Source organism: Hippopotamus amphibius, chromosome 13 (assembly GCF_030028045.1).
Source record: "Hippopotamus amphibius kiboko isolate mHipAmp2 chromosome 13, mHipAmp2.hap2, whole genome shotgun sequence".
Taxonomy (NCBI): domain Eukaryota; kingdom Metazoa; phylum Chordata; class Mammalia; order Artiodactyla; family Hippopotamidae; genus Hippopotamus; species Hippopotamus amphibius.
The window spans coordinates 34,849,397-34,957,744 of record NC_080198.1 but is presented as its reverse complement, the minus strand read 5'-3'; the positions used below and the strand labels follow the sequence as shown (position 1 = coordinate 34,957,744).

The following is a 108,348-nucleotide window of genomic DNA, read 5'->3' as shown; positions in this document are numbered from 1 at the left end:
CTCCGTGCCAGGTAGCCTCCCTGCCAGGGAAAGCTGACCCGAGTTAGCTATTTTATTACAAAGCTGGAGGGAGTGCCAGGGCTGTCACCAAGCCAATTAGACTCCTGGGGCAGGGAGGGAGGTGGCTGGATGGAAGAAATGGCAAGCAGGGCCTTGGACCTCAGCTGGGTGGAGGCAGGAGAGCTGGGCATGGTCCCATACACAGCCACTAGCCCTGCCCTGCCAAGGCTTCCTGCTGCCCAGAGGACCTCCACAGGGCCCTCCCTGCAAGAGAAACTCAAGACTCTGCCCCTCACTCAGAAGTCCCTGAGGATGAGAATTCGGCTGTGCTACTAATAGTCCACATTGGCTGAGCCCGTGTAGGTGCTGTGCTGTGCACTTCACTTTCATGATCTCATTTTACTCCCACAGCAGCCCTACAATGTAGGCACCGTTATCATCCCCATTTTACAGAGCAGAAGGCTAGGCTCAGTGGGGTTAAGGGACTTGCCTAAAGGGTAGTAAATGGTGGTGCCAGAATTTGCACTAGGTGGTGTGACTCTCAGACCTTTAACCAGGACTAAACCACATTGTTTATTGTTAGTGCTGATTTTTTTGGCTCCACTTCAGCAGTTCTGATTCAGGAAGGCTGGGGTGGGCCTAGGAATATGCATTAACCTGCACTCTGGGTGGTTCTGATACAGTGGACCAAGCTCTGAGAAGCATAGCCTGAGGGCAGATCTTCAGGCACCTTGGAAAATCTACCTTCTTTGGTGGGCTGGAAAATTCTGTCTGCTTAAAGCAAACAAATTGAGTCCTGAGATCTGCCCCCAGGCCCGTCCAACCCACAAGGGGTCTTGCTCCCAGGATTGGGCCACGGTTCAGCGGTCAGAGCAGCAGGGACTGGAGGCGGTGCCTGTGTAAGGGCCTTGGGGAAATTTTGTACCAGGAAGGGTGCACAGTGCAGCCCCTGGGTCCCAGGGTCTGACCAGGAATGGGGGTGAGCAGCCACAGGGCTTTGCTAGCTCCTGTGGGCTTTGATTTGTGCAGAGATAAGAGAGTAAACTGCGACTTGTACTCATCAGCCTGGTTCATTTCAGCACAATGTCTATTCTAGAGCCACCACCCTGTGCTGGGCATTGGAAGGGAGCATAAGGGTGATCAAGCCACAATCGCTGCCCTCTCAGAGCTCAGGGTCCCACTTGGAGAGAACACGACTGTGATATTGGGCAGGCTGAGGTGGAAAAAATAGGCAAGGGACGCTCAGGATGGGGGTCAAAGCTCTCTGGCTGGGGCATCAGGGAAGCTTTCCTGCAGGGTCTGTTTTTGAGCTGCACCTTGAAGGGCAAGAGGGCTTGGTCAGAAAGAGGGACACGCAGGCAGAGAGAACACAGAGGAGGAAACTTGCCGAGCCCATTGGAGGACCTAGGAAGGGGCTTTGACTGCCCTAGGGCATGGGAGGTCTTCCCCCACTGGTCTGTGGCCAGTGCCGGGTTGGGAGCCCTGAGAACAGCAAGTTCATGGGTGTGGACATGCGTGTGTGAATGAATACAAATTCAGGCATGTGTGTTCACATGCATGGGGGGAGGTGAATGTGCATTTATACGTGTGTGCAGGTCTGTTTGCCATATGAAGGCGTACATGCTTGTGAGTTTATGTGTGAGCACAGATGTGACAATGCAAATGCAAGATCATGTGCAGTGCACGCAGCCAGTGAACATGTGGGGACACGAATGTGTGTGTGCACACAGGTATACACATATGTATGCTGCCTTGGGGAGTTAGCCTTTGGACTTTCTGATCCTGGGTCCATGGCCCCCATAAGTGTAAAAATGGTTAATATTGTAGAGTCAGGCCATGCATCACCTCAATTAATCCTCTCATCAATCTTATAATCTTGGTGGGTTTATAATTGTTATATAATATTCTTCTGAGTGTTATTATCCACATTTTACAGATGAAGAAACTGAGGCTTAGAAAAGTAAAGTGACTGACTCAAGATTACCCAGCCAATAGGTAGCAGAGCTGAGATTGAGCTCAGACTGTCAGATCTCAAAGGTCTCCCTTTACCATTTTCTGCAAGCTGCTTCTCAGCAATTCACAAAGCTCCCAGGGAGGAAACACCCCTGGCATGCTCCTGCCCCTAGCCGGGACCTGGCACAGACATCCAGGGCTTCTCACATGCTAGGTAGGAAGGGGATGTCCTTGGGGCCTGGCTCTTGGGACCCAGGGCTACACACGTAGAAATGTCACACACAGGTAAAATGGGGCAGCCTTTGTTTATCCAAAGCCCCAAAGAATTTGGGTCAGAGCCAGTGGAGGCCCCTAGCCTGAGCACACGGTGTGTTTCCTGTGCTTTGGAACAACAAACCCAGCATGGAGAGTTGCCCCCAGGCTCTCCTGGCCCGATTTCTTGAAGGCTACTTGCCAGCACCTGCCGCTGAAGAAGGCAGGGATCGAGCCTGGGGACCAGAGTGGAGCTGGGAACCGGGGCAGGCCCTTCCTGGCCCTGACAGCCTGTTAGCGGCAGCAGCACCACCAACTTGCATTCTTGTCTTTTTTTTTTGCATTGATGGCACGAGTGCCATGTAAAAACCAAAATAGACAATAACAATTTTTTAAAAAATAGGTCGCACAGAATCATTTTCCTCAGCCATTTGGAGGTGGACTGATATAGTTCAAATGTCTTTTAGGCGAGACACTTCATTTCTCCGAGCCTCTGTTTCCTCATCTGTAAAATGGGGATAATAATAATACCTGCCACATGGGTTATGGTGAGAGTTAAATGAGATAATGCGTGCAGAGGCTTCCACACTGCCAGGCACGTAGACTGAGAATGCTCAACAAATAGGCGCTATTAGTGTTATTTTCATTGTATTTTCATTGACAGGGCTGACATCATTTCTCCCTGTGACCTTGGAAAAGCATTTAATATTTGGACCTCCATCCTCCACCCCCGTAGAGATTATTTTGACTTTTTTTGTTACACTCATTTTTTTTTTAATTTTTTTTTCTTTTGGGGCATGCTGCATGGCATGCAAGATCTTAGTTCCCCAACCAGGGATGGAACCCACGCCCCCTTCAGTAGAAGCATGGAGTCTTAACCACTGGACCACCAGGGAAGTCCCAGGCTCATTTAAATATTCTAAAATGTGTAAACTTATTTTTGTAATTCTGTACCATAAAATCCACCCGTTTTAAAGTGCACAATTTAATTGTAAATCAACTATATCTCAATACAAATTTAAAAAACCGTAATAAAATAGAACGTCATAATATTAAAAAATAAAAATAAAAAAATAAGGTGTACAATTCAGTGGATGTTAGTACATTCATGATTGGAGGGCGTTGTCCAGCCATCACACTATCTAATTCCAGGACATTTTCATCACTCCCAAAAGAAACCACATACTCATTAGCAGACACTTACCTTTCCACCTTCTTCTCAACTCCTGGCAACCACTAATCTACTTTGTTTCTCTTTGGATTTGCCTGTTCTGGACATTTCCTATAAAAGGAATGAGGTATTTTGCACCCGGAGTCTTTCACTTAGCATTAATGTTTTGTAGAGTCATCCATGTTATGGCAGATATCATTGCTTCATTTCTTTTTATGGCTGAATAATATACTATTTTACGAGTATACCCCATTTTGTTTATCCATTCATTAGCTGATGAACATTTGAGTTGTTTCCACTTTTTGGTTATTATGAGCAATGCTGCTATGAACATTTGTGTACAGATATTTGTATAGACATGTTTTCAGTTCTCTTGGTTATGTACCTATGAGTGGAATTGGTGGGGTCTTGTGGTAATCCTGTGTTACCTGGGTCTTGTGGTAAACCTGTTTTCCATGGTGGCTGTAGCATTTTACATCCCCGGTGGCAGTGTATGAGCGTTCCAGTTTCTCCACATCCTCACCAGTACATATTATTGTCCGTTTATTGATCACAGCCATCCTCATGGGTGTGAAGTGATATCTCATTGTGGTTTTGATTTGCATTTCCCTAATGAGTAATGATGTTGAGCATGTTTTCATGTGCTTGTTGGTTATTTGTATATCTTTTTTGGAGACATGTCTCTTCAAATCCTTCGCCATTTAAAAATTCTTTTTATTTTGGTTAACATTTACTGAGCACCTACTGTGTGCTGACTTACTGGGATGGGAAGGGGCACACAGAGCCACGGACTCTGCCTGGGTCATGAAGGCTGGCCCTGCTCTGTCTCCCAAGGCTGTCACAGTGGAGCATGCGTGTGATAGAAGGGACTCTGATCCAAAAGGGGAGGAGGGACAGACTGGACAAGGGCCTCAGGTTTCAAAGGCTCTGTCTGTGCCATGCACCCTCCCAGGGGCCTGCCTTGCCCATTGGCTTCCTTGCCACACCCGACACCAGTGTGATTGATACGTGGCAGCCACCTAGGTCACCAAGAAAGGAGGCACCCACTGGGTAAGCACCCCCAGAGAGTCCCAGTTTAAATCCATGACCACCCAGCCAGGGCCCCCACGCAGTCCCTGGTCATCTCCAGGCAGCTCTGTAGGGTGAGTGCTGGGGACAGTGAGGCTGCTGGAGCCTGAGCAATAGGAAGACAGAAGGACCTTGCTCTCCCCCACATTGCTGTGTGCTTTAGGCATATCCCTTGATGTCTGTGAACCTCAGTTTTCTCATATGCGAAATGGGAGGCTAACAACACAATCTCTTGAGGTGCTTTTGACGCTGAAATAAAATGATGCGTGCAAAGGGGTTTGCACAGGTTGGGACAGAGGAAATGTTCACTAAATATAACTCACATTACTTTTTTGTCATCTGAAAACTGAGAGAGACGAGATGATCTACAAATGCTCGACTGCCTCCTAGAAAGAGAGGTGGTAAGGTGCCAGCAGCACCCCCATATCATATGAAAGGAGCAAAGAGGCAGGCCACACTCGCCCAGCCACAGCTACCTGTATAGGGGAGGAGCTGCCCTGAGTTCAGGGTTATGCAAAAAGAATTTCAGAGGCAGCCGCCTCGGCGGGGGCAGCCAGACCATCCTAGGAAGCTGTCTGGGCTCTGGGCTCTGGAGCTCTCTGGTCTCCACCCCGACTTCACCTCAGCCCTCCCAGCCCATGCCATGGCGGCCAGGCGCCTTCTCACTGATCTGCCAAGCTCATGGCTGAGGGGAAGGATGTTTTCAGATAGGATGAAAATAGATCCTTCTCCAAATATGCTCATTGCGGCTAAGAAAAATAAATAGAACCAAGAGGGAAAAGAGAGAGCAGAGAGCAGCCGTCAGACGGGGCCAGGCCTGGGAAGTTCTGAAGGGGCAAGCTGCAAATGGGTGGGGGTTGGGCTTACACAGCCAAGTGGTGTGTGTGCAGGTGTGTGAGTGTGCACATGTGTGTGTGACTGAGTTTAAGCATAACTGAGCATGTGTGATAGTAAACCTGAGTATCTGAGTGGGTGGGTGTGAATGTGTGTGTCTGTGTGAGTGTGTGTATGTAGGTTGAGTGTGTGAGCGCATTTATGTATAAGGCGGAGGCTATGAGCATGTGCAAGCACGTGCGTGAGTACGTAAGCATTGTGAGTCTGCGAGTGTGAGTGAGTGCATATGGCAGTGTGCAAACAAGTGTGAGCATGTAGGAGTGCAAACGTGTGTGACCGCATGTACGTGTTTATGCCAGAGCGTATTTGTGAATGTGTGAGTAAGCGTCTGTATGTGTGTGTGTCTGGGTGAGAACGTGTAAGAGTACGTGTGTGAGTGTTCACCTGTATCATATGGTGTGCACATGTGAGCAAGTGCATGTCAGTGTATACAAGCAGGTGTGATAGTGAGTGTGTGTGTGTTCCTGTACATGTGCTTGTGGGGAGGGTGCCCCGGGTCACTTACTAATGGTGGTGGCCCCGAGAGAAGGTAAAATTCTCTGGGTTTGGGACTTCCCTGACGGCACAGTGGGTAAGACTCCATGCTCCCAATGCGGGGGCCCGGCCTCGATCCCTGATCAGAGAACTAGATCCCACATGCATGCTGCAACTAAGGAGCCCGCCTGCTGCAACTAAGATCCAGAGCAACCAAAAAAATAAATATTAAAAAAAAAAAGAATTCTCTGGGCTTAGTTACTCAACGCCCAGACACAGCCGATTCAAGAACATGTTTCAAAATAGATCCGGCTGCATTTGTCTTGGGGACATCCTGTTACCTGGGGGCCAATAACACTTTCTAGAGTAGCTGCTCTGGGGACCTCTCAGAGGCATAGAATGTCAGAAACCAAATGGACTTGGAGCTCCTCTCCCCAAAGACTTCATGATACACATGGGGAGACTGAGGCCCAGAGTCACACAGCTGGTAGGAGCAGAGCTGGGCTTGGGACTCAGACCTTGCCTCTCTGTCCAGTGGTCTTCTTGTGCCTCCACCAAGACACACCTTCTGCCTCCGTGGTCATCATTCATTCATTCATCCAGCAAATGTTTACTGAGTATCTGTTGAGAGCTACACACCAAACTGGGCTCTAAGATACAGACCAGGACCCTGCCTCAAGAAGCTTTCCTCCCGGGGTGGAAAGGTACACTGTAAACCAATAGCCAAGTTGATAAGATACTTCCAGATCCTGATAAGTGCCTTGAAGTCAGGAAAGCAGGGTGATGCGATCCTGAAGCCTTCTTCAACGGAGTGGTCAGGGAGGGCCTCTGCAGAGTGACATTGGAGCTGAGGCCAGGGTAGGGGAGTCAGCTCCTCACTGCTGGGCCTCCAGACCTATTTTCTAGGTGACCTTCTAGGGGCAGGTGGAGCTGTCACAAGTGCCACAGGCCAGGAGGCCTCGACCACTCTCCTAGTCCAATTCTGATGGGAAGTGACGGAGAAAAATCTCCTCCCCATGGGGACTAGAGGAATCCTCCCTCAGAAGACCAGAGCTGAGCTGGGAAGCAAGTGGGCCCAAGGCTGCTGGGGCCTGGGAATCCCTGCTGGGGCCATGGAGGAACCATCACCTCCACTCATGCCCTGAAGCACTGGTCTAACCCTTGTGAAAATAGCAGTAACCACACTGATGTTAAATACCATTAACTACTGACGTTTGATAAGCACTACGCATGTGCCAGGCATATACCAGGGGCTTCGGATGTATTATTGCATTTAACCTCCTCAACACACCTTAGGAAATGGGAGTTGACGTCACCCCCAGTTTATGGATGAGGAGAGTGAGGCCCTGTTGAAGTAACATGCACAAGGTCACGCCACCAGGAAGGGGCAGAGCTGCCATTTGCACCCAGGCCTCAGTGGCCCCAAAGACCAGAGCCCCTTAGCACATACTCCGGTGCCTCCTGTCCTCCTGCCCTTCGCATTTCACTGACGTGGGCTTTCCTGGCCACCCTGCCCCCCAAGATCATACTGCCTTGGCGCCCTTGGCGCTCCTACCAATTCAGGTCTCACAGCCTACCACAGAGCCCTGAATGATGCCACTGTTTGCAAAGGCCAAGATCAACATCATTGTCCTATCCTAACAGCCCCTACAATGTGCCAGAAGCATTGGAACTTTTACATGCGTGATTGCAGTCTTCACAAGAACTCTTCAGGGTCAGGATAATGTATCTCATCTTACAGCTGGGGAGGTAAAGGGCTGGAGGGGGGACTCTGACCCCAGAGTCTAAGAGCCCTCATGCCTTCACATGGGTTGCTGGTGAAATGCTTTCCCTGCTTTACTCTGTTTAAGCCTCAAAGCCAGTGACCCCCTCCCACCACTATGCAGAGTTCAAATTCATGACTCAGCAATGCTACAGATGATGGAAAATCTCCAGCCTTTGGGGTCACTCTCAAGTACTTGAGCCCCTATGTTGAAATGGTGAATGCCAAGGGTTCTCCATGTCTGTACCTTAGGGATCTGAGGGAATAGATATAAAATAATACAGTCCCATCTTAGCGTAGGGAGCCTGAACAAGTGACTTAGCCCTTCAGAATCTTGTTTTCTCCATCTATAGAATGGGGTTATATGATAATAGCCACCTCACAGGTTTGGAGTCAGGTAAAACCAAGGAGATGTAATGGTTCCTGGCACACACATAGGTGCTCAGTAAAGATCTGTGGGTCCATTGGTTGCCATTGGTCTCAAGACCCTTAGTGGGTGGTGCTGTTTGGAGTCTATAGACGGTGGGCTAGAGATTTTAAATTCCTGGGTTTCTGGGGCCTTGCTCAGAGGGCCTCAGTCCTCAGCTTTCTCCCCCCAGCCCCTGGTTTGGGCAGCAGGCCCCAGCTCTCTCTCTGGGAACTGCAGGGACGATGCACAGGCCCAGCCGCTCCAGCTCACAGACGAGCCAGGCAGAGGAAGCCACAGGTTTTCCAGACAGCTGTGCCCCAGAGCTGCAGCCGAGGGAGGGAAGTATATGCTCAATGGGGAAGTTGCTGCCGAAAACACCCGGTTAAAAAACAAGGTGGGGAAAGTCCACCAGGCTGCTGGGCTCTGGGGAGGGGGATCTCCAGGGATGACACACGTGCACCACTCCCTCCTCCTTTGTCCCTTTAGCCTAGAGGCAGTGGTGGCTTCCTGCTGATGCTACTCTCTGGGCTGCCTTTCCTTTCTCTGATAGCGTCTCCACTTTTCCATCCTCTGTGTAAGGGATCCCCTACATTCGATTCCCTCTATTTGAAGTACCTAAAGTGGCTTCTCTTTTCCTGCTGGACTCTGAGGTCCAGAGAGGTAAGGCCACTTATCCAGGACCAAAGGGCTTGCCTGTGGCACCCATCCTCTGCTTCCTCAGCCCTCTCTCCCTTTGGAGATCTGCCTTCCTCACCCTCACTCTGTGCCATCTTCCCTTTGCTTTGTGGAGGGCTATCTGGGAATGCAGTGAACTTAAGGAACTTCATCAGTTGATTCTCACTAAAGTATTACTGGCTGATACTTGGGTAACCAGAAGAAGCTAGAACCTCATTGGGCCTGCCTAGGAGGATCTGAGGCCACAGAGGAGAGACAGTCACTGCTGGAAACATTGCCTAAGGCATTTCTTTTCCTATCTCCCTCCACCTTTCCCCCAGTGCCCCCCATGGGCTAAACCAAGCCACAGAAGTATGAGGAATGCCGCCTGGAAGAAGTTGACCCCTCTGCCACAGAGAAGGATCAGAGCAGGGGAAGGGTGAGGAATGATTTGTGGCAAGTAGGCCCAGGATAAGCACATTCTCTTTTGTCTGCTATGGCAAGGGGTCAGATCTGATGGTTCCTGAAGACACTTGCTCTCTGAAAGTCCATGGATCTGTAACTCTTAGAGCAAGAGCATGCGCTTCCTTGCATTCTGGTCCCAGTTCTGATCCTGCCTGGCCTACTGATCCCTACTCTCTCTGGCCTTAGCACAGCCATCTGCTCAGTGGAGAGATTGTCAAGCTGGTCCAGGTGGGCCTTGGAAAAAGACCCTGGGTGTGTGGGCTGATTTCTCACCCACATCCAGGTTATGATTCTCCAGAAGCTCCTTTTAGGAATCTGCTGACCTCACCATACCTGCCCATCTGATATCCTACCCATCCTGCTGTCCCAGGCTGGAGGCACCCAGCCCTGTGCCCACTTTCCCCTGTCGTCCAATCTTCATGAGCCCGCCAGCCCACCAGACATGGGTCTGGACCTCCCACCCCAGTTCCACCTTCACGGGCTGAGAGCTGTTCCCATTCAGAGCAGTAGGAGGCACCACGTGGCCTGGGCAGAGGTCCACTTGAGTGCTCCACCCCACCTCCCTCCGTCTGGGGCTTTTCCCTTTTTCCTTTCCAGAAATGGACAGGAAACTGGGACAGTTTTAGAGAGATTATAAGAAATATTTCTAGAAAGACTCCGAGAGAGGTGCCGAGCAAAGGGGACGACGGGTCTCCTTCCGTTGGAGGCTGAGGTCAGGCCTGTCTAAGGTTTCTGCAGGCTCTTGGCTCTCAACCCAAGCAAGTTAAAAGGCACCCACTTCCCACATAAAACACTTTTGAATTACCTTGTAAAAGTTAGTTGTGCTCTTCTATGAGGTGTGCTCCAGTTGACAGGTTGTCTTAATATTACACTTCGCAGACATTTAATGAAACATGTAAGAGTTTCAAGCTTCCTGTCACTGAGCTGACACCCTGTACTATGTGATCTCTATCTACTCCTCAAAACACTATACCACTATGAACCCCATTTTACAGGGGAGAAGACAAGATGAGAGAGTTCTGGCACTTTGTCTAAGACCACAAAGCCAGGAAGCACTGGGCCACCGTCTGGGTGTGCCTCTCCCCATAGCCTGACCTTTGTCACCCTGGATTCCTGGCTCTGCCCTGTGGACTCTGGGGCGGAGACTTCAGACCTATGGAGCTCACACCTCATTAAAAGAGCTCAGAGCTGCTGAATGGCCTGGGCTGCTGGACCAGAGCCCTCCTCCTGGCCCAGTTAGGTGCTTGGCACCGGTGCCCTGGGACTCCTCCCAAGGGTGAGCTGCAGGGCACATGGTTTACCTGCCAGGAGCCCAGAGGTAGGAAAACAAACACCATAAATCATCAGCAAGCTCATGTAAATATTTTATAGATCAGACAGTAAATAATGCAGCTCCCTGGATGTACCTGACCCAGTTCCTCTGCCCCACATCCAGCACCCAGGCCAGCCTGTCTGAGCTCCTCTCCTGCCTTGTGTTTTTTAAACAAGTGCTGAGGCCCAGTGCTGGGCCCTTTCATATGCACCATCTTCACTGCCTAGCCTTTGCTCAGGCTGCTCCCTCTGCCTGAAATATCTTCTCGCTAAACCTGGCTAATTCATCCTCCTCCTTCAGGAGTCACCTCCTCCAGGAAGCCTTCTTTGATTTCCTGGGTAGATTCAGGAGTTCTTCTGGCTTTCACAGTACCTAGGCTTCCCCCATGTGGGTTCTGCTCACTGGAGGTGGTCATTTCCTAGTGACTTGTCTGCTCTCCCTCTCTCAGCTCCAAGAGAGCAATCATATCCCTGGAGCTGAGGGCAAAGCTTGGCCTATAGTAGGTGCTCAGCAAATAATGTTGAAGGATGGCATAAGTTATCTTGTCTAACCTTTAAATAAGTCTGTGAAGCAGGTGTTATCGTGTTTCTTGTTACAATTATCCTTATTTTACAGGCAAGAAAACTGAAGCCCAGTGGCAGTGCTGGGATGACTTCCTGCCTGTCTGATCTTGAGTCTAATGCTTTCTCAATTACCCATCCAGGAACATGTCTCTTTCTCCTGCAGACCTCAAGCTCCTTGAACCAGAGACCCTCCATTTTCTTTCTTTTTTTTCCTTTCTTTTTTTTTTTTTTTTTGGCTTGCATTGGCTCTCTGTTGCTGCGCAAGGGCTTTCACTAGTTGTGGCCAACAGGGGCTATTGTTCGTTGTGGTGCATGGGCTGCTCATTGCAGTGGCTTCCTTTGTTGTGGAGCACGTGCTCTAGGTGCAAGGGCTTCCGTAGTTGCAGCATGCGGACTCAGTAGTTGTGGCTTGCAGGCTCTAGAGCCTATGGGCTTAGTTGCTCTGCAGCATGCAGGATCTTCCCGGACCAGGGATCAAACCTGTGTCCCCTGCATTGGCAGGTGGATTCTTAACCACTGCTCCACCAGGGAAGTCCGACTCTCTGTTTCTGTCAGGAGGCCCTTGAGCCCTGCCATACGCTCTAGCAGCCAGTGGATGTTAATCCAAGTGTATGAATGGCTACCGAAGGCAAGGCAGCAGTCAGGATTTTGTCATGGGCCTGGGAAGGGATGCACAGTGAGCACCTCAGCAGCAGGAGACTAGGCCAGGGGACCTGTGATGCCTGGGCCCCTGAGCATCTCTGAGGAGATGTGTGTCTGGGGAGGGTCTTGGATCCCAAACGGAGGCAGCTTTGAAAGGTGCTTGGGTGCAGCGGCCCAGATGCCTTCCATCCAAAGGCACTGCACCACTTTGGGGCCAAGTCCCTAACCAGGCCATCGGAGCTTCGGAGGAACCTGAGACACAAAGACAGATGATCCTGTTTGCCCTCTCCCCATCCTGTGTCAGGTGCTGAGAACGAGGACAAAGAAATCAGGGCACAGGCAGTGTGAGGTGGGACAGGACAAGGACAGCTTTGCCCAAGAAGCCCTGGCCTGACCCTGGCCTCAATCCTTGACAGGAGGTGGGCTGCAGAAGGGAGGGAGGGTAAATGGGATTCAACTGATATGTCATTTCCAGCTGGTCGCCAATGGCTCCCTGGGGCTGTGTTGAGGATTCTGAGCTGTAACCCTCCAGGCTCAGTTAGAAGTGCCGTGATCCATTAGCAACATCGGCCACCAGCACAGACGGGGGGCGCACAGTAGCTGATGTCAGAATTTGTCAGCCCCTCCTTTCACCTCTCCTCAACTCTCAGCACAGAGTAGGGACCCAATAGAGGTCAGCAAGTTCATTGTTGGCTACTAACAAGGTCAGCACAAAAGTCATTTGGAGTTAGTCATTCGTGGAGATGGAGATATGAACCCAGGGCCTCTTTACTATTGTATCTGCAAGAACCAGAAAGGGAACAGGGAAACGAGAATGGGAAAGAATGACAGACAGCAAGTGAGAAGTTAGACGCCCATGAGAACTGGACAGTGTGGACTGAGGTCCTGAACCCAGGCACAGCTCTGCCCTCACCAGTCAGCAGGAACCAGTTTTCCAAGGCAAATTCTAGAGACAAATCTGGGCAAGGACCCAGGTGGTGGAGTCTTGTACTGCAGGAAGTCGGGCCCAAGCCTTCTATGCCTGGCAGACTCAGACATCCCCACTGGGCCTGCGGAGGCACAAGGGGCACATAGGGGTCCCGGGTGCAGCTCCTGTGTGAGCCCCTGCCCTCACATAGCCTCCCAGGTTGTGGGAGAAGAATCCTGTGCGGGCCAGAGCAGGTAGGGCCAGGCAGGATGCTCCCTCTGGGCTGGGAGAACCTGGGCAGGTTCTAGGGGAAGGGGCTGGGCCAAGAGGACCAATGGTGGGGCAGCTGGACTGTGTTTGCCTAGCCTTATTCCCCTAGCTTCTCACTGCTCCTTGCATATCCACCCTGTGAGGCCATACAGAAAGCTCTGCACAAGCCTTCACGGCTGGGGCAAAAGCCTCTGGAAGGGGAGCTGTGTTCTTCCCCTGTTGACTGCCAGCACGTCCACACCCATAGCTCATCTGACTCCACTCGGGCCAGTTACCAACTGTCCTCCTACCCCCTGCTCCTGTGGCTTTAGAGGTAGCCTGGCCTAGTGTGAACTCTGGGCTGAAATTCAGAGCCGTCTGGGATGTGAGGCTCAGTTTGGCCATGTCCTGGCTGGGTGAGAATCGGCATGTCATTTAGCCTCCCCGGGCCTCAGTTTCCTTTCCTGTAAAATGGGGCTAATGATGGTCCCCACACTGTAAGGGCTTTGTGGAAAGATTATGAGTTAATACACATCAAGTGTTAGTTCAGGCCCTGGTAGGTAGTGAGTACTTGATATGCGGGGGCTGAAATTATTGCTCTTATTATCATTCTAAGATACTGAGACCAAGTTCATGTTTACCATTTCCTCTGTAGAGTCCTGATTCCACCTGGACTCCCAAGGACCTCTTCTAAGATCAGCAAGCATCGAGGCTGGTGGAGAGCCCTGGAGCTGGGCACTTGGGATGTTCTGAACCTGAAGGCCTGGGGCAGAGCAAAATGGGACAGGTAGGGGTTCCCTGCAGCCCTGAGGCCCCTGGGCCTGCTGAGCTCTGGGCTGTGGGCAGAGCCAGCCATCCCAGGCCACCTATAATTACCTTCCGGCAGAGCTCTGTGGCTCTGGGCGGGAGCAGCAATTGTCAAGGTTTATTTTGATGCCTAGTCCGTGCCCTTGGGTAGCCCCCCGCTGGCTGACCATTGCCAAACACAGATAGATAAAGATTGAGTTCTTTGGGGAAGAGGCCCTTCCAAGAAGGCTGATCTCTGAGTGCAGGATCCAAGAGTTCAAGACCCCACAGTCTCCACGGACCCACCTCTGCCCAGGCCCTGGGGGCAAATGATGCTCTGGGGACACTTGGCAGCCAGGAGAGTTGATGGGGAGCACTCCAGGGCCTCTTGGACACAGCGTGAAGCCAGAAGGTGGAGGATCCCGAGGACCCACAGTGGACTCTCCGTCCTCGTCCTCTTCCCCACTGTTCCCTTCCCCTCCTCCCCTCAAGTGCCCAGGTATTGATCTTATGAGAGCAGATGCTGGCCATAGGGGTGGCTGGGAAATGAGGGTGCCTCAAGGGCAGGCCCTGAGCCTGAGCTGTCCCTGGGGGTCATGCGCCCTTGCTGGCTGGAGCCTGGCCTTCCCCTCATGCCGTGTGGACTTGCACCCTCCCGCTCTCTCACGCTGCTTCCCCCACTCCAGGCCTCTCACACACAGACATATCCTTGCACACTCAACCATGTCAGCAATTGCAGGGTGATGACAGAGGAAGTAATGGTGACTTCCCACCCCAAACTTCCCCAACGTAAAGCAGCAAGAGGCAGGAACTCGGGGAGTCAGGCTCCAGGTCAGGGAGAGGAGCCTGTGTCTGAGTGCTGCAGGCATCAGCACAGGCGGGTCTGCCCCGAGCTGCTTCCCTGTGCATTGCTGCTCCTGCCTCTTCTGGGCACATGCCCGCTTACTGCATCTTTCTCCCCAGGGCATGGCTGGGGTGTCTCTGGATCCTCAGAGGGGCTTCCAGGGCAGGACCTGCCAGTGCTGCAGGGGGGTACAGGACAGGGAGCCCCCGAGGCTCAGGCCAATCCCAGCCAGCCTGACTTCCATGGGGAAGCAGCTCCCTGGCCCTTTGCCCCGTGGAGGCCCAGGGCCCAGAGGAAGCCAGCAAACGTGCGGTGAACAGAAGCTGCTGAGCACTGCTTGGGCATGGGGTGCCACCCATCTTCACTAAGTACCTACAGTGTGCCTGACCCTCACAGGGTGGTGGCCATATGTGTGGTGCGTGGGGAGCGATCAAGACGAGAGCATGTGGCCCTCAAGGGGGTGTGACCTTGCAGCTAGGCAAGGAACAAAGGCATACAGGGGCTTCCCTGGTGGCGCAGTTGTTAAGAATCTGCCTGCCAATGCAGGGGACACAGGTTCGAGCCCTGGGCTGGGAAGATCCCCATGCCGTGGAGCAATTAAGCCCGTGCGTCACAACTACTGAGCCCGTGCACCACAACTACTGAGCCTGCGCTCTAGAGCCCGCAAGCCACAACTATTAAGTCTGAGTGCCACAGCTACTGAACACCTGCGCCTTGAGCCCATGCTCTGCAACAAGAGAAACCACCACAATAAGAAGCCCATGCACCACAATGAAGAGTAGCCCCTGCTCGTCACAACCAGAGAAAGCCCATGAGCAGCAACAAAGACCCAATGCAGCCAATAAACAAACAAATAAATAAACAAACAAATAAAAACATACAAGGTCTAAGGCTCAATCCTAAAGGCACCAGGAAGGTCACATGCCAGAATGATGACAACAAAGAGCCCCAAAACCCACAGGCAACGTTTCCAGAACCAACAGTAAAAAAAGGGAAGGGTGTTTGACTTGGTGCAGGAGTCCCCTACACACACGCACACTCTCACCCATGAGTCTGTTGGCTGGAGACGGAGCAGCCCATCCTTCAGGACTGTGCCACTGAGCTCACAGAGCAAAGGTCAGAAGGGCAATGATTAGAGAACAATCCCTGGACCTACACCCGTGTGTGCCCTTCCATGTTGGCAAACCTTGTGCTCAGGGAGCAGGTTATAATCAGCCTTGGGTACTGCCGGGGGTGGGCGGTGTGAGCCGGGCATGTGGTTGGGTGGTTGGAGGTCTCTGCGTTGGCTCTGTGTCTCCACCCCTGCACTGCTGGTGCCATCCACAGTATGGGGCAGGGCACTCTGATCCCTGCTCTATTGGACCCACAGGCCTGGGCAGCACAAATGATAAAGTCTACGCTGCACTCATCCACTCATTTAAAGGTGCTTGTCACAGCCAGGCCTGCCTCCAGGCCCTTGCCCTTTCTTTCCTCTGCTTACAATGCCTATCTTCCCAACCTTCTCACCTCCAGTTTCTGCCTGGAAAACCTCTTTCCCAAGGCTTCGTTTCCCATTATTGTCAGCACAGGCCTAAAAGCAGGCCCAGGCCTTTGCATGGCATCCAAGGCCCCTGAGAATGTGAATCCCCCACTGACCCCTGGGGTACCCTGTGTATCCCATGCTCCAGCCCCACAAGCTCACCTCACTGTTCCTAGGTTTGGCCTTGGATGTAGTCTTTGCTCTGGCTGTGAGGGCCTCCTCTGCCCCCTCACCGTTGCCTGAGAAGGAATTTCGCCTTGCCCTCTGTGGCCCAGGCTGGGGCACCCTGTGGCGGAGCTGTCCTTGCTTCCTCAGCTCTGGTACAGGGTCTACCACACAGTAGGTGTTTGCTAAATGACTGCAGGAGGGAAAGAACAACGAATTGTGTTCTGTTCTTGGCTCTGTTGGAGTCGGTGCTGGTTACCTGGGCAAGTCACTTTGCCTCTTGGGACCTTAGTCTCCCATCTATATGATGGGGAGTTAGATGAACTCATTTGCATTAAGCTTCTGAGAGCCTTAGGTTTTATGCAGAGGGCTTCAGGCCATGTAAGCTTCCCATCCCATCCCTAAATACACCCTGATAATATCAAGATTAAATCATATAACAAAAATAGCAGTAATCTAATGAGAGCTCATTAGAACTCTAGAGTGCTCTGGACCCTCCTCTGCCTACATTCCCTGAGCCTCTGAGAGGCTATAAACAACCCCATTCAGAAATAAGGGAGCTGAAGCCAGAGAGGGGAGGTGACTTGCCTAAGGTCACACAGCTGAGTGGCTGAGCTTGCTGCAAGAAGCCAGCCCAATGGCCAGGGGCCTCCTGGTCTCAGGCCTGGGCCTCCGGAGCTCAGCCACTGCCCTTCAACACAACCTGTAAGGATAGGTCCTTTGCAGGAGGCTCAGGCTCAGGGGGCTGGGCTGCACTGTGGGCTGGGAACCCCACAGGCAGGTGGAAGGGAAGAGGGGACTGACCCTGGGCGGTCACCCAGGCATCGCTCCAGCCCAGCAACCCTGCCAGGCAGAGGGAAACAGATGCCCGGCCTCCCAAATCATGCTGGACTCCATCCCCTCCTCTGGTGGGGACACTGGCCAAAGTCCAGGCTGCCATCTGGGCCTAGCCTCAGCCAGGCAGAACATCTGCCCCTGTTCCAGTTTCCTGAGAAATTATCCCAACAATGCCCCTGTCAGAAACAACTGGAAGGCAACAGACCCAGCCCCCACCACAGCACCCTGCCTTTGTCTAGGGAAGGGGCATGGTCCCTCTGCAGGACATGTGGACAAGCCATGCCTTGGGCTCCTGCCTCAGTCTCCTCCAGCAACCTGTGTGGCCTTGGGCGGGGATTTACCTGAGCCGCTGTTTCCTCATTTGTGGGATGGGGTCAGAATGCCCGCTGTACCCAGGTGGAGGCAGTCAGATAGCTCACCATGGTGCCTGGGGGAGGCTCCTAGCCAAGGGGTAAAAGGGTAAAAAGAAGAATGTATCTGGGCGGAATTGTGGGACCTGATCCCTGCACCTCTCAGAGTGGCCCACTCCTGTCCATGCTCCCAGCAGGTCCTCATGCAGACCTGGGAAGGAGGGAGAGACTTGATACAGAAGGCAGTGGCCTCCTCCCTGCCTTCACCAGCTGAGTTAATCCTCATGGCCACAAAGAGCTGGGGCTTTTATTCTTCATCATGTTTCAGAGAAGCTGAGCTACCTGCCCGTGGTCACACAAGCAGTGAGGGCTGAGCTGGGAGGGAAACCCAGGGACCTGCAGCCCAGGTTTAACTACTAGGTGCCCCTGTGCCTGAAGCCATCAGGTCCTCCTCCTGAAAGCCTGGAGGCTGCAACCTCACACAGACCTGGGGGCCTGCCTCCTCCTGACCTGCCGAGTGCCCTTGGGTGGTGACTTCACCTCTCTGAGCCTCAGTTTCCTCATCTGTAAACTGGAGCTGCCCCAGGCACTAAATGAGAGGCTGTTTTGAACTGCCCAGCCTGTCCCTGGCAAGGGCCAGTATCATCCTAGTGATAATACGTCCCATCCTATCACCTGTCTTGTATAGCTGGAGCTGCCGAGGCCTAGAGGGGCAGAGGGGCCTGCCGGGATCCTGCAGCAAGTCAGAGGCACTGCAGGGTGAGCCTCCAGCCTATGGTGCTCACCCAGGCACCTCCTCAGGCATGCCCATCAGGGGCCTCTGTCTACCTCCATTCTGCCACAACCCCCACCTCTGACACAAACTCGCTTACTTGTGCGCACTCAGGCCCACTCCAGCCTAGAGGTTTGTCCTTCTCCAGAAGCTTCACTTCATGCCTGCCTCCCATCAGACAAGACCCAGAATGCCAGGCCCATCTTCAGCTGCTAGGGTTCCCTTTGCACTGGGGCTTGGCTAGGAGGCCTGATCAGTGGAGGAGCCCCCCAAGCCCTGGAAGCCCCAGGCAAATTTGAAGGATCTGTTGGTGGTGCCAGATCCTAGGCGAGGCCCTGGAGGGCAGGCAGTCCAGAGCTGCAAGGGTCACCCTCAGACCCCACCCCGGGTGTCCCCTCACTTCCCGCTGGTCACCCTCTTCTCTCTTCTTCAGAGACCTGGAAGCTGAGGTGAAGCGTTGGGCTGGGGCTTGGAACCTGGGCAGGGCTGGGTGGGGAGGTAGAAGGACGATCCCCCAGTCCCCCAGTGGTGATGTTCCCCATGGAGCGAGGGCACACTCTGCCCTGATGTCTGAGCCCTGCCTAACCTGGTACAGGGGTTAGGGGAGGCTTCCTGGAGGAGGCGGTAACTAAGCTAGAACCTAAATGAAGACTGAGAAGGAGTTAGCTAGGCCTGGTGTACTGTGCAAAGGGAAGAGTGTGGGCAAAGGCCCGGAAGGGAGAAAGTGCAGGATGTTGTCTGGTAGGAATTGAAGGAAATGTCCCTTACAGGAGCTGGGGAGCTGGCAGGGGCCAGGGAGGCAGGGCTGAACCACACTGGGCCTGATAGTCATGTCGAGACTTTGTCCTTTATCCCGAGAGATCCATGGTCACTTCGGGGCCGGGAGTGAGCAGTGCTGAACTCTTCAGAAGGAGTGTGCAGCTACTGAGAGAAGAAAGAATTGTTGGGGGTGGGGAGGTGGGGTCCTGAGTACAGAAGACTGCAGGTGGCCAGACGAAGGCATTGGTGGCCCAGGCCAGGGCAGTGACAGTGGGGACAAAATAATGGAGAAGTCAGAATGAGGAAACCGAGGGACTTTCCTGGCGGTGCAGTGGTTAAGACTCTGAGCTTCCACTGTAGGGGGCTCGGGTTCTATCTCTGATCAGGGAACTTAGATCCCGCATAGCGCACAGCGGCGGCCAAAAAAGAAAAAGGAATGGGGAGACTGAGGCACCGAGGGGACAAAGACCTGTACAAGCTTCCACAATGGCCTGGGACCTGGCTGGGGTGGCAGCATTGTTGGGGGGGTGGGGAGCTTAAGCAGGAGGGAAAGGGCAGAAGGCTGCCCAGTGCAGGCGCACTTGGATCCACCCCAGGGGCTGGGAATCCTTTCTCCCCTCCCCATCTTTCTTGGAGCAAAGCTTCTGCCCGAGGGAAGAAAAGTTCATTTCTTTTCCTCTTTAGCACTGCTATGCCACGCACCACCCCCATCACAGCACCCCCCACAGTGGCTGCGGTTTGGCCACAGCCCGCCTTCTCAAAAGCCTGGTGGGCAGTGGAGGCTTCCTTGGAGTCTTCTCCTCTAGATTCCAGTGGCTTCGTGTGGGTGGTATGGAAGGAGGGGGCTTGAGGAACATGAAGGAAGACTGCGTATCTCTGTCACCAGCTTCCCTGCATCCCCACCCCCCCCCCCACATGCATCCACACCAGCCGGCACCAAGATGCACACACAAGGACCCAAAGTCAGATTCCACAGAACACTCCCACTGCAGCCCCTATTGCGCAGCACTAAAACCCACTCACACTTCCCGAAGTTCCCGCCTCAACCTTTCTGCTTTCCCTCCATAGAGATGCTCCCAAGGCAAATAGTGGCCCCCACACAAGAATGCGACGCTCCCACCGCAAAGGATAGATCAGCATGGTTGCTCTGCAACTCGATAGAGCTAGAGCAGACATCAGCATGAGCTTCCCAGGCTCCCAGGTTGTGAAACCTGAGGCCAAGTTGAAAGTCAAGTTTCTCTTCTTTGCAAGGCTCCCACATCTCCCTGTGATCCCAAGCCTGGTGCTTGGAGCTGAGGTCCCAGTTCCAGTGCCCACCTGGGGAAACTTGGTGCAGCTGGATGCAGCTAGCCTGAGTCCTCACCCCACTGGCCTAGAGTGAGGGTGTAAAGGGCCCCACATGGACCCCCCCTGAGGGCTTAGATTATATATCCCAGCCTTTGACTCAAATGCCACCCCCATCCAGAAATTCCAGCCTTCCTCCAGTCTTCCCTCTATTGCCCTGGGATGACTGCCCAGTGCCCACAGGCCCTGAGGGGCTGACCTGGGAACTGGCTGTGTTTCTGGCCCCAAGGGCTCACCATTCCTGCTGCCCAGGCCTGCTCAGCAGCCTGGCTACCTGCCTAGCCACTGTGGCCAAGATGGCCACAGCCCGTGCCTGCAGAATCCTGTGGGCAGAGGCAAGGCCCAGGCATGTGAAGGTGGTAGAGTGGGCAAGTAGTCTAAGGGTAACACTTAGCCCCCTGGGGAGGCTCCTCCGCTGGCAACCTCTGTCTCTGCCCACCACAGGCTGCGGGGCACTGGGGAGGAGGCGCATGTCTGCCAGGGAGGCTCACAGCCTGGGGGAGATGGACATGAACAGCCCAGCTGCCTGCTTCTAGTGCTGGGCACAGGCCTGAGCCCTTTGCAGCCAGCATTTCAATCCATCCTCAGAGCAGCCTGAAGGGCTGGGGATTTTCCAGATGTGGAAACTGAGGCTCAGAGATGGCTGGCACTTGCTCAAGGTCATAGAGCCAGTTCAGGTGGAAGCCGCACGCTAGTTCTTCCTACTCTGGAGCCCCTGCACCACATGGTTGGTGCCTCAGGAGAGGCCCTGGACAGCTGGGATGGGAGTGGGTTAGAATTGAGGAGAGGGCTCATAGGAAGCAGAGGACCTCCTCAGTTAGAGACAGGAATGTGGAAGTCTCCCTAGAGGAGGACCTTTTGCATGGGGCCTTGTAAGATGGCTAAGAGCTTGATGGAATGGCATTGTAAGAACAAAGCACAACCTGAGCAGCACCCAGGATGGAGGGTGCTGGCTGTGCGGATACCTTCCTCGCTCAGGCTCTGCTGGTCCAACTGGCCCAACCACTTCTCTCCAGGCACTGCTCACTGCCCCTGCTCACAGCCCTGCCAAGAATTGTTGGCAAACTCTGGGTGAAGGCTGGGTCAGGAGCTAAGGATCCCTCATCCTGGTCCTAGCGTAAAATGATTAAGGGGCCTGAGTCCCAGATTGCTCTCACACCTCCTCCCAGCCACCTCCTCCAGAAAGCCTGACCTGATTATGCCTTCCAATAGGACAATTTCTAAAATACAGTGACAGTGTGGAAGGTACGTCTGTCTGAGGAGACGAAAGTATCTGCACAATTATGAGGAGTTTCTACTCTTCTCTGTAAACTTGTCTTTATTTTCCTTATTGGTCTGTTTTTTCATCAGAACAGCCTATGTGTGTCATTACTTCATTACTTTTCTAGGTTTCTGTGACTCTCCCTCCCCGCCTCTCATCCCCCATGCAGTCCTGTGTCCTCCCATGTAGGGGGCGGGCTGAGGTGTCTTGGACGACACTCGCCCAGGCCCTCGGTTGCGCCATCCATGAAATGGGCGTGCTCGTCTCCCTGCCTCTCTTGGACAGAGCCAGCAGCGAAGGGCGGGGAAGAGGCGCCGCCCGGCGCGCCGACCCAGGAGGCGGCGCCGCTCCAGCCTCCAGGTGGCGGCCGGACCCCGGAATAGAGCCGAGTCTTTTATAGCCGGGCCCGAGTCACGTGGCGGGGCAGACGCCTCCGCCGGCGGCTGGGACAGGCCTCCGCGGGGCCAGGCGGGGCAGGGCCCGGTGCGCGGGAGACGTGCCTGAGGGGGCGTGTGTGCCGCGGCCGCTGCTGGGGAGCGACATGTCGCGATGGGGATCGGGGTGTGCCTGGAGGTCCTTCCCTTCCCTTTCAGCTCGGGGCCACCCCTACCCCCGCTCCACCTTTCCCACCGGCCAAACTGGGCTCGGTGAGCTGCCCGCTGCGGGAGGGAGTCTGAGGCAGGCGAGCAGGCGAGAAAGCTGGTGAAGCCGGCGGGCCTCCCCGCCCTGTGGGTGACTCCAACTCCCCAGGTGTCAGAGCCTAGTGCGAGACTTGGGAGATCTGAGCAGAGGAGGTGCTACTGCGCGCGGGTGATGGGGGAGGTAGGGGTGATGCTGGAGAGCTGGGAGGTCCCCTGGGTCTCTGTGCCAGGAGATAGCTGTTACTTCGTGACTGCCCCTGACAACACCAACGCCCATCCACGCCCCTTAGGTAGGCAGAGGGATAGAGGAGCAGGAAGAGGGGACTCAGAAGGGCAGGGGCTGCACTGTGGTCAGTGCAGGACTGGGGTTGTCCAGGGGCTGCCTGCCCTGTGAGAGCCCCAGGAAAGCCCTGTGCCCTGAACTCCTGGAAAACACATTCCCCTTGTCTACCGCAAGTATTTCTCAAGTTTCACCCAAATACAGAGGTACTGAGGGCAGAACTTGTGGACCATTAGCTGGCCTCACCAACTCTTTGGCAGTTAACACCAGCATGGATTGAGCTCTGCCCCTAGTGCCCCAGAAACTTGATCTCTTCCATCCTCTCAACCACCCACCAGGCCAATATTACTGTTATCTTCTCCATTCCACAGATGAGGAAGCTGAGACACAGTTAAGGCACAGGTCCAAGGTGGAGTTAGGATGTAAACTTGTCCTGTTGAGGCCCCTGACCTGGCACTTCTCTACCATTTGGTACTACTACCCCCAAGGCCGCTTCCCTTACCTGCTGCCTACCCAGTGCCTGAGGGTGAAATCCCTGCCCATGATCAACTTGGTGACCTGAGGCATGGCTACCAGTTGGACCATGTTCCAAGTGCCCTTCTCACCTACACTACCCCCAACAGGACCTGTCCAGGCTCTGCCATCCCCAGCAGTTGCCCAGGAGCATCATCCCTGCTGGCCTGGGCCTCCTGCTCCAGAAACATGAGCCCACTCTCCCTTGGCCAGCCCAGTGCTCTGGGTGTGATGGGGATGGTGCTGGCAGCCAAAGCTTCAGGGACAGGGATCGTAATACGGAGAAGCAGAAAGAGAAAGGGAGCAGAGGCAGAGAGGCCAGAACAAGGAGCAACTATTGGCAGGGATCACATGAGGGACCCCAGCCTGCCCCCTCAGATGGGCAGGCCTCAGAGATGGAGGGAGGTCCAGGCCTTTTCCAGATTGCCTGGCTGAGTCCTGGACTTCTTGTGGAGGGGTCTGAGGGCCCCCAGGGTTCATGGTCTTTGGGTAGGGTAGGGGCTGCAGGGGTCAGGCTGGCTGTCCCCTGGACTAACCCTCCAGGGAGCCTGCAGGGGACAGCCCTGGGTGGATGCTAGGGGTAGGAGTCTGGAGACTGCTCAGTGCTACCTCTGATGGGTCTGTTTCCTTGGCTGCAAACCTGGAGAGGGGAGAAGGGAAAGTACCACTTCTGAGTGACTGCTACAGCCCCAGCCCTGGTTGGGGATTTATGCCCCATGTCATGAGAGGCTATCGAGGGCTCTTCCCTGTGACTTGGCAAAATGACCCTCACCTGTGCCCCTGGCTGATGTGAGCTGAGCCTCACCAGGTGTCCATCCTGGCTGAGGCTCCACATACATCATCTCACCCAACACTTAACCCCCAACATGGTCTGTCATCAGCGCATTTCACAGGTGAGAACTCAGGATCAGAGAGGTGTGGTCACCTGCCCAGGGTCATGCAGTTAGCATGTGACACAGCCAGGGCTTGCTCCCGAGCCTCAGGAGGTCCTTCTAAGGTCAGTGCCAGTCAGGTTGTAGGAGCACAGAAGCAAGCTCCTCTGAACCATGCCTTGGCCTCCCATTGTGGCCAAAGGGCAACTCCAACATGCAGAGTGGCTCTAGCCAAGCTTGGCCTGGATTCCCTGGACTCCAAACAGGCCTGTTCTCTCTGGGTCCCCTGATCCCAGGGCCTGTCTCTAGAGGCAAGCCCACCTGCATCCTTTCTCTGCATTGGCCACAGTGTGGGCTGCACAGCCTCAGCCCCTCTGCCCTTGTCTGAGGACATCTCGCCTCCCCTTGGAATCTCCAGAGGAGAGAGATTGGCTGAGGCCAATGTGTACTTGCAGCCGCTGAGTTCATGGGTGTGCATAATGCTGAGGGCCAGGAAAGTAACTACTGGTGTCTAATTTAAATCCTTCTTGTTCCCGCAACACCAGCCCTGCTCTAAAGTAGCGGTTCTCAACAAGGGGTGGCTTTGCCCTCTAGGAGACATTTGACTGTATCTGGAGACATTTTTTAAAAATTTATTTTACTGAAGGATAGTTGATTTACGATGTTGTGTTAGTTTCTGCTGTACAGCAAAGTGATTCAGTTATATATATAAATATATACACACACATATTCTTTTTCATATTCTTTTCCATCATGGTTTATCACAGGATATTCAACATGATTTCCTGACCTTGTTGTTTATCCATCCTATATATAATAGGATGGATAAATCCCAGACTCCTAATCCATCCCTCCCCCTACCCCCCACCCCCTCGGCAACCACAAATCTGTATCTACGTGAGCCTGTTTCTGTTTTGTAGATAGGTTCATTTGTGCCGTATTTTAGATTCCACATATAAGTAATATCATATGGTATTTGTCTTTCTCTTTTTGACTTACTTCACTTAGTATGATAATCTCTACATCCATCTGTGTTGGTGCAAATGGCATTATTTCATTCTTTTTTCTGGCTGAGTAATATTCCATCGTATATGTCTACCACCTCTTCTTTATGCATTGGACAGTTAGGCTGTTGATGGACAGTTAGGCTCTTTCCATGTCCTGGCTATTGTGAATAGCGCTGCTAGGAACATAGGGGTGCATGTATCTTTTCAAACTATAGTTTTCTCTGGGTATATGCCTAAGAGTAGGATTGCTGGCTCATATAGCAATTCTATTTTTAGTTTTTTTTGAGGAACCTCCATACTGTTTTCCATAGTGGCTGCACCAATTTACATTTCCACCAACAGTGTAGGAGAGTTCCTTTTTTGGAGACATTTTTATCTGTCACAACTTAAGCAAGGGGAGTGCTACTGGCAACTAGTGGGTAGAGGCCAGAGATGCTGCTAAACATCCTCCAATGCACAGAACAGCCCTCATAACAAAGAATTATCTGACCCAAAGGTCAGTAGTACTGAGACTGAGAACCCTTGATGTAAAACATGGACTTTGGAGCCAGGCGGACCTTGGTCTGAATCTGCCTCTGCCACTTACTAGCAGTGTCTCCTTGGGTAAGTGACCTCATCTCTCTTTGAGACTCAGTTTGCTCACCACCAAAAGTGGCACTAATAGTGGCCTTCACCTTAAAGGGTCTTGAGGATTGATCAGGTTGCACACATCCAGTACCCAGCATAGGACCTGGCACTGGGGAAGCTCTGTCAGTGATAGCCATTATTCTTCTTTTCCATTTTCTAAGGTGAACCTCTGGGTGTGGAAGCAAAGGTTTGGTGGCTGGACCTGGAGCTCCCCAAGAGGCAACCCTTCGTTGCCCTCCCTCCAGTGGTCCCTGGCACAGGCTGGGCCTATTGTTGATGTTGAGGGAGAGGCTAGGTTGGCCACTGTGGACCTGGAGGGAGGAGCCAGAAAGGAAACTTGATCCCAGGTGAGCAAAAGCCACCTGAACCTCACCTTGCTCACCCTTTCCTCCAGCCCATGGGGTGGGGGTAGAGACTAGGACACAAAGCAAGTGAATGAATAGAGTCCCTTAGGTCAGGGAAGTGCCATGGATTCACAGCTGGGCATCAGGAAAGAGTGGCATTTGAATGGACACAACCAAGACAGGTAGAGATTTGGGGGTGGGTGGGAAATGGCATTCGGGCCCAGGGAACAGTGTGTACAAAAGACTGGTTGTAAAGAGTAAGGCATAAGACCTAGTTCCCAAATGAGAGTCCAGTGTGACCTGAAGGGTTCAGCTTGGTGGACAGAGCCTGCCCCAATGGGATAGGGCACAGGCATCAGGGCTGGGAACCTAGACATTAACCAGTTTTCAAACTAGGTCCTCCTTCTGGGATGTAGTGTAGCAGGTGCCCCCTTCCCCCATTTGTGGGAAAAATCATTGTAGTTTTTCTCTTTCCTGTCCAGACCACCCCCGCCCCACCCCGCCAACACACACGCACTTAAAACAGTTTCAGGATTCACATCTCTGCCAGGCTCTCCATCCCTGGAGGTCTCATTGGACATCCCCTTCCCCCTCTCCCGCAGCCCTGTAACCCACTTGGTCTGGCCTCTTCTTCCTACCCATCTTCCCCAACCTAGGGTCCTCCCACTTGAACAACATGGCAGCCCTCCTGCCCCTATCCAGCCCGTCTCTTCACCTGCAGCCACTCCGTCCCATCCATTTCCCCCACAAGCCCACTCCACTTTAACAGCTGCCACCACCTGCTTCTTGAGAAGACTAATGTCCTGGCCATGACCTGTGTTAGCCATGGGCCCCTTGATCAGCTCAGGCCTCCTCAGGAATTGCCTCCCATTTTCATCCCTTAGGTCTCAGTTGGGAAGAGCTGTCCAGTCTGTCCACATCATTTCTAGCTGCTCCCCCAGGACGTAGGTCTGGAACTGGAACCCTCTTCTTTTCCTCTGGAAAGTGACATTTCTTTGGAGTATGGAGTCATTGGTTTGGTTTTCTGATCTTTGGGGGCAAGGGAATGAATTCCCTGGGACTTACTATTTCCCCAGACTTGAGGCCCAGATGATACCCAGTGAATGAACAAATGAATGAATGAGTTATGCCAGACAACCAAGTTCTAAGTCTGGAAAGGAAGCTTAGGAGCCTCCTAGAGGCAATGGGGGACTCTGAAAAGCAGGGGCAGGAGGGAGGAATACTGGTGGTTCAGGATAGGGGCTGCTCCCAGAATCGCTTGACCAGCAGCGGTGGACCAGCTAAAACCTCCTGCCCTGAAGTCTTCCCACTCGTCTCCGGCGGCCGGGCTGGGACTAGCCGGCCTGGCGGCGGGCACCGAGCCCGGCCGCGTCCGCACTCCAGCCAACAGGAAGAGAAAGAGCGAGGGCCCGGCGAGACGGGCCAGCTGGCGGGCGGGGAGTCCCGGGCGCCGGCGCTGGGAGCTGGGGAACCCCCGCCGGCGCCTCCCCGGCTCGGTGTGCGGGGCGTGGGGTGCGGAGAGCGCCCTCCAGAAAATGAGGCCCCTTCTGAGGGCTGGGACGTGCCCTAATGGCGGGCAGGGGCGAGGGGTGCCAGGGCGGGCGGAGAGGCCCAGACACTGAGTGGCCGGCCAGGGGAAGCGGAGCGGCTGGACCCCCGGCGGCCGCCGAAGGAGGCGGGGCCTCGTGGGGGCGGGTCCAGGGCGGGGGCGGGGCCGCGGCCGGGGCCGGCACCTGGGTGAGGTCGCGCCGCCCCGCCCCCTCGCACTTCCGTGTGCCGCTGCGCGGGAGCGAGAGGCGGCGGACCCGGGATCCCTCGAGCGACCCCCGGCGTTCGCCCGCCGCGCCGAGGCCCGGGTTGTACCTCACCGGCCGCCGGGCCCGTCCGGGTCGGGCGCGCAGCGACCCCATCCGCGCGCGCGCCCGGGAGCCGCGCGGAGAACCGGACCCCAGCCACCGCGACCCCTGGCGCCTGGCGCTGCGCCCGGAGGTGAGTGAGGGCCGGGCCGGGACGTGGGATCGGGCAGCCCCGAGGGCGCGCCGCCCCTCCCTTCCCCTCCCCGCTCCGGTTCCCGTTTCCGAAACTGAGAAACTGAGCCGCGGCCGGCAAAGGTCCCGCCGCGCTCCGAGACCCGCCGGTGCCTCCGTGCCCCAGTCCGACTGTCTGGCCCTGTGTCCAGGGGTAGGGGCCGAGGGGCTCTCGTCCGTCTGCTCCCGGCCCTGCTCTACCCGCGTGTGCCCCCAGCGCCTCCGAGGGTCCGCCGTGCCTTCCGAATTTCTGGGCCCCTCTGTCCGTCCATCCGTCCCCAGCCCCTCAATGTTCCCCTGTCCGCCTCTCCCTAGTACCCATCCGGCTGCCCTTCGCCTCCCTTGCGCCCCATCACCCCACCCCCACTGTACCTCCCACCACCCCCTAGATCGCGTCCTCCGGGAGCGGCGACCCCGGCCGACGCTCGCCGCCCCCCGCCTGTCCGCCGCCTCTCCTTTTCTACCACGGAGCTGAGGCCAGGCCGCCCGCTGGGCCTCGCCTCCCGCCCCTAGGACCCTGCCCGGCCCAGCCGGCGCGGCGCCTCCTTCTTGCTCTCTCTCTTCTTTCAGTCTCTGTGTCTTTCTCCCCATCTGTCTCCGGGCTAGGCGTGGCTGCAGCCTCCACCAGCCCCCCTTCCCGTCCCGCCCCTACGCCCCTCCTGAGCCCCCTTCTCCAGTGGCCCCTTCCCCATCCAGATGCCACCCCCGTGGGGGCCCAGCCAGGAGAGGGGAGGCATGAAGGTGGGCACCGTCAGAACTGCTCCACTTCCCCAACTCCGGCATTTGTCCTTGTCAGGGAGGGGAGGGCCCCACTGAGGCGCCCACTTGAACCGGGTCAGAAGGATTTGGTGTGAGAGGGGGGACGTTCCTTTCTCCTCTGGCCCCTACCCTATGTGTGTGGACCCTGTCTTCCGCTGAGTTGCCTCTATTTGTCATGTGGGTGTGCTGTGTATTTGTCTCCTTGTGTGGTCTTTGTCACCGGGTCTGGGACTTGACCCTGTGTGTCCTCTTAAACATGTGTGACTTGCCTGTGTGTATGTCTATTTGAGTGTCCTGAGGCTCTGTGTGCCCTTTGCAGCTATGTGTGTACTATGTTCTTTGTACTATGTTCTGTGTTGGGATGCGTGTACCCGTGTGCCTGGAAGATCCCGTGTTGCACACTGGGTATGTCATAGTGGCCCACTGGTTATGAGCACACACAGCCCTAAGTGTCAGCCCACCAGGCTCATGTGTGAGTGTCTGTATAAGTGTGTGTATGTGTGTGCACTTACATGTTCTTCTTTGCCACCGAGCCTCTGTGACCAGGCTTGACCTCGTCGCTGAGGGAGGGGACTGGTCCCTTGTGTTTCCTCGTTCCTGCTGTGGACTGAGCTGGGGTGTGGTGGGCAGGCCGATAGAGGGCAGTTGTGTGTGTGTGGTGTGTGTGTGTGAGAGAGAGAGATGTGGAGGTGTTTGGGCAGCTGTACCTGGCTATAAGGTGGTATGAGGGATCTGGCATGTGACAGGTTTGGCTGGGGGCGAGGCTGAGCGTATGACTGGTGGGAGACTCACAGTCTGACTGTATGAAACTGTGAGGATGTGCTCGGGGAGTCATTGTGATTGTGGGGAACTGAGAGTGCTTGGGCGTGGGTGTCAGTAGCAGGAGGCGATGCGACAAGGTGTGTATTGCCTGTGCCCTGGGGTGGCAGTGCTGGGAGGGAAGGTGAGAGCCCTGGGGTGTGTGTGTGTGTGTGTGCGAGCACGCGCGTGCATGCGCACGCGTGCGCATGTGGGAGGCCATGAGGGTGTGGATGTGCACGTGACCCACTTAAGCCTAGCCCTGGCTCCTGGGGAGATGGGGAAGGCCTCCATCTCTCACCTTCCTTCCACTCTTCCAAGTTCACAGACACCTGAGGTCACAGTGTTGTGACCAAGACCTAGGGCTCTGGACCCAGGAAAGATCTGGGTTCAAATACTCACTGTGCCTTTTAAGAACAAGAGCTGGGAACGAGGCCTCTCTAAGGTGGGTTCCTTATCTGCAGAGTGGAGAGAGTTGTGAGGACCAGAAGTGCTGTGTCAGAGGTCCTTTAGTACAGCCTTGGTCCATAGTGAAAGCTCAGCACATGCTAAGTCTTGTTAGGTGACCACTCACCTTCCCCCAAACTGTATGGTCCCTATTCTCCTGGGAGCTGGAGCTAATAAAAGCCCAGATAGTCCCAACCCAATTTCCTGCCCGTGACATATCTGTTACCCCCTCCCATCGCCTTGACCAAACTGCTTGTGGAGGGAAGGTGGCTGACAGAGACCCCACCTGCATGCAGCCCTGTTGAGCCCACATGATACCCACTGCCAATCTCAGCAGCAGTGATGGGGACAGAGTAGTGGGGGTGATTCGAAGCTGTGACTGCAGGCCGCTGACACCATTTAGCTGGCACAGCTAATTGGAGTTTAAAATTAGAAATAACTTAAAATGCAGACAAAAAGATAAAGTTCAGGTATGCCTTGGCCCCAGGGGAGTGGTGATGGGGGTCTTCAGCTGAAGGGGGGGCTCACATGTGGAGAGGAGAGTTTTTTGTGGAGGTCTAGCCTGGCTTGCAGAGAAGGTGCTCAGGCCTTTCAGCCAGGAGACCCAGGGTACCTTGCTGCCCTTGCTGTTCCTTCCTTCTAGGATCTCTCTGGGCCTCAGTTTTTTCAGCTGTATACTGGGCACAACAGTAATGAGAGAAACACCTGAACTAGAAGGTGCAAAACAAAGAATAAAAAAGTGTCACTATTCATTTGGCACTCTCAGTGTGAGTTCAGCATAGCAGCTGGCACACCGCATCATTGGAGACTTGGTACCACCTGGGGAAATGTAGTCTCCCCACTTTAAAGATGAGACAAACTGAGGCTCAGAGGAGTTACCCCAGGCCACAAAGCAGTGGTACCTGATTGTAGCCTAGGTCTCCCAGCCCACAGGGTAGGCTCTTGAAGGCAAGAGGATTAGGAAGAGCTTTCTTGCTGTGTCTGTAGTCTGGAAGTGCTCCAAGCGCTGAGACATAGTGTCCTGACCCCTAACATGGAGCGGCCACATAGGCGGTGCCCTGGAAAAGCTGGGCTCAATACCCCATTTCACAGAAAAGGAAGCCAGGTCCAAAGAGGCCAAGGTCTCAGAACTAGACAAGGCTGAACCGGGCCTATGTGGGCCATGCTGGGGCTGACTGATGGGGAGAGCCTGTTTGGTGGCGCCTCCCGGCTCAGCTGTTTTCTCTTGTTCCTGCAGGTCTGCTGGGAACTGGCCCAAGTGAGGGCGGCGGGCCTACTTCTGGTGGTGGTTGTGTGGCAGGGGTGGCAGCAGGAGCCAGGACTACGGGCAAAGGGGAGCCAGGAGCCCTAGGTAAGATGATGTCCTCTCAGGCAGATGGACAGATGGACAGTGTGCAGGGATGGCCTTCCTTTTGGGCTCCTCCCCTTCCACCCTGGGACTGGAGTGGGGCTGCACACAGAGTCCTTGATCTGGGTATGGGGCCTGGGTGAACAGAGAGGGTAGCAGTTAGTCCTGCCCCTGAGAGCTCCCTGCCTGGAACTGGCTTCTGGCCCAGGGAAGGCTTTGGCCTTGGAGCTCAGAGGCCTGGGGCCCACCAGTGGTTTGGTGCCAGGAGTGGTGGCGCTGTGCTGGTCAGTCGGAGAGGAGGGGTGTCTAAGCCAGGGTGAGGGTGGATGTAGTATCTTTTCCATGGCCCCTTTCTCTGCCTCAGGCTGTCCTTGTCATCACAGAGGGAAACTGAGGTTTGCCTTGGGCCCTGTAGGGGTTGGACACTGAGCTGGGAATGGAACGAGGTCTCCCAGCTCCTGGCACAACCAAGCTCTCTTTCACACCCCCGTTCTGCCATTTCTCTGGCCTCTCTGGGGCCACCAGGAGAGACTCTAAATCCCCAGCCCCCAGATTCAGGGTGAGCTGGGAGTCTCTAATGCTGGGGAAGGCTGCACTCTCTCAGGCCCCTTATAAAGCTAAAACTTCCCTCCTTTGGGGCCAGACTTGCCTCTTTCGGCCCGCATCACGGTGGGTAAGAGTGAGTAACCCACTGAGTGTCCAAAGTCCAGTGAACAGGATTCTGGGGAGCACTGGGGGGGTGCTCAGGGTAGCAAAGGTGTTCTTCCCCCAGGAGTCCTCCCAGATCAACCCCTCACTCTCCCTCTACCTACAGGTCTTGAGGGTGAATAGATGGTGGGGGCTTGGGCTCCCCCTTGAGGGGAGGGCAGGAGGTCAGGGCCCTCACTCCTGGAGTGGACAAAGGCAGGGTCTCACTGGGTCTTCTGTTTATGCAGCCTCCCCTCAAACCTGGTGGGAAGGAAGTGATGTGTCATTGGCTGTCTGGGGGGCTCTGCTATGTGAGGTCAGGGGGCCATTCCCACCCACCACTGAGCCTCATTCCTTGAGTTCAATTACTTAACCTTGACACCAGCCCACTTTCTACTCTCAAACTTCACCTACCTCACCGGCATAGACATAGAAACACACGCAGGGAGACAGAAGCTGAGCCGCACTTGGCACCCATACCCACAGACCCACGAGTGCCTACACACGCACCACACCTGCACACACACGTACACAGGTGTTCACATGCACTGACCCGCAGGCACGCTCAAACACGCACACAGACACTCACCCAGTCATCGGTGCACTCAGACGCCTGCCCACACATACCACACTGTGCCCATTCTGGGTCAGGAAAGGGGGGTCCTTGGTCAGGGTCATGGCTTAGCCTGCATCTGGCACTGAGGGTGAGGTTTGAGGTGTGGCCGTGACCACAGGCCCTCCAGGGGACAGGGCCATACTGGGAGGTGAGCTCTTCCCAGGCATTCACCAGCTATCCTGCCCACCTGGGCCAGGCCTCCAGGCTGACCAGGGCTTGGCACGAGGGGGGAGGGGGGAACAGTGGGGGGGAGGGGCCACGTCAGCTGTGCTGGCACCGTTTGTGGCTGCTGCCACAGAGGAGGAAGTGGGCTGCCTGTGGTCATGGGGCGGGGGTGCTCACAGGCGGGTGGGGGTCCCTCTCAGCTCCTCTGTCCCCTTCAGGTCTGTGCCTGGTGTACGTGATGCTGCTGGGCCCTGGGGACTGGGAGGCAGGCAGGGGTCTTCTCCTGGGGCGGTCTGTGTGCTTTCCAAGGCCTGGGCCCGAGGAGAGACCGTCCGAGGTGTTTCCGGAGGCTCACTTCCTCTGGGCTGCCCAGGAAGTGGCTTTAGAGTGGGACTGACCAGCTCTCCATCTGTGGCTTGCTCCACCCCAGTCTTGCCTCCGAGGGGGGCAGTGTCTCGCTAGTGGATTAGGTTGACCGACCAGGCCTGGACAGAGACTCAAGGAGTGGGGTGGGGGTGCTGAGGCCACTGAGTCCCCCGAAGCCCCCACGACCCCAGCTCCTCTCTTCCTCCCGGCTGTAAGCTGAGGCTCAGAGCATTAGCTCAGGCAGGGATGACCCCGTGTGTGTGAGTGACATCAGCTGGGTTGCATCTCTGGGATTAGGCAGCTCTAAGCAGCCGTATGAATGGACCCAGGCAAGTGGCGTTGACACCCAGTGCCTCGGTGTCCCCCTCTGACACCTGAGACCGTGACAGCATCCACCTTTTCCAGGTTGTGCTGGAAGCAACGGATGATGTATGCAAAGTAGCCCGCAGCGTGCCCAGGCACACCGTTTGTGTTTAAGGAGTAGAAACTGTAGTTGTATAGAGCACTCAGCACCTGGTTCATGGTAACTGTTTGAAGAACAGCAAGCGGTACTAATGATGGGATTATTGTCATCTGATGGCCTGGGCACAGGCCCAATGTCACAGGGCCAAGTGGATGCGGAGCCCACCTGAGAAGCCAGGTCTCCTTTCTGCCACCAGCAGCAACGCCGCCGGGCAAGGAGGGTTCTGTTGTTTCAGTAGGCTCTGCGTTCTCCGAGAGGAACTCCAGGGTGGAGCAGCTGTGCCCGCTCAGGGGCCCAGCCCCCTCCTGCTCTTCTCCCCCTCACTCCCTTTCAAAGGGAAAAACATAGCTCTGACAAATGATTGCAGGGAAGGGAAAGTCAGGCCGCAGCTGCCTGCTGCCCCCGTGACCTCCCGCAGACCCCTCCCCTGCTCTGGCCCCCTGTGGGACATGGGGCTTGGGAACGCTGAGGCTGGAGGTGAGAGGGTGGCTGGTGAGCCCTCCCGCCAGCCTGCCTTCAGACCCTTGGAGTTGGCCTTTGTGCTGGGGAAGGGGGCGGACATGTGGGGCTCATGGAGGCTGGAGGCGTGGGGGGAGCTGGAAATCCCCTTACACACATCCATGTATACATCCTTGCCATGTGGCAGCCGCTGGCAGGGACCTGCCTGTCCCAGGGACACGCATAGGGTCCGCCCAGTGAGGGCTGGACGGAGCTTTGGCTTTTGCTATCCAGGGCCGAGGGGCTGAGGGCCTTGGGCATGGAGTGGTGTTGATAGTGGTGTAGCAGGCAGGCAGGAGCCCGGAGCCTGGAGGGCGGGAGATGGGCAGGGACCTGGGCTAGAAGTGTGAGTGAGGGCATCCTGAAGGTTTAGGTGCAAGACCTCTGCAGGCATCAGACAGATCTGGCTTCAAATCCTTGCTTGATATTTACTGGCTGTGTACTCAAGCCAGGGACTGGACTACTTTGAGCCTCAGTCACCTCATCTGTGAAATGGGCAGATCAGGAAGTGTCCATCTGAGACCTGAATGATGAGAAGGAGCCAGTGTGTGTTTTGGGAGAGGAGCAGGAAGATGAAACAGTGAGCTCAGAGGCTCCTGAACGGAAAGGAACGTGGCTGTTTATGGAACCAAAAATGGTCGCTGGGGTTGGGGCTGAGGAGCAGGGCAGGGTATGGCCAGGAGGCCAGGGAGAGGGATCTGGGCTCATCAGAAGGGAATGGGAAACACTGGGGACTTGAGCAGGGGGTGACAAGATCTGCTTTACTGTCTTAAAAGACCTGTCTAATCACTGGGGCAGAGGGAGCGTGGGGGCCAGAGCAGAGGATGGAGGGTAGTGAACAGGCCTGAGGAAGGCGATGGTGCCCAGGTGGGGCAGTGATGGAGAGAAGAGAGAATTTCCGGATGGACAGGAGGCAGAAGTGATAGCCTTGCTGTGGGGGGAGAAAGGGGAGGGTGGAAACGACCCCCAGGTGTCTGGCCTGAGTGATGGCACTGCTAGCAGACCAGGAGCACTTGCGTGGAGAATGTCAGTAGGCTTCCTTTGGACATGTTTGAGCACCTCCAAAATGTGGTGAGGTTGGGGGTCCTGGAGTTCAGGAGGGTCTGGGCAGAAAGTCCTGAGAGCTGAGAGTCGAAAGCGCATAAAGCCCAGACTGGAGAGGAGACGGTTCAGCAGGCGTCTGGTAGGTAAGTTTGAGAGGCCCTGGTACAGGGCTGGGGTGGCTGTCCCTCGAAGGTCCCTGCCAAGGTCCCCAGGAGGGCAGGCTGTGGTGGCTGAGCCACTGTTTTCACAACAGCCCCGGAAGCTTTGGATCATGTCTATGGCTGTGTTGGGTAAACAGGTACAGTGGAGTAGCCAGTCGCCAAGGCCTGAGGCTGGAGCAGATGTCTGCTTGCTGTGGGCTGCTGGGGCTGGGGGCAGGTAGGAGGAGAACTGCATGGTTGTTCATTATCAGAGCTGGAGAAAGCTGAGAGGTCTCCATTGTCAATATAGGGAGACTGAGGTCCTGAGAGAGACAGTAGCTGGTGGGGGGGTTTGCCAGTGGACTCAGCTGTCTTTGCCCAGCCTGGTCTCTTTCCAGAGGAGCAGACCAGAGCCGGGCACCACAGGGCTGGGTGGCTTGAGAGAGCCCCTTTACCCACGTATCTAAGGAAGTTTGGAGGCCCCTATGGCTATCAGACAGCTGGAAGTGGGCGGTGGGGCAGGTGGGGAGAGGGCCTGGTGTGGGGATGACAACGCTGATAAGGATGCCAGTCCAGCTGCCACACTCAGCACCACCTCCTGGGCAGGGCAGGATCTTCCCTTTCACAGATGACGCCACAGTGCCTCGGCCAAGCTCGCAGGGCACTCAGGGCAGACCCGACCTGAGCGAGCCCTGTGCAGCCCACAGCCAGCCCCTGCTCTCCAGTTGCTCTGTTCACTGCCCACCGTGGGATGCACACCACGGTCCTGCCCCTCTCCAGCTTTCTCCCGATCCCGAACGTGGGCAGGCATCACCTGGGCCCCGCTCACCTTGTGGGGATGGGTGGCAGAGCCTTGGATGGCCGTCTCACCTTCTCCCAAACACGAAGGCTAGTGTTGGCAGTAAGGAAGATCACGGGGACTCTGGAGGAGGTGCACAGAGAGGGGGCTGAAGAATGGAGGCCAGACGGGCCGTTCCGGGGCTAGAACCGGAGAGTCCCTCTCCGCCCCACCCTGGGAGCTGCCCCATGGGCTTTGTGGCTTTGGGCGAATTACCCGCCCTCTCTTTGTCAGGTGTTGCCCCCGGCCTCGCCCCCAACCTCCACGGACTTCCCCCTCAGACAGGGGGAGGCTGCCCAGCGATGAGCCTGCCCGGCCCACTCCTTCCCTTGTGTGCTTCGGACTTTGCCCGGGGCCGGGAGGGACTTTCTCCGCCTCCCGCAGTGGGGAGGCCCAGCCTGCCTGATGTCCGGCTGCCCTTCCCTCCCCTGTCCCCAGCCATTGAGCCCCACGGGCTGCAGTAGAAAAAGCTGCATTTGACTTTCTGGTGGCGGACCCTAGTCAGGCACACGGGGGTCCCTCTAGGCCTGTGAGCTGACCTCTGCCGGCCTGGAGTGTGTCTGTGCCCGTGTGCGCGCTTTGCGCTCGCGGAGCCCTGTGTGCACACGGATCTCTCTGTGCGGGTGGACGCGTGAGGGTGTGCATGTCCTGTGTGATCTGTGTGGGCCTGGATGTCTGGCAACGTGTGATGGCCGGTGAGCAGGGGTGTGTTTCTTGGTGTGTGTGTCACTGAGCTGTCATAGGAGTGTGTGTGCCTTGTGCCTGTGCTTACTTGCTCTGTGTGTGTGTGTGTGTGTGTGTGTCCAACTGCGAGCAGGGCTCCCCACGTGTAACGGTGGGTTGCTGGGTGTGCCCGTGTGTACACACATGTGTGGTTATTCTGGGAAGGGCCCTGACATACCGCCCACCCCGGCTCCTCACAGAGGCCCCTCGTCCTGTCTTACTGTGAAGGGATTTCTTCCTCCCTCAGGGGTACCTGGAGCCCTCCCTCTGGCTGAGCCCAGGGCTCTCCCAGTGCTAGGCCCGCTGAGTGACTCAGGCCTGTGCCTGGTGTGGACTGCTCCCCCCCTGCAGGTCCCACACCCTGCACGTGCTGCCCGGGGTGAGGGTGAGCCAGGCGTAGCCAGGGTTCCAAGGCCTGTCCCTCTTACCCTTCCAGACCCTCTGGCCAGACGGCCCGTGGCACTCCCATGGCACTCCCGTGGCACTTCAGTCTCTCCGACTGAAGCCCTTCCTGAGGCAGCATCCACGCCCGCCCACCCCCGCCCCCATCCCCGACCCCACGCGCCGACAGGCCCCTCCGGCCCCCATTGGACCCCAGCCCTTGTCGCTGCCTGAGCGGCAGTCATCTCCTCTGTAATTACACGTTTATGTGACTGTCCCCTGTGAGGCCGTGAGTGCCACGGGCCTGGTGTGTCTTCTCACTGTGACGCCTGCTGGCTGGGCCTGAGTAGGGCGTGACCTGGGGCTAGGCTGGGCCTTCGAGACCTACAGCCCCCACCCTATCATGTGCAGAATCTTGTCGCCACAGGCATGGGTTTTCCTGGGGGGAAAGCCTGGTGTTTCATTGGTTCTGAGGGAAGGACAATTGCAAAAGGTTCACTTGTGTTGCCCAGGCCTCACCTCTGCTTCTCATCAGTGGGCCTGGTCAGCCAGCAGTGGCGGTGTTGAATGTCCCCAGGACAGTCAGATGTGTGACCAGAGCTGAGAAGGCTGAGCTACAGGCAGACACCCAGGTCCTCTGCTGAGCGTGACTCCAGACACCTGCGCAGGGTAGCTGGCGGGGCACAGGAGATGGAGGAGCAGCTGGCTTCCTGGCAAGTGGGGAGGGAAGGGCTGGACTTCGGAGCAATCTGTAAGGATATCTAGGAATTCAGGGGGACATTCTGGCCGAGGGAACAGCATGTACAAAAGCAGGGGGGCCGGAAAGTGAGGCACGTGTTCACAGAGTAGCCAGGGGTAAGACTTGAGGTGGAGAGCAGGCCAGGGCCAGGCTGAGGTATGGGCCTTCTCCAAGGGCAGTGGGAGCCCAGGAGGTTGCGAGCTGTGAGCAGAATGGTGCAGGGAGGGACCAGGAGTGGTGACAGGTAGTAGGGGTCACTGGGGAAGGGGAGGAGAGTCCACAGCAGTGGTTGGTCTGTGCGGCTGAGAGAGGGGATGAGGAGTCTCGGCTGGCGGATCTCGGCTAGTCTTGCAGGGGAGCAGGTGTGGGGAGCATCCCCTCCTCTGGGACTTGGCCATGACCTGAGACGGTGGCTGATCCTTCTCCCAGGATGTGGGGGCTGGGGCACAGGCCCTGGGGGAAGGGCCTTGGGTCTTGCTCGCCCTTCCCCTCCCCCACCTCCTGTTCTTCTTGCTGAGCCCACTTCCTGGGTTGTGAAAGCCCTGTGGCCTCCTTAACTTGCTTCCGTCTGGGAAGGCCATCTGGGGAAGCCAGCCTCCCAGCTGAGCTGCTACCCGCCTGCCTGCCCTGCCCTGCAGCTTCTGCCACGCCCAGCCCCCTTGCCTTGTTGCAACGCTGCCTGGGCCAGCCCTGCTCCCTCCTGCAATCACACTGCCTCTCACTCTTCTTCCTTCCCACTCCCAGGGCCTGCTGTGTCCGCCGCCCTCCGTTCATCCCTCAGCACCGCTGTGGGTTGGCCCTTGAGCTCCGCCCAGGCGGGGTCTGTGTCCCTAGAGGGCCTAGGCAGACACTGCCCCACTTTGCTTTGCTGCCACCGTCACTAGCCTTGTCTGGCAGCAGGGGGTGCCTTCCATGGGCAGGTGGCAGGGGCTGCCCCAGGCTGGGCGGCTGTGTGGGGGGAGGGTTGCACAGGCGGGGTGTATCCCCCTCTGTTCAAGGGAGCCAAACCCTAGACCCACTAGGGGCCTCAGCTGATCCCACTCACCCTTGCTTTGCTTGGCCTCAGCCTGCCTGCTCTTGTCCCCCTGGCAGACTTTGTGAGGGATGTTCCCTCTTCATTCTCACACTCTCCCCGAGAGCAGCCTGCCCAGGGCCTTTCTTCTCGAGCCCTGCTTTGCTCCTCTGTCCAGGAAACATCACCCTGTGGCCTGTGAGCAGAATCAAATGCCAGGGAAGGACTAGGGTGGAGGGGTCCCAGCCAGTTCTGGGGGCCAGGGAACCCTCATTGTAGGACCCGGTCCTCAGGTCCCCCCTGTGTACAAAGAGGAGAGGCACACGTCAGTTTCTGAAGGCCCATCTCTTGGAAGATATTTTGGCTTGGTGGGTTTTATTTTTACCTCTAACAAAATTGTTATCTAACAAGTTATATGTGATTGTTGTGGAAAAATGAGAAAATGCATTCTAGTTCCTGAGAGCGCCCCTCAGTCCCGCACCGGCCCCTTTACTGGAACACGCTCACGCACACATGCGGATGTGTAACGTGCATACTTTTCCTCCGTGCCCCAGGAGCTTCAGGTGGCGCACACTGGTTTCCTCGAGGGCCCACTGCCCCCGACTGGCTGGAAGCAGGCTTCGGCTGCCCTGGAGGGGGCAGGCTGCCTGTTCTGGTCTGGCCCGGCCCTGCCTTTCCTTACTGTTGGTCTAGGGTAGGGTGGGGAGCAGGGCCAGCAAGCCCTCGTCTCCAGGGGCTAGGATCCAGCCAGACCCTCCCCAGGTTTCGAGAACTGGAGTCTGTCCCAAATGGCTGGGACAGGAGAAAAGGTGGCAGTTTAGGGGTCTGTCCCACCCTCTTTGTACAGTAGTGGGGGCCAAGGCCAGGCCTAGGACCAGCCTGGAGGGGGTTGGGTGGTCAAGCACAGGGGACCTGTCTCCTGGTGCCGTCACCCCTCTTCTTTTTCTTCTCTGTCCTTATGGATGTATTTGTGTTTATTGCTCCCAGCACATTTATCTATCTCTGCCTCTGCCCCGTCTTGCCCTTCATCTCCTCTTCCTGACTTGGCATACCAGAAAAAATGTGGGCTGCAACATTAGGGAGGCCTGGATTCAGATCCCCCTTCTACCACTTACCGGCTGTGTGATCTTAGGCAAGTCACTTAACCTCTCTGAGCCTGTTTCCTCATCAGTAAAATACCCACTTCCGGGAACTGCACAGGGATAAAGTGAGCTAATGGCATTACAAGGTTGGTCTGGTATGTGTTGGCCTCAGAGAAGGGTGATCGTTCTTATCAGTGAGGGCACTGATTCATACCCAGGCCCTTTGACTCCAAGTCCAGTGCTCCCTGCTACAGGGCTGCCTGCGCTGTGGGCTAGAGAAGCAGGAGAGTAGAGCCTAGGAGGCCACAGGCGGTCAGGAAAGGCCTGGCTGGCCTCAGCTGGCTCCAAGGAGCTGGTCCCCATGGAGGCCTGTGTGGAGTCCAACCCCTGCCACCTCCGTGGCCCTGCAGAGAGGGGATGAGGTTGAGCCAGTGGCCTTCCTTTGGGGCCTATGGGCCTGAGCCAATTTGCATGGGGCTATAAATAGTTGGCCCACCTTGCTTTTGTGCCATCACTTCACCCCCTGGCCTTCCCACCAGTGTTCAGATGCTCTGCAAGGTAGGTGGGCAACTCTGGCTCCGCTGTGCGGGGGATCCTGGTGTGCAGGGGGCCCAAGACCTCTCTCGGGGTCACGTGGCCGTCGCGGGAAGAAGATGCCGGCTTGTGGTGTCTATCTGCCTCTGGGGGTCTGGGTAGTGCAGTTGCGGCGGAGGAGGTGGTAGAACCTGGCCGGGGCCCGTGCTCTGGTTTTAGTCCTGGGTAGTTGGGGCTAGGTGAGCTAACCTAGGGTTCCTGCCAAGTAGCCCCAGGGCAGCCCGTGGGTCCTCTCTCTCGTGGCTGCGGCCTGGCTGTGCAGGTTCGGGGCCAGGACTGGGGCCTGCTGTGGTTGTGGTTTCCCCTCCGGCGGCTTCTAACTGACTACGAGCGGCAGCTGCTCTGCGTGTGCTGCAGAGCTGGAGGGCAGCTGATGACCCTGTCCCTGCCTCGCAGCCCTGGGTGGCCCCACGGATGGCTCTACTGGGTGACCCGGAGCCCACGGGCCACCTGGACTGGGCCCCGAGGGGAGGAGGAGCTGGCCGGCGGGTGTTGGGGCCCCCCCCCCGCTGCTCCAGGATGAGCAGCTCTGTTCCTGGAGACTTGGTTTCCTATCTGAGAGGTGAGGGTCAGTTATCAGGACCACGTCTTCCCGGGCTGTGGGGGGCGTGGAGTGGAGGTGGTGGGAATGTGAGTGCACTTTGTAAGAGGTGAAGGAAGGTGCACAGGTGAAAGCGGGGTGCTGTTGGTAAGAAGGGGTGATGGTGGGAAGAGGCCCCCAGCCTGAGGCTTGTGGGGTTGGTGCTGGCTCTCGTCCTGTACAAGTTCTCATCACTGTGACAGCCCTGCAGCGAGGGACCGTTCCTCAACTGGAGGGTGGGGATGACTGAGACTCAGGCCGAGTGACCCGCAAAGTCCCACAGCCAAGGCAGTGTGGGCGACAGGGTCTTACATGCGGGCAACTTGACCGTCATTTTGCCATCTGGGGCTGCCCTGACCTCCTCTCCCGTAGGAGCCCAGTCCCCTGCAGCACAACTGCTCCTCCTTTGTCCCTGCCCACCTGCCCACTCATCCTCCGAGACACTCAGGAAGTCCCTCATGGCCCCACCCGGGCCTCCAGGTTATCCCATTGGGAAGCGTGAGGCTGAGCCACGTCTGCTGGGGGTCAGGCCCTGGGATGTGGACGCAGACACGTGGCAGATGTGTGCTGTGTGGGGGCCCTGCTGATCACTCTGGACCCCCAGGCCACACAGGGTGGCAAGGGGGGCACGATGTCCTTTTTCCTAGAAGTTTGGGACATCCACCCAGACTCCTACGCATGCTCCCGGCCAGGCCCATGCAGCTCGCTTCCCACTTCAGCACTGACTGAGTGCCCGCTGCCTGCCACCCACTCACACATCCTTGCAGGCACACACATCTCCATGGCTGTGTAGTCACACCCATAGGTGTGGCGCCCCCTCCCCCTAACACCAGCTTGCACACTCGTGCCTGCTTGGGCACAGGGAGGAGGCGGCAGCAGCCCACAGCTGGCTTTCCCTCCCTGCCTGCTGAGTGGTCACTGTGGCTGGCCTGGCTGGTCTCAGACGTGAGCTCACACACCCACTCTAACCCGTCTGAGTAGGAGCCAGGCCCAGGCAGGGGACATGGTGGAGTCTGCCCTGCGTGGTCCCTCCCCTCTACTCGGGCCGCTGGCTTCAGAGGACTGGCCGGGCCATTGGGCTGGGCTGCAGGCTGAGATCAGTGTTTCCTGTGAGCTCATCTGGGCTTGGAGCTCCCAGCAGGTCTGGCTGCTGATCTGCGGCCGTGTGGAAGAGATGGGGGGAGCTGTCCCGAGGGCCAGGGTGGCAGTTGCCCGAGCACACAGGTGTGTGCGTGGGTAGGGGTACATGTCTGAGTCTGCCTCTGTGCCGACATGTTCAGGTTGGAGCGAATAGTATACACGTGGATGTTCGTTGACGAGCGTCCCTGCAGCCACAGCTGTGGCGCTTCCGCCTGTGGGGCCTAGACCCAGAGCCAGGGTCCTTGCAGGTGTACGAGTGTGCACCTGTGGGCTTGCCCGGCTGAGCATCCTCCACGATGACAAGCTGGAAGACCCCCAGGGTCACCTGCAGTCATCATCGATTTGAGGAACTGTGAAGAATAGGGGCGTGTGGGGCCAACCTGTGTGGTTTAAAAAGCAAATTCAGTGTTACATTCCATGTTAAAATAGTTTTATATTTGGAAAAAATTAGTCTGAAAGTGCAGACAACCTTCCAGGTAGGCGAGAGGGCCTGACCCCAAGGAGCTCAGATTCAGAAGTGTCCGGCACGCTGATGTGGATGAGGCCTTTCCCTAGCCTGGCCCCAGACAAAGTGGGTACTTAATTAGTAGAATCCTAGCTTTAGATTCTGGTTCAACCTCAGGATTTCAATTTCCCATCTGAAAAGTGGGGGTGATCATCTTGGCCCTACTGCTTGCCTTGGCCCTACTTGTCTACCTGGGTACTTATGAGCAAAAAACAAACTTTGAAAACCAAGGAGGGCTGCATGGGGCAGGGTGCAGGGAGGAAGAGGTGCTGTCCTGCCCATCTTGGCTGGCACTGAGGTGCTGGAGCCCAGCACGTACGAGGTACCAGCCATTGGGTGTTGAAGGAAGCATTGAATGATTGACTCCCCAGTGAATGATGTGGGAGTCACAGGCTCACGCGCCTCCAGGGCCTGGATAGGATTTGGAGAGAAGTGAAAGGGGGCCTCTGAACTGGAGTCGATTGGCAGGGGTGCCCAGCAAAGGGGGCGGTGCCAGTGGGCTTGTGTCACATCTTCCAGTTTCACCAGGGGTGCCACAGATCTAGTCTGACATACAACTTCTCAATTTTAACGTTGGCGACTAGGACTAGTGCATTTTCAGCACCACGTGGGGCAAATTCAGTGCTGTGGGAGTCCTGGGGGGAGCGGATACCTGACCACCTCCCAGGGCTGTCCCTGCTGCCTGCCTCACGCCTTCTGTCCCCACAGCCCCGCTGCAGGCCCCAGCATGGCACCGTTCCTGCGCATCTCCTTCAACTCCTATGAGCTGGGCTCCCTGCAGGCCGCGGACGAGGCAAGCCAGCCCTTCTGTGCTGTGAAGATGAAGGAGGCACTCAGCACAGGTAGAGCTGGAGGCTGGACCCTACCTGTGCTGCAGCCACTGGCAGCAGCCAGCGGGGTGGGGAGTGCAGAGTCAGGAGGAGCCAGACGGTGAATCCTGTGATAGAGGAGTCCAGACGAGGAACCATCCCAGGCTGCAGTCAGGGAGGCCATCCTGGAAGAAGCAGGCATCTCAAGGCAAGAAGCCATTCCTTCTTGCTTCTGCCCTCACCTAGTGAACCTAGCTCATCTCTTATGTCTCAGCTGAGCTGTCCCTTCCTCTAGGAAGCCTTCCCCGACCCTTAGACTGGAGCAGGCCACCTGACCATGGGCGGGTCTAGAACAACTGACCCACAGCTGTGATTCAATGCTCACTTGAGGGGTGAACTGATTCATGTCTCTGCCCAAGACCAGGGCTCTAGGAGGACAGTACCACGTTCCTTGCCTCCAATACCGCGGTTAGCATGTGGGAGCCCACAGCAGTGTTCACTGAGTCAAGGCATAAGGGAAGGTGACATCTAAGAGGGCCTGGAGGAAGAGGGTCACAGGAAGAAGGAACAGCGGGAGCAAAGGCCCAGGGTGGAACCTAGCGGGGTGCCCGGGGGGAACTGCCAGCATTTCTGGGCTCTGCAGTGAATTGTGAGGGAGATGGGGCTGGTGAGGCGAGCAGAGCCAGTCCTGAGGACTGAGGAGTGGAGACTTGGGCCCTTGGGGAGAGAGCAGGCAGATTCCACATGATGGAAGGCTGAGGGAAGGCCCGGGAGGGAGACGTAGAGGGGCCCTAGCCCAACCTTGCCTGCCTGGCCCGTTGCAGAGCGCGGGAAGACGCTGGTGCAGAAGAAGCCCACCATGTATCCCGAGTGGAAGTCCACGTTCGATGCCCACATCTACGAGGGCCGCGTCATCCAGATCGTGCTGATGCGAGCTGCTGAGGAGCCAGTGTCCGAGGTGACGGTGGGTGTGTCGGTGCTGGCCGAGCGCTGCAAGAAGAACAACGGCAAGGCTGAGTTCTGGGTGAGGGGCACAGCCACAGTCACGCACGTGAGTGGGTACGGCCGAGGGCACCCAGCCGCTGGGGCAGCTCTGCAGCCGACAGCCTGGGTTCGAATCTCGGTCCTGCGATGCATCAGATCTTAGCCCCTCTGAGCCTGTTTCTGAATCTACTAAAGGAGAAGCTACTAAAAGAACTTCCGTGGGGTCAGTAGTTTTGATGAAATGAGCAGCTGGATGTGAAGGGCTTACTGCAGAACCTGGCACGTAAGCGGTGCTAAAGAAAGCCCTCCTTGGTATCGCAGCCGCTTTTTACCCTTGTAATTCTGCAGAGGCAGGATGTGCACGTAGTAAAACATCTCCAGCTGTGTGAAAGGGTGGGTCCTGGCCCTGGCACCAGGTCCCCCTTCTCAGAGGCCCTCATTATTCCCAGTTCTGTTTGGAATCTTCACAGATATTCCATGCCTGGGCAGGCATCGGGGAGCACCAGTTATGATCTTCCACAGCAGGGGGCCTGGGGGAGGGGAAGGCCCATGGCCTGCCACTCACCTGCTGACACCTGGGCCCTGCAGGTGCACGTGGCCATACATCCCTCGTGGCTGTGGTGTCAGTGTTGGCAGCGCATTCCTGCCCTCTGGGGTTACCTGTGGGCTCCTACAGCCAGGGTGTCCTTGCCAGGAAAGACCTGCGGCCAGGGAGATTCACTCAGCCTCCAGTGAGGGGTGAAGGAACTGGGCCGAGAGAGAGCTTGACCTAAGGCTGCACCCACCCTTGAAGAATCAGGCAGAGACGCCTGCTGTGCTCCCTGTCCGCTACCCCAAGGGACACTGTCAGTCACCGGCCCTGGGGGAGCTGAGGGTCCTGCCCTTAGGACAAGCCAGTCTGTGTGAGGAGACTGGACAGACCAAGCCCCCCAATGGAGAGAGAGAGGACCAGCGCGCTGTGTCAGCAAGCGTGTGTCTGTGTGGGGGGATGGGGTGCCTCCATTCTGAGATCCCTGTGAAGGAGGCAGCCGGGGTTGAGGGTGGGGAGTTTCCCTTCCCACTCTGTTCCCGGGGCCATGTGGCCAAGCTGGGTGTGGGCTGGATCCTTTCACTTCCCCAAATGTAATAATACCCCTGGGTGAGGGGTGGGGGCGGGGCTCAGGGGTGGGGCCCTGCCCACTCTGGGCAGACAGGTGTCCTGCTAGGCCTCCAGGACTCCCTGGGCCTTGAGGGACCAACCATGGGGGCGGGTTCTGAGTCTGGCTTGGCCCAGGCCCGCCCTCATTGACTCTCCCGCCCTCACCCCTGCAGCTGGACCTGCAGCCCCAGGCCAAGGTGTTGATGTCTGTGCAGTATTTCCTGGAAGACATAGGTAAGCCCCTCCCTAGCTAGACTGGTGACGCAGGTTCAGAGGCCAGAGCCAGGACGGAGGTTTAAGGAAATAGCCTCTGACAGCGGTCTGTCCAGGACTGCCCTGGGAGGGACTGAAGGGCTGTGGCCCCTCCCGTGGGCTGGGGCTGACTTCGCCGCCACCGGGCCCCCCAGATTGCAAGCAGTCTATGCGGGGTGAAGACGAGGCCAAGTTCCCAACGATGAACCGCCGTGGAGCCATCAAACAGGCCAAAATTCACTACATCAAGAACCACGAGTTTATCGCCACCTTCTTCGGGCAGCCCACTTTCTGCTCTGTGTGCAGAGACTTTGTCTGGTGAGGCTGGCTGTGCCCGCTGGGGTGGGGCGGGGGAGAGAGGGCCCCCAGCGCCGGCGCTTCCCGGCGCTCACCCTACCTGGACGCTTTCCTTTCAGGGGTCTCAACAAGCAAGGCTACAAGTGCAGGCGTAAGTGTCTCCACAGCCCGGTCTGTACACACGTGTGTGCGCACGTGCCCGCCTGCGTTCATTGCAGAGCCTGTGTCCCTGTGTTGGGACAGCATGTCTGGGTGAAGCCTGTGTGCGCGTGAGTGTGTGCACGTGAGGCTTTCCATGGGGGAGTGTGTGTGTGGACGGTGGCTGCGTCTGTGAGCTGGCGTGCCTCTTCCCGATGCCTCCTGTTCAGTGACGTCACGTTGGCAGCCTGAAATAGGCCCCCGTGGACGACAGGCACAGAATCCGCCAGGGCTGCACGTCGGGGCTCTCTCCCCCCAGAGAGGCTATTAGACCTTTGCCAGCACATCCCTGGCCGCACGTGTGCTTCTCCTTAGAGCTGTGTGCATCTGGGTACACACGTACGAGCACACCCTTCTCCACAGCGGTGCGAGCACGAGGCAGTGTGTGCTGGCGGTGGTGAGCACAGGCTCTGGAGCCAGTCTGTCTGGGTCTGAATCCCAGCTCTACCACTTCCTAGCTGTAGGACCTTAGACGAAGTTACTTAACCTCTCTGTGCCTCAGTTTCCTCATCTGTAAAATAGGGATAATAGAGTCATTGTGCGGATCAAGTGGGATAAAATATGTAAAGCTGTATTTTAAGTGTGGCTGGTGCATGGGAAGCATTCTATGTAAGAAGCCCTGTCATTATTACACATGCTGTGTCCATGTGTCCGAGTGTCTTTATGTTGGGGTGCGTCTGTCAGTGTGTGTGTGTGTGTGGTGGGAGGGAGAGTGAGAGAGCTTAGGAGCTGCTTGCTGTCCTGGGCCACAAAGAGGGCTCCCCTGCCTCCGGTTCTCTCACTGCCATCCCCCCGCCCCTCTCTTCTGCCCCCCTCCCTGCCCACTGCCCACCAGGACTCCTCGAGCCCTCCCTCATCTCTGAGACCCGCCAGATCGGCCTGTCCTCCCCACCCTAGCCTTCCCAGGCTCCTCCCACAGGGACTGGCGGGAGGAGGGAAAAATCAAGCTCGAGGCCGAGGCCTCTGTGGGGTGTGGGTGTGGGCGGTCGGGGAGAACGGTGGCTTTGTGTAGAGGGCAGGACGGGGCCGGCGGGCGCCAGCTCACAGACTCTGCCCCTCCTGGGCCTCCCCGTCCCCCTCCTGGGCCTGCGCCTCCTCAAGAGTGCAACGCTGCCATCCACAAGAAATGCATCGACAAGATCATCGGCCGGTGTACGGGCACTGCGGCCAACAGCCGGGACACCATAGTGAGGCCGGGCCCGGGCCCGGGCGGGAGGGGTTCGGGCGCGCCCCACCCCTTCCCTGTGGGGTCACCCTTCCTCCCCAGTGTTCTCGGTCCTTCCTTCCCCTGGCCTGGCCCCTGGGACCCCTGGGTTTCCCAGTCCCCACGCAGGCCTCTTGGGGATCTTGCCACGCATGGGGTTGGGTCAAGGAGAGCTAGGGAGTGAGGAAGGGGCTGGAGCCGGCACGTGACCCGCCCCCAACCCTGAACCCCTAGTTCCAGAAAGAACGTTTCAACATCGACATGCCGCACCGCTTCAAGGTTTATAACTACATGAGCCCCACCTTCTGTGACCACTGTGGTAGCCTGCTCTGGGGCCTGGTGAAGCAAGGATTAAAGTGTGAAGGTGTGTGCTGGCTGGGCGGGGGCTGTGGTGGGAGGGGAGGGGAGGGGAGGGGAGGGGGGGGGGAGGGGAGGGGAGGGGGGGGGGAGGGGAGGGGAGGGGAGGGGAGGGGAGGGCCCACCCGGGGAGGGCCCACCTGGACCCTAGGACACTGCGACCAGCTACGGCTGCCTTTGCCCCCTCGCTCGTGGAATCTCCCGTGGGGGAGGGCCCCGGGCCCCTCCCCACTGGCCCGACAGACTCTGCCATTTACTGCTACGTGACCACCGGGAGGTGGCCCCACCGCTCTGAGCTCCATGTCCTCAAGTGTAAAATGGGTTAGAGTCGAGTAGGCCCCAGACAGTCACTGAGGGGAAAGCGGGCAGAAGGTGCTCGGCCAGGGCCCGTCTGACACCAGCTCAGCACGTGCTCCTCGCAGCCCTCCCCCACCTTAAGGCTTTACTGAAACGAGACCTCTGGAGGAAAAGTGGCTTGTCTAGCTTGTCCCAGACGTTTGTTTTTTCTTTTCCTTCTTTTTTTTTAAAATTTTATTTATTTATTTATTGGCTGCCTTGGGTCTTCGTTGCTGCGCGCTGGCTTTCGCTAGTTGTGGAGAGCCAGGGCTACTCTTCATTGCGGCGCACAGGCTTCTCATTGCAGTGGCTTCTCTTGTAGAACACGGTCTCTAGGTGCGCGGGCTTCCGTAGTTGCAGCACAGGCTCAATCGCTGCGGCTCGCGGGCTCTAGAGTGCAGGCTCCGTCGTTGTGGAGCACCGGCTTCGTTGCTCCGAGGCATGCGGGATCTTCCCGGGCCAGGGCTCGAACCCGTGTCTCCTGGGTTGGCAGGCGGGTTCTTAACCACTGGGCCACCAGGGAAGCCCTCTTTTCCTTCTTTAGATAATGAAAGATTTGAGGTGCTTGTGATGGCTTCAGATACATCTTCTTCTAAAGGCAGGAAACCCAGCAGACCCCGCCGAGAGCCCTCTCTCCTGCTCTCTTCTCCATCCCTCCCTGCCCTTGGCTGGGCCCGGGGCGGGGGCACAGCCCTCTTGGAGCCTGCTGTCTGCCTGCCGGGCAGGGGCCCTGATGGCCCTGCTTCTCTCCCACCCCAGACTGCGGCATGAACGTGCACCATAAGTGCCAGATGAAGGTGGCCAACCTCTGCGGCATCAACCAGAAGCTCTTGGCCGAGGCCTTGAACCAAGTCACCCAGGTGGGCAGGCGCTGTAGGAACCTTGGACAGAGGGCGGCGGGGCTGCGGACCAGTCAGGGCTCATGGCCTCTCCTGGGGAACTGCAGTGAGGGGTGTTTATACCCAAGACCCCACTTCGGCAAGATCCAGTTCAAGGACTGGGGATTAGAGGGTGGTGGGCTTGTTCTCCTAAGAAATTAGTTATTCAAGCAGTGTTTTTCCTGAGGGTGAACCTGGACAACCACAAGGTTGGGATGCTTGGAACTAAAGGCTTTATGTGTATATGTTTTGCGTGTGTGTGTGTGTGTGTGTGTGTGTGTGTGTGTGTGTGTGTGTGTGTGTTTGGGTATGGGTGGAGCTTGAAGGAGGCCACAAAACTTTAAAATTCTAGAATCTATCACAAGTGAGGGGGGGAAGAAAAAGTGAAGGCAACACAAAAATCTATTGAGTAAGTGGTTGGGAAGGTAGGGTTCAATTTCCAAAACTTTTGTTTGTAATCAGTGCCTTCCAGATCACCAACTCGTCTCTGTGCTGGAAGAGTGTGTGTGTGTGTGTGTGTGTGTGTGTGTACGCTCTCACATACGTGTACACGCACACGTAGCACCTGGGGTCCCGGGCTCTGCCCCGCTGTCCCCCATTGGTATTGAGGGTGGGGTTATGGGTTGTTGGGGGTCCTCCTTCTGGGTTGGGAGTTCTGACCGTGGAATGACCTCTGGCCCCCTGACCCCCACCTCCCTCCAGAGACCTACCCGGAGGTCGGAATCCGAGACTACAGAGACTGTTGGGATCTACCAGAATTTCGAGAAGAAGCCAGGAGTCTCTGGAGATGATGTCCCAGGTGACGCTGTGCCCATTCCTTCCAGGAAAGCCCCTGCCCCCCCACACCAGCACGAGGCCCAGCCTCCCCACACAGCGGAGTGCCACCGGAGAGAAGACACTTCCGGGGGCGGGGAGACGCAGCAGGGAGGGACCACCCTCTGGGCCCCAAGCAGAGCAGAGATGTGAGTCTGAAGCTTCTGTCTCTCGGGCAGGAAAGACCTCCGAGACCTATGGGACCTACGGCAAGATCTGGGAGAGCAGCACCAAGTGCAGCATTGAGAACTTCACTTTCGTCAAGGTCCTGGGCAAAGGCAGCTTTGGGAAGGTGAGGGCAGGCAGCCCAAGGGACCCGGCCTGGGAATGCGGGAGTACCTGCTTCCCACCCTCCCTGGCTGCATCCGGGTTGGGTGGGGCCCCGCGCCTGGCCTTTGGTCCGGCCCTCCCCTGCTCAGCGCCCCCGCCCATGCGTCAGGTGCTGCTCGCAGAGCTGAAGGGCAAGAAGGAATTCTTCGCTGTCAAGGCCCTCAAGAAGGACGTGGTTCTGATCGATGACGACGTAGAGTGCACTATGGTGGAGAAGCGGGTGCTGGCGCTCGCTGGGGAGAGTCCCTTTCTCACCCACCTCTTCTGTACCTTCCAGACCAAGGTGCCTGGCTCGCCCGCTGCCCGTGCCCCTGGCCCACAGCCCCCCTCCGTCGCTCGGGTCAGGGCCGCGTCTCCCATTGAGACGCGCCAGGGCAGGGCCCAGTCTTCCTCCTCAGACCACTTAAGGCAGGGCTGCGTCCCCGCTTCCTCAGACTCCTCAGGGCAGGGCCGTCCTTCCCCTCGCACGGCCCCCAGGGCAGAGGTGTCCCCCGCTGCCCGGTGGGGCTTGCCCCTGGTGGTCCTCGTGAGGGAGCCTCCCGCTGCTTTCTGTGCCTGTGCTCACCACCCTCCCGCCGCAGGACCACCTGTTCTTTGTGATGGAGTTCCTCAACGGGGGCGACCTGATGTACCACATCCAGGACAAAGGCCGCTTCGAGCTCTACCGTGCCACGTACGTGAGGCCCTGGTGGGGGAAGAGCCCTCTGCCCAACTGCCTTCCATTCCTCTTCCCTCCTCCTGGAGAAGCCAGCCTGGGCTGGAGCTGGGGTTGGAGAGACTCAGGGTGGCCAGGGCCATTCCCCGCCCCTGGGTGAGCTGTGGCTGGAACACAGCCTAGACATGCCAGGTCCTGTCCCCTCCTTGGGCCTCAGTGGGTGGGTGATCGGGCACAATGCAGGACCCAGGTGGGTGGCCCCCAAACTAGCATGTACCCCCGAGCCATATGTGTGTGCACATAGGCATGTCTGTAAATGCATACACTCTTAGGACAGAGATTGTCTGATTTGGAGCTTTTTTCTTCACAATTTTCTTTTCTGCCTTGGCTACCAGCCCCTACTTGCCCGGTACGAGATGTGCTTGATCAGGTCCAGGTTGTCCGGGGGGTTATTTGCAACATTTCCTGTCCCTGGGGGTGGGGATGAAGACCCAGGGAGACGTAGGGGCTGCTCACAGAAATCTCAGGATGCTTTGTGTGTGTGTGTGTGTGTGTCTCATCCAGGTTTTATGCGGCCGAGATAGTCTGTGGACTACAGTTTCTACACCAGAAAGGGATCATTTACAGGTGCGGGGATCGGGAGGTGGGGGCTGTTTAGGAGGGGAGGCCCCAACCCCATCCTATCCCCTGAAATGCTCTGAGTGGGTCCCGGTCCAATGGTGGCCCCATCTCCTCTTCGAGTCAGTCTTTAGTCGGGTACGTGCTTAAACCACCTACTGCATTGCTGGAATTCCTTGTGGCCCTTTAGCTGAGGCTGGTGCAGCTCCAGGGACTGGGAACTCCCTGCTCATGCTCGACACCTTTGGCGGGAGTGCAGCACGGATTGGTGTGGTGCCTCCCTCCCTCGGAGCCACTGGTTTCCCTCTGAAGCCCCATCCGAGCACGCTGAGCTTCCACCAATGGGGACGCCTCATAAATTCTCACCCAGTAAATGACGGTCCCATCCTGCCATAGATTAACATGTACCATCCACAAGGCTGAGGCTGTGCTCTGTGTACTATTGCGGGATGAGGCCATGGTATGTTGTCAGCTGGAAAACCAATCTGTGGGACAGTACATGTTGAATATTAGGGCCCAGACTTTAAAAAGTAATGTGCTACCTGTGCCTGGACTCACTCTAGGGAGAGCCTGGCAAATGAGATGAGTGGAAGAGGGGCCTTGTGCTGGTCCCCTTTTCTGGTGCTTGTTACCATGTGCCTAAGTTATCTACTCAAACAACTACCTACATAAAGGAGACAGGTTCCCTGCCCTTGTGGAGTCTGACAAACCTGAGCCCGGGGTGCTTCCAAAGCTGACCAGCTGGGTGACCCTAGGCAAGTGATACTGCCCCTCTGAGCCTCATTCTGGGCTTCAGGAAGTAGGATGGTGTGTGGCCAGCACATAGCACACAGTAGGCAGCTTGCAGGAAGCACCTCTTTTTAGCACCTCTTTCTCCTCCTCTTCCTCATTCCCTCGTCCCCATGGGAAGAGTTCTAGGCTTTCAGTGCTGACAGTGGGGACATGGGAGGGGGCTGTGGGGAGGAGGGGAACTGGGCCCTAACGACTCCTTTTCCTTTCCCCTCCCTGCAGGGACCTCAAGCTGGACAACGTGATGCTGGACCGGGATGGCCACATCAAGATTGCTGACTTCGGCATGTGCAAGGAGAACATGTTCGGGGACAAACAGGCCAGCACCTTCTGCGGCACCCCTGACTACATCGCCCCCGAGGTGAGCGGCACCCTCCTGGCCCCAGCCCCGGCCGACACCTTGTCTCCACAGGGTGGGGGCGGTGACGTCCGCGCCGCCGCCGAGAGGCTGAGGAGGCCCGGCCGGGGCTTGTGCTCCAGGGGACTCAGCTCCGGCGACTCCTCTGCCCCAGATCCTGCAGGGCCTGAAGTACTCGTTCTCGGTGGACTGGTGGTCCTTCGGAGTCCTTCTCTACGAGATGCTCATCGGTCAGTCCCCCTTCCACGGTGACGATGAGGACGAACTCTTTGAGTCCATCCGTGTGGACTCACCGTATTATCCCCGCTGGATCACCAGGGAGTCCAAGGACATCCTGGAGAAGGTGGGAGCCCCTGGGTGGGGCTGGCCGGGGCAGGGGCTGGCCGATGCCCGGTCGCGGGAGTGCCAGGAGCCTCCTGTCTCAGGGATGGCAGCCTCACTGATGCTCCTGTCCTGACACACTGGGGTGGGGGGTGAGGGGTCACTCTCCTGCCACGTTCTCGAGACCTCCCGTCCGGGTTCCCTGCACTGAGTCAGCTTGGCCTGGCAACGGTGGACTTGGGGTGAGGAGACCTTAGGCCAGACTCTGAATCTGTCTCCTTATCTGCAAAGTGAGGCTAAGAGAGGACCTTTCTCACAGAGTCTGGGGGGGAGAGAAAACATAAATGTGTGATGCCAGGCGGATGGTAAACACTCAATAAACGGCCACTGCTTTTACTCTCGCGTCCCGCCAGCTGAGAGGGCCGGCAGCCCCAGCCCACGCCCTGTTTCTCCAGCGGACCTGAGCACAGAGGCCAGACAGGATGCCTCAGCCCCAGAGGCCCTGGGCTGTGATGCCGGGCTGGGCTGGACGGGCCTGGGCACCCCTCAGGCTGCTTGGGGGTTTTCTGAGGCTCCGATTTCCTACCGCCCTTGGGTGCTAACCGGGTTCCCTGCTGGGTTGCAGCTGCTTGAACGGGACACAACCAGGAGGCTGGGAGTGACAGGGAACATCAAAATCCACCCCTTCTTCAAGACCATCAACTGGGCTCTGCTGGAGAAACGTGCGGTGGAGCCTCCCTTCAAGCCCAAAGTGGTACGTGATCCCACTCAGGTGGGGGCCGCCCACTCGATGTTGTCCCCCACTGCCTTCCGGGGTGGGCTCCTCCTGCTCTGCCCTGCTTCTCTCCTGCATCATTTACACGCTCTCCTCCTCTCCCTTCTTCTAGCAAATATGCTTTCCCAACCTCCCTGGCACACTGAGCCACAGCCTCTACCCTTGTATTCTCACCATTTCTCCTCAGTCAGTCAGTCAGTCAGTCCACAAACCTTGGCAACATTGGATCCAGCCACCCGTTTGCATACATTCTTTAAAACCCACTGTGTGCAGGGGACTGTGCTTTGGGAATCAGAGCTAAGGCCTTCCTCCCTCCATCTATCCATCCATCCAATCCACTTTCGAAAAAATATCGAGAACACTGCTTTCTGTGTGCAGAGCACGGTGCCAGGCTGCAAAGCAGAGTGGGAGGCCCAGTCCCAGAGCTGGAGGGGCCCTAGCTCCTCAGAGAGATAAGAAACTTGCACACCGATGGTCATTTTTTGGTAAATGACAGCAGTATAAGAGATGTCACAGGGCCACACATGATCAGTTGCCTTTGGGAGGGTCTGTTGTCAGGAGCCCAGGATGCACAGCTCGGGGTGGGTCTGAGGGGAAATGGGTTGTAGGCAGGGCTGGGGAGGCTCGGCCAGACCAAGGGCAGACAGGAGGCATTCCGGGTAGAGGAGGGATGGTTTGCATAAGAGCCTAGAATCTAGAGAAGCCGCCAAGGAGCCAGCATGAGAGCAGAGGCAAGCTGGCCTTCTCAGAAGTTGGACTCCTTGGCCCTTCCCTGAGCCCAGCTCTTGCCTCCCATCCCCTTTCTCTCCTTTGCTTCCCCTCCTCTGTCAGGACACGCTGTTCCCACTGAGCAGCCTGTGTCATGCCCCCCGCTCTTTGTGTCTTGAGGCCTCAGAGCATTCCCCCACTCCAGGGACCTCAAACTCAGTGCCTCCTGCACTGGGCACATCACTGCCAGGCCGGGCCAGCTGTGGGAAAATCACACAGCCTGCTTTCAGTGTCTTGCTTTCGATAGAAAGAGGGATAGGTTGATTTTAAATAACAGCAGGCAGGTGTGCTGATCAGCAGACCCTGTCGGTGGGAAGTGGGGCCTGTGACAAGCTGGCAAAGGGGTTTTCAGCACCGAGAGTGGGCGGACGTGCCAGGAAATGGGCCCGGGGCTGCTCTTTTCTGTCAGTTTTCAAAAGAAGCCGGACACTTGGATTTTTATGTCACATTGCCCAATTTTAAAATATTGGCTCAAATGCCATTAAAACCCACAGCTAGTCAAGATGGTTGTACCTGCAGCTCAGTTTGGCCTGAGGGCCACCAGCTTGAGACCTCTTTCTGTCACCCTTTCATTGTACCCTCAGAAGCAGAGAGTTGGCAAACGTTTCCTGTGAACAGCCTGATAGTAAATATCGTAGGCTTCGTAGGCCAGATAGTCTCAAAGCAGCCATAGACGGTATGTCCGTGAGTGGGTGTGGTTGTGTACTAATAAAACTTTATTTATGGATGCCAAACTTTGAATTTCATTTAATTTTCACGTCATGAAGTGTTATTCTCCTTTTGATTTTTTCCTAAACACTTAAAAATGCAGAAGCCAGTCTTAGCTTGCAGGACCTACAAAAACAGGTGGTGGGTGGGGTTTGGCCCAGGGCTGTAGTCTTCTAGAACCCTACTTGGGTGGATGCCCACCTTTCCCCTCCAGGCCCCCTGCTGGCTTCCCTCATCCCCTTGGTAACAACATCCTCCTTCCAGCGGAAAGACTCCCCTTTTCTGTTCTTAACAAGGACAGCTCTGGCTTGGCCCAGCCCAACAGGGATTCTGGCTCCAGGAATGGGTTCCCGGAACCTCAGAAACCTTCAGAAGGTTGCCCCTTGGGTCCCGCTTATCCACCCCTGCCCTCTGCTTGCAGAGGTCCCCTGGAGACTACAACAACTTCGACCAAGAGTTCCTGAACGAGAAGGCGCGCCTATCCTACAGCGACAAGAACCTCATCGACTCCATGGACCAAACAGCATTTGCTGGCTTCTCCTTCGTGAACCCCAAATTCGAGAGGCTCCTGGACAATTGAGGTTGCCAGACACGTGCCCCCAACCCACCCCAGCCAGGGAGCCTGGGTCGGCCAGCACGACCTGCCCCCCGGCCCAGGCAGCGCAGGCAGGGCCCCCCCTTCATCGGCACCCGCCCGCCCCCCACAATAAGCAACGGCGCGACTGTGGTCATTTCTGCTGCTGCCCGCCTCGTCTCCCAGGGGGGCCTCAGCTCCTGTCTGGCTGGGCTCTCATGGTACTTCCTCTGTGAATTGTGTGTGAATGTGCTTTTCCTCTGCCCTCAGAGGGAAATTGTAAATCCTGTGTTTCATTACTTGAATGTAGTTATCTATTGAAAAAAATATATAATATATATATATACACATATGTGTGTGTGTGTATATATATATATATAGGCTGTATATACTGCTCAGTAGAGAGAAAATGTGGGGGACTGGTGAGATGTTGATCTTTTAAAATATATATATTATATATACGCTGCATACCCTCCCCACGTCCCACCCCCCCACCCCCCAAAAAAAGGAGCACAAGCTGTTTGAACCACCAGGTTCTTTTATTTCTGTGTCTAAATAAACACCAACTGGTACCGACCTGGCTGTCGGGACACATTTGTCCCAGGAAACTGGTGGCCGCTGCTCCCGCTTCTGGCAGCTCTGTCTTGGAAGCTAAACCGACCTGTTAGCTGCAAATACGGACCCCTGGGCTTTCATGCAAATGTGTTTGTATTTATGGGTTTCCTCTGGCTCTAGGGCCGTGGGCCAAAAGCAGAAAACGTTTCTAGGTGACTGAGGGAGCAGCCCCAGATGTCTCTGTGGGGTGATGGGAAGAGGCGGGACTGGCTGCAGAGAGTCTGTCTCAGAAGAGTGAGGGGCGAGCGCGGAAGAGCGGGACAGGGCAAGGCCTGGCTGCGAGACGTAAGTGAAGGCGTCGGGGCCAGCCCGGACTGGGGAAGGAGGACGGGGAGAGAGAGGAAATACACTCAGGCTTCAGGCAGACCTGGATTCAAATTGCACAGTAGCCAAGAGATGTGGCTTTTAAGATGTCCCTTAATCACTTGAAACCTCTGTTTCCTTATCTGTAAAATGGGGACAAAGCCAGGCAGCACTCGGTTTAACTGCTCATCTCATGTTTGTCCCCCGCCCTTGCCACAGAGGAGTCCATGTCTGAGTTCTAGAATCTATCTCTCAGGAGTTCTTTCTTACCTGGGGACAGGGAGAGGAGCAGGGTAGGAGGAAAAAGCGAGACATGCCAAGTGGTCGGGTTGAGGCTGAGAGCCTTGCTCCAGTGTGCCCTTGTGCAGGGAGGAAACTGGTGGCAGCCGGTGTCCCCCTGGCGTGCAGCTCTCTGTCCCCACCACCTCATGGGCTGCTCTCTGCTTCCTGTTTCTTTCTCTCCGCTTCTCTCTGGGCACAGGCCTCAGGCAGGGCCCGCCCTCCAGCCCCTCTGGTCCAGCCCCCGCCCTCGTCCCTGGTGGTGGGCGAGGTGCCCCCAGCGCTGGGTTGGCTGGCCCTGGCAGCCAAGCAGCTGACTTCCAGCAAGTTCATTTTTCTGGGCTGAGGTACAAGTTTCCACAGCTGGAGAGGAGCCGGATAGGTGGGGCTGGAGCTGGCCAGGGGAGGGGGCTGTGGGGATGGGGGGGCCAGGCCCTCCCAGAGAGACCAAGTGTCCCCCACCCCTCCCCACCTGCCATCTTCTCAGGAAGCACTTGAATCCCTGCTCTGCGTCCAGCAGTGAAAGCCCCAGAAATGGGGCTTTGTCCCCTTGGTATCACAGTCAGGTGGGGGAAACAGCGTGATATGGGCTGTGCTGGGGGACGCTGGGGCTGTGAGAGCTCAGAGGAGGCTCCTGGGGACCCCTGTTCCCTACTTCTGCTGCACAGGCCCCAGAGACCCCCAGGGCGGTCCAGAGTGCGTTTAGAAGAGAAATACAGTTGGTGTGTGAATTCAGAGCCTCTCACCGTCGTCCTGCAGCTCCAAGTCAGAGCTGTTCACCCAGAGCCTGTCTCCTCCTGCGTGGGCTGGGGGAGAAAGTAGTTTTACAGCCAGAGGCAGTAGAGGGTGGCGGGAAGAACGGGAGTGTGAGTTCTGCTGCACCACCCACACACTGTAACCGCCACACGTTTCTTCCTTGGGCCTCAGTTCCTCATCTGTAACACGGGACCATTACTCCCTACGGCCTCGTGGAGCTCCCGGCTCTGGGGAACCCCTCAGAGACAGATGCTGGGTACCCCATGGTGCCTGGGGGACGGGGAAGCAGCTGCCAGGGATGCTGCCAAACGGCCTGGGACGCTGTGTGGCTCCAGGCCTGTTCCCAGGGTTGGGTAAACACAGGCCTGACTGGCGCCCCAGGAAATGCCTCTCGTGACTAGACCCAGAGCCACACTTTCACTGGGACGTGGGGGTCTGGAAGCAGGCAGACAGCCCTCCACCTGCCAAGGAGGTGTGCAGGCAGAGCAGCGAGCTTGGCCCCCGCCTGAGATGTGTACCAGGACTCACACTCAGTGCTGAGCAGACTGACAAAGATGGAGGAGGGTGTGGGGGCAGGAGCAAGGCTCTGCTGTCAGATGCCCCTGGTTTCAAATCCTGTGTCCCCAGTTGTGTGGCCTCAGGGAGTGACAACCTCCCGGAGCTCCAGTTTCCTTTACTATAAAATGGGGATGCAGGCAGACCTCATTTCATTGCGCTTCGCTTTACTACACTTTGCAGACATCATGTTCTTTGCAGATTAAAGGTTTGTGGCAACCCTGCGTGGATCAAGTCGATCGACGCCATTTCTCCAATGGCACTTGCTCACTTTGTGTTTCGGTGTCACATTTTGGTAATTCTCGCAATATGTCAAATTTTAAAATTATTATTCTATTTGCTGTGGTGATCAGTGATCTCTGATGTTACTATCGTAATTGTTCTGTGGCACCACAAACTGCGCCCATATAAGAACTTAATCCGAGCTTCCCTGGCAGTCCAGTGGGGGGAACTTCCCACGCTTTCACTGCAGGGGACACGGGTTCAGTCCCTGCATGGGGAACTAAGATCCCACATGCCACACAAGGCAGCCAAAAAAAAGAAAAAAAAAACAAACAAACCCAAAAACTTAATCCGTAAATATTGTGTGTCTGACTGCTCCACTGTCCAGCTGTTCCCCTGTCCCTCTCCCTCTCTTCAGCCTCCCTATTCCCTGAGACAGGACGATTTTGAAATGAGGCCAATTAATAACCTTTAATGGCTTCTAAGTGTTCAAGTGAAAGAAAGAGTCGCATGTCCTTTTAAATCCAAAGCTAAAAATGATTAAACTCAGTGAGGAAGGCATATGGAAAACTGAGGCAGGCTGAAAGCTGGGCCTCTTGGGCCAGTTAGCCAAGCTGTGAGTGTAAAGGAAAAGTTCTTAAAGGAAATTAAAAGTGCTGACCCTGTGAACATACAAATGATAAGAAAGTGAAACGGCCTTATTGCTGATGTGGAGAAAGTGTTAGTGGTCTGGATAGAAGATCAGACCAGCTGCAACATTCCTTTAAGCCAAAGCCTAATCCAGAACCAGGCCCTAACTCTCTTCAATTCTGTGAAGGCTGAGAGAGCTAAGGAAGCTGCGGAAGAAAAATCTGAAGCTAGCAGAGGTTGGTTTATGAGGTCTTTGGAAACAAGATTTCTCCATAAAGTAAAAGTGCGAGGTGAAGCCCCAAGTGCTGATGTAGAAGCTGCAGCAAGTTATCCAGAAGAGCTGGCTAAGATAATTATCAAAGGTGGCTACACGAAACAACAGATATATCATTGTAGACAAAACAGCCTTATCTTGGAAGAAAATGCTACCCAGGTCTTTCATAGCAAGAGAGGAGAAGTCAATGCCTGGCCCCAAAGCTTCAAAGGACAAGCTGACTCTAATGCAGCTAATGCAGCTGGTGAGCTGAAGCTGAAGCCAAGGCTCGTTTACCATTACTGAAATCCTAGGGCCCCTTGGGATGATGCTGAATCCACTCTGCCTGTGGTCTGTACATGAGACCACAAAGCCCGGATGACAGCACATCTGTTTACAACATGGTTTACTGAATATTTGAAGCACATTGTTGAAACCTACTTCTCAGAAAAAATAGATTCCTTTCAAAATGTTACTACTTATTGACAATGCACCTAGTCACTCAAGAGCTCTGAGGGAGACGTATGAGATTAATGTTCTTTTCAAGCCTGCTGATACAAGATCCAGCCCATGGACCAAGGAGTAATTTTTTTTTTAACAAATTCTTTTTTTTTTTTAATAAATAAACTTATTTATTTATTGGCTGCTTTAGGTCTTTGTGGCTGCACATGGGCTTTCTCTAGTTGCGCGAGTGGGGGCTACTCTTTATTGTGATGCGTGAGCTCCTCATTGCAGTGGCTTCTCTTGTTGCAGAGCACGGGCTCTAGGCACGTGAGCTTCAGTAGTTGAAGCATGCGGACTCAATAGTTGTGGCTCATGGGCTCTAGAGCTCAGGCTCAGTAGTTGTGGCACACGGGCTTAGTTGCTCTGTGGCATGTGGAATCTACCTGAAGCACCCATGTCCCCTGCATTGGCAGGCGGATTCTTAACCACTGCACCACCTAGGAAGTCCCCAAGGAGTAATTTTGACTTTCAAATCTTATTATTTAAGAAATACATTTCATAAGGCTATAAGCTTTCATAAGCTGCCACAGTTACTGATTCCTCTGATGGATCTGAAAATTGAAAACCTTCTGGAAAAGATTTACCATTCTGCATGCCATGAAGACATTTGTGATCCATGGAAAGAGGTCCAGGTGTCAACAGAAGTTTGGAAGAAGTTGATTCCAACCCTCCTGGATGACTTTGAGGAGTTCAGGGCTTCAGTGGAGGAAGTCACTGCAGGTGTGTTGGAGATAGCAGAAGAACTAGAGTTAGAAGTAGAGCCTGAAGATGTAACTGAATTGCTGCAATCTCATGATAAAACTTTTAACAAATGAGGAATTTCTTCTTATGAATGAGCAAAGAAAGTGGTTTCTTGGGACGGAAACTACTCCTGGTGAAGATATTGCGAAGATTATTGAAATGGCAACAAAGGATTTAGAATATTACATAAACTTAGTTGATAAAGCAGTGGCAGGGCTTGAGAGGATTGTCTCCAGTTTGGGAAGAAGTTCTACTGTGAGTAAAACGCTCTCAAACAGCACCGCGTACTATAGAGAAGTTGTTCATGAGAGGAAGAGTCACTTGATATGGTAAATTTCGTTGTCATCTTATTTTAAGAAATTGCCATGGCTTCCTCAGTCTTCAAGCAATCACCACTTTGATCAGTCAGCAGACATCAACGTCGAGATACGACCCTCTACCAGCAAAAAGATTATGGCTTGCTGAAGGCTCAGATGATGGTCAGTATGTTTTAGCAATAAAGTACTTTTTAATTAAGGTATGTGCATTGTTTTTTTAGACCTAATGCTATTGTACCCTTAATAGACTACAGTATAGTGTAAACATCTTTTATTTTATTTATTTTTTTAATTAATTTATTTATTTTATTGGCTGTATTGGGTCTTCGTTGCTGCACACGGGCTTTCTTTAGTTGTGGCGAGCAGGGGCTACTCTTTGTTGTGGTGTGCAGGCTTCTCATTGCAGTGGCCTCTCTTGTTGCAGAGCACGGGTTCTAGGCGCATGGACTTCAGTAGTTGCGGCACTTGGGCTCAATAGTTGTGGCTCACTGGCTCTAGAGCGCAGCCTCAATAGTTGTGGCACACGGGCTTAGTTGCTCCACGGCATGTGGTATCTTCCTGGGGCAGGGATCAAACCCGTGTCCCCTGCATTGGTGGGCAGATTCTTACCCACTGTGCCACCTAGGAAGTCCCATATCTTTTATATGCACTGGGAAACAAAATTTTGTGTGATCCATGCTTTATTTCGGTAGTCTAGAACCAAACTTGTAACATTGCCAAGGTATGTGTGTAACTGTGCTGCTGCTCGGGGACTAGGATGATTTCTGTAAGCTCATCCCGTGGGCTCAGGACACAGTAGATGCTTAGTAAACAGCAGTCACCGTGACTCCATCCCCTCAAGGGGATGAAACATGCTAAGGATAGTGGGCCTGTCAGCTGCACATTGGAACCCTTGGGGCTTCTGACCAGACTGCAGGAGGGCATGTTGGCAATTTCAGTTAAAACCTAAAATGCAGGAATTCCCTGGTGGACCGGTGGTTAGGACTCTGCGCTTCCACTACAGGTGGCACGAATTTGATCCCTGGTCGGGGAACTAAAGACCCTACAAGCCTTGGGGCGTGGAATGAATGAATGAACGAATAAATAAATAAATCCTAAAATGCACCCACCCTGCGATGCAGCACTCCCCCTTCCCAAGCAGAGCTACCCAGAGGAGTCTCACCCACAGGCCCCAGGAGGCTGGCCCAGGATGCCCACCACCTCATGGATTAATTGGGAAAAACTGAAAGCAAGCAGAACACCCAGCAGCTGGGAAGGTGTTAAGTGCTTTCCTGATGTGGAAAGTGGTGCAGGGCCAAGGCATCAAGACGAGCACGTTAGAGAACCAAAACTTCAGAGTGATTCCGCCCTGTGGTTCCATGTGCCAGCTTGTGAGGGCGCCCAAAGGTAAAGGATGGAACAAAGGGTGAATGAGTGAATGAGTGAATGAATGAATGGGCTGCACAGACCACAATCCCTTTAAGGCAGTGGCTCTCCGAGTCAGCGCGCAAAGCATACAGGTAACACATGTCCTTTATGCTAAGCTCTAACCAGCAGGTCTCAGCCCTGACTGTACATAGGACCCTGATGCCCAGGCTGCCCCTGGTCTAGTTCTAGGTGGTCTCTGGAAGGGACCCCACATCAGTATTGCTAAAGCGCCCCGCAGTCCAACGGGCACCAGGATTGAGAGCCAGTTGGTTGAGATCCAGGAGTCTGCATTTTGCCCAGTCGTCCTGGTGGAGCAGCGAGATGCGGCTGTTAGGGGCCACACCCTGGAAAGTGAAGTCGCTAGTCAGTACCACCCAGCTCCTGTGTTTGGAAATCCCCAGCCCTGGACCCTGGGACCCCTGCGTGAGCGCCCACCGCAGGCGGAAGATTGGTGGGTCCGAAGATTGGGAGGGGGCCTGCGGCGGCCCTGGGAGGCTACAGCGCCCTCTGGTGGCAGGCAGGCTTGCGGGTCCAGGGAGGACCGTTTTGTGCAAGGTACAGTGCTGGGTTCCCAACCTACCTCCTGTCATTAGTCCCTGGGGAAATAGTTCAGCAAGGAGGTGCCCGAGGACTATTTTGCAGAGACTCAGAGACGTGGAGGTTACACATCTAGACAGCTCCCCTGGCATTAAGAGGGTCTCTGGGCTGCCCCAAATCTCAACCCCATTCCCTAGCATCCATCACACAATTAGAATCCCATTTTCCCCATGTATTCCTTACTAAGGTGTGAATGACTGATATGAGCTCCCTTCCCCTGCTCTGGGGCACAAGGAAGGAGTAAATAAAAACAGGGTGGCTGACAATTCTGCCTGCGGCATTAGCAGCAGCAGGTACCAAACCCCAGGAACTCAGAAGTCAATGTCCTCCAGCTGGCAGGGGACATTGGCCCTCTGCCCCAGCTGAGGATTGGAACCTGGTTCAAGAACAAGACAGCTGTAGCCAGCCACAGCCTGTTAGAAACCTGCCATCAATAGTATTGGCAAAATGTCTCTAAGCCAGTTCAAGAGTTGAGAAAAAATTAAGCCAATTAGACCAACTTTGCATCAATGATGTTAAAAATAACTCACTTCACAAAATGCTTGCATCCATCAAAAATGGACCTTGTTAGCTTAATTGTTCTTGAGTGCTCTGTTTGGAAACAAGGTATGTTTAAATAAAAAAGATTGTCTTTAAACCCTGGCTCAGGTTTGCAATAGCTGGATATCAAATGCACCTGTTTATATTGGACCCGTACTCAGGCTCACCAAGCGTGGGCCAGGAAGTGGCAGCACTGATGACAAACCGTGGGACGCAGACTTGGAGTCAGATCTGGGTCTACACCTGCCCGCCCCATCCATCCGCTGTTACTCGGCCTCCCTGAGCCTCAGTTCCCTCCTGTATCGTTTGTGCATAATAATACCTGCTTTACAGGGTTGCTATGAGGCCGAAGCTTGGAAAACTCTTCATGTAGCCCAGTACACAGTGGGTACTCAGGACATCTAAGACTATTGTTCTTATTCTTAACTCCACGAACATCTTCCATGTCTCTAGGCATGCTTGCCTCACAGCAGTGCTGTAAGTACAAGGCATGGCTGTGCCCAAGCTAGTGTCCAGGAATCTTGTAGAAAGGGACACAATTTCCCCGGATGGGAGTAGAGGGAAGAGCCCTGGATTGTGAGTCAGGAGTAGGTTCCAGACCTGGCATCGGGGTCCATCCCCTCTCCCTCACCATGGGCTTTGGGTCATCAGCCAGCTCCACAGCGGGAAATGAGAATCGAAGGGCTGGTATGAGCGGCAAGTGGGTCTCATGTGGTTTTAAATTATGAAAAAGAAAATTTGAATGTCAAATGCCCCAGTTCTTGGCAAAAACTAAAACCAAATGACATGAAAGGCAGTAATTCCCACTGTCAGAAAATTCCATTGAAAGTTGCCACGGCAGCAGAAAGAGTGAAAGATGCCTGGAGGGCACCCCTTCTCCACCCCCTCTTGTTTGGTCTTAGGGCGGCACTAAAACCTCTCCCTCTACCCTCAGGACCTTCCCCAGCATATTCCAGAGGCAGAGCTGGAGAGCCTCCTGGAGGCTCCCAAATAGCATCTGGGACGCAGATACACAGCTTGGGCTGATGTTTCTTGAGCAGCTCCTAAGGTCAGATCTGCACTGGAGGCTTTTCTAGTGTATTTGTGCTCCTGTCTCTGAAATCAAGGCTGGACTCATCAGTTCACTCTGTGAGCATTTAGTAAGTGCTGACTGCATGTCAGGGACTCTGCAGGATGGTGGGAAACCGTGCAAATGAGGAACAGGCTTGCGATCTCCTGGGGGAGGCAGGTCTGTAAGCAGACAATTATAGTACCGGGGAGGGTGGGGGTCAAGTTGCCCTCCAGGGCTGTGGGTGCACAGAGGAGGTGGCAGCTCTTCCTGGGAAGGCAACAGGAACAGGGAAGGCCTCCTGGAAGAGGAGTCATTTAATCCTGAGATCCAAAGAATGAGTACGTCCCATTGTCGGACCTGCAACACTTTTAAAGTCTGCTAATACCAAATTTTGCTGAGATGCGAAGCCGTGGATCTCCGTTAGCAAGCATGGGAACGTAATTGGCCTCATTCCCCCGGAAGACAACTTAGCACCCTTTGGGACTGCTGTAGATCCAGCCTTCTTCTCGCTGGAGAAAAGTCTTGGTCAAGACATTGAGAGCCACACAGGTGAGAGTGTTCACTGCCACACTGTAAAGTGCAAAATTGGAAACAACCGAACATCCACATAGGAGACTAAATGGAGAACTGGAGGTGAGTCCGTGCAGTGGGTGTGGCTCACCCGCCTTCACAGTGGACAGAGCTGCCAGCTTCAACACCGACAGAATCTCAAACCCACGTTAAGGGGAAATGTGGAAGGATATGTGTGGAGTGATGAAACGGGGCAGCGCAGAGCTGCACAAGCTCAGAAATGCAAGCTTCTGTGTCAAGTGCCCAGATCCCCAGGGGTCAGAGGCTGCACCCAGGACGCAGGACGCTGGCTCCTCTGAAGGGTGCCGGTTTGTGGGGGTTGGGTGCTGGGCTCTGGAGACTACCTAAGGGCTTGGCTTCAGTTGGTAATGCTTTACCTCTTTTAAAAAAAACATCTAAAGCATGTACAGAAAAGCATCAGAGATTCATAGAGCTTGGTAGACGGTCTGCAGATGCTTATTTTATTCTCTGTGCTTTAAGCTCAAAATGTTTCATAATTTTTGGGAGTATTTTTTAAAGAACAGGTAGGCATTCTGTCTCTTGACCTGACTGCTGGTTACCCACATGTCCCTTTATAATGATTTGTTGCACTGCGCATGTGTGCTATGTGCTTTTCTTTACGGAGGTGACATTTCACAGTTTTTTAGAAGTTAAAAAGAATGAGTAGGACTTCCTAGGTGGCGCAGTGGTAAAGAATCTGCCTGCCAATGCAGGGGACACGGGTTCGAGCCCTGCCCTGGGAAGATTCCACATGCCACGGAGCAATTAAGCCTGTGTGCCTTAAAAAAAAAAAAAAAGAAACAAACAAACAAACAAAAAGAATGAGTAGGCGACAGGCTGGGGTTGGGGAAGTGGTCCCAGACAGAGGAACTGGCAGAGCAAAGGCCTGGGAGCTGGGCAGGGCCCTGGGAGTCCTGGCCTAAGGATGCTTGATCCCCTAAGCACAGCTCTGCTCCCAGGCCCACCCCACAGGTGATTGGGTTCTTGCCCTGGGGGGCTAGTCTGGATAGAAAGTGAGCGTTCAGGCAGGGGCTCCAGCTGGAGTGAGAGGACGGGCTTGATGAAGTGGTTTAACCCCCTCCTGGTGTGGTAAGAGGCGGGCGTGCGGCCCGCAGGTGGGGGTTATCCTGAGCCTGGCATTACTTCTTAGAGGCTGCGGGCGGCAGCTGGGCTAATGTGGGAAGCGCGTGGCCGGGGCATGGCGGCCTGGCCAGGCTGCGGAGAGAGGGCTGAGGGCCCTGGGCGAGGGCACGGAGGAGCAGGGGCTTCCGCAGACGGCCTCCTGCAGCAGCTCGGTAGGCTTTTCTGGGGCTTTGGGAAGGCTGGGGGAGACGGGCAAGTGTGGTGGGATCGTTGCGTTTTCCCAAAGGAAGCAAAAAACAAGCTTCAAGAGTTGTTTTTTAAACTCTCTGGTGTTCTTTCTGCATCAGCGAAGTCAGGCTCCATGGGGCTGGCATGTCGCAGGGAGGTGCTGGGCCTGCCCAGGGATAGAGGGGCACTGACATCAGGGGAAATGTGGGTGATTTATCTGACAAGTAATCTTATTAAGAAAGCGCTTAAAGGGAATTCCCTGGTGGTGCTGTTGTTAAGACTCCATGCTCCCACTGCAGGACCTCTGGTTGGGGAACTAAGATCCCACGTGCTGCCGTGGCCCAGCCAAAAAGAAAAAAAAGCTCTTAAAGAAAAGTGTAGAGATAAAATTGCCACCCTTTGTACCTCCCTCCCTCATTTCCTCTGCATTCTTCCAGAGGGAACCAGCACCTGGTTTTCGTGTGTAGACAGACCATTTCTCTGTACCATAGGCAACCCTGAAGTGGTCTAGAGAATTGTTTTATATGTTTTTAAACTTCATTATAAACAGTCTCTGCACGGGAGGATCCTTCTGCCGCCTGATTGCTCCCCCCCAATCCCCCACCCACGCATGCTTTTGAAATTGACCTTTACTAAGCCCTGTAGCTCAAGTGTATTTCCTTCCTTTTGTGAGAGCTTTGATATATAATTCACATACCGTGCAATTCACCAATTCAAACTGTACAGCTCAATGGTTTTCAGTATGTGCATAGAGTTGTACAATCATTACCACAATCAGTTTGAGAACAGTTTCATCACCCAAACAAGAAACCCCATACCCTTTAGCCATCAGCCTCCCACGTCCACCATTCGTTGGCAACCACTGATCTACTTTCTGACTGTATAGATTTGCCTATTCAGGATGTGTCATATAAATAGAATCATACAATATGTAGTCTTTTGTGACTGGTTAAGGCATTCCCTTCCAGGGTTGTATGATATTCCATCATCTATGCTGACCACACTTTATCCAAATAAATGATGTAGAATCCTGCCAAGATGGAGTAAAAGGAACTCTATTTACCTTCCTGTCCTGCCTGAGGGGGGAAAAAAAGAAAAGATAAAAATCAATGAAACAACAGTTCTCAAGATTCTGGACATGAGTCAACAAAGGGCAGTGTCCCTTGAGGGGTGGGAAACATGGGAGGTGAGCCCCACGGTTGCCCAGCTTTACTGCCTGGAGACAGTCTCCAGGCTGAACCTCAGGGAGGGGAACCCAGGTGGTGACGTGTGGGCTCCCCAAGTTGGGAAGACGAAGCTGGGAATTCAGGGAAGCCAGGGTGTCTAGAATTCACAGTGTAGCCTATTGGAGATGAGAAAGTCCTGGAGGTCTGCAGAGAATCCTTCTGGAGTACTCGGCTAAGTACTCATCAGCGCATACGTGTGAGGAAATGCTCCAAGGTAAGAAAGGATCATCTGAGTGGATGAGAGGGAACAATCCTTAGAACTCACATGATGTTGGGAACAGTGTCTATTCCCAGCAACCATACTGGAAAACCTCACGATTTGGGGTCATTGTGTAGAGTATCCAGAGTTTACCACATCCTAGAACAAAGCCTAAGAATATTTATGGGAATATAAAAAGTATCCAGCATCCAATCACATAAAATCCACAATGTCTGGTATCCAATCAAAAATGACAAGGCCTGAAAAGAAACAGGAAAAATATCAATCAGTTGAAACGGACCCAGAACCAATACAAATATTAGAATTTGCAGACAAGGAAATGAAAACAGTTATTATAATTATTCCATATTTCAAAAAGTTACATAGAGGGTGAATAGGCAAAGCACAACCAATTTTTAGGTCAGTACGTAAAACTGTTCTATATGATAATATATTGATACATGTCGTTATCCATTTGTCCGAACTCATAGAATGTATGACACCAGGAGTGAACCCTAATATAAATGTGGACTTTGGGTGATAATGGTGTGTCGATATAGGTTCATATCAATTGTAACAGGTGTGCCACTCCGGTGGATGTCAATAGTTGGAGAGGCTGTGCATGCACGGGGGTGGGGATTATATGGGAACTCTACCTTCCACTCAGTTTTGCTGTGAACCTAAAACTGCTTTTAAAAATAAAGCTATCTTAAAAAAAATAAGCAAAAATATGGAAGATATAAAAAAAAAGACCCCAATTACACAACGATGTCTGAGATTTTAAAATACACTGACTGGGATTCACAGCAGATTAAACAATGTAGTTTAAAACTTGAAGACATAGCAGTAGAAAGTATCCAAAATGAAACCCAGAAGGGGGAAAAATCAACAGCGCTAGTAAATTGTGGTACAATTTCCAGCAATCTAATCTATATGGAAGTGGAATCTCTGAAGGATAACGAGATGATGGTACATAAAAAATATTGGAAGTTCTCTTGTCTTCTCCGCCATCCTCTGCGAGGTTGAGTTAGCTCCTCAGCATGTCTTCTCATAAGACTTTCAGGATCAAGCGATTCCTGGCCAAGAAACAAAAGCAGAATCGTCCCATTCCCCAATGGATTCGAATGAAAACTGGTAATAAAATCAGGTACAACTCCAAGAGAAGACATTGGAGAAGAACCAAGCTGGGTCTGTAAGGAGCCTCACAAATGAAGTGGCAAACATTTGTGTCGAGTTTGCTTGCCTCTTACCATATCAGAACGTCACTGATGGGTTATTGTCTGGAAATGAGAAAAATGGGATGTTACCTCTTTTCTTGATGTGTTGGCACCAATGCTCACTGTTAGGCCTGCTAATAAATGATACCTATCGTTGCAAAAAAAAAAAAAAAAAATATTGGAAGAAATAATGGCAGAAAACTTTCTAGACTTGATGAAAACTATAAATCCATAGATCCAAGAAGCTCAATGAATCCCAAGCACAATGGACACAAGGAAAATACACGAAAGCACATCATAATTAAATTGCTAAAAACCAGTGATAAAGAGAAAACCTTAAAAATTTCCAAAGAAAAAAGTCATGTTACAGGTAGAGGAACAACAATAACAGCTATATATATATATATATATATGGATGACAACAGATTTCTCTTTGGAAACAATGCAAGTGAGGAGACAAGGGGACAAGTTTTTAAAATACTGAAAGACAAACTCACACTCAGAATTCTATGGCCAGCAAGAGTGTCAAAAGAGTTTTCAGACATCCAAAGCTAAAATAATTCTTCTCCAGCATTTATAGAAAATGTTAAAAGAGGTGTGTCAAGCAGAAGGAAATTTATTCCAGATGGAAACATAGATCTACACAAAGGTACAAAGCATACCAGAAATGGTAACAGTATGGATGTCTTGGTATAGTAACGAAGTCTTGGTGAACTGTTTTTTCTGGAATTGCAAAAGCAGGCCAATTAGTTCCAGAGGTCATATGATTTAACATTTCTTTATAAAAATGTCCTTACTCCTCTAGGGATGGACGCAAGGCAGGAAAACTTTCTGCAGATAACGAGGGCAGGAAATTAGCAATGCATCTGCATACACCTGTCTCAACCACCCCAGGGAAGTTTCCTCAGGTTAATTGTACTCTTTTCCTACTCACCTCTCATTTACCCACTTTTTTGGACAGCCATTCATGTGACATCTGCCCTGTACACAACACTGCAACTGGCTACATGGGGAAAAAGACGAACCAGAAAATTAGCCGGGTTTTAAGGATTTCACACTCTAGAACCCATTGCCGTAATAGAAACTAATAAATACAACTGCCTTATGAAAGGAAGAAACACAGAAAAGGCAGGGAGGGATTTCTCCCAACCAGAGATCTAAGGAAGGCCATTCCCTAGGTAGCCCTCCAAAGCATGAACATTGAAAAATATTTAGTTAAGAAAGGCTGCATCTTATCTGTCATGTGTAGGCAACTTCTGATTAAAATATAAAATTTCTGGTTAAAATATAAAATTTCTCCTCCTGCTTCGTGCCCCTGCCTTCTGTTACTCTACTATGTCTGAAACTGGAAGACAGGGGGGTTGGGGGGGTGGGGAATTCACAGAATGGATGGTGAAGGGAAAAGTGGAGGAAGATAGTTCTGTGTTGTTGGGGGTTTTTTTTTTGGTTTTGGTTTTGGTTTTTGGATTTTGTGGCTGCATTGGGTCTTCGTTGCTGTGCACGGGCTTTTTCTGGTTGCGGAGAGTGGGAGCTACTCTTTGTTGCAGAGCACTGGCTCTAAGTGCTCAGGCTTCAGTAGTTGTGGCTCGCAGGCTCAGTTGTGCTTCGCAGGCTCAGTAGTTGTGGCGCACGGGCTTAGTTGCTCTGCAGCAGGTGGGATCTTCCCGGACCGGGGATTGAACCTGTGTCCCCTGCATTGGCAGGCAGATTCTCAACCACTGTGCCACCAGGGAAGCCCCAGGAAAATAGTTTTCTCTACCAGAATACGTTGATTGTCTCCAAAGGTGGCTGATAGGAGGGTGAGTAGCTTTGGCAATTACAACTGTACTTTGGGCTTGCTTGCAGGTTTCTCAGGTGTGTAGGGGGTTTGGGAGGTTTGGAATCTGTGGAAAAGTCTGATTAATTTTATACTTCAAGTTCTCTATGCATTTATGTCCTTTTGGTTTTCTCCTGGTTTAGTGGACCCTTTCTTGAGAATTTCAGCCCATCTTGTCTTTGCTAAGGAAAGCCACAGAAAGTGATGTTCTGGGCCTCGGTCTTGCTGTGTGTGGAAATCTCCCATTCTGTTCATTAGCCAGGTTTGGGGAATCACTGGCCTGAAGGACATGAATTAGGGCTGGTCCAGCTTTGGATTCCTCTTTGCACAGGACCTGGGCCGTGGAAAGCATTCAATAAAATATTGGTTGTAGCAGGAAAAAAAAGAAGTTCCTCTTCCTTTGAAAGTAAAATTGGAAGTCGTTTCAGGCCATAGTTGAGATCTAAATTAGTGAAGTTAGCATTCAAGACTGCATCCTTCCACCTCCCCCCCACCCCACCCCCCGCAATGTGTGCCCTCTAGTCACACTAGGCGTGGGCTGTCACCCGAATAGGCTGTGCTATCCTCCCAGGAGGCCCTCATCCCCGCCCCCACACCTCCCGCAGCTCACCTCAGTGAAGAGCCAGTCAGCCCCTGCAGGCTTGGCCTAGGTGCCTTCTCCTTCAAGAAGTCTCTTCTGATTCCCACCCAGAGCCCAAGCTTTCTCTTTCTCCTCTTCGGTCCCCATTTTCTTCCTATTGTCAAACTGCCTTGTGTTTTCTCAGCACTAAGTGTTCCGGCACCAACTCAGCCTGGGGAGGGGGTGGAAGGCAGAAGAGGAAGTGGGAGAGACCATGGAGGAAGTGACAGAAGCTGGGGCTGGAGAGCCAGGGGGAGATGTTTGAGGTGAGGCTGGAGCAGGGCAGGAGGAGGCCATTCAGGGCCTCGTCCAGCGGTTGGCCTTCATCCAGTGGGAGTCATGAGGGAAGGGATGTGCTTAAACTGTAAGTGCGTGTGTCAGGTTCTAAAAGATTCCCTTGGGCTGCTATATAGCGAATGAGCTGGGGGGAGGGGCAAAGGTCAGAAGGTATCTGGAGGCCATTGTCTGTGCTCTGTGTAGGAAGAAGTGATGGAGGTCTGGACCAGGATGAAGGCAGAAGGTGGCATATTTGGGATCATTTAGGAAGCAAAGTCAATGGGGCCTGGAGTTACTGAGAGAGAACCCTGTCCAGTCCCACAGGGGGTGAGTAATTGACCAAAAGCTTCCTCTTCGTCCCAGCATGCATCTTGCAGTTTCAGTGCTGCATGATTATTGGGAGCCATTGCTGCAGCCCAGGGTCTCTGGTCCATAAGTCAGCCCCTCCCTGGCCCTACAGGTAGGGGTGCAAGCTCCTCCTCCACGTGAGCCACTGCTTCCTACAAAGTGATGTGACTTGGGCCTCCAAGGTGATGGAGAGACAGGCTAGTCACTGAGGTCTATGTTCCTGGGATCAGCTAAAATGAAATTCTTGGGGGGTCTAAACTTCATCACCCCTCACCCCCAGCTTGGTGGACCTGGGCTCAAGCACGTGCAGAGGCCCTGGCTTATCTCCAAATACCTCTTGTAAGGGATAGAGATGCTCATCCAGTTCTGAACTGTGTGATGGTCTTCTCCAACTTTTGAGTGTGGAGGAGCAAAGGTGGAAACTTCTTAAATTTAAGGTGCAAGATATGGATGGGAAATTTTTGTTAAAACTCTGATCTGTTGCCTCCTACTCCCATGAAAATACAAAAGAAAAAACAAAAAACAAAACCCGTTTATTGCATGTTCAGATCTGAAGTCACTGAAGGCAACATAAATATGGGCCAGGTACAACCTGTGTACCAATAAACTCTCTCTTTGTACTTTGAGAAGGACTGAGGTAGAAAGAGCCGTTTTCTGGGGAAAAACATTTGTTGACGTTGGAAACTGTTGCTCTTTTTTTGCGGTGAGACCTGGATAAAGGATGGGGGTTCTGGGCTTCCTCCAGCCTGGCCGGGGTGTGTGTTGGGAGGTGAGTGACCTATGGATGAAATTCTGCTCCCTTTTTAAAGAACCTTCCCTCCTCCTCCCCTTTAAATCCCAGATAGTTTCCTTTTTCTCTTAAACTTCAAGTTCTCGTGTCCAGATGAGTGTTCCCCAGGGAGACGACGGGTGAACCATGAACTGGGCAAATCTGGGGGTTGCTATGCCCTGAATTGTGTTGCTCCCAAATTCACAGGTTGAAGCTGTAACCCCCAATGTGACCATATTTGGAGATGGAGACTCTAAGGAGGTATTTAAGGTTAAATGAGGTCATATGGGCAGAACTCTGACCAGATAGCATTAGTGTCCGCTTACTTAGAGACAACAGAGCACTCTCTGTCTCCACTGGCACAGGGAGGAAAAGCCACGTGAGGACATCTATAAGCCAGAATGTAGGCCCTCACCAGAAACTGAACTGGCCACTACCTTGATCTTGGACTTCCAGCCTTCAGAAGAGTGAGAAATAAGTTTCTATTGTTTAAGCCACTCAGCCTGCGGTACTTTGTTGTGGCAGCCTGAGCTAAGACTGGGGCTTCAGCAGCTTTGGGGTCCTGCTAACTGCTGACATTGCCCCTCCCTGTTCCCAGAGGGCTGGGAGCAGGACACTTCTGGCTCAGGTTCAGGCCGTAGAGGCAGTAGGAAGACCCCTGACCCCGAGGAGCATTTCCTGCCTTGCCAGCTGCACCAAGGCTGTGCCTGACCTAAAATGAGTTAGCTCGAAGCCCAGCACAAATGCAGACCCTGTGCCTCCATCCAGGACACAACTCAGAGGAGACACTTTCCTCTTCTTGTCCTTAGGGCCACATCTGCCTGACCCCCTTTCTCTAGAGTGGACAGTGGGGACACAAGACCTGGCTTGGGGTCCCCATTGAGCCACCACTTGGGGGAGGAGTCCCGTAGTTCACACCCTTTTATTGCCTCCTCCTTTCCCACTTTTTGCACTTACGTATTTTCCCAGATTCGTACTTCAAATCAGATGTCTGTAACACCCAGATTCCCGAGGGTCCGTGACTTCTGGAATCCTGCCCAGGGTACTTGCCATGGTCTCCTTGCTCTCCTGTTAGCTCTCCCCCCTCCCAGAACAGGACAGAAGAGCACAGGGGAGCCCCAGGCAGGGACTCATCTTAGGGAGGAGGGCTGGAACCTGTCTCTAAAATGCTTTAATTATTAAAGTAATAACCAACCCCAAAACCCCCTGTCCTGGGGAGGCTGGGAAGGACAGGCCGTTTGAGGTGGTGGCTTTCCTTGTGGCTGAACCTGGATCCCCTCCTACACACACCATCCGGGGATGGGATCTTTGGTGAGATGAGAGCATGGTTGTGACCCCAGCTCTGCTGCAAGAGGCGTCGGTGTGGATCTCAGCCCCCGGAGGCGCAGGTGTCCTCACTGGGAGAGAAAGGAGCACTCGGCCCCCTGGCTGCAGTGAGACACCACATTCTGCCCCCCTGTCCTCACCACAGAAAAGACAAGGGAAGGCCTTCCAGTCCTATCAAAAAGACAGGAACTGGTGAACTCTGAGCAAGGTCTGCGGTCATCTGAGACGTTGTGCAAACATGCCCGTCCTGGTCTTGGTGATGTACAATAGTTATGTAAGATGCCACCACTGGGGAAAGCTGGGGGAGGGGTCATGAGGCCCTTCTTTTTTTGCAACTTCTTGTGAATCCACAATTATTTCAAACAAAAAAGACTTTAAAAAATGGCAGACCCATATAATGGGAGAAAATATTTTCAAATCATAAGTCTGATAAGGGACTTGTATCTGGACTATATAAAGAACGCTTACAATGTGTCTAAGTTTGGGTTACTGCTTTAAATTACATAGACTGGGTAGTTTAGACAACAATTATTTATTTCTCATAGTTCTGGAAAGTCCAAGATTAAGGTGCCCTCAGATTTGGTTTCTGAAAACCCTTATTCTGGTTTGCAAATGGCTTTTTAGTTATGTCCTCACATAACATTTCCTGTGTGCATGCAGGAGAGGCAGATCTCATTTTCTTCCTCTTTTGAAAGGGCATTGGGACTTCCCTGGCGGTGCAGTGGTTAAGAATCCGCCTTCCAATGCAGGGTTCGAGCCCTGGTCTGGGAAGATTCCACATACCTCAGTGCAACTAAGCCCATGCGCCACAACTACTGAGCCTGTGCTCTAGAGCCTGCGAACCACAACTACTGAGCCCAAGTGCCACGACTATGGAAGCCCACGTGCCTAAAGCCCGCACCACAGTGAGAAGCCCATGCACAGCAATGAAGAGTAGCCCCTGCTCACCACAGATAGAGAAAGCCCGCATGCAGCAACGGACACCCAATGCATCCAATTAATTAATTAATTAGTCTTAAAAAATCACTGGGCTTCCCTGGTGGCACAGTGGTTAAGAACCTGCCTGCCAATGCAGGCAACACAGGTTCGAGCCTTGGTCTGGGAGGATCCCACATGCCGCGGAGCAACTGAGCCCTTGCGCCACAACTACTGAAGCCTGTGCTCCTAGAGCTGGTGCTCTGCAACAAGAGAAGCCACCGCAATGAGAAGCCCGTGCACCAAGATGAAGAGTAGTCCCTGCTCTCTGCAACTACAGAAAGCCTGTGTGCAGCAAAGAAGACCCAACACAACCAATAAATATAAATAAAAATAAATAAATTTTTAAAAAATCACTAAAAAAAAAAAAAGGGGATTGATTCCATTGTGAGAGCCGCACTCTCATGACCTTATCCAACCCTAGTTATCTTCCCAAGGCCGCACCTCCAAATTTCATCACACTGGGGATGAAAATTTCAACATACGGACTTTGAGGGGATACAAACATTCAGTCCACACAATTCAATAATAAAAAGAAAAATAACCCAATTTAAAAAATAGGCAAAGAATCCAAATAGATATTTCTCCAAAGAAGGCGTACAAATGGCCCAAAAGCACATTAAAAAGATGTTCAACACTATTATCCATGAGGAGAATGCAAATCAGAACCACAAGATACCATCTCACCTGTAATAAAAAGGATAATTACAAGTGTTGGTGAGGATGTGGAGAAACTGGATCTGTTGTGCATTGCTGGTGGGAATGTAAAATGGCACAGTCATCAGTCTTACAGTTCCTCAAAAAGTTCAACATAGCTACCAGCAGTTCCACTCTGAGGCATACACGCAAGACAAATGAGAACATGTGTCCCCCCAGACCACAAGTGCTTATAAAAGCGTTACTTATAATAGACAAAAAGGAGAAATAACTGAAATGCCCATGCACTGATAAATGGACAAATAAAATGTGGTATAGCCATAAAATAATCTGTTATTTGGCAATAAAAAGAAATGAAGTTTTGATACATGGGTGAACCTTAAAAACATTATGATAAGTAAAAGAAGCCAGAAAGGGCCTGTATTATTTTGTTTACATAAGATATCCGGGTTAGGCAAATCGATAGACAGAAAATAGATTAATAGTTGCCAGGAATTGAGGGAAGGTGAAGTGGGGGTGACTGCCTAAGTGCACAGGGTTTCTCTGGGGGAGGATGAAAATCTTCTGGAATTGACTGGTGTTGACTGCACAACTCTGAATATATGAAGACTCACTGACTTGTACCCTTACATAAGTGAGTTGTATGGCATATGAATTATACCTCAATAAAGCTGTTAAAAATCAATAGCTGTTAAAAAGCAACCTGAGCTGCTGCAGGCAGGCAGAACCCTGTGCTTCCTAAGCACCATAGCCACACAGAGCCCAGTGCCAAACGCCACTCGGCCTGCCAGGTGCCCTTGCCTGTGACTTGTGAGGAATCACAGCTGCCCCCTGAGCCCTCATCTCCTGGCACTATGCTAATGATATTAGTACATTACTGACTGTGTCCCTTATTTCTTTCAGAGCCTTATGAGGTGCTGTCATTGTTCCCGTTTAACAGATGGGAAAACTGAGGCTTGGGGAGGTGGCTCTCTCAAGGGTACAGAGTGGAGAGCGGTGAGGGTGAGATAAGAACCCAGAACTGCTGAAGAAAAGCGGTCTCTGGCCTCCCCTCCCTGTCAGCTGGGCTGAGAAGCCCTTCACTGGTAGCAGGAGCTTATCCTGAGGCTGTTGTGGGGTCCTGCAGCTGGCCCTCCCCAGGCTATACTGACCCCCCATTCAGCTGCCTGAGCCATGAGGCCTGGCCAGGCCTTTCTGGTTGGAAGGTCAGACCAAGGAGAGCCTTGGGCACTCTGTCCTGGCTTCTTGTCCTCTCTGGCCAGGGGCTGAGGAGGAAATGACAAGTTCCTTGGACTTCCATGAGGGCCCAGCTGATGGGGCTGCTTGCGCGTGCTTGGCCACACCGCATGGCATGTGGGATCATAGTTCCCCGACCAAGGAGCAAACCCGTGCCCCCTGCAGTGGAAATGCGGCATCTTAACCCCTGGACCCCCAGGGACATCCCTAACAAGCATGTTTTATACTAAGTCTTCTCAGCAAAAGCGAGGAGGCAGGGTTTCAAGGGCTCATCATGGACTCTGGATCCCTAAATGTCCCAATTTCCTGTGTCCCTGATGTCTTTGGGACTAGGCCTGGGACCTTGGGAGTAGTCACTCCCTCCATAGCCCGCCCAAGCCCCAGGGGCCTGCCTGCGCAGGACTTTGTCTTCTCCCGCACAAGCCCTGTGGGCTTGAGAGGCCAGGCAGGCTGGGCTGTGGTGGCAGCTGCCTCTCCTGTCCCTCTGCTTGGATTATGCAGGCCTGCCCAGGTCTTTGGGGCCATGGCTGATGCGTATAGACAGGCCCAGCAGGCCCACCCCAGCCTCCCTGCGGGCCTGTGCCCATGGCTCAGGTGCCCTTGTCCTACCATTCGCTTCTAGAAACTTCTCTGCATGGGCCTTAGGCTCCAAGGACCACAGCTGGCTTTGCTGACATGTACAGAATCTGAGCTCCAGGCTGCTCCCTCCACACTCCCCATGGCCATGGTCCTGCAGGACCCAAGGCCCTTCTCTAGGGGGCTGAGGGGCAGTAGGGTACAGAGGCTGGGGTCTCTGGAGTCAGAGAGACCCGGGTTCCAATCCCAGCTCTGCCCTTTATTCACTGTGCTGGGGTAGCTGGTGTCTCATCGGAGTCTCAGTTCTACCTCATCTGAAAGATGGGGAAGATCCAGTTGGAAGGGCTAAACAGATGTGTACACATAAAGTGCTGGCTTGCAGGAGGTGTGCGGCAAAGTTACCTTCACCTCCCACTCCTCACCATTCCTGGATGGCTGCTGCCCGGTCCTGGGACAACAGCCCTCATCCCACTCTCCCGTCTCAGCCCATGGGGGATCCACTCCAGACATCACAGTACCAGGGGTGACCACCAGGTGGCGCCCACCCCCCAACTCCCTGTGCCCAGGCTGCAGCTTTGCAGACCTCCATGGATTTCCTTACTCTTCTTTTATGGTTTACTGTAGCTTATTTTGGATTATACAAGAAGGGGCATCACAGTTGTGTCAGGACCCAGAGCTCTGACTGAGAACTATCCTCTTCTCCCCACCCCACTGGTCCCAGGCAGCAAGAGAGGGCTTTCCCACTGCCCTCCTCCCTCTACCCACATGGGCTTCCTGCGGTGCCTGGTGCCAGACTCTCTGCTGTTTGCCCTGAAGTTGGCTTCTAGCACTTAAATCGTCTCCAGCTGGTACCAGGAGGCTGATAAGCCCTGGCCCAGGGCTCCTCCCCACCCCCTCTCTTCCTCACCCTTTGCAAGTAGTGTCAAACGCAGGCACACAACCACTGGTCCAGCCAAACTTGGCTGAGTAGCCGTGTGAGCTTGCCAACTGTGGGTGTGACTGGTTCATACTGTCCAGATTGTTGGGCTGACAAATAGACACGTCTGTGAATGTTTCAGCTCCCCAAGGACTCTGAGGATTTTCTGGGAACCCCACCAGTGGCTGGGAGCACCCAGCCCTCTTTCCCTGGCATTAGTTTGTCCTAGGTCAGGATAAGGTTCTATGCATTTGGCTATAAGCAAGACCTACCCCAGCTGTGGTCATGGGACCTCGGAAACCAGCACCAGGTAGGGGCTGGAGCTCAGGCCTGCACAGCTCTCTAAATGTGAGCAGAAGCTCCTGAACCAGCTGTCAAATGCAGAGGCCCCGGAAACTGCATTTTCATAAGTTGAGGAGAGGCAGTTCTGCACACTTGGAATTGAGGACTGCTGGTCTGTGGTGCTGGGTGGGAGCGTCTTGTTTTTCCTGCCACCTGCAGCTCTGATGCCAACCTGAGAGCTACTTTCTTCCCCGGGATGGGGCTACCCTGTTTCCCTCTGCTTCTCTGAGGTTGCTGGTTAAGAGGGCGTGGGAAGGGGCTGGGAACAATAAGCAAGTGCCCTCCCTACCCCAGGAGACGGCTGAGCACAGGCCTCAGACTGTGCGGCAGCTCCCTAGGCCCCTGGGACCGGGCCCGCGGAGGGTGAGTTTCCGCCTCTGGGCTGGAAGGCAGGTTGCGGGGGGACCTGGTGGTGCTTGGGAAGCAGCAGCTGCTCCCACGGTGGAAGGCAGATGCTGGGCCTCCCCAGGTCTTGGCTCAGAACCAAATGCACCAACCTCCCTGCCTCCCTCCACTCTTGTTCTCCTGAACCAGCACTGGCTGCATTCACATCAAAGAAAAAACATTTCAGGAACCAATTCATTTTTCTCAAAACATATTTATGACTCCTCTCAGGACATCTTTAAACACCTTTGCCAGGATCTTCGGAATGTGTAGAACGAACTCTCACGCTGTACCCCACGGCCTGCCCTAGGCCTTGGTGAGCAGGCCCCGCACGGCTTGCACGATGGCATCCCTGTCAATGCCGAACATCTTCAGCAGCTCCGCTGGTTTCCCACTTCTTGGCACCTGGCTGACAGCCAAGCGAGTGACAGTGACACCAGGCTCGCCCACTACTGCCGAAGCCACTGCCTCACCTATGCCACCTGGACAAAGGAAGGGAGGCAAGTCAGGTGATGCAGCCTCAGGGTGAGCAGCGGGCAGGTCCCTGGAGCCCCTGGCTGCACCCCCAGGCCCCGAATCAGTCTGAGTTTATTCCCTTCCCCAAGGACGGCGGGACGGCATCTACATCACCCTGCCCCACACCTGTAGCCAGAGCAGACATCACTAATCGCAGTGCTTATTTTTTTTTCATAAGCCCAAATATGGCCCCTGGATCATCTTTAACACCATCCTCTGAGAGCTGTCATCCACTGACGAGCATTTGCACTTGACCTCAGGATCAAAGCTCACCTATTCCCCTGGGGCCTGCCCTGGAGGAGAGGGTAGTGTGTACTTGTGGAGGATGGCTTTGTGAAGAACTCATGAAAGCCAGAAATTTGTGTTGCTTTCCCAGTTTGATTCTGCGCAACAGACTTAACTTTCAAGTACTTTAGGGACATGACCACTGTGTGCTCTTCTCAGCAAGGCCAGAACCCTCTGTGGGCTTCCTGGGTCAGGCAGGGATCCAAGGAGCCATTCCAGCCATTGAGTTCACCGGTCCCCAGGCCACGCCTAAGGTCTACTAACAGGCCAAGTCCCAGCTGCTCTGGGTTTCTTGGGCCACAGCTACCCTCCTGGGGCTGGGATAAAGGAGCAGGTCCAGCCCTGGGCCCCCAGCCCTCCCAACCTGTGTGCCCCTGGCTCTCCCACCTTCGTAGTAGTGGTCCTCCACGGTGAGGATCCTGCCCTTGGTAGCACGGGCACTGTCGAGAATGAGCTTCTTGTCCAGGGGCTTGATGGTGAAAGGGTCCAACACGCGAATGTTGATCTTCTCTGTGAGGGGAGAAGCAGCGGGGCGGGCTGAGGGGAAGGAGCTGGGCACCCTGGGAGGGGGCTCACCCCCGCGTCTGTTGACCCACGATGCCCGTGTCCCCCGCACCCACCCCTGGGAGCCTCCCTGGCCTGATTCAGGGGCAGCTGGTCTCAGGGAAGACAAGGAGTGCCCCCCCTCTCCCGTCACGCCCTGGGCTGCAGGATCTCAGCCTTTGGACGGCCAGGGAACGTCCCTCCGACCTCCCAGGTGCCTTTGAAGCTAAAGGGGGGGCCAGAGGGCCTCCAAGTCTCCGCCCCGCGGTACGGCGAGGGCTTGTGGGGGGAGGGGGGGGCTGTGGCTGCCGGCAGGAGCGTGTCAGGTCAGGAGGACGGGTCAAACCCTCCCCGTCCTGCTCCTGCCCTGGCCCCCCCCCCAGCTCCTCAGAGCTGCCTGGGCCTCTTTCATCTCCTCTTTGCGTATCAGTTTCTACTCACATTTGAGGTCATTTTCCTAAGGACGCCCACGTCCGCCTGCTTGCTCAGCATGGCTGAAATCTGTTGATTCTACTGCAGGGGAGGCTAATGCCTGGCTTCCGTACAGCTAACATGTGTGAGCTCGCCATGGTAATATGCCAGGTCATGTTTATCAAACCCTCAGGACGGCCTCGTGGGAGGGTGACAGTACCTCCATCGTGGATGGGAAAATGAGGAACAGGGATGCGGAGTAACATAGGCCAGCTAAGCAGATTCAGGCTCCAGGGCCGCTGATCTGGCCACCATGCTGGGCACACAGTAAGTGCGCCAAGCCTGGCTTTTATTAATAGCCTCATAATTGAAGTAGATGGGATTCTTCCTCTCACTCCAGACCTGGTCTGCAGTCAGCGCCCCATCTAAGACTTTGTGGGTCCTGCCCTCCTTACCTTTCTTCAGCAGGTCAGCAGCGGCCAAGGCCTCGTGCAGAGTCACCCCAGCCCCGATCACAGTCACCTGGTCCTCCTTGCTCTTCAGGACCACCTGGGGGCAACATGGGGGCCAGTGAGGCTGAGAGGCTGGTGGCCTGGGGTGCGTCCTGACCTCAGGCTCGCTCTACGGGGCCTCACTGGGCCATAACCCACACTGACCTTGGCTTGTCCAACTTGGAAATCCTCGTTGTTGTTGTAGATGATGGCGTTTTCTGGGCGGCTGGTCCGGATGAAGCAGATGCCCTGGAATGAAACAGAATAACTGAGGATTTCAAGGCGTAGGACATCCAACCTCGAGGACCAGAATCTTTCCTCTGCACTGCGCGCCTCTCCAAATGCTCCTGCATGAGAGCCAGCCCCAAGCCCCAGGTGGGAGATGACTTCTCCATCAGGTAGACTGGTCTCCAAGAACGGCTGCCCCCGCACCCCGAGCGCTGTGGCTTGGCCCCGCCCTCAGACAGAGGAAAGAACCAGGTGGGACACTGTGGTCAGGACTCAGTCCCTTCTGCCTTGGAGAATCCAACTCAGGGGGGACAGACAGATGTCAGCTGCCGGACTGGCAGGGGCTGCCGGGATGCTCAGTAGGGAAAGAGTGTGGTGATCAATTAGCAATGCCTGCCATGCAGCAGGAAGGGTGGTGTGTATATCATTTTTTCCTGGTCTAACTCTTCAAAGCCACGACAGAAACGCAAGGTCAGGAGACACCACTCCGGGGCAACAAATGAGCAGCTCTGGGCCTGCGTGCTAGCCTCCTCTCCGGCCCCTCCAGGGAAGAGCTAGCCGCCAGCTGAAGAAAGATCAGGTGTGTGACCCACCTTTGTACTGGCTGCTAATTCCACTGCCTTCTCCGTAGACACCCCATCGCTTGGGTAGAAGACAGTTGACATGGGGACAGACCGAAACATGGCCAGATCTTCCAGGGCCATCTGGGAGGGCCCATCTTCCCCTGGGGTGTGGGAAAGGATGGGCTGAAGTAAGATCCCCACGTGTGGAATGGAATTCTGGCCCCAGCCCGTTCCAGTAAGCACCCTGGCTCCACTCACCGATGGACACGCCGCAGTGGGAGCCGCAGAGGTTGATGTTGCTCTCGGAGATGGCCGCCATGCGAATCTGGTCGAAGGCCCGTGTAAAGAAAGCTGCGAAGGTGCTACAGAAGGGCACCGTCCTGTGACGTGTGGCACAGCCCACGGCAACGCTCACCTGGGGGCAGAGTGGGTAGTGTCAGCCCTGAGGAGGCAGAGGGTGGCCAGGGAGCCCAGGGCCCCTCGGGGCCCCCTCTTGGGAGGTGGGAGTTCTGTCATCCTAGTAACCATTTAATTCTCCTCCTCCCACACAAGTGGTCCTGTGTATCTACGGACTCTACTCTGTTTCCAAACTCCTTTGAGTCAAAATAACCATTTCAAAAGTTCTCTTAAAATCACTGTCCTGGGGAATACTTTTCTAGCAACAAGCAAACCCTTTCATACAGCAGGCTGGTAAGCTTGGCTGTGGATGGTCCATCCTTCCCAGGCCTCTGCAAGTCCCCTCCACCATCTCCCTGCCACCCCAAGGCCTCTGCAGAGGCCAGCCCTCACAACCCCTCTGTAGGCCTAGAGGCCCCAGGCCTCAAATCCTGGCCCAGAAGCACTGAGTACAGGCATCGATTCCAACCTGGCACCACCTCCACAGCTCTGAAACCCACCAGTTGACAGGAGCCCTCCTTCCCCAGCACCTGGGGCCTCACCAGCCCCCACACCCTCCACACCCTGCCAGTTTAGTCTGGACCCTACAGCTGCCAAGGCCAGAAGCCAACGACAACTTCAGGTTCAGCTGGAGGAAGAACTTTGGATGCAATAGAGTCAGGTGGCCTCCAGGGGGAGGAAGCTCCCGGTTCCTAAGGGCCTGCAGGCCAGGCTGGGCTCCTCAGCCAGAAGGAGCAGATGTTTTGAAAAACAGGACAAAGCACTGTTCCTTACTTGAGGACCAGAGTTCCTGACAAGGAGCTGTTAACCCAACTATGTGCATGGCAGGGGTCCACAAGGTTCTCTCACCTCTGTATCCCACAGGGTGGCAAGTGCCAGAGCCTTGAGCATAAAAGGGCTCAGCAGACTTTGGCTGCTAGACCCATTAAGGTCCAGCCTGCTGGCTGTGCCTGCCCTTCCACATGGAGGGCATCTACCCCAGGGAAAAACCATCCACCGCAGCGCCTGGCCTGCATGCAGCAGCCCTTGGTCAGCTCCCCCGTTTGCACTCACCCAGCCCCTGGGTGTCACAACACCCCTCCCCAACCAGTTACTTGAGGTCAAGGGTCCATGCTAGGTCCTACCTGTTTCTGGGGCCTAGCAGGAACCTGGCACTGCCAACACAGCTGCTCAAGGGAGCAGGAGGGCTTCAGCCCTGCCCCCACACCCCTCAGACCCCAGCTGCACCCACCATGTTCTGCTCGGCAATGTAGCACTCGATGAAGCGGTCTGGGTGCTCCTTTTTGAAGAATTCTGAGAAGGTAGAATTCTTGGTGTCCCCATCCAGGGCGATGATGCGGTCGCTAGCGTGGCCCAGCTTGGCCAGGGCCTGCCCGTAGGCCTTGCGGGTGGCTATCTGCAGGGAGGAGGGTGGGAAGACTGAGTGCCTTCGGGGGCATGTGGCCTGGAGCCCCTGCTCAGCCACTGGGCCATGGCTTCCACCCGGGAGGAAAAGGATAAAAATAGGGGCAGCAAAAGGAAGCCCAGCAGCATATGACCCTGTGGAAACGCCTGTAAGGTTGCCAATGAGAACCTAAACAAAGAATGTCTTGGGAATCGCTGTAGCCCCTTATGCCCAGCTGTGAACCATCTGAGCTGCAAAAGATGTCCTGACACCTCCACGTCCCCAACCCTGTGAACTCACCCCACTCTGCATGAGAATACACTGAGGGCCTGGGAGTCAGAAAGCCTGACTCAGGCGGTATCGATGGGTCCACACTGCGGAAGGCCCAGAGCTGGGCACGCCTGCCTACTAGCCTCTGCCTTTGCCTGGACAGATGCAGGGGAGTCCTGAGCTCAGGCCAAGGCCACGATGGACAGGGGAGGGGAGGACTTGAGAGCTGTCAGCTTTGATCTCAGTGGCTTGCTGTGTGACTAGGGGCAAGTCCCCTGCCCTCTCTGAGCCTCTGCATGTAAATAATTTCAGAGCTGGCTGTCCCCATGAAAGAACTGGCAGGAGTAACATCTCAGGGTTCCTCCTCACCCTGAACTAACCTAATCTCTCTTCTCTTTCCTTGTCCCACCCTCAGGGAACCAGAGAACTATTCCCACCCCAGCCCAGCCAGTCCAGAAAAGTGAGGCCCAACTGAGTACCTTGTCCCCAACTTTGTAGCTGGGCGGGGTGGGCATGCGGATGTTGGTGACGTCCACTGAGGGGGCGTCCTCCTGCGGGGGAGTCGCCAGAATCTTCTTTTTGCTCTGGATCTGGCTGTAGATTTCCTGGATGACCTGATCAGCCATGTTTTGGGGGAGGGGCTTCCCATGCCAAGACTCCTTATCTTCCACCCCTGTGGGTACAATGTGGGAGGGCAGAGGGACAGGTAAGGTGATGGCTCCCAGAGGACCAGGAAGCTGCTCGGGAGGCCTGACCCTCCACGCCAGGGCAGGCCGCCAGCGCAGGGGCCAGGAAAAGAGGACCATGGCGCCCAGCACTCAGCGGCAGGCCCCCACTGAGTGGCAGCACGGTGGTCCAGAGCTCCCGGGGGAGTGGGCCCGCGTGGGTGGATGAGTGTGGCTGGCGTGCCGCCCCATCTCGTTCTCTGCGTTACCCCCCCCCAACCCAAGCCTGCACAGAGTGGGGTCTGCTGTAGAAATCACTCAGTGTGTTGAACGGGTTGGGAGGGGAAGCTGAGGACCCGGGCGGGGTGAGCACCGCCAAGGCCACCTATGCATCGGTGAGCAGCAGACTGCGCTCTAGCCCCCAGGTGCATCTCCGCCGTGGCACTTCGCTGCGTGGGGACCGGTGAGGCTTAATATCCTCCCCCTCTGAGGTCACCTCAGATGTTACCATAGCCTGGGGACAGCCAAGGACTAACCCTTCCAGGCAGCCTGCAGGAGCTGTGAGGTTTCCAGATCCCACATGGTGGTCACACCCCGCGGCCCGTGTCCGCAACACGGAGGCCGTGACAGTACCCCAGAGTCCTCGCCCAGAAGGCTCCCAGAGCTGTACACCGCTTCCCAGATAGTAGTGCATGTCCTCATTTACCCTCAAGTCCATGCAGGCAGAGGGGGATGAGACCCCCGGTGGGCAAGGGGACAGCCGGGCACGTGGCACAGTGAAGCCAGCCTAGGGCCTGCAGCCAGCCCTTTCCGTGCGGATATCCCTGGGCAAGTGCCTGGCCACTTCCAGCCCCGTCTTCCCAAGGGGCAAGGGACATCCCAGCCCCAAGCACGGGTCTGGCGCCCACGGCTAGGTGTTAGGGAGGGACCTGTGTCTGCGTGGCTCTCAGGTTGGGCGCAGGAACCACCTTCCAGACCCTCCTGGGCCACCCACCTGCACAGGCCTCTGAAAACACTTTTCCGTTACATGAGGGGTACCCTGCTCCCCTTCTAGGGGAGCATGTAGGTCTCCCCAGGCTCTCCTGGGGCTCCCTGCATCAGCCCTTCAGCTCAGGGCAGACAGCCGGAGCTGTCAAGGCCACTCTGCAAATGCCAGCCAGGGAAGTGTCCTCTCTCCTTACCCACAGGCCTCCCTACGTCCCTCCTCTCCTGCCTGTACATGACCCCCCGTCGAGACCCGCAGACCAGGGTCTAAATCCCAGTTCAGCCACACTGCCCAGAGTTTCCTGCTGCCCCTTCCCCCGACTGGGCACGCTCCGCTGAGGAAGCAAGGGACTGGCTCTTCCCCAGACACAGGCTCTCAGAGGCACGCTCCCCGAACCTCCACCTCTTCAGTCAGCCGCAGGGCCGGGTCCCGGGTGCTGGGTGGAGGGAGACGCGCGCATACAGACCTGTGATGCCTCGGCCCTTGAAGGTCTTGGCAATGACGGCCATTGGCTGGTTCTTAACCTGCCCGAAGGCCTTGCACAACTCCTCCACGCTGTGTCCGTCGACGATAACGGCATGCCAGCTGGGGACAGACGGGGGGGCGTGAGCGGTGAGGGCCCTGAGGAGGGTCCCGGGGAAAGGCCTGCCCCCGCTCCACGGCACGGCTGTGATCAGGAAGAGAGCTGGAGGAGCTGCCTCAAACCTGCCTGTTTCCAATTTGGGTTTAATTTTCTCCTTTCACGTTGTTTTACTTCCTCGTGTTTGCCTTTGAACAGACGTTCCTCCTCTCTCCTAAGTAATGCAAAGCCTAGTTCCCTTATTGTCTCTCATTCCTGAGCTATTCATTTCCTACTGAAAGCTGCTTTTGGGACAATGCACTGGGTTTGGAATCTACTACTAGATTTTTGATGAATTTTTAAGGGACACATCAGATCACTCCATAGATGCTGGAAACTTGTATAAAATAAGCCATGTTGTCAAACATCCAGAGGGAGGAGGCTTTCTCTTTCAGACAATCCCTTTGGGGGCTCTGTTGGCAGATTAATAGAAATAGAAGTAGCAGCTCACACTTACCGAGTGCCCACTCTGTGTAGGCACGGGGCTGAGCACATATTAACCCATTTAAACCTGCTGTTGTCCCCACTTTATAGACAAGTAAACGGACATACTCAAGGTGGAGTAACCTGCCCAAGGTCACACAGCAAGTTAAGTGATGGAGCCAGGACTTAAGGAATCTGGCTTCCTAGCCACAAGGTTATGGACACAGACCCAAGGATGCTGCCAGGGTTATGCTCCAAGTCCCCAGCCTGATGTGGCCTTGAGGTCTATCCCTGAGGCATTTTATGGCTCTGTTCCTTCCTCTGTCCGACAGAGAATCTTTCCTCTCTTCACTTTCTCCCTCTATAGGGTCACTCAGAGATAACAGCCCAGTGTCTGTTCTGTGATCGGGTACTGCGACCCCACCTCAACCTCCTCTGGTCATTGGCTCGTCTATGAAGGGTGGCCTTGGAGGCCCTGGGCCCTCAGAGCCCAGCTGCACAGTGGCTTGTATCTGCAGCAGGGGAGGGACATCAAGGTGAGGTCCCCTCTGGTGACACCCATCCAGGTGGACCTCCCTGTTTTGTAACAAGTGACCCTGAACTCACAACCATCCAAGGCCCATGGGGAAAATCTGGAAACCCTATCTCCCACTTCCCTAGGAGAGGGGCCTGCTCCTCCTCCTCAGGCTGGCTGGTCACAGGGGGTGACCAGCGGACTGATGCACTGAGCGAGCCTGGTCCACACTGCACACCTCCTGCCTCCTCACCCAGGAGCAAGGTGAGGATGTGTAAGCTCACATTATGTGAAAGCTCTGAGAGCCACCGCACCACTAGTGTGCAAACAAAAGAACTCAGAGCTGGGTCTCAGCCCACAAGTCCACGGCACTGGCCAGGGCACGGCCACTCTAGGTCCAAATGCCCTGTGAGTCAGAGCCTGAAGGAAGACCTTCTTTTGATGGCGCTTAACTTCTGGCTTCAGCCCCTGCACCTGCAGAGCTTCTGGCACAGAGGTTTCCCTTGCCATGAGGGTGCTCAGGCCTCCGCCTCGTACGTACCCGAAGGCCTCGCAGCGCTTCTGGTAGACGTCCATCTGGTGCTGCAGCGGGGCGGGGTCGCTCTGGCCCAGGCGGTTGATATCAAGAATGGCGACGAGGTTGTCCAGCTTGTAGATGCTCGCGAAGGCCATGGCCTCCCACACGGAGCCCTCTGACAGCTCCCCGTCTCCCAGCAAGCAATAGACGCGGTAGCTGCGGATGGCGGGTGGGTTAGAGGCTGGCCCCTCTCCCCTGGCCCACGTGCCCCTGGCCTTTCCCTCTGGGACATGCAACAGCGGTGACCACCCCAAGTCCACACCCAGTGAGGAAGGGGCTGTGAAGGAAGCTGTCGGGAGCTCCAGAAAGGAGGACCAGCTGCCAAGCAACAGAGCTCCAGACTGCAGTCTGGCCGGTAAGATCCAGAGAATCAGGGGCTGTTAGGGCACGAAGAAAACAGTGAGCTTCCCAGGGGCTACCGACTCACGCTGGCTGGGAGGGCCTTGAGCCGCCTGCTGCAGGGGTGCACCCACGCCTCTCTGCCCCACCACGGTCCAGGGCGGCTGGGGCAGCCCGGGGACTCGCGGGGCGGGCCAGAGGGACGGGGACCTTTCTGCTCAGGGGAGCTGGGCTGGGGAGGCCATCTGTGGCGCACACCAGGCAGCATCCGAGAGGGGGCTTCCGGTGAACAAGAGCACTCACGAGGCGGCCGGGGTCACGGCGGGGGCGGGGGCGGACTAGGATGGGCTCCTCCCAGAGTTTTGGGGCTGGGTTTTGCCCAAGACTAGAGCTGGGCCTAGGCTTTCTCCACCCAGGGTCCATCTCCGGCCCTCAACACAGGCAGCCGTGACTGTTCCAAAGGCAGTGTGACACGGTAAAAAGAGCCATGAGGTTGGGATAAATCACCCAGGAACAACCTTCCCTGGCCGGGGAGGGTGCAGCCAAGGGGTGAGGCTGGAGGCAGGGAGGCCAGTTCAGGGACCTTGACCCCAACCCCCAACCCACCAACTCTGCTTAGCACTGAGTCACCCTCTCAAGAAGGTAAGTGCAGTTGTTACTCTCCAAAAAAACCACACAGACAAGGACACAGGCTCAAAGGTCAAGGGACCTGTCTGAAGATCATGCAGTTGGGGAGCAGCTGAGAGAGGATTCAGACAGGCCCAGCCCAGACTGTCCAGTCCTTGCTGACTAGGATCACACGCAGCGGGAGGAGCGGCGGGACCCGGAGATCCTGCCCAGCGTCCAGCTGTGTGACCCCGGGGAGTGAGGCTGGTGCCTGGATGGCTCGGAGAGGGCACAGCTGCCCTGCTGCTGAGCCAGTCGGGCCTCCAGGCCTCCTTGGTGCAGGGCCAAGGCAGGAGGAGCTGAAGAAGAGGCGGGGACGGCTGTGGTACCATCAGCATGACTCAGCACCCCCACAGGCCTCCAGTCAGGGAGGGCTCCTGCATCCTCCCCGTGCCATGCCAGGCCTGCCACCTTCCCTTCTGTGGCCGCCAGCAGGCCAGGCCGCTGGTTCCCCCACCAGGCACAGAAGGACCCAGCACCCACTCACAGAGGTGTATCTGAAGCTGGGTCCTGCCGGCTTCAAGGGGGCCCAAAGACACTGTAGGGGTGGGGTCTGGCACGGGAGCTCCCCAAAGTGACCAGCCGGATGGGGCTAAGCCAGAGAGGCTTGTAGGAAACCCAGCTTCCCCGGAAAGAGATTCCAGGGAAGCAGACTGGCTGCCTTCCCAACCCCACACGCACTTCCAAGGAATTTGAGCGGGGGCCAAAAGTGGAGTCTCAGCATAGCCTCAGACTCAGGTCAGAAGGGCACCCTGGGGAGACACTGGGGGTGCTTGTGAACAGGAAAAGGGGCCCTGCAGAAGCCAGGGCTAACCCTGAGGCTGTGTATTGCCTGAAGCTGTTAGATTTGGGGTGGAGGCCACAAATGCCCACAGCCCTGAACCACCATGAAAAGAAGAGACCCTAACGAGAGGACCAACGTTTGTTGCAGGAGTTGGGAAACCACCTCAAATATCCAAAGACAGATGACGGTCTAAATGCATTACAGCATCCCCATAAAACAGAACAATATCCAGTCATTAAAACTAGCTCTTGACAGGGTGCGAGAAAGTGTTCAGATTTTTCTAAAAAGTATTAGGTAAAATTGTATAAATATTAGGATTATAAATGTGTAAGTTTCTTCTCACAATAATGTGGAGGAAACAGGATACACTGTTAAGCGACACTGAAATGGGGGAGGTGGTTAAGACGGAGGAAAACATTCATTTCTTTCTTTCTGGCCGCGTCACATGGTATGTGGGACCTCAGTTCCCTGACCAGGCCACTGAGCCCATGTCCGTGCATTGGAAGCGTGGAGTCTTAACCACTGGACCACCAGGGAAGTCCCTTGTTTCTTTTTAATGCATTTCTATTTTCAGATTAGTACGCATTTTATAATAAAATTATTTAAAAGAGAAATGGGGATTTCTGGGTTCAATTCCTGGTTGGGAAACTGAGATCCCACAAGCCACGCAGTGTGGCCAAAAAAAAAAAAAGAGAGAGAGAGATAGAGAAATGGAAAAGAGCCAATTGGATGTGTGTTCCTGGTTGATGGCTGGACAGACCTTACTGGAGGCTGGATCTGCTCTATCAGGACCTCTGGCAGCTAGCACAACCTGATAATTCCCTTGACCCCTTGGCCTTAGCCAACCCTGGCCACTGAGAAGCCAGCTAAACCCCTTCTCCCTACAATGGCTTTTTCCATTATGTTAGGGTCAGGAAATGACCCTTCACGAGGAATTATTTCAAGCAACTGTAGAGAATAATTAACTCACAGCTCTGGTTCTGTGCCAAATAAAATACTCTTAAACACACATCCCATTCTTTGTGACTTTCTTCACTTCATGGTGAATCACTTCTGGGTGTAGCTGAGCCTGGCCCCAGACCCAGCCTGGGAGGCTCTGCTGTCGGGTATCACTGGCCTGGGTCTAGAAGGCCTCACAGCCACAACCTACCTCCAGGAGAGCTGTCTCAGGCGCTTCCCCTGCACACAGTAGGTGCTCACTGGGGTGTAACATCCAGCCAGGCTCCCCGTAGCCACCTGCCACCTGCAGGCCAGGCGCCCTCGGCCTCTGCTCTGGGAAGCTGCCCACTGACAGGGCTCCCCGAGCCTCCTGTGCTTCCCTCAGGCCCCTGAATATGGACTCTGGATGCACATCCTGGGTTCAAATCCTGCCTCCACCACAAGGCAAACGTCTTACTTCAGTTTCCCCATCTGTGAGAGGAATAGCTGTAACCACGTCACTACCCAGCCCATGGGCTTACCAAGATGAAACCCTAGAGAGCACAGAATACAGGGCCCCAAACGGTAAAGGAATGAAGAAACCACCTTGACAGCCTGTAGCCAACACTCCTCCCCTCTGCAACAGAGACCTGTCTGCAGGCCACGGTGGACAACCTTGTAGCTGAAACCTGCTTCGAGGGGGGTCTCCTCCAAACTGCCCAATGCTGCAGCAGCAAACCCCTCTGACCAGGCTGCTCACCTCCCACAAGTCCATCTCTCCAGTGCTAATCTCTTCCCTGGCTGACAGGTGGGGCTCAGGGAGGCCCAGAACCCCCCACCCCCGAACACCCCATTTTCTCCTCTCCCAAGGTAAAAGTGAGTGACTTGAGCCTGGGTTCTCGGCACCTCGTCAGGCACTGGTGGCTGGGGCCTCCTTAGACGTCCAGGGTCCAGGCGCTGGGCTTGGGGGCAACACGGGAACTCAGAAGCCAAAGCACTCTGGCCCTCGACGCAAACCGGACCCTGCCGGTCACCATCCAGGGACTCTGCGCAGGTCCCTTCACTCCTTTGAGCTTATTTCCTCATCTGAAAAGGGAGCTGGTCCTGGTACGAGCCTCATGCCACACACGCACGGTTAGTTACTCAGTTCCTAACCAGCCCCGGGTCAGGCAAGGAGGTGCCTGGGGGCGGTGAGAAGCTGGGCCACCAGGACCCCTCCCAAAACCGTCACTGCGGGGGTGGGGAGCGGGGGTGTTACCTGGCTTTGTCGAAGTATTTGCCCGTGTAGGCCATCCCACAAGCGGCTCCGAGGCCTTGGCCAAGGGAGCCAGTGGCCACGTCAGTGAAAGCTTGTTTCTGTCATGACAGAGGGCGACAGTTACCCCAGGCAATGTTTCCCAGAAGTGCCTCCCAGGGTTCTGGCCCTGTGGCCTTGGACGCCCCGGGGCCACACCCGACCCAGACCCTGGGTGCAGGCAGGTGTGCAGGAGGCTGAGTGTGACTTCTCATTACTCCCTCGCAGCAGTAACTGTGGGTGTGGTTCAGATACCAGCTCAGCCCGCGGGCCGCGGTGTGACCTCGGGCCACCGACCGACTCTCTGCGGGCCTTGGGTCCCTCATCTGTAAATAGAGCCCATATTATCCACCTGGTGAAGTGGTTGGGAGAATTCATGACAAACTGAGTATTTGGCCCTAGGGGGTCCCAGATGCGGTGTGACAGCTTTCATGGGAACCCCCTGAACTCCAAACATTTGCGGCGCCCTGAGGAGCACACCAGGTCCCTTCCCCGGGCGTCACCAGCATCCTGCTGCGACTCCCTTAGAGACTCCCTGGTGAACCTCTTCTCTCAAGCTGTCTAAGTAGCCAGGGAGGCCCAGCGGGGGAGGGAAGCTGGTGTTTGCTGCTTGAGGGGGGAGGGGGAAGGGAGGGGGGAGGGGGAGGGCCCTCCCTCCCTGCAGTCGACCCAGAGCGCCCCGGGCTGGGACCTTAAAGGTCTCGCCCCTCAGCACCAGCTTGGGGTGAACAGAGCACACCCCCCAAACACCTGCTTCTTCCTTCCTCACGTGAATGCTCTCCTCCACCCTCCAGCACTCTCGGCTCCTCAGTGGGTGCCCTGCCCTCTCCCTGCCTGCCTTGAGAAACAGGAAGTGGAGGCAGAGGCCTGGCGAGGCTCCCGGTAGGGTGCACTTACTGGGACAGGGTGCCCGTCCAAGTCGGAGCTGATCTTTCTCAGGTTCAGCAGCTCTGCCTCGGGCAGGAAGCCGGCTTCAGCCCAGACGGCATACAGGATGGGCGCTGCGTGGCCCTGCAGGGGATGCGTGACGGGGAGGGGGCGTCAGATGAGGAGCTGTTCCCGCCACGCCCCGAAACCCGGGGCCTGGCCGAGCCTGCCCGCTAGGGTATTCCTTTCAGGGAAGGAAGCAAGGGAAGGCCACTTCCCCTCCTTTCAGCCCTCTCCAGCCCGAGGTTCCCACAGCCGAGGCCGAGCGGGCCCTAGAACAGGTGCAGGGGGAGCACAGCTGTGAGGCCGCTGAGGCCAAAACCCCAGCAGGCAGCCGGCCGCCCTAATCCCTGGGTTCGGCCTGTGAGCCAACTTGGACAGACTTCTAAGCTCTCAAGCCTGCCCCGAGAGACCAGAGGCCACGGAGCCAGGCCTGGGTACAGGTGGATTTCGGAGGTTCACGGCATGGTCTGTGGCTGTGCTTCTCCTGCGGGGCCGGGGTGGGGCGTGGTGGTGGGGTGTCCGCGTGCCCCGTCCCAAACCTTCTGCAGGGCACCACCACCCCTGAGGGAGAGCGCGTGGCCCAGGTACTGGCACAGCAGAGACATGTGCAGGAAGCCACAGAGCCGTGCCCCGGACTTGGACTCCAGCCCTGCCTGTCAACACCAAACACGCGTGGAACACCAAGATTATTTCCATTATCCCCTACCTACTCATTCAGTCGTTTATTCCTTAGCTTGGGGTTAAGCTTACCAACTGGGTCAGCACAGAGCAAGACACCGAGGGCAGGGCCGGGCCAGGCCGGGCAGCGCAGGTGGAGAAGGAGCCCAAGTGGGGAAGGGTGGCGAAGAGCGGTGAGGGGCTGGGCTCACACCAGGGAGGGAGATCCCCTTCCCACCGTGCCAGGGCCCTCCCCGCGCCAGGTGAAGGGCAGCGGGCTGGCCTCTTACCTTGGAGAGCACAAAGCGGTCGTTGTGCGGGTTCCGGGGATCCATGGCCTTGTAGCGCATGGCGTGGAAAAAGAGGACAGCCATGATCTCGGCGGCGCTGCAGCATGATGTGGGGTGGCTGCGGCCCAGGAGAGAGACGGACACACGCATCACGGCCCTGGACCCCTGAGCTCCAGGGCTCACCCCACGCCCACAAACAGGGACCTGGGCGTGCAGCTCCCAAGGAGTCACCAGCCTGGCCCGTCAGACAGTCACGTGCTCTTCCCTCCTGGGAGGGCCGCACGGGGTCTCAAGGAGGCCACTGCTGGCCGCACGGGGGCTGTACCCTCCCCGGGGCCGACGGTCTGGACCCTTAAGAGTCGTAGTGATTGAAGGATTCCAGGGCTGGATTAGAGTAAGAAAGGTGGAGGGGTCCAGGAGACCGCGGTGGCCCCTCTATGGCCAGTGAGTGAAGTCCCAGGGGACAGCCCAGGACTCTGCCCACGTGTCGGGGCGATTTGGCCTCCCAGGCCCCCAGGCGTGCTGGGCCTCCCATGGCCATGGGCAGGGGCTAGAGGACCGAGGCTCTCCGCAGCCTCCACCCACAGGGTTGGTAGAATGAAAACTGGGGCTTTGGGCTCTCCAAGAGCATCCCTGGGCTACGTACTCAGCAGCCTTTTAATGGGCCTTCTGAGGGCTGGTATAGCCACCGGAAGCCATGCTTTCGCACAGAATTTAAAAGGTAAAGCAACCTCTTATCTTCTACAAAGGCTACAATCCTGAACAAAATAAAAATTCCTTCTGCCTGAGACAAGGACTGGGGTGGGGCTGACAACAGCAAGAAGAGCCCACCCTTCCAGGCCTGGAGTGCGGGGGTCAAGGGGTCTCCCTTTTTCTATTCACTGCACAGTTAGTTGAATGGCTACTGGGCAAAGGACTTACCCAGAGAAAGTACAAGGATTTAGGTCTTAGACACATGACTTATTCAGGTTTCTTAGGACCCACTTGAGCGATTCAGCCCCAGCCCCCAGGAGTGGAGACGGGGGTTCCTGGCAGGACATGCTGTAATTCCTGAAGCCCTCTGGTCCACGGTTTGATTACAACGTCAGCCTCAGGGCACGCGCCTCCCAGCTGCCCCCTCCATGCCGCTCAGCGCAGCCCTCTGCCGGGGCTCTGAGGCCCTTCACACTGAAACATGCCCACTGCCAAACCCAAGGGCACATGCACCATCTGGAGTTCACGTGGGCCTCCCTCCTCCCTGCCAGCCGGCTCCCCACACGGGTTAGGGGTGAGTCACTCCCAGAGCAGACACATTAGTAGAGAAATCTGGAACTGTCCATGCTGTTTTAGTACCCACGTTCCCAGCACACAATCAACTTATACTTAACCATTTCTATGAACTCCTGGTCATGGGGAAAGACACTAGACCTGAAAGAGGGAGGTGAGCAAATGTGAACGAGAAACCTTTCCCTGCCTGACAGGAACCCAACTCCCTTGTCCCTAGTGCAGAATTCAGCTAGGGAACACCCCAGTCAGCACCGGCCAGGCTGACCTCCTGCCCTTCCCCTCCTCGGGCAGCCCCATCCCTGAGGAACCCTGTTTCAAAACTCATGACCCTGTTAGGAGAACAGCAGGGGAAGGATGTGGGTGGACAGCAGGCCAAACTGCTCTAAGAGGAAGAAGGCAGGTACAGGACAGGGGCTCAGCCTGCCCCGCCCACCCGGTGGCTCCCAGGAAGGGGCTGCTGCACAAGCACTTTCTGCACACGGTGGAAGTGTGCCCGGCCTGGGCAGAGCTGATGTGGAGGGAGGGAGGTCACCCATGAAGAGATGCCAGAAGTTGAAAAGTAGTTGATTTTAACTCTTCCTTGCAAGGCCCACGGGGGTTGAGCCTACAATATTTTATTTCCTCCGAAGTCTATAACCTGGACATACTGCTGGCCCTACCTTCATACCTGCCCAATGAAAATATACAGAATAAGGGATCCTTGGGGGCTGGGTATCTGCCCCACCCCACCCAGAGCTTTCAGGGAACTCCCTCTGCGAGGTGTCCCAGGGTGGGGATATGGGCCACTCAAGATGGTGACTTTAGCACATGCTTTACTTCCCTGAGGCTCAGCTTCCTCACTTATAAATGGGGTGTTGTGTGAAGTCCAGGGGTCTGCACTCAAAGTGCCCAGGTCACCATCAGCCACCACCATCTGCTAGAAGACCAGATGCTACACTTCTCAGTGCCTCCAACTCCTCATCTGCAGGTTGGGCCCGCGACCCTCGGCTGACCTTGACCCTTCTGCTGGCAGGCAGGAGGCAAGAAATGAGCTGAGGGTCGAGGTGGGGCTCTACAAACTATGAAGTGCAGAATATATGGGAGACAGTTACTCTGAGGCTCGACCTACTAGAGGAACTTCAGTGTACAGAGTCTGTGGCCTGAGGGCCTGAGCTTCTCCTGCAACCCCAGCCTGCCCTGGGGGGACAACTGTGGGTGCTCCACAGGACATCCCCACGAATGCAGACTGGCTAGAGGCAGGGAGGGGTGGGGCAGGGTGGGAGGCTGCAGGGAACTTTACTACGTAACTCTTTGCGATGCATGGGGGTTACAAATTTGTTCTAAAACCTGCCCACTTATTCCCAATTAGTTCAACCTATGAAGGTGGTGCTGAGGCCTTAGAGTTGGGCCTAAGCACGTCTCCCCAAGGCCCCCACCCCCAGGAGAACACACATTCTTCCAGACGTGCAACACCCCCCTCCCCCCCCTTTAGTACTCACTCTGCCTGCTCACAGGTTTCCCTGCAGAAAAAGTGCAGAGAAGATCCCTTACTCATGTGGCTGGGCTCCTCTCCATTATCAAGAGATAATGGTGCCAGCTGCCATAAGACGGCCCTTCCCCTCACCCTACAGATGCCATACACGTGCCTCAAGGCCTTAACAAATAAACAAACCAGGGAAGTGAGCACTGCAACAGCCTCTCCGACGCTTAACACAAAGAACAATAAACGGTTATGAAGAAGAAATAAGTACCTGAAGGAAGAAGTAAGAAATATGAGTTGAAAACCAACAGTTAAGGTCCAACCTAAAAAGTAAAAACATGCAGTGAGCTCAAAGACAGTAGAAAGATAAAAATCAGAAATTCATGAAATAGGAAGCAAATGTACAATTTTTAAAAATCGAAGCCAAGAGTTAGCTCTTCAAAAAAGAAAAAAAAAAAAGACTAAAGTTCCAGCCAACTTCTGATAAGGCAGGATCCCGAAAAAGAAAAGGGCTAGAAGTGGAAACAGGAGCATAAGAAGAGATGATAAAATACTCCAAACAACCTGATACAAATAAATTTGGAAAGAGGAAAATATCTAGGAAGAAAACAATTTACCAAACCTGGCTCAAGAAGAAACAGAGAACCTGAGTAACCTTTTAACTATTAAAAAACCAAACTGACGGCTGCAAATGCACATTCCCTAAGACCCAGCAACTCCACTCCTAGCACCACACCCGCAGCAAAGTGTGCAGTGACGGAGACCTGAAAACCACCCACGTGTCCATCAGGAGGATGTTTACCAACAATATATTCCTATAATGGAAAACTACGCACCAACCTCAACAAGATCTCACAAATGTGACATGTGAACAAAGCACACTGCAGACAGATCTCGACAGCAGGGAAGACCATCCTGTTTACGAATTCATACAAACTATAAGGAAAACAATAAAATGTAAAACTCAGTGTATAGTTCTTTGTGGGGGAAACCCTCCTCATACAAGGAGGGAGGGACACCCATCAGGTTCTAAAGCGCTATAACATCCTAGTTCTTAAGCCTGGTGACAGGTACACCTAGGTTCATTATTCATAACATGTACATCATTTATATTCTTTTTTAAGTATACATTTATTAAAAGAAAAAAAAATACTCAGGCAAGAGAATCTCAGGATGCCAGGACAGAAGCCAATCTTGTTCTTCCCGTTCCTAGAAACATGTGGGCTGGCTCCTGCCTGGAGAGATTGCCTCCATACCTCAGATTGTGAAGGAACAGAGCTATGCTCCACACCACTTCCTCCAAGAAGCCCTCCCTGACCACGCTACATAAAATACCTTCTTCAGGACTTCCCTGGTGGTCCACTGGTTAAGACTCTGCGCTTCCACTGCAGGCGGCTCAGGGAACTAAGATCCTGCACGCTGTGTGACATGGCCAAAAACCAAAAACCAAACAAAACCTTTTTCCCCCTTACTCACACTTGTCGCCAACTGAAATTATGTGGCTATCTGTTGCCTGTCTATCCTCTTAGGTGCAACTCCAGCTCCAGGAGGGCAGGGAGTTTGAGCCTTTTCACTGTTGTATCCTCCAGCCGGAATAACATATGGCACAAAGAGCACACAAATAAATGATGTATCCTGGCTCCAAGACCCTAGGGATGTGACCTCTCTGAGCCTCAGTTTCCTCAGTGTAAAATGGAGATAGTAGCAGAATCTGACTGAATAAGGTAGTGTGTATGTGTAAAGAGCTTGGCAAGGTGCATAGGAAAACGGTACTTGCTCAGTAAATATGAGCTCTAAAAATATCAGATATTATATGTATAAATACAGCTGATTCACTTTGTTGTACAGCAAAAACTGGCACAACAGTGTAAAGCAATTATATTCCAATACAGAGCTTAAAAAAACAAACAAAAAATCAAACAAAAAACAAACAGAAAAATATCAGATATGAAGTCTAACCTCCTCATTTTGAAGATGGGACCACTAAGGTCCACAGAAGGGAAGTGGCTTGCCCAAGGTCAAGAAGAGCTAGGAGAAAAGCAAAATGCTAAGAGAAAGTGAAGAATGGATAAACAAAATGTAGTATATCCAAGCAATGGACTGACTATTCAGCAATAAAAAGAAGTACTAATTCATGCTACAACGTAATGACCTTCCAAACACTGTGCTAAGTGAGAAAAGCCAGATCCACAAAGACCTCATTCTGTAGGATTCCATTTCTTATGAAATATCCAGAAGAGTTAAAATGGGAAGTGGTAAATTCACTAAAACTTATTGTAAATCACTGTCAAAATAATAAATTTACTAAATGCCACTGGACTGTACCCTAAGAATGTTATGATATGAAAATTATATCTCACTAGAGCTGTAAAAGGCTGGATTTTAAAAGGAAGAAGGTGCTCAGAGCTCAGGAGAGGAAGTACTTGGGTGGCCACACTCCCTTACCCAGTTGTGCAGCCCTCAAGAGATTACAGCCAGGCCATGGGTGCAACTGACTTCTGAGCAAGAAGGCCAAACAGTGCAGGCCCCTTGCCAGCTAGACCCACATGCTGGGGGTATCGCCAGCTCCCGCAAGCCCACCTCATGAAGTGGATGTCACCTGATTGTTCAGGGCAAAAGTGCAGAGTCTGCCTAAGGACCCAGCATCCAGGGTAGGTAGCTGTCATCTGCAGCAATAAGGGAGTTCCTGATTTTGTGGAACTGGGCTCTAGTGACAACAGACCTGCCTAAAGAGGCGAAGTCCAGGGAGGTCAGAGCTGGTGGTCCAGGAGCCACAGTGTGATGAGCTCATGGGAAGCCAGGAGAACATCTCACACCTTAACCAGGTGGCTGCACCAGGTTCCCAGCTTCAGGAAGCAATGCCCATCAGCTCTGCTGAGTTCAGAGGCAAAGAACAGAGTCATTGCAGGACAGCCAGGTGTCCTCACACAGAGTTGGGAAATGCTGCTGCTGGGGTAATCTCAACGGGCTTCTTGCCTCAGTCAGGGCCAACCGGGGTGACGACAGCCCAAATGGAGAAGCAGGCTGGGGCAGCAGTTTTTTGCCCAGAGAGGCTGGACCTACAGGGGCCCTCTGAGCTCTCAAAGCCTCCCTAAGTGCCAGAGCTGGGTAGTAGGGATGCAATTCCAGCCACTTCAAGGTCACGTGGACTCCAAGGACATGAAACCCAAAATAGGAGATGGCAGGTGACTTGCTCATTCTGGTCCCCCAGCCCTACCCCTAAAAAAACCCAGTTTGAAAACCACTTATCTATGAACTTCTCCTGTAGAGATAGGGAAACTGAGGCCCTGGGATGGGAATGGTCTTTCTGACAAGGGCACAGCCACTCAGAACCCAGCTGGTGTTGGATTCCTGTCTCCCTGCGCCCCCCAGCCAGGCCTGGCCAGACCTTATGTTCCCGAGTACCTGCCCCAACACTGTGGGTCAGAGCCCTGGGGACTTCTAAGCACAGCCCATGCCTCCAGATCCAGGCCTGACTCTGATGGCATCCTCAGCTGACACTTAGCACTGTCTGGATAATGCCAGTCTAGCCTGGTTAGGGAGAACTAAGAAAGCTCCACCACAAGCCCAGCAGGCAGGGCCCCTCTGACAAGGCCATTGAGTCTCATCTTTTAAAGCCTGGATGAGCTGGACCCTTGCCACGGCTGCCACAGCTCTCCCAGCACTCAGAGGGAGGGGGAGGTGACCTGGAGCAGCTCTAGCTGCTGTGGGTGCTGCCACAATGAGCCCTCTGTGCAGGCTCTGTCCCTCAGCTCCCCTGACACAGAGGCCAGTGTCCTCACTTCCTGGGCCTGGTGAGGTGCACTATCACTTGGTCAGTGATGGTGCAGGAAGGGGAAAGCTACCTGAGATGTCAGAACAGGATCCTGAACCCCACGGCCTGGTCCTCACTGATCCAGTGTCAGTCCAGCCTCTGCAGTGACCATGAAAAGACTTTGGTCAAAGTGCTGTTTCACCACTGGGGGTATAAGCTCCCCCAGAAAGGAGGCAACCTGACAGGATGGTCACTCTGGCCATGACTGCACAGCGCCAGGGCCTCAAACCTGAGCCTTCACTTGATGGACCACACCCACTGCCGTGAGGGAACAGCTGGCCTCAAAACAAACATCTGGAGCCCTGTTCAAGTCTTCCTTCACTGTTTTTTCTTTTTTTGCACACAGACCTCTTGGCACATGCCTTTCAAAATCTCTTGTGACAGAGGTTGCATAGTAATGTTACTTCCTTCTGAAAAATTAAGTTTTTTCTAAGTATTTCTTTTTCTTTTTTTTTTGGCCCTGTGGCATGTTTTTTTCTAAGTATTCCTTTCCTGTATTTTTTTACACATGCCTACAATGCACAGGAATCTCTGTATCTTACACTTTTTTTTTTCTTTTTGTAAATGGATACTTTGAGTGCAGCGAGTTCCTCTTTAAGGCATTATAATGTAAACCTGGGTACAACTCAGTTGCCAAATCCAGTATCTTTTCCCCATTGAAATCAGAGTTTAACTATGTAACAAAGACCCAGGAGACCCACTGGACACGCTCCCTTTGGGAGCCCCCCACCCCTTGTAAATGTTATTTCACTTCTTTCCAAGGGCCTTCAAATTGAGATCCCCTATCACTGTGCCTGATCTTCCCCTTTCCAGTTTCTCTCCATTTTCTGCCCTGGTGCTGCCTGCCTGCCCAAGAAGTCTTCCTGGTAATGTGAGCCCCTCATTGGACAGCATGGAACAGCCACCAATGACCAGCTTGAGCAAGTCACTTAACACACTCAGCCTCACTTTCTTCATCTATAAAATGTGACACGACAGCATGTCTCATAGGGCTATTCTCAGAATCCACAAGACATTATTAGCAATAAAAGATGCCCTGTGTCACACCAGGGATACCTATTTGGCCACTCAGGAACCCTGTAATTGTCTACGGGTTTTGTCTAGACCTGTAAGATGCTCAAAAGTGTAATGCTATGCTGTGTCTCTCCAGCTAGACCCCCAAGAATCTAGCTAGACAGCTCCTAGCATACAGCAGGGCTCAACAAGGTTCTGCAGGGCAAATGATCCCCTGACATGGTCAAGGGAAGGGGACCCAATAGTACTCACCAAGCAATATAGGTGTGCAGACCTACTGTGTGCCAGGCTGGGGGAGAGGGCACCAAGAGTAAGCCAGGTCCCTCCCACATAATGGGGTAGGACTGATATAAACCCAGTGGAGATAAAGGGTCCAAAGTGTGTGTGTATGGGGGGGGGGGGGGGGGGCGGTACGGGATACTGGTGGGAGGGCAATGGCCTGCCAGGAGAGGTCTAATCCCTTCTGAGAACTGAGTGTCTTAAAGGCACACAGGGTGAGTGGCTACCTACCCTGAGAGTCAAAAGGTTCACTCATTAAAAACATATCCTGTATGAAATGAGCCAGAAGCTAGAATCTTATCTTTGTTCTAAAGAGAAGACTTGGCTGGGAAGGTTCCTGGAAACCATCCCCCACCCAGACCTCAAAATCATTTCGTGAACCCATCACGTGCTGTCTGGGCAGCCTCATGCCAGGCCCCAAAGGACTGGAATCCTTGAAGCCACCCAGTGTGTAGGTGCTGCTGTTGTTCCCATTTTACAGAGGGGGAAACAGGCTCTGAAGTGACTCGCTAGCTGACCCTCTCAACTGACCCCACCCGGATGCCTCTGGCTGCACAGTGGCCAGTTATCATTACCGTCCTTGCAACTGGCCACCTTCAGAGAAGGTTCCTTGGGAGAGGCAACAGCTTTTCTCAACCTTCTGAGCCGGAAGGGCTGGCGGGAAAGAACGTGGGGGGATGGGCCTGTCTTGGGGAAAGTGCATCTGGAGCCTGGCCCTACATGTTCACCCCAGGGCCCTGGGACTGGGTTCCAGGTTCTCTTAGCCTTTCCAGTCTCCCCTCCTCCACCCCATCCCTTCCTGCCCCCACCCCAGAGGAGATCTAAGACCTTCCGTTCACAAGGGACGCCAGGGTTCTGCATCCACGTGGCCACCTTCCTCCTCACTCCCCACTCCTACTCCCCTGGAGTCTCAGCACACCCGCTCCAAAGCCAAGGGTGGCTGAAATATGACTCTTAACAGGAATGTGAGGTGAGAAGGGGAGGGGTGGTCTGAGGTAGGGAAGAGGCCGGGTCCCCAGGCTCCTCTGCAAGATGAAGGGTTAAAACAGGCGCTCTTCAGTTGGGCAGCACGGGTTCAAGTTCCAGCTCCCGCCGCGTGCGACCTCGGCCAACTGACAAACTCCGAGCCTCGCTCTCCCCGCGTGTGGGTGGGACGTTCCCAGTTACCAGGGTGCAAAGGGTCCAGGGACCGCGCGTGCAGAGGGCAAGGCCCAGGCCTGGCTCCCCGCGAGGGCGCACTAAGGGTGGCCTTCCCGGCACGGCCGGCGAGAGGCCCCCGCCCCTCAGAGCAGCGGGGAACGAGGGGCCCAGCCCGCCGGAGGCGCGCAGGGAGCCGGGCCTCACGGAGCGGAAGCCGGGCCGCGCGCGGCGCGGCGCGGCGTGGCGGAAGGCCCCTCCGGCCCGGCCCCGCGAGGCGCGCCCTCCGCCATCTGACCGCGCCCCCGGCCGCCGCCCTCGCAGGGGCACCATGCGGCACGACCCGGCCCCGGCGCCCCCGCCCCCCGCCCCCGCTCACCCGGAGCCGGCCGCCGTGGTGGCCTGGATGGAGCTGATGCGCAGGCGGTTAGCCGTGTCCTTCAGGGCCTGCAGCTTCTGCTGGTCAGGCTTATGGTAGGCCTCCATGGCGCGGCCGGGCGAACGCGCGGGTGCGGAGGCCGAGGACGCGCACGAGGACGCGAAGACGCAGCGCAGCGGAGCTGCAAGCAGCTGCCGAGGCCGGACGCCGCGCGGGGGCGCCTTAAGAGTCCCGGGAGCCGCCCGCAGGGGCGGGGCGCCGGCATCACCCCAGGTCGCCCCGCCCCGCCCCGCCCCCGGGCCCGCGGAGGCAGCCCCGCCCCAGCCCGCCGGCGCTGATAGGGAAACTGAGGCCGCCGGGAGCCTGGGCGCCTCTGGACGCAGCCCGGTCCTGTCCGCCCGCCTAACCTCTCCGTCCCTCTTTCCTTCCCCCGAAATCTGCGGGGCAGCTACGGGCTGCCAGGCGCCTGTGAGTCAAGCGGCAGGACCCTGCCGGGATTAACCACACACACAAATAATGTGATAAAAACTTCAGGTTCTAGGCCTGGCTCAGAGTTCTCCTGTTGACTCGCCTCTTCACTGTAGACCGCTTTCCTTCCTCCACAAAGCCCTGAGTGAAATTGAGAGGGGAGGCTTCGTCGGTAATCCCTTTTTAAAAATGAGCAAACTGAAACTGGCAAGGTCAATGAAAGTTACAGGGCCGGCGGGTGCTGGGCTCTGCCCTAGCAAACACACCCCCTCTTCAAGCCCCAGCCCCAGAGCGGGAGCCCAGGGCTTGAGGGGCCTTGTAGGGGGATAAGGGTTATGAACATGAGAATACATAATAGTAGTAAAGATAATATCAGCTATGTTAACTGAGAAATTACTAGAGGCAAGCTCTTCACAAGTTATAAGGGCCCAACAACACTGCTAACTCTTAGGAGATCACTGGGTTTGGCTGCAGGTCTGTAGGAGCACCCACCTTTGCTCTTGCCAGGTCCCTTGGCCCCCAGGGGGATGAGGAACCCCTGGGAGTAGCGAGGGGACAGTCATCACAGATGCTGTTGGTGGAGTTCACCCACCCCCCATGCCCCAATGAGGTCGATACCCTCCACTATGTCCTATAAAAGAAGCAGCTCCATTTTTATAGAGGACAGAGAAAGGCATCCCCTCAAATCAGTGGCTGAGCAGGGGGCTGCGTCAGATCTGTCTGATGCTGCGCCCCTGCGTGAGCCAAGGGAGGCAAGTGGCCAGGCCTTCCTTGGCTGTGTTCCCTCTGTGCCTCATGCACAGCCCACACGCAGAGCTCTGGGTCATGAGGAACAATGGACTGAATGTGAGTGAGTCCCTTGACCCACCTCTAAGTGCTCCTCGCCTGTTCCTCTGCTGGCCTGGCTCCCAGGTGCCCGGCCAGATCCTAAGCCAAGTGCATCCCATAGCACTTGGCTCCCGCTGGCCCAGCCCATGGAAGCCTGCTGACTCAAGGCTGGCCCCAAAGCTGGCAAGGTCTGCAGGCTGGGACAGTGTGGAGAGCCCCAAGTGTATGTCATGTCAGAGACCTGGCATGCGCCTCTGTCCTCAGTCTGTTCGGAAAGGACATACCTTTGAAACCTTTGAAGCTCTGTGCCTTCAAACTTTGGCCTTTAGGGCAGTGGTTTCCTATTCCAAACCTCAATTTCTCCATCTGCCCAGTGGGACTAATCCTTACCACTCTGCACCTACTTGGTCTGTAATGGTGGCACAGGTCTCTCCATGGCCCTGGGGACCCAGCAGTGATTGAAGAAAATGCCCCTCCACCTGCCCCATCATGGGGCTCTAGGGACCCCTGGGTCAGCTTCTTCTCATCGCAGGATTCCAGATGAATAAGACCCAGTTTAGTATCATCACAGACTTTTGCGTGACCCCACAGCGACCCCCCCCCCCAAGGCCCGGGTGCCTTAGCTAAGGCACAGGGCAGAGCCAAGGTCTAGTTCCTCTTGTTGCTCAACTCTGGGCATCCGGCTGGACCCTTGGACACAAAGGCTCCCACAGTGTTCGTGCCCGTCCAACAGGAACCTGGGAGATGATGCTGAGGGAGGTTCCATCTGCAAGCATGTCTGCAAGAGCAGTGAGCAGGGGCTGGTGGGGGCCTGTCTGGTCATTTCACTCAATCAGTGTGAAGACCAAGCCTCCTGAGGAATGGGTATACTCTAAAGTATCCTGGCTTGGGGACAGAAATTGAGAGGGCCTGTGGGGAACTGTAGCTCCTAAGGGTCCCAAACACCAGACATGACAGTCCCCTAGCTGGCTGAGTCAGGAGAATTGCCTGAAGCGGTTATTCTACATGCAAATCCTTGGTCACCACATCTAACCTTCTGAATCAGAATCTCTGGGGTGGGGCCTAGGACTCTGCATTTCTAAGAAGACCCTCAGATGATTCTGTTTTGGGGTTCTGAGAACTCTCCAGAGGAAAACACTAGGGAGACTTGGACAGACCTGAATGAAGCACTTAAAGTCCAGCTGCGGTGGGGAGATGTCTGTGACACGCTGTAAACAGAGTAAAGCAAGGTTGTAGGACAGCAGGCAGAGTGTGATCCTCTTTCTCTCAAAAATAAAGTGTGCACGTGCATGCATGTGTGCGTGCACGTGTGTGCGTGTGTGTGCCCATGCATGTGCATGTTTGTAAGTGTGCCTGGACAAAACTGAGGCTCCACGGATGGGCTTCAAGCCATGGGGGACTTTGGAGGGTTGGACGGAGGGGCACTTTGGGTTTCTACTTTATGAATTTCTCTTTGGTTTGAATTTAGTGCTAGTGAACATTGTCCACTTTTATAATCCGGAAAAAAAAAAAAAAGCAAAACAAAATTCCATCTTAAAAAAAGTACTGTTGAGATTGGGGGGTGCATTTTTATGAATGCACTTTTTCTCATAATTTCTCATGATTATGTAAAGCTGCCTCCGTGATTCATAAGTCAGGCTGTTGCCCTGGATGTTTTTCAGTTGAGAGCAAACCTCCAGGCGGTGGGTGTTCACCAATGGGGGGCTCCTCCTGCCCTTGCTCTGCTATCTGCATGAAATTCAGGGCAGAGCTATCCTGATGTGCTCCTGCACGTCCCCCGAGTGGACACCAATGAGGCGTGAATGGGTCCTGAGCAGCTCTGTTCCTGAGTGACAGCCCTGGGCATCACTTTGGCATGTCTGGCCTCTTCGTGCTCTTAGGGCAGGCCTGGGCTGGCGCTGGGGGCCCGAAGCCAGTACTGGGCTTGCAGTGGAGCCAACATCCCAGTCTGGGCCTTCAGGACACTTTCCTTGACTCGTATCCAGGGCTGAAGGCCTGCTGGGGCCTGGGATGGTTCCTGTGTGAGTATGTGTCCAGCCTTGTGTTCACCAATGCCTGGCAGAGGGCCCGCTCTTGGACAGTCTCCGACGGGCTTGTAAGTTGATGAAGAACTAAATTGTAATAAATCCATCTCTCCTCTTAATTCCCGAAATTTCCTTCCAGAGGCATTTTTGGGGAAATGTTTCTTTCGATAATGTTGCGCCCAGGAACGTGCGATCACACACACTTCAACTCATGGAACTTCTGACTTTTCTGATTTAACTTTTGTTTTTGTTCTTGTTTTTTAAAAACACGTTTCCCTCCCCCAAAGGTAAAAGTAAAGCATGCTCAGGGCTTCGCTGGTGGCGCAATGGTTGAGAATCCGCCTGCCACTGCAGGGGACCTGGGTTCGATCCCTGCTCCGGGAAGATCCCACATGACACGGAGCAACTAAGCCCATGTACCACAACTACTGAGCCTGCATGCTGCAACTACTGAAGCCCACACACCTAGAGCCTGTGCTCTGCAGCAAGAGAAACAACCTCAATGAGAAGCCCATGCACCGCATTGAAGAGTAGTCCCCACTTGCTGCAACACAGCAACGAAGACCCAACACAGCCAAAAAAAAAAAAAAAAATTTAAAGCATGCTCATTGTAAAAACCTGGAAGGTATAGAAAACTTAAAAGTAGCACTCCCTCTTGCAAGAGCACTGGAATTACAACTAACTGCTGAACAATCATCTACAGAAAGACACTAGAACTCATGAAAAAAGACACCCCACATACACAGACAAAGGAGAAGCCGCAATGAGATGGTAGGAGGGGCGCAATCACGTTAAAATCAAATCCCATAAATGCTGGGTGGGTGACTCACAAGCTGGAGAACAGTTATACTGCAGAAGTCCACCCACTAAAGTGAGGGTTCTGAGCCCCACATCAGGCTTCCCAACCTGGGAGTCCCAGCAACGGGAGGTGGAATCCCCAGATAATCACACTTTGAAAGCCAGTGGGATTTGACTGCAGGACCTCCACAGGACTGGGGGAAACAGAGATTCCACTCTTGGAGGGCACACAAAAAAGTGTGCTCAACAGGACCCGGGGGAAGGAGCCATGACCCCATAGGAGACTGAACCAGACCTACTGCAAGTGTTGGAGGGTTGCCTGTAGAGGTGGAGGGCAGCTGTGGCTCACCGAGGAGACAGGGGCACTGGCAGCAGGGGTTCTGGGAAGTGCTCATTGGCGTGAGCACTCCCAGAGTCCACCATTAGCCCCACCAAAGAGCCTGTAAGCTCCAGTGCTAGGTAGCCTCAGGCCAACGAACCAGCAAGGTGTGAACACAGCCCCACCCATTGGCAGACAAGCAGATTAAAGTTTTACTGAGCTCTGCCCATCAAATTGGATTAAAGTCTTACTGACCTCTGCCCACCCAGCCCTACCCACCATCAGTCCCTCCCATCAGGAAGCACCCATGAGCATCCTAGATAGCTTCCTCCACAGAAGGGCAGACAGCAGTATCAAGCAGTATCAGCATTATTTCGTCTTGTGGAACTGAAAACCACAGTCACAGAAAGATAGAGAAAATGAAAAAGCAGAGGACTTTGTACCAGATGAAAAGACAGGATAAAACCCCAGA

The 108,348-nt window shown here is 54.7% G+C and overlaps 3 protein-coding genes across 5 annotated transcripts; 2 read left to right on the top strand and 1 right to left on the bottom strand.

Annotated features, from left to right (window-relative positions):
- Nucleotides 1-27,474: 27,474 nt before the first annotated feature.
- Nucleotides 27,475-56,410, top strand: PRKCD (protein kinase C delta). 3 transcript variants are annotated; one of them, XM_057706281.1, is made up of 19 exons: nucleotides 27,475-27,685; nucleotides 30,965-31,078; nucleotides 43,357-43,490; nucleotides 44,282-44,481; nucleotides 45,753-45,813; nucleotides 45,987-46,149; nucleotides 46,248-46,279; nucleotides 47,428-47,513; nucleotides 47,765-47,894; nucleotides 48,983-49,083; nucleotides 49,804-49,900; nucleotides 50,094-50,206; nucleotides 50,354-50,527; nucleotides 50,826-50,917; nucleotides 51,464-51,526; nucleotides 52,529-52,667; nucleotides 52,819-53,007; nucleotides 53,611-53,739; nucleotides 55,658-56,410. In XM_057706281.1, exons 3-19 carry the CDS (start codon nucleotides 43,376-43,378, stop codon nucleotides 55,814-55,816), a joined length of 2,043 nt encoding a protein of 680 aa, XP_057562264.1. In that variant the 5' UTR covers nucleotides 27,475-27,685; nucleotides 30,965-31,078; nucleotides 43,357-43,375; the 3' UTR covers nucleotides 55,817-56,410. The 3 variants fall into 3 exon arrangements, with proteins under 3 accessions (XP_057562264.1, XP_057562265.1, XP_057562266.1); XM_057706282.1 differs by lacking the exon at nucleotides 30,965-31,078 and having other exon boundaries at nucleotides 55,658-56,409; XM_057706283.1 differs by lacking the exons at nucleotides 27,475-27,685; nucleotides 30,965-31,078; nucleotides 43,357-43,490 and adding an exon at nucleotides 43,552-43,665 and having other exon boundaries at nucleotides 55,658-56,406.
- A 12,484-nt stretch (nucleotides 56,411-68,894) lies between these two features.
- Nucleotides 68,895-69,264, top strand: LOC130835115 (60S ribosomal protein L39). The gene has a single exon (XM_057706380.1). It carries the CDS (start codon nucleotides 68,927-68,929, stop codon nucleotides 69,080-69,082), a length of 156 nt encoding a protein of 51 aa, XP_057562363.1. The 5' UTR covers nucleotides 68,895-68,926; the 3' UTR covers nucleotides 69,083-69,264.
- Nucleotides 69,265-79,537: 10,273 nt separating this feature from the next.
- Nucleotides 79,538-103,699, bottom strand: TKT (transketolase). The gene is made up of 14 exons (XM_057705169.1): nucleotides 103,440-103,699; nucleotides 94,092-94,209; nucleotides 93,112-93,225; nucleotides 92,179-92,276; nucleotides 88,178-88,369; nucleotides 86,547-86,665; nucleotides 84,910-85,103; nucleotides 84,008-84,172; nucleotides 82,639-82,795; nucleotides 82,411-82,541; nucleotides 81,755-81,838; nucleotides 81,554-81,647; nucleotides 80,532-80,654; nucleotides 79,538-79,825 (listed from the first exon to the last, which is right to left on the bottom strand). The coding sequence occupies exons 1-14, from the start codon at nucleotides 103,544-103,546 to the stop codon at nucleotides 79,650-79,652; spliced, it is 1,872 nt and encodes a 623-aa protein (XP_057561152.1). The 5' UTR covers nucleotides 103,547-103,699; the 3' UTR covers nucleotides 79,538-79,649.
- Between the last annotated feature and the right edge of the window lie 4,649 nt (nucleotides 103,700-108,348).

Excerpts from the sequence above, each read along its gene's own strand:
- PRKCD (XM_057706281.1), top strand. The coding sequence starts at position 43,376 with ATGGCACCGTTCCTGCGCATCTCCTTCAACTCCTATGAGCTGGGCTCC. Across the intron at positions 46,150-46,247 it reads GTGTGCAGAGACTTTGTCTG|GGGTCTCAACAAGCAAGGCT; the intron begins GTGAGGCTGGCT and ends CTTTCCTTTCAG. Across the intron at positions 50,918-51,463 it reads TTCGAGCTCTACCGTGCCAC|GTTTTATGCGGCCGAGATAG; the intron begins GTACGTGAGGCC and ends TGTCTCATCCAG.
- LOC130835115 (XM_057706380.1), top strand. The coding sequence starts at position 68,927 with ATGTCTTCTCATAAGACTTTCAGGATCAAGCGATTCCTGGCCAAGAAA.
- TKT (XM_057705169.1), bottom strand. The coding sequence starts at position 103,546 with ATGGAGGCCTACCATAAGCCTGACCAGCAGAAGCTGCAGGCCCTGAAG. Across the intron at positions 92,277-93,111 it reads TGGACGGGCACCCTGTCCCA|AAACAAGCTTTCACTGACGT; the intron begins GTAAGTGCACCC and ends CTGTCATGACAG. Across the intron at positions 86,666-88,177 it reads AAGCGCTGCGAGGCCTTCGG|CTGGCATGCCGTTATCGTCG; the intron begins GTACGTACGAGG and ends GTCTGTCCCCAG.